Genomic DNA, 144,179 nt, shown 5'->3' on the forward strand with positions numbered 1-144,179 from the left:
TTTGGGTTTGTAGTTCAAATTCAAGAATATGCTCTAAGTATTAAATTTTAACTACCATTACATAGTAATATTAATGTTGTATTGACTAGTGTGTGGTATTTATTATTTGCAGATAGATGGCTAAAAATAACTCAAGAGGAACAAGAGACCTTAGTGATTTGTTTAATATGTGAGTGTATTTTGTGATGTGCTAAAGATAATAAATAGCTAATAGCATACATACAGAATTTGGATTTAATGAGAATCTGGTTATCTGGCAACACTACCTACGTTGTTTCAATGTGGCAACAGAAAAAAAAAAAAGTAAAGGGAGCCTGTACCAGTAAATCCAGTTATTAAAATCTTGTCCTTACAATAAGCCAAAGCTGAAGACTGAAGTCTGTTTGGCTTTCACTGAGACAGCTTCAACAGAAGCTTGACCTTGTGATCTCAGAGACAAGATTTGACTTAATTTGTCAGTTTCTACCTACAAAATTCTGAGTAATAGTATTACCTGTTAATTAAAGCAGTATATAAAGAAAACAAATACATAATTGCGTTTGTGTCAAAATTCAGTTTCTCTTTATTCAAGGTGGTGAAGAGACCAGGGGGAAAGGGTGTGGAGGCCAAGAGAGCCATGCCATGCAAAGCCATGCGGCTGAACAGAGAGAGGTGCAAACAGTTACTTACAAATGTTTTAGCAATGTGTCTGGCATGTTTGATTCTATGTTTGGTTTGTCATTGATTTCTTTGAGGTAATTCTAACCCTTAACAAACTACTACTGAGAACCCAAATGACATTTCTCAAAAGGTATTAAGTTTAGGTAACAGTCATCTAGAAGTGAAACTGTTCTTCAGTACTTCAGTAAAGGCCACAAATCCCTTTTAAACACCACAGTGGGCAGACCTAGATGCCTACATTTTAATTTTTATTGAGATCCCCTTCTCTAATTGCATATACATTTGAAATAAAAACTAATGTATCTATTCTGCCATCTTGTTGAAAAAATATGCATATTGCAATACGGAATGAGGCACAGCAGATTGGACATCCCGAACAACATTTCTACATCGTGTAGAAAGCTACACAATGGTGTAAGTCTAAATACCTTTCTCCTCACCCCAGGCTGGCTTATAGTTAAAACAGAGAACTGATTTCTGCCAAGAAATGGTAAAAATCCATTCACGACTGTATGGAGAAAGCATAAGGAAAAAAAACAAAGGAAAAAGATAAAATTTTCTGAGTAGAAAAAGGGAACCATAGAAAATCACATTGTCATTCCAAATGGAGATGAGGGCACTGGGGGAAAGGTTCCATGTTGACTTTTGAGCACTTCCAGCATTTTAGTTCTTGTGCTAAGGCTTTTAGTTAGCAGAGAAGACCAAAGTATTTTTATACTCTATAGGAAAAATGCAATTTGGGGGCAATTGTTGTGTTTCCCAAAATATGAGCTTAACCACAGACATGCACATTTAAAATAAATCCTTCAACATTAACGGTTAAATTGCTCAAATATTACTGAAGAGCCAGGTGAGATTTGAGAATCAGGGGTTTCTTGGCAAAATAAATGTAAGATAGTTAAGAACTAGAGATAATAATAATTGAAATAGAGGCTCTGTGAAAATATTCTGAATAGCGTAAATTGAAAAGTTACACAAATGGGAATGTACAAAGTACTTGCAAGAGGTACTAGTAGTGAAAGTTGCAGCAGACATTCAGTAAATACTAGGGATAGAAAGAGAGAGGAGGCGACAACACAGTAATCAAGAATCAAAATCATGATGAGGCTATTAATTGAACTATCATGCCTAAGATGAAAAGTGATAGATTAAAAACATAGAGATACAGAATGGTACTCAGTGCACCTAATAACACTACTTATCTAAGGCAAAGTATTCGATTAGTTTGGCATGATTATAACCTGAGTGAATACTCTTGGTACGTGCTTGGTGTACAAACAAGTGGAGTAACACAGTCATTGTCATAGTCTGGAATTCTCTTATGGTCTTTTGATTCAATTTATAATTTTGGGGAAAAATTACAACATTACATGTATTTTGTAACCTGCTAAATGGTTACACAACACCAAAGACAAGACTTAGAGTAAATTAAAGAACTGCAATTGTAGGTTAGCATGCTAGTCATTTTAGATTTTAGAGTAATGTAACAATTTGGTTATCTCAAGCACCACCAGCAGTGTCAGAATTAAGTCCTGTAGCTATACACGTTCCAGACAATTTTTTGGGAATGATATTTTGGCAGCAGGTACTTTCTAAATATACCAGATATTTTGAAGACTTCGATATGGGAACTTACGGCAACCTTCATGTAACACTGTACTGTTTCCTGTACTTTTTATATCAACTGCAGCAAACTACTATGACTGCTGCATCTAAGAAAGAAGCAGAAGTGCACAGAGTCAGACTCTCCCTATTAAAGTTCTGCTGTCTGCATATGAAACAAAAACGTTTCACTGGGTAAGAAAAGTTGATAAAAGCAACTGTGAAATATTATATTTATTATTTAATATAAATTTGACTTTATTAGTCACTTGCTTAGCACACAACACTATGTAATCCAAGGCATTTATTTTTGGTATGCAACAGTGCACTTATAACCCCATAAACTCCTTAAGTTGCAAGACTGTTAATAAATTTTATTTAAAATAATAGGCTTTAATTAATAATTTTAGTGCAGAGATATATTAATTCTCCCCATTATCCATTTCTGTAAACTGTTATACTTTTTGTGAATATTAATAGAGGTGCTGCAATGTTTCCTTGAGTAGAATATAAAAAAGGTTTACACTAAAAGTGATACTGTATTGTAAATTCATTGTGACCTGGTCCATTCATTTACAAGAAGAAAATAATGTTGTTAACTAAGCAGCCACTCCTTTGATCATCTAAATTAGACTTCCCTGGTCAGTAGCCTCCTTTTTCGAATTTGATTTGTAAGACTAGTGATTATTAAGTTAACGCTTCCTTTGATGAAATTTGAATTTCAACACAGCCTCAATTCATACGAAAACTAAGACAGAAACTAAGTATTGATTTTCAGAATCAAATAGAAATGGAAATATTTGCTCTGAACAGTATCATACGAATTATTCCAGACTTCAATTCCAATGGTTAAACAAATTCATGTTACACTGTATTTATAAAAAATGAAATCTGGAATCCCTACCTTAAAAAAAAAGAAACCAAATAAAACAAGCCAAAACTTGGCAGAATCTTTTTCATCACTAGATTATTTTGTTTAACTTGTCATCTGTTTTTGTGATACAGCCATAGAACTGTTGTGACCATAATAAACAATTTCATAAATCTTCCTTCCCTCCTGTTTTCACTTTTGTTGCTTATACTCAAATAGTTCTGCTTGTGAAATAAGAATTGAAAGGTAGCTGTTTAGTGTTCTTTGTATCTTGGTGCTTCTCCTTCTCCATTCATTACAGCTTTGGCTGGTTCTCTCTCACTTCTTCCAGTTTAGAAAGGATCCACTGTGTGAAGGAAAAGGGAAAAAAAAATGAAATGTTTCCTTAGCAGAAACATACAAAGCAGCTGAAAATTAGACTGGGTTGACCAGACACTTTACTACCTGCTCTTTTCCTAACAGAGTTTTAACAATGCTCAAAATTCTACTGTAGATTATATACTCCTGATTTTCTCACATGAAAACTGAGGCATTTAAGTACCAATATATGACACTGAATATCACAGCTAATTAAACTGGCTAAGGTTGATATTTAAATTTCCCGGTCTGTATTTCAATGAATAATATTTAAAAAAAATAGATGACACCATCATTTCACTCACATCATTATTAATGCTCTGCATTATTCTACAACTCTAGACAAATATCACAGATGACAACAGAGAAGCAAGGATAATAAAAGACAGAAGACAAGAATAGATTGCAGCAATGTGATAATACAGTTGTTATGAAAGAAGCTTTCTTAACTATATTTGGGTTCCTCTCAGGAATTTCAAATTCACACATTTGCCAAACATGGAAGGGAAATTAGTTTCCCAAGAGTCAAAAAAACCCCAACAAACCAAAAACCCAAAAAAGCCAGCAAAAAAGGGGCAGTGACATGGAAATCTAGGGTAGGAGATGAGATTATACAAAGGGATTGCCATGAGAAAGCTGCATGTTTTCAAGGAAGATGAGTGGACTATTACAAATCAGATTCTGTTACCGGATCCAGCTCTATGTTACAGATCTTTAGAATCCCCTCATCATCACAAGCTCACCCCGCAAGGAAACCAGAGCTTCCATTCAGCAGGATGCTGAAGGTTTGAAAGAAGAATTGGCTGTTCAAGAAAATACTGTTCACATCAGAATATGGCACTTCTCACAGATGGAACCACCTTGTAGTGTCCACTAGACTGACAAGGGGAAAAATGTTCACAAAGCCATGTCACTGAAATGACCTCATTATCTTTTTACTACGAAGGGTGCAAGTTTCATTTTCACTATTCCTAAAATACTTCCCTCAGTGCCGCCTCTCTCTGTGCACAAGCACAACTGCCACATTTGCAGAAGTGAGCTGTAAGCTAAACTAAGTGACTCTGAAAGACTTACTTTCTATAGGATAGCCCCTAAGGACATGATGGCAATTTCTGAATGAATCTCTTAAGTATTCCTTCTCCAAGACAAGGCTCCATTCCTTACCAAGCCTGTCTTACATTGACCTTTCCCCTCATATTCGCATTCCTGTTTGTTTTTTGAGGTTCACAGGCCTTTCCAGGAAAATACACAAACCAACAGTTTTGTGAAAAGTGCACAAAACTCTTTCAGCTTTCTTTTCCTTGCTTAAGACTCACAGCATATGTAATACGATGCATTAATTCGATTTTTGGTATTGTTCCTGATTTAGCTGGGGCGTGGATGGGATTCCCTTCCCACACAGACTACTGGAACTCAACACTGCCCGTGGCCCACCAACCAAAGAGAGCTCAGTACCTCCAAAGAGCACAGACAAGTCAGATTCAGCATGGGGCCCTCAAATACCTTGACAGTATTTTTAATGCTTTTTGAGGTAAGAGTCAAAAGGTATCACTCAGCTGCGGTTAGAAACTACCTTCATAAAGACATAAGCAACTTAAACTGATGAGAAGATGCAAAAGCAACTGGTGAGAAGATACAACTTCCACAGACCGTTTTAAAGAGTAATCCCAGATCCCACTGGTGTGGGACCAGACCCACAAGACTAACTTATTGTTTGTGAGAATACAAGCTATGCTAATAAAAACAAGGCAGAACTTTTGCAATCCAGCTACCTGATAGCTCTGGCAGCAGACCTGAACTGCTCCTACTCACTGCTGTAGTGAAAACTAGTGATATCAAAATGAAGCGATCACATAGAATATGTGGATAATAGTATTATTTCAATATATAAAAAAACCTATTTGTGTTTCTATTAGGGATTTTTTTTCATTCTTCAACCAAAACTGTATTTTATGGAACAGAGGAATGGCACACTCCCCACCCACCCCCAGTAAAATTTACAAATTTACAAATACTGATTGTTCTATTACATTGTACTATTTTAATTCACATTCTTGATTGCTTAGTTTTTTGTTAGCAGTACTGTTAAATCAGCTGTTAAACAGACAGTTATAATTCCAAAGATTTATGTAAGAAAAACTTTGGTGTTGGAATAGAGTGTTTTTGGAATTCAGTACTGAGTAGATCGTTACCATTTCCATCTGTGTATGGCTGTGTGGAAATACAGAATTTTAAATATACATAGTAATTTCAGGTTAAGCATATCTCTGTTTCACTTTTTAAGCCAAATTTAGCACAGTATATTTGTAATAGTATTTTGACTTTACCTTAGCATCCTCTGGACTTTTAAAATTAATAATTTTTCCAAATTCTTTGGCATGGAACACAGACTTAACTCGTTCCTAAAAAAAAAAAATCAGTAATTCAAAATCTAAGTTAGTTTCTTCAAACTTTATGACTAAGAAGTTATTTACCATTAAGGCAACTATGTGGTTCACACACCAACATGTACCCATTACACTAATCTGAGTATCCACGCACCTTGAGAAACTTCATTTTCTGCATAAAAGCACAGTGGAACACTGGAAATACAGCAATAACAGACTTCCCTTTTTACCACGGAGTCCCTGCAGACTGGACTATAAAAGTGTGTGGGGACGGAAGGGAGATAATGGAGCATGTGGGGTAACAAAATCCAATACTCCCTAAGGCTGTAATTTTTTGTTCTCCTTCAAGTCATTACCTGAGTGGACATTCCACCCACACTGACTTGCACGAAGTGGTCTCAGGTACTGAAAATAGCAACTTAGGCTTCAGAACTAAAACATAAGCAGTGCTTTGCAAAATAGAGTTTTCAACCATAGATTTCAATAAAGACCATACTGCAGATATGCGATCGGACTCTGAAATGACTGCTGTATAGGGGTAAAGATGGGTATGCTATTCAGCACTGTCTTAAATGGCAGAAACTCTAAGAATTATTTAATCCTGTATAAGTTCACTTGCTGTTAGAAATCCAGTTTGGAGGACTTCAAACCAATATAGCTCTGCCTTTCATGATCTCTGCAATAGAAACAATCTGAGTGAAAAGCTGAATGACTTCGTACACTGTCAAGACTGTCCTGACAACCAAGATGCGTAATTACACACATGAAGCTTATTAAAAACAGAAAAAACCAAAACACTGGCAGGTAAATTTACTGACTGAAATTAGATTCAGCTACCATCTCAACAAGAATTTGAGAATATTGGGTTTTTTTAAAGAAACTCTGCCTCTGTAAGTATACTCAGTCATCAGCGGTCATCTTCCTCCTTATGCCCTTTGCCAAGTTTTGGAATTTTTTTAAAGGAAAAATTGCAATTGAGCGCAACATTGTTCAACTTGCATTGAAAGGGATAAGCACATGCCATTAGAGTTTTTATGAAGATATTATACTTCTGAAGAATTCCATTACTAGCAAGCGCAAAAACAATCCTTGAGGCACAGCACATGAAAATGTATTGCTCTTATATATTTGAATCTTTGGGATTGCAACAAGGTAGACTTCCACGCATTGGCATTTTTCCACAGTGCCAGAATACGTAATAAAAGTATTCTGCAACTTTCTGAGAGAGTTTTTTGTATCACCATTTTCCAAACTATGAATATACCATGAACTGGTGCATACCAACAAAAAATTTGCAGGGCTCAAGGAATAATTTAATCTGCAAAAGCCAAGTCACCATTCTGCTTCGAACAGTCAGGAGCTAGTTATATGAGGCGTTTGCCCACGCCAAATTTCAACTCCCTTCTCTGCGTGCCTCTCAGCTAGAAGAGAGATCAAGAATTTAAAGGAAAGAGATAAGAAGTTCAAAGTTCAATTTTATAAAGAGTAACACAAAAAGAAAACAAACCATGATGAGGTTAACGTACCTTGGCTTCAATGCGTAACCTTCTGCCGTCAACAATGAATGGTTCTTTGGTAAATTCGTCGTAAGTATATTGCCATTCACATGTCAGCTGTCCAAATGTCCCTTTTGTCACGAACAGCACACCACTGGACACCAGAAAGTAAAATTAATAATTTTAAAATTAATGTAAAAACACTTAAAAGTTACCAAGTTACCCTAGCTCTAGTGAAGTCATTAATTGTTCCAAAATAGTTCTCATCTCATGATACATAACAACCATATAGCATACTTTCCAGAAAAGTGAATTCTGAACCTTCCCCTAACTTACTTAATATTGTGTTTCACTGCAAAACTGTAATGCTACTTCTAGCTGTATTTCTACGAAAAGTTGTACAGACTTTTTATTTGAGAAGGATGCCTGATATTCCAGTGTTAACATTATTGACTCTGTTCCTGTATTATCCTTGTTTCCTTCAGTATGCTAATTTATAAGTCAATCCTACAGTTCCACTGACTTCAACCTAACCAGATTTGTAACCAGCCTTTCACAGATAAAGAAACCATGAAACCAACATCCCTTTTCTCTCCTTAAACAGAGGAATTACTATGGCACTCAAACCAACATACTCTTGTGCTGAGCAGTGTTCAATCTTGTTGAACAAGATTATTAACAGCACAATAAGCAAGCCTTCCCCATTATTTTATCTACACACATAACAACAGGCATGTCAAAGTGCAGTTACTGATCAAAAATTACCAAGGCGTGCACATTTTGATGATAGTTCTAAGTACTCGTTATTCAGCATCAAAACTGTTTACCTTTTTGTTACCATTAGCAGGTCTGTACTGTTGACCATCGCATGTGCAATATATCTGAGTTTTGCAAATCTTCCATTTTCGATTTTCTAAAAGAGATGAAAGTTTTATAGCCTTGAATATGCTTGTATAAATTCATGTACTAATTTTGTGCTTAAAAGGTATTTATTCCCCAAAAGTATGAATTAAACAAAACACATAGCACATACTTTTAAATAAAAGGCTACTTTCATAAAGTCAGAATATGACTAACAGATCTGTGACAGCTAATGTTTATAATTACATAGAACCGTTTGGTTGCTGTTAATGCAGCTATGCAAATAAAAAACAATTTTAACCAAAACTGGCAAGGAACAATATAATTTCTCAAAACATTTCAAGACTCAGTTTTCTACATATTTTTAGTACACGCTGAACCTCTGCTGAGACAACAAAAGAAATAAGGAATCATTCCTTAAGTGATGTCAAGTCACCTCCAAAACATTAGAGTAATTAACTCTGGGAGTAAATCTATACTTAATCATATAAAAGAACCCACTATCATGTAGACAGTGGGACTTAATAATGCACTCGATGTAACGCTTAGCATTTCTGCATATTCTTTCCTGAACTTACTTAATATTTTCCTAAAATTGCCACAAACATTGTAGTGGAATATTCTTTAATGGGTGATAAATTTAAAATATTGATGCCAGCAGATTAATAATTTTAAAAAACAGATGCTCTGTAACTTTAACATGACTTGGCAACCATTGGATTTCTGACTCTCTGAGCAATCCATGATTAAATTAGTGATGGAATTAAGACTGCTGCCTCTTAGTTGGGAATAGCGACATGACTGCTTGCATACTTCCCGTTTGTTAGAAATTGGAAGCAGAGATAGATTAGTATAAACCAGTATGATTCAATAAACCCTTAACTACAAACATATTGCTTCAGATACGTAGGCCAATATTTAAAAACATGTTGGTTAGTTCTCAATGCAGTCAAAACAGCAAAGCCATTTAATGAGTATTAATTGCTACTGTAAAGTGAAGGACATTGAATTAGGCATACCCTACAACTTCAAATCTGGCCGCATGGATAACTTTGCTTTCCCAAACGGATATTTTAAAATGATGCCTTCCCTCAAAGATGTTGATTCTTTAGAGACTAAAAAGCAATAACATTTGAGTAACAGGTTCCCCAAAGAGAGCTTTCCAGAAACCACTCAGAAAGTTCGCATTATTTCTTCTCCCCAACTCTGTTGGGCTACAAAATCACAACTATTGATCATGGGCCTACCTACATATGTCACTGCTTGAATTAACTTCTGCAAGAGCTAGTGAAGAATAGCATAAGAAATGAGGAATTAAGGGCTCAGAAAACAGTTTTTTAAAATTATTTTTTGAAAGTCCTTATTCAGGCTTTGTCTAGGGGTTGACATGCCTCCGATTTGAGTCTCTCCCTGCCTCTCATACGAAATAGGAGCTTGGACCTAAAAAACTAAGTAACCAAAAACCCTTCTCCCGAGGCAGCCTCTACAACATTCCAGCACTCAACATGTTGGATGGTGAGAAGACAGAAGAGGCATCATGGATAGGGTACCTGACCCAAATACAAGGCTACCAGTCTAGTTCCACGTCCTTACAGATTTTCAGCATTAGTGGCCTGGCAAGAAACAGAGGGAAAGGGAGGAGAAGGCTGACAAGAACTTATATTAAAAACGTGTGGGGAAAGAGCAACAGTGGTTTAGAAGAGGTAACAAATACACATTGTTCCATTTAAATCAGCAAGACTCTGTGTGACAATGCCAGCAATTAATCTTGCTGACCAAACATGTTATAAATATTGCAAAGTATGACCAGTATCTCTCTTCTATTAAAAGCAATTATGTGGGAGAAGCATTTAGCGATTTAGCCTTATTAGGGTGGAGAGGATGTCTAGCCTTCCCCCTGCATCAAAGATGATAACTTTCTTATGCTTTGCATAGCACTGAGGTAAGGCTAGAGTGGGACTTCAGAAAGCACGGTTACCTCTTTGTGTCATCAGCCTGCTAGTTAATTTTCAAAAGCCATGCCAACCCACTGTAATTTACTCAGTTTACTGATAATGAATTGAGAATTATGAAAACTATTATGGAAGTACAATGCTTAACTACCACACAGGTTGCAATCCTAAACAAAACCTATTTAAGTGTCCACCAAACTCCAGAAAAAGTATTTAATTCTACTAAGATTCAAAAACAAGGGATTTGCTCAGTAGAAAAATATTGTTTGCACGTGGTAAGTGCTGAGCTAACTACTCCTTATTGTTAGGTGTGAGTTAGGTGTGAGTCAAAGATCATAAACTCAAGTTATCTGTGGTCTATATTTTTGTAAACAACAGGCGTTAATTGGAAAGTAAAGCACAAGAAAACGCTGCACAGTCGATTTGCAAAGGTAACACCTGTATCTATGCCAACGCTGAGCAGCAACTACTTTAGTAGTAATTTTCTGCCTTTAGATTTTTCTACCCTCATTTACAATCTTCATCTCTTTTAGCATTAGGCTTGCACCTGTTCATTAGGAAATACATCACAGAGGGATGCGCCGATTTACTGCTGATAATTCTTATAGCAAGATCACTACAGTGCTCTGCTACCAAAGTGGCCTATACAACTCAAACATAAAAGGATATATAATTGATCCCTCAATATAGATGCATAAATATGTTTTTTAAACTTCAGAGTATTCAGCAATTAAATGTTTGGAGAAAGACAGTGACTTGGATCACTGTGTGGTGATGCAAAACTAGGAAAGTTAACATTGACCAATCGTTTTTTCAATATTAGTTTCATCACTGTAAAAAATCAAATACTAATATTTAAAACATAACTTCTGTATTTCAAATTTAAAACGGTTTAATAACCTGATTACTTTAGTATATGTTATAGTTCATTGACAAGACATGGGAACAGAATGGATCTATTGAAAAAGATATTCCAGAAGCTGTAAAATGTGAAGTAATCCAAGCACACAGCCCCTCCTTTCACAAATTACTCTTACCTGTAGTACAAATGCTTAGATGTCAGTGCAATAGTCTGACAGTATATGTGATCATTTGTGCAGAGATGGAGATGCAAATATGCTCAGTGTCTTAAAAGTGGCATCTCTGCATTTAGGGAAGATACCTAATCACACCACATGCTCCTAAATTATTAAGGAGCAAGCACAGAGGCCTTTGACAAAGTTACAAATTAAACAGAGCAGAGTGTAGGTAGTAGAAACAAAATTTAAAATCTATGATCCTTCTCGTTATAGTTCTAAAAAATACTAGTAGTATGCATGATGCAAAAGTCAGAATGTTTGAGATCCTTCTTGAACTCAACTGAAACGGCATGTAAAGAGATACTGTAAAGATTGTTACTGTTTAAGAGGTGGTTATATATCTGCTGGTCTTCTCTCTTGATGTTCAGATCAGCTTGAAGTTTTCAACTGGATTTTTACATTACCAGTGTATTTCCTTATGAACTTATTACTGCCAAATGTGTGAGTTCTGAAGGCAATTCACTGTTGTTGCTAGAAACTCAAAATAATGAATGATTCCTTCAGCTCAAACTACAAGGTAACTTCTTCAAAAGCTGTAGAACCGCTACTTCCAGCAGGCTAACCTGGTACAATTACACATCCAATCTTCCCCATGGAAACATTTAATAATTCTAAGCAGTACCCAGGTCACTTGTTAGATCTAGCTTGAATGTATGTAAAAAAGGGGAAAATTGTTAAATAAAAAAAGTGAAACATTCCTTTTTCTGCCATGCAAAATTCTCTCCTCATCCTTTATTAACAAAGAACTAACATTAACCCTTTAATGCATACTCCCTCATTCCAGTTATCCTAATGTGCAATGCCATTCTATAAAAAGCAAAGCTTTTGTCCATGATGTGTTGCGGCCTGAATTCAAGATTCCATTCAACCACGTTGAACAGCAACTCTGAAATCAACACGGTTTTGTTCAAATCAACAGAAATTTGTGGTCAAGGTTTACATGTCAATCTAAAGCCACAGTATGCAGGGCAGTAAAAGTTAGGACAGCAGCTTTCTTTCAGAACACAAAGTTTCTACTTCAAAAGAGAAATGTAACTTGCCTATGCTGACTGGCAGAATTATCTTGGTCAATTTTTGGTCTGAATACCAGGAGAGTTCATTTCATGAGCTGAATGGAGAAACCACACTGATCTACACTTTCATTATGATGACCACATCTAGATGCTCTTTGTGTTTCCTGCCAATACAACCAAAGTTCTTTGATTTGTAGCATCTGAATTGATTATGGTATCAGCAGGGAAATAGAAAAATATTTCCATTTTCTTTTCTGTATTGCCTCTCAGCAAACAAGCTGGCATTTGCTCTGCCTAGGACACATTTAGTTCTAATTTACTTTTCCACCATATATAAGCATTTATGCTTCAATCACAAACAAGCTAAAATGAAACTGAGTAACACAAGCTTCCACAGTCTTCTGAAAGGACTGGAGTTAGCCAGTCTCATTGAGTTTCCTGTATGTATGTACAAGTCTTCTATTTGGGGATGGGCGATGGCTACGTAATAATACCAAATGTTGCACATTTAAGTGGTAAGGATCGTACTCTCTCCTTCAACCTAGGCAGAACAGGTTTTCCGAAGGAAGATGGATAATGACAATTAAGGGAGCAGCAAACTAGATAGCGTGCACAAAGGGATGCCTGGTATGAGTCAGGACAATGTGAAATAAAAATGAAGTTACTCTGAACTTTGGAAAGAACTTCTCCCTGTAATTCTGTGAAGTGAAACCTCAGTTTTAGAGTACTTCACGATATCGATGTTTATGTTTTGATCTGAACCCAAGCCCAAGGTGGGTGAGGGAAGGAGAGAAAGGAGGACTATGGCACCCTTTTCCCACTCCTCAGATGTTCTTCCTGGCAGACTGAAGTTTGAATACTGAGAAATAAGGATCTGTTCAACCTCTGCCAACATTCTGCCACCTGATCTGAATCTTACCTCATGACCAAAAAAGGATCACTGAACGGAAAGCTGAACACCTCCAATACAGCAGGATACAGTATTGAAGCACAGCTTTGAAGGACTGCCATCTCTACAAGCTTACATCCACTGCAGCATAGTTGGATACCAACCTTACACAGCACTGTAAGAAAACCCTCAAACACTCATACATAATAACAGCAAATTAACAATAAAAAAGGTTTTTAAATTATTCTGGTTTTGAGTAGGCACTGAGCTGTGACACAGAGAACTCAGCTGCTTTCATAGTCCAAGTATTAATGACTTGTTTTCATAAGCATGAGACTAGCCTATCTTTCAGCTTTATTCCCTGGCAGGGCAAAGACCAGTGATTTCCGGCAGCTGTATAGCTTCTGTAAATGGCTAACTACCACAAGAGTATAAACAGCCTATGAAGTGATCCCAGAAACTGCCTGTAGTATCCCTCTGCACTGACTTAAGTCTACAGAGCCTCCTGAGAGAATGAAAAGACTAAAGAACCCTGATCAACATGGGTGTACTGGAAAACAAAGATTAAGAGAACAGCCAATTCTTCACCTCAGCAAGGAGGAAGCATATAAATTCAAGCTACCATTATACAAGTCACTAAAAGAGTAAAACTGAACACTTGGGAAAAGCTGAATCATCAAGTTGTTCTGTAGCTGACAGCAGAAAACTTGGCAACCTGAGCTAAAGGGATGGCACTTAGTCCTGGAGTTTTCAGCAACAGTACTGGACTTAAATTCAATTCACAGTGAAAAAGTGGGGAAAAAATGTGCAGCCAATAGCTGAACTATTAAAATACATTAAACTCGAGGGGGGGGGAAGGGCATTTGAAAAGCTGGCCTGTGTTTTTTGATATGCTACTTCAAATCCCTAAGGAAAATAATCTTTGAACAGTGTTTTTTGGCGCTTTTGGTGCCTTAAAGAGCATCAATGTCAGTTAGTTAGCTATTATACTTTTCACAGGTTCTGGTTCCATGACTTAGAGAGAATTAAATCCTAATATCCCAGGTGATACTTTTTTTGATATCCTAAATTCAAATTATTTCTCCTCCCAATGTATACTCAGAGGAAGCTAGACTCAAGCCATAAACAAATAAAATACCTGCACAAAATTACTATATTTTTATTAATATAAAGACTTCAAAATAGAACTATACTCCATGAAAGAGACAAAATAATCAAAGGTATATAATATTTGCCAATAATCCTGGCAAATTTTTTTTACTGTCTTTATTAATTTTTGGGGCTTGTTTTAAGTTAGCATTCTACAAACTTTTAATCTACTCAGTAAAGAAATAACTCTTTTTAGAGTTTCATTGCAGTGGAACTTGAATTAGCGATACCTGGCCCAGAAGTACTACCATTTGTACTAAATTTTATTTCCACATTCTCTAATGATTTGTAGAATTATAAATTTAAAAAACCAAAAAGTTAAGTCAATTTGATAGAAAAAAATGTGTTATTTCTAAAAATCAAATTCTCATTTTTGCAGCCATGCTTTTTCAGTCAGAAAATGACTACATTTCTTTCTAAAGCTGTTACAGAATGAGGAAAAAAATATATTTTGTTGTAAAATTGATATGCATTGTCTTGTAAGACAGGTGATTACAGAAGCAAAACAAAATTTTATAGGATGAAAAAGAAATTGCACTAAAAAGCCAAGAAGGAAAATTTCAGGTAACATATTCGAAGTTCCCAAAACCCCATGAAGTTAACATGCAGCAGTAACCTTTCCAGGAAGTTGTATCTAACTATCTCCTTAACTTTTAGGCATGACGGTGTTTTTTTTCAGGATTGAAGATCAAAATAATTTCTACATTCTTCAAATACCTGAGATCTACTTGTACCTGAAATATTCAAAATCCTTCCCACATTGTTTCAGTCACTAACAAATTGCAATAGTCTTTGAACTACTTCTGCAGGACATCCTTTTGAGGTGACAGTATTGCAAAATAAATAGCAATACATGATCTGTAAAAATCTTAAGCATCAGCAGTTTCAGCTAAAACAAGCTCTCAAGTTGAGTTTGTCCCCTCTTATCTGGGACATTACAGGCATATATTCCTTGGCTCAGTGGCCAAGAGATCAGACTGTACAGAGCCAGAATAAGCAGTCTTGCAGATTTTAATGGTGCTTCCCTCAGAATTTTGATAACTGGAAGACAATAGACAATGCAGGACATGACATCACCTTGGGTAAATATGCAAACATTTCAGAAGCTCTTATTGCTTTAGAGCAATTCCGATTCTTCAGATGTTGGCAGAAGAGATAATTCTTATTACTGTACTTATTGATACATAAATATCTATTGCAAGATGACTTTAAAATGCAACACAAAAATCTAAATTTAGCCACAAACCACAAAAAGAATGAGAAAACTGTGCAAGCATTCCAGTGAATACAGAATAAAACAATTTTTTTAAAGAAACAAGTAACTTGTAAAGCTATATTGTATAATTTACAATACATTTACTATTGTAACCATTATAGTGGTTCAGGGTTGTTTTTTTTTTCCACGTCTAGGTAAATAAAAAACTAAATACTTTGCACATTACATGTGTTTTACCACACAAAGCCTTGTAAACATATGGTTATTTTCTCCAGCTGTCCATGATTTTACAGGGGGTTTAGTTCTGGGGTGGATATTTTACTTTTTTTTTTGTTGCTACAAAAACAGTAAAAATACTGATTTAAGAACCAAGTAATTTATGGTCGTAATAAAAATAATAACTAAAGAAACTGTTATTTCACACATGTAAGGAATCCAAAGGATACACAAAATTAGTATCTAAAGATTATGGTTAAACAGATTATAAATGACAAATTAAAGGTTTATGTTAAATGTTCGTTTCAAAATATATGCGTTTTACCTTTTAAAAACTTTGATAGGCCATTTAATATTTTTACATAATCTAGTTCCAGGAAACATGAGAAACAATGTTGGAACAGAACAGATGAATCCAATTTAGGTATACTTTAAATATTGTTTATTGTTAAAAAGAAAAGCAGACAAAATACTTTTGAAATATGAAATAAAACAGTCAAACAGCATTTTAACACCAATAATGATGGTACAACTCAGTAAAGTTTTACTGAACACATTTAAAAGCATTCCATCTAGCAACTTATAAATATAACCTGTCAAACACTTATATAAATGCAAAAACATTAAATAGACTTGATAGAAACATATCTGGAAATTAAGTGACGGTATTACTATTTCTTCATATTATTCAATACTATTTTTACGTAATATTCAGTTTTTTCTATAAAACTAGTTTTATTATATTCTTTGCTCCTTCACCTAGCACTCATCATCATCCAGTTTATTTCCCCACATTTTTTTTGCACATTTTTGAAAATAAGAATTTAATATCAGACAACTCCAATTTCTCAGTGGGAATTACAGCAGCACATTTAATACGTAAAGGTCAAAAGAATGTGACAAAGGCCATATATATCTGTTACAGTCCATATTATCCTAACTGTCATCATCATCACTACTATTGTGAGTCTTAGTCCATTCCCTGTAGGCCTGTCTTTTCTGAAAGCATGGTAAGGGAAGAAGAAAGCAGAAGTATTAGTTTGGAAGTATTAGTTTGTCTGGCAAATTTGTTAATTAAAGCAAAATAAAGCCCCAGAAAACAAAGAAATTCTGAAGTGACATCCTAGTTTAGGACACGGTATGAGCACACGAAATCACCCATATCCTGTTTCCTTTAATCAGCATATACAATCTCTAAATCACTAAAAGAAGTTTTATTCCAATCTAATCCAGTAATCTGCTGGAAATACTACAACACAGTGACTGCAGTGGGGCCACTCACCAGACCTGTACACACAGAAATACTACAGAAGGGGAGGATAGTCTTTTTTCCCCGCCATAAGAAAATATTACGCTATTCAAACTGTTTCAGACAGGGGACATGTGATACGCTGAGTCTCATATGAAACAAAGAAACATCTCCAGAACCAGAAACATTAAGAACCAAAAACATTACTACACTTGAGGGTAAAATAAGATTAAGACTTCCAACATAGTATATCAGAAATGAATGTCTAAAAAAAAAAAATAAAATCACACAATTCATTATTTTCTGATTTGACTGTCTACACGGAGAATTACAACCCTGTTTGGAGCTTTCAAAACATTTCTTCAAGAATAATTCTGCCTTAGAATTGTCAGTAGTGAAAACTAATCTGAAACACAATTTTTCAACTTTAGCTACTTTCAGATTGTGGCTGCCATCACTAAATTTGGCAGGCATTACGCAAGGCAATGCCTTCATGCTATTATAAGTTGGATAATGGAGCATGGTGGTACTGTGTTCAACTACACCAAAAAGACAAATTAGAATTACAGATTGCATTGCAGGACTTTTTAAAGGTTCCTCAGAAGAAAACCCAAAATGCAAACATGTACAAATTTAAGAAGCAAAAGCTATGGAAAGCCGAGCAGTCTGCACATCAGAGCTAACTGTTGGCTTGCTAGCATTTGTTTTAGTGGTACACTCAAACAGAAAAGGGGGTGCTTCGGAATTTGTTTTCTTACCAAAAAACAGATTACGAAGTTTATGTTGTCCATCAGTAGTAGCTTCTAACTATGCTCTAGTTAAGGTAAGCTTTATAACACTAGCTTTAAATCAGAGAGCGCAGGTTAAAGCTACCTCATTAGAGGAACGGCAGAGGCATACTATTTATTATCAAAGAACTTTCACAGTCTGCTGAACTAGATCACCAGTGAATGGTACAGCGGACATAGCTGAGATGCCCCATATAGGACAATCCTCTTCTACCAGAAAACAAACACACTAATGAAATGCAGAAGAAACAGAGACCAGCAGATTAGAACTTGATATAAAACAAACAGCTGTGTCAATTCTCAGAATAGTATAAAAATCCTCTCCAAAGGCTACTTCATTCTTACCTACTTCTCGCAAAAGGTTATTTCTGTATGACTCCTCCAGCATTTCCCTGGCACACTGTGAATCCTTCCATGTGTATTTTAAAAATTCAGTTTACATTCATATAATTGCTAATTACTACTTTATTTCTTATGTTTGAATATTTCTAAAATGCAGTTTCACTTCTAACAGAGGAGAAAAATAGAAGCTTTGTAAGCTGCATAACAGTTGAAATTATACCCACTTTGACATATGAGTCAAATTTGCTTAAATGGCAGCTGAATTACTAAAGAATAACTGCTGCTCAGCATCTTCTTCATCCAAAATGTATTCCACTTCAAAATTTATTATGTTCTTTCAATGGCTGTAGTATGCATAAATACAGCTATTTTAAGTGTGTTTAAAATGCTGTTTTACATAAAATTGAGATTAAAATGTCATTGTTTAAAACATATATTATAAAATTACTGAAAAAAAGTATCTTTGTGTTTATCATCACTGTTTATCAAAAATAAAGACATAAAGCTTTTTAACTACATATATAAACCTTTTTCTTCTTTCAAAATGCTCTGTATCTTGCACAAACAACTACAGATATACTGGTATAAACTATGGTGTCTTTCTCAATAAGTTGTATCACAGAAACTAAATCACCATGTGGTCATAAGCCTAAGAAATTAGATGGAATTTCTTCACTACTGAGTTGCTAGGTAGGTAGAGAATTTAAGAAAAGAGAAATTCTATAAAATATTTATTTCAACATATGATGAGTTAAAATTTATGTCAAATTATCTTTCATTTTCTTCACCTGTAACATTTGACTTCCAGTTCCATCTCTTAATCTGTAAGGTCTAATAACTCCATCTTCACCAAAGAAACGAGGTGGGCGCAGGCTTATCACATCTTCTGACGAATCTGTAACTCTGACAATAATGCAGCAAGTTTAAGCTACGTGTCAATATCTCTACTCAGCTATAATATTTAGCACAGGCTCTAAATTACTTTAAATACAAATTAAGGTGCTAGTACAGCAGTTGTTGTTGTCTATATATGTACACTGGCATATGAACAGACACCGAACAGATATTCTGTGATACAGTAATAGATTTTACTCAGAAACCTATTTCAGAAATTTGTAACAAAATGAGATGGCACAGGGCAGCACATGCCTGCAATACTTAATTAGTGTCTAAATATTCTTCAAAACTTCAAAATTAAAGACATCTGTGCCATACAGCAATTCTGCTCTGATATTTTTCTGGCATTTCTCTGTTAAAGAACCTAGAGTGGAAAAACAGAAGAGACTAGCAATCTTATGGCAGCAAAAGTGACCTAGCTCACCAAAAGCAGGGCCATTAAACAGCTGTATTCAGAAAAAGCTACTAAATGCCCTCTCAAAACATTTTCTCCTACTTCTTTACACATTACAGTGTGAGATAACCTACAGCAATGGGTTTATTAAAGTGAGACTATCACAGTATTCAATATGCAGATATAACACAGTTCACAGTCTGAACAACCAAGAAAAATCCAGGAAAGACCTGGTAGTCTTGGAACTCATCTCATATAGTAGTAATATAAAAAATAACTTCTGATGAAGCTGAGAAGTCCCTTGTTCCTGTATATTTGGGGTGCAAGGGCGGGAAAAAAATCAGCAATTGAAGGAAGTCTGATGGCTGAGGCTTTTAAACTAGTTTCTCTGGTAATGACAGAAATACCCAAGATTTGATGTTATGGGTTTTAAACGCTATCAGCTGTGAATTTTTTGAAAAGCCACCTATTTATTATATAAATAACAATATGGGTAAGAGTTTTTTTCCTAGCTCGTCTGTATTAATGACAAAGTTGAGACATCCACAAACATTGACGCAGAACTGATACAAAGACAGTGTACTACTGCTCCTACTATTGTCTGTTCATGCCATATGTCATTCTTCATAGTTATTTTACTTACTTTTTAATACCCTGAAATGTGCTGCTTGCCATGTCTATGATTCCTCCAGTAGGCCTAGCTACTGCTCCCACTAAGCCTTTTCCAACACCTTTGAAAAAACCAGCTGCTCCTTCTTTCTGAGCTCCTGAAAGGATTAAGTGCAACAAATCGTTGTAAAACTCTGAATTTTTCTTACAATCCTAGCAAACTTAATTACCATGTAATTCCAAATCTTATTTGATATGCAACTACATAGTCTCCTCCAAACAACATGTAAACTAAGTCAGTAGGAATATAAAATCTTCATAAAGAATTGTATTACTCAGATTTATAATGTCTCAAATATAAAGAATCTACCATCATAAGAACAGTTAATGCACCAGAAGACCTAAACTTACCTCTTATTGGTTTTGTAACTATTCCTGTTATGCCACTGACAAAACCCTACCACGAGAAAGAAAAGCGACATTACAAATATGCTTTCAGATTACATTTTTCATTTTTTACGTTTTCCTTACTACTTCATTGGTGAATAGCCTCAAAGTACATGTGTTGGAGTACTCTAACATTTCTTTAAGATTATTGCTCAATTGTGGCCACAAATTTGCAAAACCAGAATTAAAATAAAGAGTATTTTAATGCTGACATAATTTAATCAGTTTCATTTTAGGTATAAACCAAATGTGTGCCGGATGGAAAATAGTGGTGAACAAAGATGCAGCCTTTGTAGACACACATGTCTAGATGTGGCAAGGGAAAAAATAAGCAGCAGTCCATTTGAAGGCAGTCTGTAATTGTGACTACAAAAGAAAGCTTCCATAGCATGTAATGTTCTGCCTAGGTATGGCTACCATGGAGAACATGATTCCAAGTTATTTGAATTGAGTTCAGCTGAATTATGTACTTGCTGAATCTTCCACTTGAATAATAATACTGTACTGAAGATATTTTTCCACCACATTTTTACTTTTATTAGCACTTACTGAACAGATAATTGGGGAAGGGGAGGGCGATGCAACATGTGTTATTTCAAACCCTTAAAATAGTCTTTTCCAACCATCACACATTTGGTTTATACCATACCTACTTCTTCTTATCCTTCAACTTCTTAAGTTTGCTGAAGAAAAAGTTCAAAGGCACTATCCAAATCCACCCAAAACAGTGGTGCCCAGCTCCACTTTTAAAGAGCTGGAACATCTCTCTAAATCCCTGGTGACCTTGGCAGCCCCTGTATTTGTTACTCTTGCCCGCATAAAATCCATTAATCTTTTTATAATTTTTCTTCTTACAGAAACTAATCCTTTTCCACCACGAGTGATACCCTCTCTCAGACCAGTGGGCTGTTTATTCATGGCTTCTCTCCTTTTCTGCTGGTAATCCTCATCCATAGTTATTGCAGCTACTCCTTTTGCCATAGCGCCAGTGATTCTTGATGCAGCACCAGCTAATCCACCTATTGGAAAGTAAAACAAAATAAAATGCCAATGCAATTTACAAATATTCACCCTATATTGCTCACTATGGAGTATATTACCGGAATAATGCTGAAACCTACCAACAGCTCCCCCTACTAGTGCTTTAAGTCCTAGGGCCATTCCTTCTATAAATTCTTCAGGGCCCTGGATGGCTCCCTAAGGAAAAAAAAAAAGATGCATTTCTGTTAAGCTTCAAATGGCATTACATAATTTTAAATCTTATGCTTTTATTGGAATTTATACGTAACAAAGAGAACAAGAACATAAGAAAGAGTGAAAGGGCCCACAAGGACACCTGGGAGAGAAAGACTATTTTAGAATACTAATTCATTCCCTGAAATCTGCTTATTTTAAGTTGAATGCAAAAAATGCAGATTTATTTTAAAGTAAGAACCATAAGGAACAGTCTTTCATGAATTAAGTTAAATTGACTACTCTCTCCTTTTTGTCTCACTTGAGTTTTCCAATAACTTTTCCTGGCACTTTCACTTTAAATTTTCAATTCTAAATCTAAATTTAAAACAAAAAAGGTATTAATATGTCTGCATTTTCAATGTAATTCCTGTGTATCTACTTGTGCTAGATTTCATATGAAGGCAGAAGAGATATTTACCTGGTAAGGTTCATAGAAAAATGCTTCTACGCCTTCAGACAAGCCTCTTATGAATCCAAATGGATTACCCAAGACATCAAGGCCAAGAATAAGAACATACATCTGTTTAATAGCCTAAAAGTAAAAACAGTTAAGTAAAAATATTTCAGAAATTACACTAAAACAAAGGCAGTGTAGTATAACCAGATTAAAACAAAAAAATTGAAAGCAACATAAGTTTAATATAAAACACTCAAAACTATCTGGAAAAGTAGAAGCAATTGTATCAAAAAGGCTCTTACAGTAAGAAAATCATAGTAAGTCAGCCACATAAACATTACTTCTTACAAGCATTTCACAAATAACTGACATGAATGTTCTTGAGAGTTTACAAAGTGTGCTGGTTTTGGCATGTAGGGGGCTATGTTTTGGACTTGTGCTGAAAACAGTGTTCATAACAGAGGGATGTTTTAGCTACTGCTGAGCAGGGCTTACACAGAGCTAAGGCCTTTTCTGCTGCTCACCCCACCCCACCAGCGAGCAGACTGGGGGTGCTCAAGAAGCTGGGAGGGGACACAGCTGGGACAGCTGACCCCAACTGACCAGAGGGATATCCCACACCATATGACGTCATGCTCAGCATATAAAGCTGGGGGAAGAAGGAAGCGGGGGACATTCACAGTTAGGACATTTTGGCTTCCCAAGTAACTGTGATGTGTGATGGAGCCCTGCTTTCCTGGAGATGGCTGAACACCTTGCCTGCCCACAGGAAGGAGTGAATGCATTCCTTGTTTTGCTTTGTTTGCATGCATGGATTTTTCCTTTACCTATTAAACTGTCTTTATCTCAAAACTCGTGGGTTGTCCCTTTTACCCTTCCAAATCTCTCCCCCATCCCATGAAGGGCGAGTGGCTGGGTGGTGCTTAGCTGCCAGCTGGGTTTAAACCACAACACAAAGCATGCACATTACCTAGATTTCTCTCATACTACAGGACAAAATTTGGTCGGTTTGCATATGCTGAGAAAATTTAGTTAATTGTCACTGCAAAACATTATATGAAGTGTAATTTGATTTTAAAATAAGGTTGAGCATCTACCAAGAGATTTCAGATTTTCTCTCTCAGAAAAGGAAGGGTCAGAGAAAAACAGGTAACTCATTTCCCAATTAAAACCCTGTATAGGTTTTTTTTTCCTCCTTTAAAGATGGATAGAGCACTAAATTAATATGTCCAAAGAATCCCTTATTATTAATGATGGACTAAATCTTTTATGCAAAAGTGTATCTGCTAGATTCTGTCCACTGGATGACAGGACCTGAACAGTTCACAATGCCCAAATGGGATCATAATTCATACACTACTAATGTCCAGGGAAAAATATTAATAATTTTACGCCAATTCTGCTCTATCAGAGCTGCACTGTGTTTGCTTCCACTATCCATTCCAGCATGTTATCCATGCCACTTTTCCTCTACTCCTAATTTGGAACCAGAACTTGCCCCCAAAATAAAGGCAATATAATCCAGCTAATGAGTAATTGTTTTGTTTGCGTTTATACATTTAACCTCTGTACAAACATACAAGGCTGAAAGTAGTTTTATTTATTTTCATAGAACCAAAGTGCACAGCAGTGCTTTCAAAATACAAATTCACTGAAATATTGAAATTTACTTATTCTAACCTGCTTTGAATAATGCCTTACAACTGCTGATTGGAGCTGTTGGGTAGTACAGAAGTGATAGCTGAGTTCAAAGAATGCCAGCCTAAAAAAAGAAAAAAGTACGTCCTTATTATGCACAGCAAAATAAAAATATAACATATGTCATATTGATTTAGTCTTTGGAAGTAATCTTTACAATTATATTTTTAACCTACTTAAAGACAACATCTTGTACATCTGTGAGGGTAGCCCCTATACTCTTGAGCAGGAGATTCAAGGACTGAAGTGGTATCAATTCGTTCTTTCTTTCTTCTTTGTTACTATCTTCTCCACCCGTACTGAGTGAAAAGCTTAGGTGTAACTAAAGGATAAAAAAGAGATTGGGAAATAACATGGTTGGTTATTGGAATTATTATATTTCTATCTTTATAATATTTTAGATGACTTAAGAAATTAGCTAAGACATTTCTAATCTTGACTGAGATCAGACTAACTTCATAACAGAGAACATAAATATATCACACAGAATAATAAAAACCCACTGACATTTGAAGTCAAACTGAATAACTGGAACTACCTTTAAGAAACAAGAACTTGAAATTGCCTACTCATGTTTTCAGATAAGGTCTCCAGAATCTTGTAGCTATAATTTAGGTTATTAGCTTGTTTGCAAAACATTTTGTTTCTGTAACTATACCCAAAATCTAAGCAAACTGAAAACGATAACATAGCAAGGTGTCCAAGCAAGAATGAGAAACAAAAGCCTGAAAACAAGTGATCCACACAAATTTTACAGGTGTTCAATAAACACTGGAATTTGTATACAAGAAAAATTCCACCTGTGCCACCTGAATTAATTGAAGTATTTGTTTCACAGAAATTAAGGTGGCAGTCTCAAAATAGAAAAACATTCAGAAAAATTGCTCAAATGGCTCTATAGAGCACAAGTGTATTCAGCAGTTCTCAAAATCAGGTGAAAAGTTATGCCTGTTTCTGATTCTCTGAAGTCAACACTGTGTGCCATTCATTAATTTACAGTGTAACACACATTAACTATAGTTTATTTCAAAAATGCACAGCTTGTCTTGCAGAATCGTTGTCACTTCATTCCAGCTCTATATTGACCTCTGAACTGTTAAAGACTAATCTTTTATTAGAACCTGAAGCCCATTTATTCCATCCTATCTCCTCCATGTAATTCTTCTTGTCAGATGTGACAGAGTACATTAAAAAGGCGCTTTTGTTTACTTTGTTACAAAGTGTTCATTTTGCTACCTTACCATGTAACGGACATTACACTTCTGTCAAGTCCTGGGCAGTTTTGTAATAAAACAACTGGAGACATATCTATGAACATCTAATTGAAGATACACCGAAACAGCTAGTAAATATACTTGGGATGAGTTAGGCTAAGCTGTTTACATAAAGCTAGCCAAGCATTTCCCAGAATCACCTGTTCTAATTGCAGACCACTTCTAACATCTCAACAAATACTGTAAAGAAGTGAAACTTGAACTGTTCTTTGATCTGTATCCCAAGGATGGAGGAGAGATTCTCTTAAGAACTGTTATAGAACCTCCAAAGTACCATCAGAGCCTTCACAACGTCAGCTATGCGATAATCAAAAAACGAAGACCAGTGAGCTAAAAACTCATGAGAGTTAGATTTGGGCAAGCAGGCTATTGTATCCATGTAAGTATGCACGTACTATTTAACAGCTGTACCTGAATGTTTATGGGAATGAGGAAACAGACAAAAGCAGACTTTACTGGAGTCAAAAACCAAAGCTGCTTTTCCAGTGAGTAAGTAATAATAAAGCAGAAAATGTCATTGCACAGTAATGCTGGCTGCGTATGTTTAATTTTCTAAGTTACTTCAATCTCCAACGCACAACATACTGTCTGCATAGAAACTGTAGCATTTTGCAAGGATCTCTTAAATAATAAGAATTACTGTATATGAAGAAAGCCATGGATAGGAATGAAATAATGAACTTCTGATGTAAATATTTAATAAATATTTATGTAAAACACATAAGTTATTGGTAACAATGAAAAGTACTTTTCCAGAACATTTTTATTTTATTTTTGATCTCCTCTATTTCTTCATCTCCAGTGCCTACTATCCTGCAGAAGACAAAAATTCCTCCATTAAAGAGAAGACAGGCTATACTATGAAAAGTGTATACCTTAATTGGAGAGATATGAAAGTATTCATACAAGCTGATTTGTGATGTATCCATTGATGACACACTCATCAGTTCTTCTTGAAGAGATTCAACATCCTTTTTGAAAAGTTCTAGCTGTGAATGCATTTTCAAAAAAAATATTGCTTTAAAATTTGAAGTATATAAAACTATCATGCGTTTGTCACTGAGATGCAATACATTGACTAATATTACTTATACTCCCTTTATCTTAATTTTTTACTTAAACAATAGACATTTTAAAGGACTTTTAACTGGCGTTTGTTTGCTACCTTTTTGGTATGAAAAGAAGGAAACATATGTTTAAAAAGAAAATCAAACTTACATGTATTTAATGGTTTTAAAAACAAATATATTTTTATGAAAGTTCAAATACTAAATATTTTCAAGCAAAGTTTGGACAATTTTCACCTGGACCGAAAAATGGGCATACCCTTCTGAACAGACAACATAGTGCATAGGTTTTTAAATACAAAAAACAAGACTAAAGACTATTTCTGTTATATAGAAAGTACACTTTTACATACTCTGAGAAGACCTCCATCTATCCCTTTTCTCTTTTATCCTCCAAAAGATAGCATTCCTTTACGAAAGTTTTTGAAGAATTAATTAAGTACAAAAAAAAACTTTAAGATTTTTATATAACAATAATTCTGAAGTTATAGTCAGAAAAGCCTTAACCAGCCAAAGAAAAATGGAGTTGTAACTGAAAATAATGTGAGATATCGTTTCAGAACCGTAAACACAGATATCACCTTGCTACTTAAACAAGAAAAACAGCGAAGGCGTTAAATATTAAGTAGGGATCAAATGCTAAATTTATGCCTTGCAATTCTACTAAAAAATGAAAGTGCAGAAGAGGGCCTCGTCTAATATCTGGATTCAGCGATTCAGCTCACAATGCTGATCTCAAATCATTCATCCTTCCACTGGCAGGGGAGGAAGAGAAGGAAGTATAACGTATTTTTTCGACTACACAACAATTGAAAATTAATATAATTCTTCAAACTACCACAATAATCTAGAATTCACAGGTACATCTGGTATCAACAGATATAACAGACTGTATGCCCTAGGACACTGCTGAGAACCACCAGTTTAGACTACGTATTTCTGCATATGAGAATACAGCGACATCTCTGAAACAATTCAAAATGAACTTAATATTCATTAAGTGTCTGCTTTGTTTAAGGAAGGCTTCCAGTTTCGTTATATTTCATAAGTCACAATTAGACTGCTCATTCTTACCATCATGCAAGAGTAGCAAATTTACTTAGGTGAAAATATCGGCTGAACTACAACCCATAGCAGACAATTCTTTCATCAATTTATTCTGCGTGAACTTACAAAATTCTAACAAGATTCCTATCTTGTTTGAAATATTATTCAAAAAATTAATTCTTATTATTCCATACTTCCTTCTAATTTTCAATTTATATTTACATTGGAGCAACTTTTTAACTTTTTCTCCTTATTTTAGTGTAATCCCTGAGTGTTAATACTTTTTTCATCTCTGATGTGTAGATATGGGGAAATAAAAGCGAAGTAGTTGCGTTTCCAGCATACCTTTCACTTGCCACAGTAAGACAATAGCTTTTAATGCCCTACATTGAAAAGGAACTTTTTGCTCTACTCATCCAGGCAGATCTTTTATGCAAATATTTCTGGTTCATTTTTCACTAGCAGCATTCTATACACCTATACACCTTCTGCTAAATCATTTTTTGTCAGTTCATTGTGTATTCAAATGTCAAGACTCTTACAAGAACAGCATGCCCAATAAACATCAGAACTGCGTTGTATCTATACAGCTTATCACCTTCTTTTTGTTTTCTTTGGCAAATCCAAGAAATTCTGGCTCCTCTGTTAAGCAACAGAGGATAGTTGTATCTGAAGTTTTCATTATTATTTCCCAAGCAGAATACCTTGCATTTGTATTACTATATTTTATTTCTACTGTTCCTATGTACAAACTCCTCTCATTCTCCCTTTACAGTAATTAAATTCCCTCCCACTGCCCCCTCCTCTCCATGTAGTATCAACACGACAACTACATCATCTTCCAACTTTATAATTTTGTATAAAATTTCCAAAGACGCTTTGACTTTCTACTCAGCCTCTCTCCATTCCTCTTACATTCTCTTGCTTTCATGGGCAGATAAGTTTCAGTGACTTCCTGGCCAAGATTTTCCTAGATTTTTAAATTATTCTTTAAATGAACTACATTAAGGAAAAGAGCATTATTTCAGCATCTTTCTTGGCTTAGATTCTTAATTAACTGATCCCTCAGGCATTAGTAAGACCAAAGAGCCTAAAACAGCATTAGTTTCATTCTTTTCAGAAGGTTTTGAAGCCTTCTTTGCATAGTTTGCAAGATGAGGATAAAGGAAAGAGTTTATTGTTTCTGTCAGGCAATGCTTAACTCTTAAAAACCTCACAGCTTCATATGTCCCAGACACAGCAATTAACAGTGTTATGGACACAGAAGACCAAGTTGGTTTTTCTTTTTTTAAATAAAAGTTGAACAATTACAAACTTAAAATCTATTCATTTTTAAACAGCAAAAGGTTTCTACCTCTTGGTCACTCAGCACATCAGTCCGTGTGAAGAATTCAACCAGCGCATACAGGAAGCCAAGATCTAATCTGAGATCCATCTCTTGAATCAGGACCTTAAAATACCTACACATGAAACAAAAACAATTATTAAGGTGCTTAATGAAAAATTTGTCACACGTGAAACTTACAACTAGGGTCTTTAAGCCACTTATTTATTGACTTCAGATAGTGGTTCACCATTACTAGTGAAAAGAAGGCTTCCCATAGTGGTGTAGAATAAACACATTTTCTGTAACCAGAACTACTTCAATTAAGCAGCAGCATTTAACACTGTATATAGCACCATCACACAGAGTTTTTTATAAATTAAAAGACTAAAAACCTGCATTAAAAAGACACTTTAAAAATCCTTGTTTTATTCTGCAATTATGTAGAAAATAAAGGGGGTTGAGCTTTTATCTAAGTGCTCTGATCTTTCCAAGAATGAGTTGGTGTGAAATTATTTTGCATTATGTTTGTCCCTATAATAATTCTAGTTTTAAAGCTTTATTAAACATAATCAACAGCAAAAGAGACAGAACATGTCAAAATACTTACTTAATATGAGATATTTGTGAATGTCCTGCAGTTCTCATGACAATACTGACATCAGTAAATGGTTTTGGTGCTATGAAGTTGTAAAATAAAGAGATCAGCACAGATTTTTATGGGATATACATACCTTTATATTTTTAATATGAAAATGTTGTGTATGTTCAGGATTCTCTCAATCCTGTAAAGTAGGATTACATAATGGATATGACTGGCAAACAACTAAGTCAGGGAAAAGAGCAGGAACAAAAAGGAATGGGAAGACAAGGATGAAATAGAACATCAAAATTCTATTTCACTGATCTCTGAAAATGTACCATTTTAATTTAAAAAAAATTAATATTGATATAATCTTAGACATACAATTTCCCTAGTCATGCTATAAGATTTTCCAATGGCTGATACAAAAATAGAAACTAAACAAACAAAAATAATTCCGCAGATTTATTCACTCTAGCTTGAAATTGATCATATTCAGAATGAACACCTGACATCCTATTCGCTTCTGTACAAAACTACAAACAGTGCTCTTTGTCTCAATCCAGAATCCCTCCTCAGATTATGCTGGTCTTTCAGGTGACTTTGCCCTGGACGAGTTAATGAAACACTGCAGTTCATCACCTAGTATACTGATGTTGAGCAATATGCTCCAAGCGGAGAAGTCAGAAGGCTACTGACAAAACAGGCAAAATATAATTTGCAATCTACAAAGCTTATAAATCGTGCCTCACATAGCAATTTTGAGTTTAGACTGGCACACGTATCTTTTCTTATTGGTTAAGATTATTTCAGATACGTCACTAGGTCATCTATTGCGTGCAAGCAATAAAAAAAAGCCCATAACAACATGATTAAGATAAATTGTTTATTTGAGGCAGTAGGGAAAAATTGGATGACTAAAGATGAAAAGTGATCCCTCACCAGCACGGAACTCCAAATTCAAGTCAATGCAGATGGTGCAACAAATTCACCACCATCAAGTTAAGAACAGATCAAATGTTGCTTATTTTCAGCACGCAACTCTTCTATATTAGTCAGCATTGATTTTCATTTGTGGTCTGAGTGCAACTGCCCAAAGCCCATCCTAAGCTTTATCCAAATGTAACTTTCACATTATGCTCTCCAAGAGCACTAAATCAGCATGTCAAAAAGATGTGCTTAAAAGGTATGACATTGATGGATGAAAGAAATTTCGTTTTCTTCTGTTAACTGTTTAAAAGGTTTTCTGTATTTCACCCTTGTAGAGAAAACTGCTTCCCTACCTCTAACATCAGTATTTGTGTTATCTGTCATCAGTAAGGTTATACAGACTTCACCTGATGAAAGTGACATGGTTAACTTCAGTACAAGAGAGTTATCTTGCCATTTTAGAAGTAGGATTATGTTAAACTAGAACAACAAACCTGAATCCAAGGTGATGGACTTTGGAGGTTTAATAGGATAGAACACAAAGGGAAATATGGCTCCAGGAATCTGGTTTTGTATCTAATAGGGGCAAGGACAGGACAAGGCACAGCATATTAGCTTTTCAATAGTGAAATATTTTAAAAACAGGACAAACACAAGAATTAATAATGTTACCTATAGCATTCCAGAAATTCAACGGCAGAAAAAAACCCTGCTACTGTGGTTCAAAATGTCTGTTTTCAAAATGAAATCATCCAACCCAAATAGCCTAGGAAAGCTTCTCTAAGTTGGTGGTAATAAATGGTCTACAGAACTTTTGCAAAGGATTTATTTTTAAAAACTTGAACATATGTAAGACAACAAATTGTACCTTTTTTTTTTTGTTGGTTGTAAAGAAAAGTCACAAGAAAAAGCATGGAAGATTAACGGTTAATGTTTTTCCCAAACAGTCAGAGTTGTCTGGGGTTTGTGTCTGTCCCATCCCCCATCCCCCCCTCCCCAAAGAATTTACTTATTTATTTCCAAAGATTGAGAAGCACTGACGTAAGAGCCAATGAGTACAATTAAATTCAAAACACGACAAAACCAAACAACTCTAAAACTAAAACAAAGTTTTCATAAAAGTTGCCTTTTCTTAATGACTCCCTCACCGGTTTTTTGACAAGACTCACCTGTATCCTGTAAATTTGAATTCTGAAAGACTTCTGATGAGCAGATGAACTGTATTCTACTTTTAAAGCTGGCAGATAATTCCTTCTAATAGGGATCTCATTTGGTTGTTGAATTTTCATGTTCATCCCATTAGGAGTTAAACATACCTATTGTATTATTAAACAAACTTTGGTATGCTATATGTTTCAAAAGACTGTTTTTTATAATATACTTCAAAATTTGTACAGTTCATTACATTGTAAAGATAGCTTAGCAGTAAAAGTTTTGCAGCTTTTAAGTCAGATGTCTAACTTTAAACAATCAAATTTTGTCATAAATTTCCACAAAATTAGAACTAAAACACACTGTATTTTGGGGGGATTACTAGTGTTTATACACGGCTTTCTAGAGAAAAGGCAGAGTAGTATAATATAATATAATGGTTTAAGACTGAGATAAAAACTGTCTTATTTACCTATACCATGCTAATTTACCTACAACACATTCTAATTACTATCTAAGACCTTATCTATAGACAAGGACAGGAGCATTTGGAGCATAATGTGCTTCTACATCCCAGAATAATTGCTGGAATGATTTCTTCATATGTATGTGGTTGAATGACATGGTTCAATTATCCCACAATAAGGCACTTGAAAAATACAAGATTTTGTGCTAAAACAAACAAACCCAAAACTAACACCTTGCCCACCTCCCCAGTGTAACAAATGAACCAAGCGAACCGTAAAGCTTTTCTACTGTAGCTTTGTGCACATTTAGTCCCATGACCTGCAAAAATGTCACACTTCAATTTCAAAGTTAGAAGCTAATAATAAAAAGACATAGCAAGCATTGAAATGTTTATGGAATTTTTTTTCTAGACAGATATAAAGAAGGTTTTTCAAATGAATTAGGCAAATCAGTCATCTCAATTTTCTTCAAAGATAATAAAATTGATACATAATATTTTTCCAGTGTATACATGTAAACAATAGATTTAAGAGAACTATCAGTATTACCAAAACATTTGATTCCAACTCAATAATCTTATTTTCTGAAGGAGTTAGCTCACTGTAATCTTTGAATTCTTGTTCTAATTTATCAGTCTGCTTAACGCTCAGTGGTCTCCATCTTGACTTCTTCTTGGGTTTTGTCTCCCAAACCACATCAGAACTTTGAAAGCAAAAACAAAGGACCAGGAGAAAATGATTAGCTATTTCAAAACAAGTTCTACCTATCATACTATGGCTTTTAATTGGTTGTAACTAGAGAATAAGAAACCACATCATAAAGCACTAATGTAGTAAATAAAAGTGACCCAAATCATCCAACTGCCTTCTTGGTACTAAGTGGAAGCCAGTGCCTCCAACATAATGTAAAAAAGAAAAGTTAACAGCAGGTCTGCGTAACTTTGATGAAGATGGGTGTCTAAGGATACTTAATCAGGAACTGAATCAGTACTGTCACCCATTATTCTACGATCTCAGAGTAGTTTTCTGCATATACTCCTGCATGTATGTTGGCATACCTGAATTTACTAGAAACTCAGAACTTCAAGTCACAACGAAATGTCTCCTGAACTGCCTCTTATTTCTCATAACTAGTTTCTTCACTCTGTCTAAATCAATGTACAATTCTGGTTTACATGTTTCCTCTGCTGATTTTATGGTGGGGGTTTAGGGGTTTGTTTGGTTTGCTGGTTTATTTTTTTAAAAAAAAGGTATCCCAAAGTCAGTCCTTTTCTGTTGTCTCTTACTTCCACCATTAATAAAAGAACAAAATAATTTAACATCCTTAAAGAGCACTGGACTGTTCTCTGCTTAATTTCACTGATTCTGTGAGAAGATCTACCTGATTTCACCTTACAGCCAAATCAATGGCACATGATAGGGCACAAACCAACACTACCAGAGAGGTGGAGGGTATTTCTTCTTTCCACAAATTACTCTATAGCCCACAAATGCATAGCTTTCTAGAGACAACCCCCAACCCAATCCCTTTTAGCTAGAGACTCTGAGTCTGTGTTCAGATACTAAGCTGGGAGGAGTGGCTGATACACGAGAAGACTGTGCTGCCATCCAGCAAGACCTGGACAGGCTGGAGAGCTGGGCTGAGGGGAACCTCATGAAATTCAACAAGAGCAAGTGCAAGGTCCTGCACCTGGTGAGGAACAACCCCATGCACCGGTACAGGCTGGGGGCTGAACTACAGGAAAGTGGCTCTGTTGAGAAGGACGTGGGAGTGCTGGTGGACAACAAGCTGACCATGAGCCAACGATGTGCCCTTGTGGCCATGAAGGCCAATGGTATCCTGGGCTGCATTAAAAGGAATGTGGCCAGCAGGGTGAGGGAGGTTATCCTCCCCCTCTCCTCCGCCCTAGTGAGACCACCTTTGGAGTGCTGTGTTCAGTTCTGGGCCCCCAGTTTAAGAAGGATGTGGAACTCCTTGAGCAAGTCCATCGGAGAGCTACCAAGATGATCAGGGGACTGTGAGCATCTCCCTTATGAGGAAAGGCTGAGGGAATTGGGTTTGTTCAGCCTGGAGAAAAGAAGACTGAGAGCACCTGCTCTAGGTGCACCTGCTCAAGCTGGGGGGTTGGACAAGATGATCTCCGGAGGTCCCTTCCAACCCCTACCATTCTGTGATTCTGTTTAACAAGAAAACACTACCAACTATAAGCACTGGTAGACTACTAGGTATGGATGACTGCTTCCAAAAAAACACTGATTCAGTGAAATTTCAACATTACTTTGGATCTAGGCAATTAGCTGCTACTTTTAATGGAGTGTTGCCACTTTCAGAGCTCAGTTTCTCAGGTGAAGGCAAGGATGGGGATTTTCTTTGTGAATCATAGATGTGAATACATGAAGTATACGTCTATGTGACATTTTTGCTTGTTTGTTTTGCAGTGTGGTGCAAATAATTAATCAGGAGAAAAAACCCTCACTCCAGCAACCTCATGGCTATGAATATACAGACCTGTGTATATTATGGCAATGATATACAAGTGTCCCTTGAGCATTTCAAAAAGACCCTGCTTGAACATATGGTAGCACACATTTCTTAAGCATTACATAGTTTCTTTTCTGCTTCCTTCTGAAATGTTATAGTAGGAGCCCTAAAGTATTAAAGCCTTGGAGTCACCATAATTTCTCAATCAAAACTAAGACGAATGACAAGCTGCTCCTGCATCAAGACTTTCAACACTGAGTTCAGCAATTTGATTCTGGAATGAAGATGGAAAAATTCACTGACACAAACTACCCACAGACTTTACTCCTTAAAACTCTATTATCACTCCACAGACTACATGGACAGGAAATACTTCAATGTATTGGAAAGTTTGCCACACAGTTACAATTATGTGTTGCAAAAGTACACGCATCCAAATACAGAACGCATACACATTAATATAGAACACAGTTAAAACGATTCTCTCTACCACAGGAAAACATGATGATTTAATTGCAAATGCTCTTATCCAGACCTCTTTTTCCTCTTCCATTGCGCCCCAAAATGAAATTCAGTATGTGAAAATACCTGAAGTTAAACATTTTAGACTGTTGCACACAAAATAAGTTACCTTGTAATTCCAATGTAGGACACCTCTTGCTTTGTATAATTATTAACCAATGAAATTCCAACATCTTGCAAAGACAGAACAATTTCTTGCTCTGCTAGTTCTGCTTTTACACTTTCATACGCCAATTTAAAAACGTTCTCATCTTCAGTGATCAGGACAATACGCTGCAAACCTTCAAAAAATGACACTAAATAGACTGCTTTTCTACCATCCAGGCTGAGTATTTCCATTTTGTCCTATGAACAGGAGAGGAAAAGTTTTTATAACTCTATCATTCTACTCCACAAGTAAATGTAAAAGTCTTAGCAACATGAACAACATTAGAACACATTTTTAAAAGTATCGGGAAAAAAAATTAAAATTTTTAATTATGAAGTTTTACAGCTGTCTCACAGGTGCACACACACACACTTTTGAACTGAAAGCAATGCTTACTGGCACAAGCTCCAGCAAACACAGTGTTGTTACTGTTCTGTGTTTGGACCTCTTACATGAGATCGTTGACAGTACTCATAACATATGGAATTTCATGCATACACTGATGAACAGGATAAGAAATTAGTATTAAAAGAAGATTTAGATAATAAATGTACCTCTTTCGGGGTGATCTCCTCAGTTCTATTTCCACATTTCCATTTCAATTTTCTAGATCCTGCTGGGTCTGCCCAAGTATACAGTACTGCCATATTTGGCTGAAGACAGTCTTCCAGTTCACTGAGGGAGCTAGAGCAAAGTAATATTAAATTAAACTGTCAGCATATATTTTGTGTCATAACTTTCACATTCTAGCATTTTAGCAAGAACACTATTTTTTTCAAATTTTGAAAATGAAAACTTAAAACATTGTGCATGGAAAAACATAGACAAAACATTCTCAGCACAATAATAAAAACAGCATTTCTACTTTGAAACATGTATGTACACTTCAGAAATAAAGTATACACCGTAGATTTTAAACAGTAATTTTCTTCCTATTTGTGATTAATTGGGAAGTATTAAGAAAGAGTAGAGCTTACAAGCTGAAAGGAAAATTCAGGATTTGTTCTGCCTAACATTAATATTCCAAGAGAAGAAAAGTGTGTTCAAAATCCTTTGTTTAGGAAAGGTTTCCCCTATATGAGTAGCTGAAGGAAACTAAGTGTAGTGTTTGCTACCTGGATACAGTGGATATTTTCAGACAAAGAGATTCTGAACTCCATTCCCCCTCGCACACAGTTAAAAATTGGCAGTGTTTAAGTGTCTAAGAGCATTTAAGTGGGATTTGGACAATGCCCTTAATAACATGCTTTAACTTTTGGTCAGCTTGAAGTGGTCAGGCAGTTGGACTAGATGGTCATTGTAGATCCCTTCCAACTGAAATAGTCTATTGTCCATAGTTCATTACAGAAGTTATATATATCATAAGTTTACACTAGGAATGCCCCAAAACCAGCTAAAAAGATAAAAATTACTAATCTTTACAGATAAAAACCAAACCAAACAATCTACTGTATTCTTCAGACAGACAGGTGCATATAGCTGCAAGATTAATTTGGCTAGCAGCTCTTCCACTTTTAAACTAAAAATCTTTAAACACCACCACTCTGACTGAAAGGAAAAATGGTAAAGGCTGCTTGGCTTTTAAAAAGAAACAGGTCAGGAATGCTGTAGATATGCTGCTTCTCAGCACTGAACATCATCTGCATACAGTAGCAAAGCATTACAAAGACATCCCAGTTTGAGAAAAGAATGAGTATAGCTGCGTGCAGGTGAAGAACCAAATTTTCACTGACTGCAGATAATTCATATTTGTTAAAATAATCTTAGGATTGGTCTGGTTTGACAAAATTTATGTTAACTACCTACCCATTTTTAAGTCCATTCCCTCATCTCTCCCATATATTTTTAACCCATTATTTCAGCTAAATCTCAACTACATTGATAGAACAGTGAAAGACTCAAATCTAATTACAACTCATTTGTTACTTACTCTGCAGAGTCAGCACCTGCACAGTACCAGAAAAGCCAAGTGCATCCCTTGCCCCCACCAGAAATATAACAGAATGTAGAGGGCAAGGCCACAAAATTCATATAGAAAGAGAGCAGGGAGCTTTTTCAGTGCACAAAGCAGCTTCTTCACGTAACATTGCTCTATTAACAATTCATCATCTTCAATTTATTAAAGAGATTTTTGGGTGCTCTGACAAAACCAGACAGCTATTTCTTAAAAAACAGGCTTCTTAAGAAACAGACAGGCTTGCAATACATGAAATAACAGTTTACTTGTCTCCATGCAGACATCCACACTAAAACTCTTCTTACATACCTTTGTCCATACTCAATAATTTCCTCTTTAGTATGGTTTATCAACAGAAATGGAGCTGCACCATCATGGTAATTAGAAAAGGTAATCACTGTGGAATGTTCAGTCATGTTAACATCCACTGTAATTCCTCCAAGCTATTAGATGGAAAAATTACAAAGTAAGTAACAGTGGAATGAATTTCTAGGAAAGCAAATGTAATTTAAATATTTTGGAAAACTTCTACTTTCATAAGGTAAAACCATCAAACACTCAAACAACCAACCTGTTTTAACATATCGTTAAAATATTTACCCAGTCTAACTACTAGGTAACAAGCATTGCACTTACTAATTGAAACTATTGAGGAGTTGTGTACCATCAAAATTTAGGCTGGTAGTAGAGGAATTTTCCTCGAACCATTCATACGCACAAATGCCCTCCAAAACATTTTACTATTAAAAGCACTCACATATTTAAAAACCACTGCTAGATGAGACTATATGCAATACAGAAGTAAATTTAGCGGAGTCAAAGTTACTTTAGAACTAATGTAAGTAATTTTCATCCTCCTCTAGAGAACACTGGCAAAACAATCTGTTTCTGCTTCTATAGACCTGCTTTGCAGAGAAGCGCTTAAAATGAAAGGAAATAGAGCATGAGAATGAGAATAATACCCTTGCATATACATAATCTTTTCACTAAGCTAAGGTTTTGCTACGCTTTATTGTACAGTAAGACAGCAAGTTTTGAGAATGGAAATGAAACAGTTTTATGTTTTACCTAATTTCCGAAGGCAACCATTTACCTTGTTGTCCAAATGCAGTAGCAGACAATTTTCTTGCTTATCAAAATTTATCTTCTTTGGGGGGAGGTTAGAATTTTCGACTCTCACAAGCAGTTTGTTGGCATCATTTTCAGGCCAAAAAGGAATGCACTAGAGAAGAAACCCAGATATTTTAAAGTAAGTGAGAAAACAAACTACATGTTAAATGGCATTCACTTTAGCCCAAAATTCATCTACTAAAACTCTACCCAGAAGTGTAGTGAGTTGGATCAGAAACTCTATTAAAAAGCCTGAAAGTAATTACTTACCTGAACAGAATAAACTGAAAGGAACTCAGAAGTAATTCAGGCTATACTGAAGAAACCAAGAAGTTAAGAAGCTAAAACTGAAAATATTGAGACTTCATATTCACATAAAGATTTAGAATTAATATACTCTGAATTTCCTATACATTAAAGCTGAGCATGGCTACAACACCGTAATGACCAATCTTGTTACAAAAATCAACAAAACTGTTCTTCCATTAACAGACCTCTCTTGCCAATTGAGTATAAATGACAAATTGATCTTACAGGGACAATGAATGCCAAGAACAGATATTAGCATAAATATACCCTACAGTAACTTGAGTATACAGGACATCAGCGTACCAGCTGCTTTTCTGAAACACTTTATACATACATATATATACACACATATATACACACACACACATATATATATCTGGGTATAAAACATGTATAAAATATGAAGGATTAGGCAGCTGAATCAGACAGCATGTTTTGCTCCTCACATCTACAACTGAAATCACAGACATTCTGGGTTTAAAAATAGTTTCTCTTCCATAGTTTACACACCAAATGAATAAGACAAGAAGGCAGGGAAGACAAAAGTTGTAACTAATGAAAGGTTTCCAACTGAAAGAGTTCTGCCATAGAAACAAGCTATGATTAACAATAGCTCTCAACCAGTAAGAGCCAAAGTCTGTCCAGATAGACCAGTTTTCCTGTATTTCCAACTGTCTACCTGCAACATGCAAAACTTCATGAGCATCTTTCTCCAGTATAGGTTAAGAAATAAGATGTTTGTATCTAATTGCATCTGAATCCTAGAATTAAATCTTCAATGGTGAAAGACTAGTTCACCAACTTACCATGCCACTAAGTTCCCTTTCCCATTGTTTCTCACACCACAGGAAGCAGGAAGACAAAGGAAAAAAATATAGTTAAACAGCCAGATTGAAGGTGTTGTCTACATCAACATGTACCCTACAGACAAAGGAAATTTAAATTGTGTTGTAAACTAGCATAAAATGCAGCAAGTCAGTCTCAACATAGAAATTAAAGAGAGCTCAAAGGAAATTCAAAGAGAATCAGTCAACAGAAAATGAAAGTTTAAAATCAAAACCAAAATAAGTAAAAGAGAAGAAGAAAAAAGAAGTTAGAGAATCAACCACACAGAACTGAAAAATAAACTTTTGCAATTGTCTTTAGCCACAGAATGTGTCACAAAATTATGCTGTTTCCAAATGTTTTGCCACAGACTTGCTAATTGCTTCACTAGGTATTATATTTATACTATAGTCTCCACTCCATAATAGGATCTTTAGATTATATTTAGCAGTGATCTCATGTACAGTCTTTGGCAATGTTTTCTTTCTTTCTTCCTCTAATAATATATGTTGGGCAACTGTCTGAAACTATTCTAATTCAAAGGACTGTCCTTGGGAAGCCATTTCATACTAATCACTATCCAACAACTTCTGTTACAACCTTTGAAGAACAATGCATTTTTCTAAAAATAGTAATTAAAAGTTTCTGATATATTGACTGATTTCCAGACAGGGAGCATGTCCAAGAGGAAATGGGTTTTTCTGTAAGGACTGGTTTTTGCCCTGAGAAGACAGGCTATCTGTCACTAAGAAAGAAGAGTGGATGAAAAAAAGAAGAGCAGCAGGAAGAACTGTGCTTAACTTAAAATGACAAAAATAGCATGGGGGAGAGGAAAGCAAGCTGAGATTTGATTCAGCATTTCAACAAGCTTCTTGTTTCTTTAGAGATCAACCTAATGTAAAAAAGTCAGAAGTACTCAAAAAAAAAAAAAAATCACAGGCAGATTAAAAATCTAGGATAGCTGGATAGCACAGTTCCATATCTCAAGAACAGGACCAGATGGGAACTTGCTTCAGGAAATCTGTCCTGGATGCCCAAAGCTAGACCCAATAGCGGCTGGACTATACCTAGATTTAGAAGAGATTAAGACACATACTGGATTGAGCAACTGGGTTACAAATTAACAACCTTGACAGGCTTAACTGTCACAACACAGATTTTTAGAGACTGCTTATCAAAAGGGAAAATACCAACACAATGTGGAAAGGCAAGCAATTTGGGGAGCTGTTTGGAATAATTTAGGAGGGGATACAGACTCCTCTCTTGACTTGTACTACTCCAGTTGATGAATTGCCGTATCTAAACTTTCACAAGATATTAGGAGTGATCCTAAAATCTACAAAGTCCTCCTTTGATACTTGATAACTAAGATCAAGTAATACAATTATGAAACCCCCGAGAAGCAAGGTTTGTTGACAAGCCAGAAAATTCTGTAATCCTATCAATAAAACAGCCAACAGAGGAAAGCCACCAGTTATACATGTATTTGAAATTTCAACACTATTACCTTTGACTAGTTTTTGCAGAAAATTTCTAAAGTTCATGTAAAATAATTCAATTTATTCCAATAACAACTCTGTATCAAGCAGAAACCACAAAACACCAAGAAGTAATAAAATCTGACTGTTTTCTCAGAGTAAGAAATTAGATATGAAGTGACCCATGCCATTACACATGAACCTTTATCATTTCAGAGCTTTACCAACAAACTAGATGAGGAATCATGCATGTAGAAAAGCCAAAAAATATGTGGAAACAAAGAAAAGTTAGGTTCAAAGGAAATAATATCAGAAAATAGAAGAAATGTGTAGGCTTATGGCAAAGAGCCTATTCTCAAGTAAAAGCAAAGAAACTTTTTTTTTAAAATAATGATAAACATTATGGGAAGCTGAACTGACTCAAACAGTTAAAGATCTAAACATCATTGTGTACACTTAAAATCACAATGGAACAATATCAACAAAAAAGCAAGCAAATTAGTACTGATTTCATAAACTGAAATAGTGATATTTAAATGGCATTTCTCTTCCATAATCATTAAAGATAAAACGCAAACTTAAGGAGCATGTGTTTAAGGTACCAAAAATGTAACAAAAAGATCTGGTTACAAGTCTAATTTAAAATATTCTTTTAACTTTGGTATTTTAGTTTGCAAGCATTTTTGGTAACCATTTGGAGTATCTACAGGACTAAAGAAAAGGAAGAGGGCCTCCAACCGCACTATTTGTTAGGCTAAACTCTGCCTCTGTTTTGAATATGCTCTCTTCAAGACTCATTGGAAAGGAAGGAGGGAGATTTCACTCTTCCCAGAAGGCAGTATGGATCACTTTCCGCTTTCAAAGACCTCCAGCACTACCCCAAACACATGTTGCTTTTCCTACACGTCCTGAAGGGAGGCATGACGGCTTCAAAACTCAACACAAATACAAAATGTAATAGTGGGCTACTGCAGTGCAAACAGCCAAGCTGCACACCCAGTCTGCAACGGTATAGACCTCTGCAGCATAGACAAAAGCCCAAAAGCCATTTCTACACCACTTGGCCTGGGGAACAGTGATCCCTCTCTAGAAATCATGCATTAAGTGCTAAAAAACAGCAATGCAGCAATGAGACTAGTCACAGAACAGTTTGGAGCTATCTGAACAGATACACATAAGGCATTTTCTTTCTATATGGAAGTGGCATGACACATACCAGCTCAGCCACACCACTCTATCAGATAACACTGCAAAAACTGAACAGAAGTTTCAGTGCCACTGGAAAGAGAGACAATATAGTAACAGTACAGGTCTTTTCCTCATACTATTTGTGATGCAGATAACAGAGAAAACATGCCAACGTAAACCAGCTTCACAATATGTCTTAAAGCACCTCTAAGAAATGGTAACAGGACACAGATAATTTATTGGAAAAGCATGATATATTCAGGCATTGTCACTGAACACTACGCATGGCTTATTTTCCATCAGTGGGTGTTCACACCAATTTTTTTATTCCTTAGAGAAACAACTTGGAATAGCTTGCTTTTTAAATTTACCTGTTGCAAGACAATAGGAATCCACTTCTCCTTGCCTTCTTCAGCTACTTCCAAAGTGTATTTGCTTCTATTTGAGATCATAAAAAATGGGGTGAAAGTTACAATTCTAGTAATATTAAAACTGCTGTTGTTTATGGTGACACCAACCTGTGAAAAGAAATATATTGTTAGAATTATGCTATTCTCTTCTTACCTCATTTATATCTCCTGAAAGTAATGAATTCAAAAGACAAAATTAACTCACTTGATATTCCTTTTTATGACTCTTGCATTTCACAGAACCGTGACTTCCAACAGTGTCCAGTGAAAACTGATCAGACAGTTCACTGTCCGTTACCATAAGCTGCACCTATGAAGAAGGAATTTTCAATTTTAAGACACTAACAACATTTAAAATTTATATATAAAGTACGCATATATATAATAATAATAGAGCATAAATAATACATAATATATAATACAACTCTTAAAATAATATAAATATTTTTATATATATAAATAAATAAAATAATACATAAATAATAGAGCATACTAGAAATAGTGGTGTATCTGGCAAAAGGTCAAAATAGAACAATTTCCAGTATCATCTCACACAGGCATTTCTACCACCCTTACTTATAAGCTACACGGAATAAGCATTATACGATACTCCAGAGGAACGAACCACATAAGGAGCCTTTCCAAAACTTATCACAATTAAATCTCATAGGCAAATCAACAGTCCTGTAACCTCTCTCATATCATTCATCCATCAGTAATACTCAGCACTGAAAAACCTCACGTAGCAGACTCAAATGGTAAACTGCAACTTAACCATAGCGTATTACCATCTCAGACCCAATCTACCAACCACCACTGCAAGCATTCATTTTTCAAAGTAGCATTCAAGTACCAGAGCTTTATATGTCTTACACAACTTCTATGCCTTACTTAGCATAAGGACCCTCACTGATGCAGTTTAAATGGAATAAAGGAAATTCTTTTATTTAGGAAACACTTCTCAGTGAATTTTATTCCTCTCAAAGATGAGAATCTCTTTCTTAACAATACCCTTGGTAATGTAAATTGCCTGCCTCAAGCATATCTGACACCACACTTGCTTAAATTATTCTGTCTTTAGACAGAGATATCATAGGTTTCATGCCCTTTACAGAGCATAGTGTAGTGTAGCTAACTTTCAAAGTGTAACAATGCTTTCATACAACAACATAGAGGAATACAGAGCTGTCAGATTTTACAAAATATAATACCTTGTTATTTTGGAGGAAGTTTTTGGGCTGGAAAGAAAAAAGAAGCGGCTTTTTGTAATCCGGAGGATGCTTGCGGTGAATACCATCAGCTTTGTATTGCAACATTCGACCAGTTTTATTTACCATCCAGTACGGACTGTGAATTGCTACAACCATCTGCCCAGTTGTGTAGGTCACGTGGACAGCAATATCCAGTTCAGTCTTATCCAACTCAGTGATGCAGTAAAATGTTGTGAAGCTGATATCCGGTAGATTGCTTTTTACTTGGTACTCACTTTTCCAATTTTGATCCAGATAGTTAAGCAACTGTAAATCTAGTTTTGTTTGATCCAAGACCGCATTATGAATCTGGGCAGAACATCCTTCTTGCAGAGTGTTATATTTGTTCCCATCTCCCTTTAAAAAAAAAAGCATACATTTACATGAATCACACACAAAATTCTTATCAGCTTTTATTTTCAAGCTAGCTTTGAAAACTAAGATACAAAGCTATTTAAATAAAATTTTAACATGTTCATTATGCTATTTAACTATGTTACATTCTTAAACATCTAGCATAATCCAACATTTTACAGAAAACACACACCTATGCATGGTCATCAATAATTAGTACACAGACAAAAAAACCTGTCACCAAATTCAAATACATAAGCATGCTTAAGTGACAGATTTCCTTAATGCAGTATTTCTTTCACTAAATTTAAATTTGTAAGAGACGCACGAGAAGAGCCTGTTATTTCCATATATTTGGTAGAGGTCACGGTCTCTCTCTCTTGTAATTGTGCATTTGTGACAAAATTTTATTACTGAATTCTACTGTTTGAGTCCAAATACTAAATATTAAGATCACCTGGAAAAACAAAAATGTTTCAGTGTCTCCCATCTGTATTTCTATTATCCTAAATCTACATCAGTAAGCTGTGGGACACAACCACAGCAGATCCACAGAATGAAACACTTAGTGCTGAGGAACCAATGTCCACACTGTACATATTTTAGGTGTTTCACTTGAGACTGGCTCTCATCTGGCCCCACAATGAATGCCTATTAACAATCTGAGTGCACCTAATTGTTTACTTTCATCTGAAAATAATATAAAGTCTGGCACTAGGCTGCAATTCAAGTCAAAACCTGGCAAAAAGGCAGGCCTGTAAGTATCCATTAAAAGCATACTACTGTTAAAGTCAGTGACAGCACATAAAATGCTACTGTAGGCTGACCCACTTATGTCACTTGAGGCAGTCATAATTCACAGGAAAAACTGCACTGTTTAATTAGGCTTAAGGTGCACTTGGGCAACAGAAAGCGACTCTCTCACAGGGCTAAACTTGTATACTCTAAGTTTTACTTTGCATATATATCTGAAGTACAACTTCTCACTAATGATTAATACCACCACCTTTCACATTCTGGCCTCTTTCATTTCTGCAGATACAGACTTGCCTTTACACGATCCATAAACTTGCTTCACAAATAGTCTAACAGAGGCCCTTACTTTTAATATCCATTTATAAACATATTTCACCCAGCTGGTCAGCTTTCATGTATTAGGTGGGAAACATCTCAAAAAATGTAAACATTAAAGAATTACCTCTACAGAATAAGTTATTTCATAAGGAAGAAGATTGCGGAGAAGAACAGAAGGCCATAAATGAACAACATATGGAAAATCCCATTGATCTTCTGCACATAATGAAGATGTCAGTGTGTCTTTTACAGGAACAATGTTGATGATAAGTGAGTGGTTAGTTGACCTCACAGGCTGGCACTTCCTTTGTAATAAACTGTCAACATTTTTCATAATTTCATCAAATGTAATTCCTTCACACATATCATATTCTCCATCCACTCCATTTTCACTGGCTAGTGGTTGCAAACTCAGTATGGATCTGTAATTGACAATGGTTTTTAAACACTCAATGTGATATTGAATTTTTCAATTATGAAAAAGTACTATGCAACACTAACATTCTAGTATTATTTGGATTTTGGAAGATCTCTGACAGTAGTTCATTGTCTTCCTTTATCTTGCTTAAAGGGGGAAGCAAAAGGTGGTCTGGATCCCAAAAACTTAACGGAATTGCACCCTGTTGGGGTTTTTTGTTCCATAGCTCCACACACTTCCCTTGCAAAGAGGGACCGTTTGGGACTATTATTAAGAAGAGGCTACTGAATTCCCTTGTAAGTGCTGCTATACTCCTGTTCCACGCAAAAGGGCTGGATAAACAATTGACTCCTGTGACACATCTGCAGAAAGTGCCCTTCTTTTCAGTCACACAAAACATGACACTTATGGATTGTTTACACCCAAGGCTTTTAAGGCAACTGCTTTAATCCAGTCAGCTGTTCCTTAACTGAAGATTTTTGTTAGTAAACATTTCCTGACTGCCTAGTGAAACTCACTCATGTATCTGTATGGTGAATCAGAATGTCACTAAACCTTATTAAATAAAATATACATGGTTAGAAATATTAATCAGCTTACATTATCTAAAGTGTAAATTATTTAACAGAGAAGATACATAACTGTCATATTTTTAAAAAATGGGGAGAGCGTTTAGGGGAAAACAGAAAGGAAAATTCTCTCTGATCATAAGAAGCAATAAGAGCAAACTCATCTGCCTAAGAGTTAGTGACAGTTCAACTAAATTGTACATATAAACTCGTTGCACATATAAGTGGGTATTAGCTTCAAGGTGCTAACAGCATAACTATGCTGGAAGCCAAGTATTTCTAAGGTTGACAAGTCCCTGTCTACATCTGTGATAAATGTATTCATTTCAATTTTTTTACTTCAGAATTACAAAAATCAAAAGAAGCCTTTTTTTCTTTTCAGAGCAAAAAAAGGAAGAAGAAAAAAGCCCTGTTATGCATTTCTAGACATCACTCCACTAAGAAAAAAGTCTGTACTATATGGATAACAATCACTGTGTTCCAAGAACACCTGAACTCAAATTCTTAAAGTAAACTAGCTAATTGAAATTGTTAGGCAAAATGCATTTCAAAAGACTTGCAATTCAAGAGTTAAATAGTATTCTGTTTATCTCAGACTACATGCTCTGAGAAGATCCTACCCAACAATGATAGTACAGTATTAATTACAGTATTAGGTACCAAAGGGGAAACAAAATTTTAACATAATTGTATGGACACAATAATCAACTATGTATACACATATTCCATGATAAAACAACAACGCAGTAAAGTACCTGTAAGAGGACAATGGTATGTTGAATTCATTTTCTGGTGAAGCAGTCCCTAAACATCTTCCTTCCTCAAAAATATTTAATGGGATTGAAAAGTGATTCCTTATCTATGTGACATAAAAATCCAACAACATACATTAGGAAAAACTGGAAAGATAAAGTGTCTTGAGCTTAAGAGAGCACAGAATGTGAACTCTCTTATTGTTCATCCTACCCATTTATCATTCAAAGTCAGGTATTTCAAAAGAACTGTCTCTAATACCAGCAAATCTCCTTAAATGATCTGGTTGTGCAGCTTAATCCTGTATTTTAATTATGAAATTAATACATTAGCTGTAAAATTCTTTTCAAAGAGAAACATAAAGCCTTGTAAAATCAAAGACAAGCAAATCTGAACTATACAATAACTTTCCAAAGAACTTTCTCCTAAAAATGTAAGAGATTAAAAAAAACCCATATAGCACAAAACATAAGGGAAGTCACATAAATATTTAAGTTAAACCATCAACACCCATAACAACTTGGGAGGTATATAGTTCTCTTGTTCTCTGCAAACCTTTTTTTTAATTTCAGGCTTAATTTAATGACATTATTAGCTCTGGAAAAAAAATTAACATTTAATTTAGGGAAGAATAGAGCAGTAAATCTGGTTATCAACCAAGTCTAAACTACTCAGGGTAAAAGCAGCAAGTGAAATATACAGGGACGCTATCACTGTAGAACATTCATCTGGGCCATCACTGTACTTGCAAACTATAATATCTATCAAAAACATTATTTAATGACAGAATCATAGAATCATTTAGATTGGAAAAGACCTTTAATATTATCGAGTCCATCCATAAACCTAACAGTGCCAAGTCTACCACTAAACCATGTCCCTTAAGAGATACACGCTCAAAGGGCTCACTGTTCAGCTGACTTGGTACTAAATTTGAAATTTATGAATCGATGGTAGAGGATGAAGAAATAATCCAACAGAAGGATAACCTTGAGGAACAAAGGTAAGCTTAAAAGAGGCCTGATCACTTCACACAAAGCAAATCATTCAAAAAGACTCAGATTAGGATTAGAAAACATTACTGATAAATTAGCCTGAACTGGTCCATTTCCACTACCATCCCACTCCTTGCTTTTGTCACTTTGACAAAGCTTTTTCTTCTTTAAAATCCCTTCTAAACTACCTTATAATGCACAACAGCAAAGTTACATTAATTGTTCAGATAATTTTTTAAAATATCTTTTTAAAAATGTTTATTTAAAGATTACTAGGATCATTTTCATTCATTAAAAATTAAAATAATAATGAAATTATAGTGTATGGAAATATAATAACCTGCATAGGAGAACGTATAGTTATCAACTTGCTTCCTTCAACAGTATCAATTTGGCAGACAACAGCCCTTTCAACACCTGATTCCTCATGTCTCAATCTGTAAATACATCGACCTACTTTTGTCAATGGAATCTTTTCCACAGTGGAATGATTATCTGGACCTAGAATATATAAGATAAGAAATGAAACACTCAAAAGGAGGAAAGATCCATCTGAAAGACAGAAATATGCATTGGATAGAATTTTCTGTAGCATCCCATCTAATCACCACTTTTAATATGCCAGTCTTGCAGTGTTGCTAAAGAAACAGCAAAGATTCTTTTTTCACCACAGGATAAAGAGTAAATGAGTCCATCACTCAAATATTTAAGTGGGTTTTGCCACTGCAAATAAAATTAGTGCCTAAAGAGAAAAGCTTACAAGACATAATGGCTTATTAACAAGGTACAGCTCATACGTATTGTGAAAAAAATGCAACTGATAAACCACACGGTCAAGATCAGTTTGAGAAATCAGTTTTGAAAAGCTGTTGCTACAATAAATCAACTTAAATTGTTAACACATATATCATTAAAAATACCTAAATTTTACTTTTAGCTTTAACCATGTTCTACTTTAAATTATTTTAAACTATCTTTTTTTAAAAGCATCCCCTTTAAGAATAACTTCTTCTATAATACACATATATACAGGCCTCAGAATTCTAGAAAAAATTATTTTGTGCAGCTTAATTCTGCATTAACATGTGAATACAAACAAAAATATTTGATTGCAGTAAAATAATGAAATAAAGATTAGGTATCTAAATAATTTTTTACAGTTGAAAATCTATGCTTCAAAAACTTAACAAACATGATGCATGTAACTTTTAGCTGTGAAGAGTAAAGCAGTACTTCAAATAGTGCCATGCATCTAGAATCCAAAGAAACACTCCTTTCATCTTATGTAGTCCACAATGCTTATTGACCTGTACAAGATGCAGTATTATGCAGCATGCAGTATTTACAGAAACAGAAGATATATGAACTTTGGAACTTACAGATCTGAATGTAAAACCTCTTGCTACTCAGAGTTGTCATTGCTGTGAACTGGTCAGTCTCACTTTTAGTTCTGACGAATTCCATATTTAAATTCTCTCCATCTCTTAAATGAAATATTTTTGCTCCAAATTCAACATTAAGGACACTAAAGGAATCACTAGGCAAGACAGTGATGGGAAGTCCTAAAGAATTTATTATTACAAATGGTGCTCGGTCTTTTTTGAAGATGTCTGAAGTTTGACTAGCTGCTTCAGCAAATGCCTAGAAAGCAAAGTATAGATACAAAACACAAATATAGTAAGTAAGTATAGTAAGAAGTATAAGTAAGACTTCATCAAAACAATCTGTGCAAACATTCATTTAACAATTCTGACACTGCATAATTAAGTAATCTTTCTTACCGTGCCCAAGTTACTCAACATTTGTAGCCCACATCTGGAGAGTGTAATGTTCAGCTGGTCTTTTGAGGAAACATTTATTACTGTTTTATATTCTGGAACTTTGTAGTTTTCTTCTTCTGCATCTGACTCAACCAATGCTTTTTTAGTCTTCTTCTTCATCTGAAAGGAGATTTTTAAAGAATTCTTATCTGACCGCTCCCTCTGTAGAAGCAAGCTTTACCTCAAGACTCTCTTTCTCTCCCTTTCCCACTATATCCTGCCACGGTTTTTCTCTTTTTTTCCATGTTTTTATTCTCAAATAAAAACAAAAGAGAGAATAAAGAAGCCAAAAGGCAAAAGATTTATTGGAATTCCATTGACTTCTGAAATATCAGTAGCTAAATTTATGATTATTAAAAAATAAAGAACATAGACTTATATACTAACTACTAACATATCCAGTAAATGCTGTGTGAATACATTAACATGCCTAGTAACACCGTGTAAAAACTATTACACATAATTCATTTCCTACTCTTAAAACAGTTACCCCAGATTTAGTCCTTATAAGTTTCCAAACAATACTTATTTTGCGTGTTTTCATTTGTTTGAAGGAAAAAATTAAAAATCACACGGCATACATTTTCCTGGCTTCAACATTTCTGAAAATCGTGTGTTTCCAAATGTTATATTTCAAATCTGAGCAAGAAGACATGAGGTTTGACTCACTATCTTCTATCTTTCTCCTGCATTACTTCTCACACCTTTCTGGAAAATTCTTAGGAATATTTTTAATAGCAATTTCTTAATGGCAATATCTCAGTCCATAATCTTTACCCTTCTGAGGCCATTACTGTAGAAAGCTATTTGTTAATGACAGTTGTAGGTAAAGCGCAGTTTTTCCATTCTAAGCAACCCCTCAGGCTAAAAATACTTGAACAGTTTTGAAAAAAATCAGGAAGCAATGCAATAAAACAATTAAAACAGAAGGGATGGGGAAAAAATTATCTCCCTTCCTTAGATAAATACTTATCTACTTTGAGACTAGAATCTAGAGTATTTCCTTATAAAAGACAGAACCAAAGTGGTAAGAGCACTATCCCCACAGTACACTTTGTGCTAGTCAGTAACAAGTATCAGTTTTTCCAATACATTTCTGCTACAGATACTACTGTGAAACACAATGAGTGTTCTTCTATCTTTCCAATGTCACTGAATGCATCATTAGCGTATGATCTAACTTTAGAGAAATCGAAATAAAACCGTTACAATTATCCAGTGCAACTGGAATCAAATCTTCTTGTCATCTGGAAGACAATAGTATTTAAAAGATCTGTGAGACTGGATCTTCACTTGTGCAAGAGTTGGTTTTATTCACTAATTGGTAAAAAAGTCTCAGTAACCAATAAGAAAGAACAAAATTGTTAGATTAGTCTCAGAAATAAGAAGGTGCAGAGCATTTGTTATTCCTAATGTATTGAAATAGAAAATTTGAGTTCAGCTTTGGAAAATATACCTTGATATCAAGGATCCATGGTTTGAATAAATCCGTCTTCTCAATTTCTAGTGGTTCAAGCAAAGGTTCCCACACCCCAAACATCTCATTAAAATAGTGTACCTATCAAAATTCAGAAGTCAATGAAGAAATTACATACAACTGTTAGATTAATAAAAGCTCTACAGATTTTAAGAGACTTAAAATTCTGATTTACAAGTATATCAATTACTTTGGTAATATAAAAGATTTACGATCAGACCGCACTTTCAGCTCCCACTGTAAGATGAAGAAAAGTTTTCTTTCTTGTGTAGGGTTCCTTACCTCTAGCTCAAGACGAGAACGTAGGTTGATGAGAGTACTCCAGTTTTTGACTTCTCCAAGAAATGAGGACTTAGCTAAAAGCATTGGTACAGTTCGATGCCCGACCCCTGCTTCAAGTGTTAGAAAAACAGATTCTATACTCATTTTCAATGACTCTCCTGTGGGTACCAGCTCAGTGGTTGGATTTGTATTTTCGTTTTCATTTGGCTCTTCCAGAAACCACATTTTTAGATTTTTTATATCCTTCTTATTCCACAAGTCTGGAGGAATTTGACTAATCTCTTCTTCTGTTGTTTCTGCGGTTTGATAAAGGGCTGATGTAATAGTAATTACTGTGTTTATGATTATCGGTGAAACCTACAAATAAGAAGTTGGAATAATTGGAAATGAGAAGCTCGTACAGGAAACAGTCAGCTACTTTCAGACACAAAATTATAATTAATATATTACACTAACAAAGCACTTCTGTTCTCCACAGGACTCTTAGGTTTGAAAACTCATTCCTTTCCTCAAGTTACAGTTCAACCTGTTCAGATTTTCAACCCCCGCCTTTCTTCCAGATAGGCGCTTTCTGAACATCGAAAGCTCTATCTGAACACTTCAAAATTTATCTCTGCATATCAGGCCATTTTATAAAACAGAAATCCCAAAACCAAAGTGTTGACACAATTATTAATTTTCAATTTTGTTTATTTTCACATGCTAAACAGGTAGATGACCTGATGAAGAACAAACAATTCCCCACTTCAGTCATTCCTGATTTTTTTTTTTTTTTAAGAAACACATCCCACAAGCAACTTCAAAGCCTTCTGAGAGGAAGTAGTAGAGAACTAAAAACACAATAAAAGTCTACCTACTTTTATTGTTAGAGATTTAATCGTTAGATCAGCTGTCTGTGGATTAGTACCTGACTGTTTCATTTCAAAGAAGAAGTCACAAGGCTGTAATATCTGTACAAAAGAGTAAAAACACATGTTAAATAGAGAAAAAAATCCTTTAAAAGTTATATACTTTTAAATACTACACATCAAAAGCACTAAAACATTCTTCAAAATTAAGAGTAATCTGAACACTAATAATGTGTTCAAACGTATAGAAAAAAGTATCAGAAGCAGCACCTCAGCCATTCTCAAACATTAAAGATTCAAATGTCAACTACAGTAAAATGTATTACACTTCAGTAACTTCACTCTTTAGGTGAAGTCTGCAGACGTCTTCAAATACACTACATCGTCATGCCTGGGACTTTTGAGGAGAACCAGATTTTTCAGTTAAGGGCAAGACAGCAACAACAGTTACAATTTTACTGAATAAAAATATCACTGTTTGAATCACAATCACTCAGTTCCAGGACTGTACAATCAGTCCTTGCATACTCCCACTTGCTAAGGTTTACCGAAACTAGATCTAAGGCACACTGTAAATAACATCGTAGTGCTATGTGATTAATAAAGCACTCAAATGTAGTTAAACTCTACTGATACTGTATTGACAGGAAAATTTGCTCTCCAGTCGCTACCTGAGGAGATAAGTCTTTCAAAAACAGCAATTTCAAACCATATTGATTTTGCAATCTTTCCCAACACCTTTGTCCACACCTGAATCAGATGTTGGCGCACAGAAATACTCTGAATCAGTTTTAACACACTTTTCCCAAGCAAGTTTGATCTAACAGAATTTTTTGCCCATATTCCTATTTTATCCTCTGCTGCTCAGATTATTTTTTTTCTTGTTCTGTGTTACAGCCAGGAATGAAAAATAACATGTTCTTCTTTAGACCAAAGTACATGTGAGAAATGTACAAAAAGAACCTCATAGCTTGTGCTAGTCTAAAGCCAGAGGCTAGTTTCCTGGGCGTCTGGGGAAACATATTCTAACAGATGGATGAATTCATCCATCACTAATGTCCCCAAAGCTTAGGCAATATAAAATCTTCACATCAATATCCGCCTTCAGAAATCTTGTAATCTTCATATAATCTCTTATCATACATTTTCTTTCTTGAATAAATAAGGCCATGGAACATCATCTGACTCTCTGATTATCTTCCCAGACTGAAATCATATTGCTTACAAAAAAAAAAAACAGAATTCAGAGATTTCCTTATGTACATGTTTTCAGAAGGGGCATTTATACCGCTACATGCGGAGAACACAATCTTTTTTGACCTCTACTACTCTCTACTACAACTTTCTGAATCTTTCACAGAAGGTAACTTTAAGCATCAAAACTAAGGTCCTCTTAGCCTCTTCATAGCACAAGCAACCTGTCAGAAACAGGTCTTTTTCTCTGTTTCTACAGTTTGAGATAGATTCTGGTAGAAGATATTCCTGTAAGAAGGAAAGCTTGGTGAAAAGTCTTGTAACTTCTACAAAGCTACCTGTTTGTGCCACGTTCGCCAGCTACAGAAATGGAAGTCACACAACTATGCATTGTGTTGTAGCTATCATGCTAGTGCGTCACTTTCTCAGTTACTAGATTCTTAATAGATTAATGTAATCAAAGACTGTCCACCCAAGTAGTAACCTGAGCTGCTATGAAAGTATCTGATAAAGAGATGAAGTAGAAGTCCCAGTCTGTTGTACTTATAGCTTTGGTCTTTCCTTCGTAGCTCCATAAAGTAAGTAGACGTTAATGCAGAGCTGAAAAGACTCATTCTTCAAAATTCACCTGTGGTCTTAGGACACAGGTAACAGTTGGATATACCATCAAATTGATTTTTTTCTCTGATACAACAATATCATTACAGAGGTAACTGAGTCACAGTCTGCTGTAGAGGCAGAAAAACTACAAGAAGCTACAGGAGTCAATGCATTCCCACCTAGCCAGTAACTAACAAGTCTGATTCTGTAGCCAAAATATAAACAGTTTTAATATAATGGATCTATGGGCCTTACCACAAAGGAATTTATGAACAGTATACTATAACTAATTTATTTTTAGATACATATTTCCCATTCCATCTGTGATCCTTTGTTATTCACTTATATACCTATTTAATGCAAAGTTTTTGACTGAAAGTATTCCAAATTTACTACACTGCATTCAAAATAGTGTACACATAAAATTTTTTTTTTTATCTGGCTTACACAGGATAAGAGAGGTTATTACATTTTACTCCTCTGGACTTGTAATTTTAGCTTGTCTTACAAAGCAAACCTCAAAGCCACTGATCAAGATGACACTTTTGCCATATCAGACAAAACAGCATAAAGTCAACAAAATAAGTTAGCAACAAAATTTTACTCATATGTGTGTAACATACATTCTAACGGTGAAAGCTTCATAATTAACTTGCATTGTACTAGCATTAGTTACACAGCTCCTTTAAATACAAACTGGATGTCTGCAAACTCACCGTAGTAACGTTCCCTTTCCTTTTTTCTGGAAGAAATGGGCATGCTTTCATTTGTATCTCTTTAACAGCAGCTGTCATGCTATACCTTTCAGGGCTATGTTTAATGAAGACCTCACACTGTGTTGTAACTACCAATGCAGGAGCATCGCTTCTTGTTAAATCGGCCACAAACACGATCTCAGGATTTTTAACAACAATGTTCATTTCCATTGTAGATACAGGCTGCACAGGTGCTTCAGAAACACAAATTAAATTAGGTTAATTGTTTGAAGATTAAATTGTCATTAGTTACATCTCTCTTATAACTTATAGAGAAGTTTTAAAGATTTAGTGATAAGGTCTAGCATAACAGGCGTCAGAAAACATGTAGATCCCTGCAACTGACTTATTTCTAGGCTCTTCACAAAACCATTAAAGCCCTAATTCCTTTTAGATACTATAAAAGATTCCACAAAGCTTCTCTGTCAAAATGGAAAGGATAACAGTATCACCACTGTTTTCACCTCTGACACTAGCAAGTGTATCAGCTTCACTAAATTTCTACATGAGCCAGCTATCATAGGGTCTTATGAAAATGCTGGACACATTCTCTGCTCTCTGGAGCAGCAAAACATAGTTTTCCATAGGACTATAATGCAGCATTTACTACTGCTTGATGTAACCATTTGCAGTACCAATATACTTCTACGTAAGACTTCCTTATATTTTTAGATATTGTTCATCTACTAAATAATCTGAGCAGGCCTAGCTAAGGTGGACACAACTAAGATATTTAGGCTACAGGAAAACAAAAACAAAAAAAAGGGACTTCCTTTGCAGACCTTATGTGAACTTCCTGAGGCCTGGAAGCATAAATAGCCCATTTCCTGCTCTGGTGCTCTAATGAACTAAATTCTGATGTCAGGTATAGGTCCTGCACTAGAAAGACCAAATCAGGCATTCAAGCTAAAAGCCTGTTTCCTGATATAGGGAGAAATGCACATCGGTGGACAAGTGAAATGACAACATTTCTAGGCAGCAATATCTGGCAGGCTGAACTCATATTTGAACATAATAGAGTATGTTCCATCATTCTCAGAAAGGATGAAAACTATGATGGTTGTAATCATCGTTATAAAATTTGCTGAGACTTCAAAGACAGCCAACAAATCTAGAGAGTGCCAGCTATAATTGTCCTTTCCCATTTTATTTTTAGGCATACATTTTTAGGTATTTCCTTTGTCTGGTAGACAAAGCTTCATTTGGAAATAAAGACAAAAGGGACATTAACCATTTTCCATGACACAAAGAAAGAAACATCAAGGTTAAAAGAAGCTGTCCTATACACAGAAGGAACAGCATAAAAGGGGTATTATAATTTTAAAACTAGTATTATAGTACCAAAATTAAAATAGATATTTAAATACCAATTTTTAAGTATTTCCAGTATATACCTTGCTCCTTTAAAGGTAATGACTGTTTGAGATTTCTCTGTGCAGCAGCACTTTCTGCATTAGCCTTTAGGAATATATCCGCAACAGTAAGTAGAAACTCCATGCTTGCACAAAGGTATATCTCTTGAACAATCACATCAAGAACAGTGCCATCTCTCCCCTGCTTATAGCTTATATCCACCATAACTTTCTTTTCAAATCCATGCTTCATTTCCACCATCCTGAAAGACCATTAAGGCAGCATTTAATGAGACAACAACAACCCAGCCACAAATGCTGAAAAAAAACCCACTCAATATTCTCAATCCAGCTGCAATACATTAACAAGCGTCAATTTAAAAAGTAATACCAAAAATTTTAAAACATTACCGATAAAAGTATCAACAGAAATTCTACAAAACTTCAAAACTGGACTTCCATACATTGGCAGCTAAAGGTGTTCATAATTTTAACAAGTCAAACCATCAGAATTCCGTATTATATATCAACATTATTATACCTTATTGAGGTTTGTTACTCTCATTAAAAAAAAAACCAAACCACCAAACTTAGTCTTACTTAGCCAGCAAAGTGAAATCTGTTTCTATATGCATTCATTAATTTTAAATATTTAAAGTTTGGTTGGTTTATTTCATATTTAAAGTTTGTTTCTAGAATTTTTATTGGTCTCTCACAAACAACATGTGGAACAAAAGGCAAGTAAGACACATAAGTCTACAGTAACATGTATTTCAAGAATCACCTACTCCAAAAAAATTGCAGTTTTTACAGAATACTAAAATGGAAACATTTGGGACTCTGTCAAACTCCAATAAACAGCAATTTATGTCAAAATACAGACCTTGGTGTAGCCTTCTGTATTGACTGTCTTTTATCATCTAACGTACAGTTTGCCAGCTTGACTGAAGCATTCATTGAACCGTCTGATAACATTTTGAGAGCAGCTGACATCAAAACTAACTTAAACTCTGCAAGCTTCGAAAGGTCATCTCTCTGATCCAAATTTGTAGCCTGTTTAAATCAAATTATAATACATTTGTAGACTTGCTTACAGGTAATGGAAGGAATATATTTAATAATATATTAAATAAACCCACTGGTAATTCAAAAGTCAGTAACATACAGAGAAAACTGAAAAAAGCGAAGCCTTACCCTTCTACCAGCTTGCTAAATCAAGCTTACATTAGTGAGACGGAGACAATATTTAACAGAAAGTAGAACTGTCATATGCAACTTTGGTTTGTGTGCCATTTAAAAATACATAGTTTTGCATATTTTTGCATATAGCAAACACGCCAGATAGGAAATTAAGTTTTGCCTCTTATGACTACATAGTCTTTATCCAGATACTGGAAGATTGTCCAAAATCTAAAATAACAGACTATAAGTTTACAATAAAATATTACTAGACTTTTAGTCAGAAATTTGCTAACAAGTTTGCAGATTTAAACGAAGAATAAAAACGCATTCACATTGTAATACAAATTTAAAGCCTCTCTCCACAACATTGCGCATGCACGTGTGTGTGTAACTGAAGAATAGTTGCATCTGTCTACATTTTTTTCCTTCCCAAACTGTATTTCAAACTTATATAAGTTTTCAGTAAGTTTTCAGTCAAATCTCAGAAGATGCCACGTATTATGTGCTACCACTGATTATTCTTATTCTCTTCCCTATAATGTCTGCCACACAATTCAGATAAAATAGCTGTTTATCATTTCCATCATATTTGTAACTATTGCTAGAAGTCACTGTCTCTGCTCATAAATTAAACTATTCCTGTTCAGAATTTCCAGGACTCTATGTAACCTTACTTAAAGCTATTTCTTTCTGTTTGTAATCAAAATTATATTTACCTGTTTTGAATTTGGACTATACAATACTAAAGTCAGAGAGTCGAATCTGAAGTCCAGTTTTAGTGTTGTTTTTATTTTCATAGGTGAACGCAATTCCACCACAGCTGACGTCACAACAGTTACACCTTTAAGAAAGTGGAAAATCACTTAATATTAAATAAAATTACCTGACTGCAAATAAGGGAGGTGAAAAAAACCCAACAAACCAAAACCAACATCCACACTAATGACTATAAGGACAACTTCCCTTTTCCTCCACACATAAATCCATCCACTTAGAATATGTTTATTATGCTCTCTGTAATTAGTTTTGGCAAAATCACACAAAGTTTGAGAAAATTAAATACTCCGCTTATATATTCTACGTGCAATTTTTACCATCTTTAAGACAGAAACATGCGAATTCCCTTAATTTTATATGGTACTGTGTGCAAGAATGTTACGAAGAATACAAGTTTACTTTCATCCTCATCTGTTCACCTTGCCATGTTTTTGCTATTTTTCAAATATAATACAAGAGTTCAACAAAAGACTCCTTTTTTAACGTTACTTGCCCTTTTTTAGTGTGTGCTGAACAGTTTATGGGCAGTGATGCCAACTGAACAGGAACAATTTTTAGGGATCCCATCATTAGACAAGGCAAACAGATCTAAAACTGAATGGCAACAGAGTCAGCATACACGGGAAAAAGGGTAACATAACTTTCCAAAGCTGGGATGTTGCTAAATCCAACTGACAGATGTATAAATGCCTTATAAATGCATTACTGCCGGTAGAACCAGACAGTCCTTACATTATAACACATTATGCTAGAAAACTTACTACAGTGGCGTAGTCGCTCCTATTTGTTATGATTACTGTTGGGTATAGTTCAAAGCACAACGTCAATGTAATAGAGGCATACTGTCAAAAACAACTGAACCTGGCATCCTTTCATAAAAACAATACTAACAGAAATAATAAATTGACAGTAATATCTAAAAATGCTAGATGACGCATAATTTAAGATAAAATTACCTGCAGACTGCTGCGAAGTACTATGCATATCACTACAATGGCTAGTTGTATCTTTCGGTTCTGGTAAAGATGATGCACCAGAGTTTCCACCTATATTTTCATTTAGTGTCCTCAATATTGTGGTAATATCTTCCTGACTGAGAATAAGCTAGAAAAAAAAAAGTTGTTATTAAACTCAGAACAACTCAGTTCATGAAGCTTTGGTAACTAAAATCTAAATTTACCAATAAACAAATAAAACAAATTGATCCCATCTGACTAGATTAGGAGACTCAAGAACCAAGTAAGATGTTCTTCTCAAATCCACACAACCCGTTACAGTAACGGCTAGAACTCAAAAGATGATCACACATTATTTTGGTTTTGTCCACTAATTTTCTTTTTGAAGCTAGAATTTAGAAATTGAATGTTAGAAGTCATACATGTATAGTTTGACTTGTAGTTGCCCAAAATTGTTACCCGCATTTAGTCACAAGGTACTCTACAGTCATGGTTATTAATTCTATTTAAAAATTAGGCAAATTGGTTTTCCTCATATAACTGACAAGCTTTATATTTTTTTATGTTAAATTTAAATGAGCACGTGCACTAACCATACTTGGGCTTGTCATGGGAATGCCCTGCTAGTGAATAAACCAATGAACCTCAACTTTTCCCAATCCTTCTTTGAAAGATGCTAACTGACAGGTAAAAGGCAGCTATAACAGAATACCCATGTCTAACTAGCAACAGTATTATATAGTACAAAGTCTGCCTGCAGTATCACAGATGAAATGCAGAGCTTAGATGAGAAGAGAAAGCAATTCACTTTCTTTTTCCCTAGGAAACGACAAAATTCATGCTACCTACCCACCTGTCTTGAAATCAAAGAATACCCTAACTAAGGAACTTGGACATTTATGGACAGAAAACTGAATCCATTTTCTGCAGATATTTTAACAGCTGCTTTCAGAAATGAGTGCTTACATTCATAGGCTTGAGTCGGCCAGATATTTCAATATCAGGAACTTCATTATACCATGCAGCAGCTAAATTTCGTTCAACAGCTACTTCCAGATTGAGTGGCTGCAGCAACTGTACTTCAGTTTGCAACGCACCCTGCTCATAGCATGATCTGTGAACAGAAACAAAATACTCCCAGCTTGACATACTTCACTTACACATTCTAATAACCACAAACACATTTCTGTCTTGTCCTCACCTTTTTGAATGGTACTGTAAAATAGTCTCCATACTACTCCTAATATCTCTAGTTAAAGCGTTACTCCACCAACTAGAAAGCATCTTTTCTTGGCAGGCAGGAGACATATCAGGCACATACCAGGCACAAAACGTATCAACTTCTCGCAAGTTAGGACCTCTTACCTGCTCTCCACTGGAGAGCAATTCCTTCTTTCTTCAGTACTCTTCCCTTCCCTCTCCCCTCTCCCAATCCCCTGCATCAAGGCCCATTTTCAAACACTTCTTTACAGCCATCTGACTTAACATTTTCCCTGCCAGGTATAGCTTAAAAAAAACCAAACATCAAAATAGCCATTTACAAATGAGTTTAACCTGTCCCAAAGTTCTGAATGATACATGTCTATTATTTTCCACAATATTCCCTAAACAAACATTTGTTTCAATTAAAAGATGTGTAGATTACTATTTCTCCTCAATGATACATTTTAATTGCTTTTACAAAATCTTTATTAATTTGATTTATAGTTCAAGGCAACATATCTGTTAACGACCAACCATTAACTAATTATTTTGATAGCAACTTCTTAAAGCTTTCCGAATGAAGTATCTCCAAAAGATTACGTGAATTTAAAAAAATCTTGACATTACGTTACCTGTATAACTTCAGTTCACTCAATTTCACTGTCATAGAGTCAACAACAGGCGGGAGATTATATCGCGTTTTGGTTTTAGCGATAAAGAATTGGTTCTTCACAGTGATTAGACCAAGATCAGCCACCAGGACATTTGCAGACATTGCTGACTGTGGAACTATCACAACAGGTGCTTTAATATTGATATCTAGTGCCAAACGGGAGCTACGCTCTGCTAGCTCTTTGACACCTGTAGCTGCTTTCTCTGCTGCTTGTACAGTTGCTTCAGTAAGAGCTTCCTTGGCAGCTTGGAAGTTATTTATAAAAGCCTAGGAAAAGAATACAGATCTTGGGAATTTTATTAAAAATTACATTACTTCAGAAACACTAAGAATCATAGTTTCTTAAACAGCAAACTACCTTAAGATACTGGTTTTGCTACACACTTTTTCTGAATTCTTTAATAGGATAATCTCCCCCAAAATATGATAAAGTATGCATATACGTAACAATAAATTTCCATACCAAATATTTTGCAAATCAGATGGTAACAGCAATAACCTTCTAACATGACTTTCACGAATGGCATTTTATCTACTCATACAGAGAGTAAAAGATAGATTTACTTAGCAGAATTAATGGAAAAGGCATTAATTTTCATGGTTTATTACTTACACTTCAGTGTTATAAACAATGAAGAGTGTGTATATCTAAAAGCTGGCACAAGTCATTCAAATAAAGAAATAACTAACAACAATAGCAAATATTGTTGCTTAGCCACTCACTCCACAATAACAAACATATTGAGAAGAAAAGTAAATAGCCCAACCACCAATCCGAGTGAAGTTTTTACAATACTACCTAAGAGTTCTTACACAAACAGACACCACCCTATATGGGATGCTTTATCAAAGTTATTTGATTACTAAGGAACAATATCTGGAAAACTTAACTTACCAAAATAGATGAAACAAACTTGTTGACAAAAACTACTTGAATACACCCAACAGTTAGGTAAATACGATTGTCAACAACATCCATATTTGTATATGCAATGCCATCCGTAGCATTCACATATGATACCATTCTGAAGTTGAAGACTTCTTTTCCTGTGATGTAAAGAGCCTTAGAAAGAAAAGAGAGTATCTCTACTGTAAAAGCTTATGCTGGAGAAACTGAATACCAAAATAAAATGTAGTACCTCACACTTCTGAGACATTTTTGTTTCAAATATCTCAACAATAAATGAAAAAAAGTATCCCTGAAATAGCTGAAAATATTCAGTTGGCTCAACTTGAATAAATCTGTCCATTAAAGAAAAAAAAATAAAAATGGAGCATAATAAGCAGCTGGGCATCACAGTTGCACAAAAATCAATGTCAGTCTAACAATCACTGCTTGTGGGGGTGAAATCAGTCTGCCTATAGGGAAAAATGCTCCCAAACACATAAAACATTATTTTAAAAAAATATATAAAATCACAGTTCAAGAGTAGAATCCACAAAGTAAGTTAAATTTTCAATTTACCTATATTGCATTTAGAAATCAATGATACATGCAAATGCATACCTTTTTATACAATGCCATCTCGTCAGAATCCACAATAATGATGTTCTTCAATTTTGCAGTCACTTCTGTTGCTGCCTTCTTCATGATCACTTGACTATCCAGACCTTAAAAAAAGATATCCAAATCTAGAGAATATTCTAGTTATGAAGTTCCATGCCTGTGTGATTAAAGTTTTGTTCCTACCTTCAATGTGAATTTCAGCTATTCTATGTTTCTTCTCTCTAATAAAGACACGTAAACAGGATAAATCTGCACAGATATTGAGGTCGATAACATCTTCATACTTCGATTTTTTTGATGCTGTGGGAAATAAAAATAGCAAAAATTACAGTTCTTCAAGGAGAAGATGAAGCATTTTAGTATCCCTTCCCCAAAGCCTAGTTTGTATCAAGCCTGCAGCACTGTCAAAATACTCATACTTGCAAATACAACACAAAGGAGTTATATATACAGGATTGTATATACTGGAGTCCTCATATGCTTCATAAACTGTGGTAATCAACATCAGTATTTTATTAACCACAAGAAAGACATTTAATATACATCTACACAGCACAACTCAAAATTACTGATAGGTTATTCAGGACTAAGTATTTTACTGGTAACATGATAGCTACCTTAATACACTATCTGGTCTGTTGATTAGTAGTCATCTGCACTCAATGGTCTTGCCTACATAAGGCAGATGACTTATTATTAAGCCTCCACAACCTATATTTTCTAAACTTAAATTTTAAACATGAAAATACCATTAATGTAACTAGACACTGAAGAGAAGGGACAGTGGGCACCCTTCAAAATGGCTATGGGCAACAAATAGACAAAAGACATACAAGCAAATAGAACTACAAAAGACACTAGCACAAATATAGTGCCTTTCAGAACAGAGGTGTCCAAATATTTAGTCCATTTTTGGTGTTCTGAAAACTGAATAAGTGTAAAAATATTCTATTTCCTGTTAACAGAAATAATTTCTATTCAAAATGAACAGAGATGACTTATGCCATACAACAGTATGTGCAGCTACGGTGCTAAATACCGGAATTCAACAGCTAAGGGACGCAACCAATAACTTAGTCCATTTTCCTGGAAGTCAGATCTGAAGTAATGTTATAAGCAACTTCAAACGACAAAGGGAAATATCACATCTTGTATTCAAGGACTTTGAGCTTTAAAGTGGTAAATTCTCATAGGTAATTCATACACAACGCTAAAAGAGGCAAAATTTAAAGTAATAAACATTCAACCCGCTTTTCCACAGCAAAGTTTTTTAGATGAGGTATTACCTTTAAGAATTGTGTGTGTGTATGTTAACTCTTCCACAACCCTCCAATGAAGCTATGGTCCCACCAATACATCAGTTCCAGTCACATGATTTTATTGTACGTTGCTAATAGAAGACAAGCCGCGGTAAACTAAGCAAAAACTACCCCCAAAGTTTAGCTTGCACAGAAAATCATAGAATGGTGTGGGTTGGAAGGGACCTTAAAAAGATCATCTAGTTCCACCCCCCCTGCCATGGGCAGGGACACCTTCCACTAGACCAGATTGCTCAAAGCCCCATCCATCCCGGCCTTGAACACTGCCAGGGAGGGGACACACACAACTTCTCTGGGTAACCTGTTCCCGTGCCTCAGCACCCTCACAGTGAAGGATTTCTTCCTTGTGTCTAACCTAGATCTACCCTCTTTCAGTTGAAAGTCATTGCCCCTTGTCCTATCACTACAGGCCCTTGCAAAAAGTCCCTCTCCAGCCTTCTTGTAGGCCCCTTTCAGGTACTGGAAGGCTGCTACAAGGTCTCCTCAGAGCCTTCTCCTCTCCAGGCTGAACAACTCACAACTAGCTCAGCTTGTCTTCATACGAGAGGTGTTCCAGCCCTCTCATCATCTTCCTGGCCTTCCTCTGGACTCGCTCCAACAGGTCCATGTCCTTCTTATGCTGACCGCCCCAGAGCTGGATGCAGTGCTCCAGGTGGGGCCTCACCAGAACAGAGCAGAGGGGCAGAATCACCTTCCTCGACCTGCTGGCCACGTTTCTTTTCATGCAGCCCAGGATACAGCTGGCTTTCAGGCTGCAACTGCACATTGCCAGGTCATGTTGAGCTTCTCATCAACCAACACACCCAAGTCCTTCTCCTCAGGGTTGCTCTCAAACCATTCTCTGCCCAGCCTGTATTTGTGCTCGGGATTGACCTGATCCAGGTGCAGGACCTTGCACGTGGCCTTGTTGAACTTCATGAGATTTGCATGGGCCCGCCTCTCAGCCTATCAACCTCCCTCTGGAAGGCATCCCTTCCCTCCAGTGTGCTGAACACACCACATGGCTCAGTGTCGTCGGCAAAACTCCTGAGGGGACACTCAATCCCACTGCCTGTGTCAAAGACGTTAAACAGCGCTGGTCCCAATATCAACCCCTGAGGAGCACCACTTGTCACTGGCCTCCACTTGGACACTGAGCCGTTGACCACAACTCCTTGAGTGCCACCATCCAGCCAATTCCTTACATACTGAGCAGTCCACCCGTCAAATCCATGTGTCTCTGATTTAGAGACAAGGATGTCATGCAGGACAGTGTCAAATGCTTTGCACAAGTCCAGGTAGATGACATTAGTTACTCTTCCCTTATCTACCTATGCTGTAACCCCAACATAGAAGGCCACCAAATTTTTCAGGCACAATTTGCCCTTATTGAAGCCATGTTGGCTGTCACTAATCACTTCCTTATTTTCCATGTGCATTACCATAGTTTCCAGGAGGATCTGCTCCATGACGTCCTACAAAAGATTTTCAGCTGTGTAAAGTGTAAATTGTTGCATGTTAATACATAAAGTAATTTAATCCTTTGCCTCCAAGAATTCTATAAGATAACAAACAATTCAGTGTTTGCCTGCATAGCAGAATGGTTCAAAGCCTGAGAAGTGCTGAAACTTCCATTCACAACTCTCAGTAAGCCACAGAACAGAACCCTTTAAATTCACAGACTGTCACAGATACACAAATGGTATTTCAGCTAGTGCCCAAGCATGTCCCTGTGAAACTGAAATCAAACAACCACCATGAATGAGAACAACCTCACACACACAAAATTTAAAAACACACTTAAATGGAAGAATTTTTTTTCACAGGGCAATTATTCCACCTTTCACTTCTCAGTTCTGTTATGCAATGAAGACCTACAACACATTTCAGTGAACGAGCTGAGGAACTAAACTTCCTAATCTGATGGAATAATATAAAAATCATCAGCTGGAAGACAATGGCTGTGTGAAGTATTGATACTCTTCCCACATCTTATCCCAAATGATCTCTCATCATTCCTAAAGCAAATATTCTCTTTCATCTTCCTCCACCTTGCTCACAAAAACAGAGGCTACAAACCTTATTTCCTCTCCTTAATAACCCGTTTGGCTCCAGACATGATAATTACCTTTCCTTTTAAAATGCCTAAAAAATTAACATAACTGATTTCATTTAAGTATCTACTAGAAACAAATACTCAAATCCCAAGAAGAGCTGTACACCCAAAAACTTGAATTTTTTTTCCTACTACAGGTACCATTTCTGTCTCAAGTTCTTCTTCAAAAAATGGTCAGGCTACTGGTTCACAAACCTCCCATAACAAAATCATCGATCTTCAGCAACACTGTGAATTAATCACCAAATATGAGTACACACTGAATTTGCAAACACATTTCTATTTGGCAAAACAGAAATATATTTGTAAAGGAAGCACAGATTAAAGTTCTCACAAAAATATAATCAGATGTTGCAAATATGATACTTGGTGTTTAAAGATATCAAAGATACTGAAGTTTAACTCAAAATGCTTGTAAGAACTAACAGTGAATACAGACAGCCTCAGAAAGATCTCATTGGTGTACCAGCGGGTTGGCTAGGTCAGTCATATGGGGGAACTACTGAAAGCAGTAGTGCAGACCAAGTATTACAATACTTAAACTAGAATCATCTTGAAAATTACCCTCTACCATGGTTTTTGTGTGTTTCTTTTTTGTTTTAACAACTAGCTGAACCCTCAGTGTTTTACGATTAACAGCAAGCAATGATTGCAGAGACCTCAGAGAAGTCCTTCTCAGAGCATAAATGAATGTCACTGTCATAATCCTGAGCATTTAATAGAAGCATTCATTTCAAAGCAGCTCCCAGGCACAAGATCAAAAAAACAGAAGCGATCTCTTTGTTTGCTCTTGCACAACATTACCAACAAATCAGACCTGCTGAATTCTCAGTCAGAGAATGAAAAAACTGCATAGCAAGCAGGTTATTCACAAGAGATTGATGTTCCTCAAATATAAGGTAATAACTGTAAGGCAATCAAAAGTCTCAATTCATCCCAGGGAAAACAAAAAAAGACAAGTTATGGGGGGTTTTTGCATATACTTAGTTCCCTGAATACAAAGCAAAGGTATTCCTGACCAAATGTCAGAAAACTGCACAAGGAATGAGGTAAGATTAACCTCGTTAGAGCAGAATAAATCCTTCAGACCAATATTGTTGGATAACTGACTGGCCCTTACCCCCTTGAGGATGCAACAGTGCTAATGCTTTTGCAAGCCAAGGAAAGCTAGGAACGCTAAATTTATACATAGAAACCAGATACCAGATACCTACAGAGTACTGGGTACCTTTGATAAACATGAGGAGGCTCACAGATTTTTCTCAAATTGCAGGAATTCATATGCTACTTATGTGTCCCTAAAACCACAGTAATTATATTAATACATTGATATTAATGAATGCTATTACCAGCTTCTGATAACAAAAGGTTGAAAATGCTCAAGCCATCTTCCACCATGCAAGGACTTCCCATTTATAACACTTCAAGGTAAATCCAAATTCATATTGCAGTTCATAAACCCAGAGCATCAATTCCAACAAATTATCCCTACAAAATTGGTGCCAAAAAGAATTTAACCATTCAGCAAATCAATAGATCACTAGTAACCGAAACTGTCCCGGAGCTTATGAAATGCAGTAGTGTATATTTTGTACTAATGACTACAACCAATGTCTACACATCAATAAACTGCTAAATTAGTACCTATCTGCAGGTTTGAAACTTAAACCAACTAAAATATTTTGATATGGGAAGAAAGTAATTTCACTAGGGAGTTAGAGAAAAGCAGTAATTATGCTATTATTTGGAAAGCACAAAAGTGTCTAGAATATATTTAATACACTCATCACAAAAAGTTTTCACCTGCATGCTAAGTTTTCTAGCCCATAAAGCTTTTTTATTTCCTTAGTTTTCTGCATAAATGCTGTAATGCAAAAATACTTTTCTCATTATATGGGAGAACACTGTTAGGAACATAAACACGGCCAGTTAACTACCATTCAGTGAGGATTATCATAACTAAGTGAATTTGAACACATATCTTCAAAAAACACACTTAGTACTTCTACCTCAAGAAATGTCAACAGCTGCAGCATTTACCTTCCCTCATTAATTAAATGTGTAGGCGAGTTATTCCTTACCTACACACTTCCAGCCAGGGAATATGAGTATACCCTTGCTGCTCCACAGTACTCTGATGATTAACATTCTTATTACCACTGAAATTAAAAAACGCTGTGAAGTCGATAAGTAAGCATACCCTAAAAAAAATTTCTCATTTCAAAAGTCAGTGACAGACTTACAAAAATAGAAAATATGTCTGTTGTCTTCCTTGCTTAAATAAGGGAGGAGATAGGAATGAAGAGAGAGAAAGAAAAGAATACAGAAACTTACTTAATTTCTTAAGAACATCCTTCTTCTCCTCTATTTTTTCATGGACTGGTTCTTCTGCAATTTTAGTTTCTTGTTTGGGTAGAAGATTATTTAGATAGTTCATAGCATTCAGCAGAGTTTCAGTGTGCAAATGAATGTCTAGAGATGAAAAGTTCACCTAAAAGAACAAGTTACTTTTATCCAATGCACATCTCTTCCCACAATGAGAAAACAATGTTTAAAAAGATATTATACCTTTATTTTCTGTAGAACATTCTGATAGGCAGTTTTCAGTTCTGGTCCATTAATATCAGCCTATTCCACCAAAAGTGCACATAAAACAAGAAAATAAATCAAGAGAAGTTTGCAAGTTTCATTAGAGAGAATTTATTTCAAAACCACTACAACTTAAGATGTACGAGTTAATCTGTTTAGGAAGCAGACAGACTTTGCACATGACATTCAATATGTTAATGAATAAATAAGGAAAAACCTTCAACAATTGCTCAATAATACTGTATTGTTTATGCTTGGCTTACAATTCAAAAGCAAAGTCTGCTCTTTTCTCACCTTTATGTACTCCAGAGTGAGAAGATCATCTTCTACATTATCCAAAGTAGTAATTATGTAAACCGGCTTGTCATTATCATCTTAAAAAAAAACCCAGAAAAATAAAAAAGATTTTTTTTTTTTTTAAGAAAAAGATTGACAAGTTTACTACAGCTCATTTAATCACCTATAGACTACAAACTAGGCCACTAGCTGTCACTACTATTTAATCACAAAACCTCTTCTGCAGACCTAAAATAGTTAGATGTCTCTATTAATCATCAGCACTAGAACATTCTTCCCAAAGCATTATTAAGAGAATGAGCTCCTGATTTACCTTCCCCCCACCCCCTCTAGTTTAGGAAGCAAATCTTCCTCAGCTGACAAAAGAAAAAAAAAAAGGGAAAAAATAGACTTTTTCAAGACAAATCCACAGTGTTATTTATGAAAGGTTTTTTGATCAGACTATAAATACTTACCCATATACTCTGGGCACAGCAGACAAACTTCACGAAGGAAAGCATTTGCAGTCATGTCAAATGTTCTTAATTTAAGTTCAGTGCCTAAGCCTACAATATCAAGCTGCAGCACAGGTGTCTCAGTATCACCAGTAAGACGGCATAGTTTAATTAAGACCTAGAAAAACCACAAACAAACAAAAAACCACACAAAAAAAGGCAGGGGATTATCCTCTTAGTTTTTATATAGGATTATAATTTTACATACATTTTACTGGTTAATGTGTATTGATCATTGAACTTTTTTAAGCAATGCCCTGGAATAAATAAGCAGTTCAACAGGTAAAATTGCTAGAATATGGTTTGCTACTATTTTACAATAACATCAAACACCTACATATGTAATACCAAAGTTACAGTTACATAAACTAATTTATTCTTAAAATCAACTCTGTAAAGCATTTTGTAATATTCAACCCAGTCAGAACTAGATTTTCAGCCAGCATAGTTTACTGATTTCACTGGAATTTCTTTGTACCCTCCTGGTAAGAGCTAGATTCCCAAGATGAATATCAGGTCACTGTCATAGCCATGATGGTCTAATGATAAAGGATTTCCTACTTTTCACCCATGACAAACATGTTTTAAATAAATACCTAGCTGATCTGTTATCTGTCTTTCTCAACCAAAGCAAAACAAAGATATGTACTCTGCCTTTCCACATAATACCGTCTATAAATAGGGAAAAAATCAAAACCAAACCACGTAAGTCATTTTAAACTATAAAGCCAACAAAGAGAGAGGAGGTGATTCGATTCTTAATAGGATTCTTGACTCCATTCTTTTCTTATAGATTGTAAGATAGTCTCCATTAGAGAATAATGTAAAATACAGCATCTGTCTTAGACTAGTGGTTCTTAAACAAGGCCTTGTCATCACACAAAAACCAGTACATTTCAAATTTACTTGCTTATATACTTTCTGTAAGGTGTAGTATGTAATAACACATGTTGCAAGCTAGTTATGATATGTTGATGCCATTCTGTAAGCCCACCCTAATACTGAATTTGTAAAGGTAACTGAATCTGTATGGTTTATTTGTAACGTTATACGCTTAGTAGCAGCAATAACACTGTCATAGCCATGATGGTCTAATCATAAAGATAACGATAGCAAGAGACCATCTCCTTTACTAGACCAACTGATGCAGTTAGAAACAGTGTCCTGCATTCGGATAAAATACCTTCCCTGCCACCCCCCACCCTGAGTCTGAAACAGCAAGAATAACGCATAAAACACCTCATAGTGAACATGTTACAGATTTAGGTGTAAGGCCAACAGAGTCTGGGAAAAACTGGAGCATAAAAATAGGGTGCTTGTTAAAAGCAGTATCTGGAAAAAAAAGATGTCAAAAGCTACACCTTAAGACAGAACAAATACGTAACATCATTTTTGGTGACAGGTAGGTAAAGGAAGTTCAGCAATAAAATGAGTTGGGAAATAACTGGGTAAATCAAACCACTTCAGTGATGACAAGGATCCAGAAGCACAATTGTAACTTGGAAAAAAACTACAGAATAGTTTCAGCAAGAAATGGGGAATCAATACTTCTGTAGGTATGGATTCATGAACACAACAAACAGGGAACAACAGGGAACAGTTACAGGTAAACAAACAGGGAAAAATTACTGTTCAGATGTGCTTCAGAGAATTAAAAAAAAAATTAAAAATAAAAAGTAACTTTACCTCAGCTACTTCAAACCTTAGCAGGAGTTCTGTCATATTTTTCAAAGATTCTTGTTTATGTAGTTTTTTTCGCCTTGTACTGCTAGCGCTCTTGAGGGAAGAAGATGGGGCTTCAAAAAATGGCATGTCTTCCACAGGACTGCTTAGAGCATCATAAAATTCTTCTTCTGATTCTAAGGATGAATTCACAACAACATTATGTATACACAGTTTAGACAGCCAACATGTTGCTGTACTATGACCTAGAATTTTTAAATCTATGTCTATAAAAACTTAAATATACAAGTATGGGAAGTTTACCTAGCTGATAATTAGCAACCAAAGTTTGTTTTTACAGTTGTCTCTGCTCCTGCCTCCACAACTTTTCACCACACCTACTCCTCCCTCTATCACATCATCATAAATCAGTTCTCTTCAATTAACTCCGTCAGCATTCCCTATTGGCTGTGCAAATGACAGCACAAACCGTGCCTCATCTTGCCTTCAGTGTACTACTAGCTTAATAAGTCTTCTGCTGGTGACCATACAGAAGCCTTTGCCTCACTATCAGTGCCACTACTTTGGACCTCTCCCTGCTAAGGATCTCCCATTCCAGGAGAGACTCCTATGACTATCAAGTTTTTAATCCACCTGACAATATTACAGAAATATAACCAAGACAGATTGCAGCCATCTTATAAGGCTCTTTTCCTGCACCTAAAAACCATAAACAGTGAAGTTAAAGGTAACCGTGGAAGAAGTATCCTTCTGACAAAATTGAGCAAATGGCATCAAGAGGTATTTTCTAAAGCATAAAAGCACCCTTGAGTCTGTGGGGTGAAGACAAAGAAATAACATGAATTGCTTGAGAAGACTGCACAGCTGTACATATAAATTGAAAAACAGGCTTGATTCAATCTAAATTTAGTTACTATTTTCTCAAATCAATTGTTGCCAGTGTTCGCTCTCATCTCACCCTAATTTTTAAGAGTTGAAAGACACCTTCTCTCTAACTTTGACACTTAAAGGAACTAATACAAAAAAAGATTAAGACGTACAGATACATATTTCTATACATACTGCACACACACTGAATTAAAGTGATAAAGTAGACACAAAAACTAACTTTGCTGATAATTTTGCTAGTGTTTGTAAACCACATATATCAATAACCTGAGAGAGGAGAAAAAGTATTGTTCTCTGTTTCTCCAGTTGAGTGTTTTGGCATGACAAAGGTGATTGACACTGAAATAATGTTGATATGTTTGATTATTTTTCAAATATAGCTACTAGATGGAATGTTACAATCTAGCCAAGCTGTTTGAACAGTAAGGCGTAAACCTCCTGTAGAGGTTGAAATTATGTTTCTTTATAGCACAGTAGTTTCTAACAACCATGGTTTCCACATTTTGTAATTTAAACAAACCCAGCTAAGTAGGAGAGAAATCCTTCACCAGAGGAAAATGAAAACCATCATCAGAGGACTAAGTACATACTGAAGCAAAAAATCACATACATACTACTTCAGATGCTCTGAAGAGATTCACAGTAACATATGTAACAACAGAAATCAAAAAACCCATCCTACCATTTTATTGCTTTGCCCTCAGAAAGGGAACAGCAAGAACAAGCATACAGAATTTTACTGCTACAAGAAAATATGCAAATATTCTGTACAGAGTGAATTATAATAAGCTGCACAAAATGTAACACTAGTCAACCTTCAAGAACTTGAAACACAGCCATAAACGATCACTTTCTCCATGAGAAACAAGTTAATTCAACAACTTAAAAACTTGACTTGACCTGTTTATTAAGTCAGACTTTAAAATAGATTGTATTACCTGACTCAGGAAATGAATGAAGATCCAAAACAGGAAACACACCTTGTGATAAATGTGGTGCTGAGAGCACAGGGGATATTGCAGCCTGAAACAGGAGATACCATAAAATTTTTTGCTTGAATTCATTAGTCATGCTATTGCATGCACATATGCTGCATTGAAGTTTTACATCTTAAGGCAATTGGTCTTATTTTAAGTGCAAATAATTACAGTTAAACTCTTACGTTACTGAACATAAAAGCATGGGGAGAAATGAGGCCTTAAGCAGGTAGAGGCAGCAGGTACTGCACATTCGTCTAGCTACAGAGAGAGTAAATCAGGAAACATGGTAAAGAGGTTCAAACATCCAACTTCACAATCAAAAGGTGGACAGAAACAGCACATCATATGAAAACTCAGGAAACACAAGACCTAGTCCCTCACAGAACTACAGTATGGCAACTTCAGAGAACAGTAAAAGACCAACTGATCCTTACAAAAGTCACGATACTAGTGGCAGATGGGAGGAAAAAAAAAATAAAGAGTTAGAGAAAAAAGATAACAGATAGTGCACATATAACTGTTTTTAAATTTCATAGAATCATTTAGGTTGGAAAAGACCCTTAAGATCATCAAGTCCAACTGTTAAGTTATCACTGCCAGGTCCACCGCTAGACCATATCCCTAGGCACCGCATCTACACAACTTCTAAATACCTTGAGGGATGGTGACTCCACCACCTCCCTGGGGAGCCTGTTCCAATGCTTGACAATGCTTTTGATGAAGAAATTTTTCCTGATATTGAATATAAACCTCCCTGGCGCAATTTGAGGCAGCTTCCTCTTTTTCTACTGCTAGCTACCTGGGCAAAGCGACTGGTCAACATGCACCTCGCTACAACCTCCTTTCAGGTAGCTGTAGAGAGCAGTAAGGTCTCCCCCTCAGCCTCCTCTTCTCCAGACTAAACAACCCCAGCTCCTTCAGCTGCTCCTCATCAGATTTATGCTCTAGACCCTTCACCAGCTTCATTGCTTTTCTTCGGACACACTCCAGCATCTCAATGTCTTTCTTGTAGTGAAGGGCCCAGAGATGCAGCCTCACCTCTGAAGTGCCGAGTACAGGGGCACGATCACTTCCATAGTCCTGCTGGCCACACTATTCCTGATACAAGCCAGGATGCTGTTGGCCTTCTTGGCCACCTGGGCACACTGCTGGCTCGTGTTCAGCTGGCTGTCAACCAACACTGAGTTCCTTTCCCATTGAGCAGCTTTCCAACCGCTCTTCCCTAAACCTATAGTGTTGCATGGGGTTGTTGTGACCCAAGTGCTGGACCCAGAACTTACCTTGCTGAATCTCGTTTCTTCATGTATCTGGGAAAAACAGATGCTAGCAGAGCATTTAATTGTGAGATGCAGTTAAGTACAACCCAGAAGTAACTGAAAACATGTGAAATGTCACTGTTTTGCCACTAGAGTGGACAAAAGGACAAGAATCCTCACTCCATGTGATATCATATATGACAGAATTACATTCTCTTAGTGAAGGTAACCAAATGGTATTATTCACCAAAGCCAGATTCCCCATCAAGGCTCAGAAAGTAGTCTCAGTAGACTACAAAGTCGTGAGTTTGTACAGAATCCTCTTCTACATGTTCCACATTCATATTTAGTATACGTGTGCCTTGTACAGACTACTAAAGCAAGGAGAGACATGTGCGTTGTCTGTGTGCCCATTCTTCCCGAGTGCCTTCGGCTTTGGACTGCACAGACAAAAGCAGTTCTCCCCAACCCCTCCTTACTGCTACTTTCAAAGCCCAGTCTCAGACAATTACTCAATAATTCACAGTATCTTACATAAATCTAAGTATTATGGCCACAAAGAAACATTCATCCTTGAACACTGTTTCCAAGACTCCATTTTTCATCTCGCTCTTCACATTTCAACAGTCTCTCTTCTCAGTCTCCAGCCTATGTAATTTGGCCTTATTGAATACAACCGTGCCCTTGATGGATACCTCAAGTCTCTAAGAGGCTTGTAACTTTCAGTTACATTCTAGCATCTCATTTCTAACACTTTCACATTCTAAGACGACAAGGAGAAGAAACTATGATACTTGACTTTACAGTTCCAAATAATGAGAAATATAGCCTTCCACACTGAAATGGACAGTCTACTTGGACTAAAATACAAGAAAGTGCAGGGTGCAAAAACCTAGAAAGCCCTGTTCTGCAGAGTCTTCTGTTTTCACAGCCCAAGAACAATTCCACCACTAACACAAAACAAAGAACAAAGTTCACATGCGGAGCTCTGAAAAAGGATTTCACATCCTTTTCATTTCAGAAGTGATGTGATGGCCATAAAGCTCAGAAGAATATCAGATACAAGGATGAGAGCATGGGAGTATACCTGCTACCACCAAAGCAGCAAACCCACTCAAATGAACTGAAATTAACACCAGCAATTAGAGTCTGTCAAGCTCTGCAGTAGACGGAAGCTTAAGCAGACAGGTTTAACCATAGGTCTTAATATGGATGCTACACATAATGCAAATACATTCAACACTGGCTCAGTAGTCTTTCCTCACCTCATCCTGTACACCACAAGTAACGTACAGGTAACTAAGCATATCAAAGTCACTTAAAATATTTTAAATGTAATAATTGAATTCTGTAATTAAACTCAACTATAGGCAATGTTAAAAAGTACAAGAAAATGATGTTATATATGCACATTTTATTTATGTAAAACAAACTCCATCACTTATCCTTCAAGAAAGTTTGTCTGTGATTAGTTGCACAAAACAACAGGGCAGCTTTTGGCTGGGGATGCTATTAGTCTATGAAGAGTGAATGAGCAGGTCAGAACTATCTAGAATTTTGATGTCACCACCAAAAAGACTGCAGGAGCTACGTGTTGGAGAGAAATAATCTTCACTCTATATATACTCTCAATAGCTATGCATGTCTAGTCATGTGCATTTACAGTTACTGAATGTTAGCTAACACAACCCCCCAGAAAGCACCAAAACTGCAGCACCTGCCATCAAGAACAGGGCAGAATAATTTGTGTAAAGATGGGAAGATAATTACTAAGTAATCTTAAAAAAAAAACAAACCAACAACCCTACCAAAAACATGAAGACGACCATTATTCCTTTAGAATCAAGTACACAAAAGGTTAAGTAAGAGGTAATTAGAAGTATTTACAAATTTTAGAAAAAACACAGATAGCCCAATTTTGCCTTTGACCTTGAGATTTCACATATGTTCAAATTATAGAACAGCTTTAAAGACATATAAAACATAGCCAGATCACTCAGACTAGAGTGACATTAAAAATTAGCAATTCGGAGTTCATTTGCTAGTTTTGTTTAAAACAGCTCCTACGAAGAGGTAAGACATACTTTTCAAGAATAATAAGAAGAAAGTGCCAATCCTCTGTCTTGAAGAAAGCATAAAACAGTAACCCAAACCATGCTCACTAAGGAAAGGGGGTGAGGAAGCAGGGAGAGAACTCACTCCATACTCCTAAACCTTAGAAATGCAAGGGAGAACTGCCACCCACTCAGGTATGTTTTATAACTGAATAAAGAAAAGCTGGGAAAAGCAGTGAAGCCAGCTGAAATGAAGCTGCCCTTTTGCCAGGCAGGCACTGCTTAGCCAACATTAGCCACAGATAGCGCATACTATTTATTTTGGTTTTCAAAGTTAAACTTATGTCTAAGATCCACATAATACTTCAACTTTTAAAATGCCACAGTTTCAAGCTTTTCTTCATTTAAGAGCAAAACAGCTGAACACAAACTCTGCAGCACTCTGATACATGTGTATATTTGAACGCAGAATTAAACTAATCTGCAAAAGTGATTGATTGTTAATAGAGATTAATATGAACTACAAAGTAATTCCCAAGGTAGTAAAAGTTTGGATTTTTATTTTAAATTCAACCACTGGACAACTATTTCATAATTCTTGGCTAGAGATCACAATTAACTACATAACAAGCAACATTTCTATAGCTTTAGAGAATTAGCTAAGTTTTTCAAGAGGTTCTAAGTAAATGCTTGTTCTCCACTTTCTTGTGGTCTTTTCAAAACTGCAAGGCTAATATCAAGAAGGTATTTTTTTCATTATTATTAATGAAATATTTTTTCAAAACATTACCTCAGTTATTTTTGGAGCAGAACTGGTATCAGTAGCACTTTCTGGCTTAGGAATGCTATCAATTAGCTCCAAGATACTTCTCAGCTTCTGGTCTGATATTTGGATAGAAAGCAAAGGCAGCTGTCCAGACAGTTTGAACCTGTTTTGTAAACAATCAAAATTATGTTAAAACTATTTCATTCAAACTTTAAATTTATTTTCTTCTGAAAAACATACAAGTCTTCCTGGTCAGAAAATCACTCATCTAACCATTGCATGCAAGTGTGTGTGTTTGTGTGTGTGTGTTCATGTATGTATGTAGTAGTATAACAGTATGTATATGCAAATATATATGTAACTTCTGTTGCACACAGAAGAGTTACTTAACCAGCAAATACTTAGTTATTAACTTAATTTATATTTCCATCTGATACAACGTCTTGCACATCAGCATCAGGACTGCAAATAATACTAATAACCACGACTGGTTTGGCTACATAAAGCATATTTTCCTCACAATTAGAAGTTTTCCCTCTTGGCTGTGTATTTAATTACTTGTAATAAATCACATAAGTCAGCCTTTACACAGTATTTTACAGAAGAAAAGGTGGAGGTTTTTTCTGCATGAGAATCTTTACAGCACAGAACTTCAAGCAAAGTATACAAAATACTTCCCAGAAGTTATGTATATTTAAGCTGACTCTAGCAGTAGTCTAGATATTTAACAAAGGAATAAATGGCATAGTTATAAAGAACATAAAAGAACAAAATAACAGTCTTTAAAAATGAAAGCAGTAAAACATATTTTAAGTCTGCTTGAATAGGCTGTGGCCAAAAAGAAACAGAATCACTTCAACGTAGACGCTGACTTTTTAAAGACCTAAACCACATCCCAGTTTCTCACAGAAGCGAACAGAAGTAAACTAGATATTGTAATAAAAGCTATAACAGAAAAAGAGATCTGTTCAGTAAGTCAAACTTCTCCAATACACAGCAGCAGACTTAACACATGGGGTATAGGGAACAGGACCTTCTATTTCCTCCCAGTTTTACTGTGGTTAACTCACAGCTCAATCTTCAAAGGAACATAAAATACAACACATTGGAGAAGGTGTGAGGACAACAACCCCAAAATTTTCAATCACCCTCACCTAACTTTGAGAGTAACTGGAAAAACAGCTCCTCATACCTGTGCAAGCCAAGCACAAAGTTGTACATGTTAAACTGTGTAAACACCTAATTTTCTACAGTTTATGTATTTCTTCACATCTTTAAATTCTTAAGGAACTAATTCTCAATTGCTTTTGACTTTTATTCTTAATTCCATTTCTGTCAGAGAGGAATTTAGACTTTTTCCTCCCCTTTTTTCTTCTCTTATTTTAATGGAGAGGGGCAGGGTAGAAGCATAGCTGCAATTTCTGAAAGGGCCTGTCCATTCCCTGCTGGAATGCTCCAGTAATCTAGGATTTTTGATCAGTCTAGTAATTTTTGATGAATGTTTGTACAACGGACAGTCCATGCAGTTACATGAAAGGTACTTAGCAGATGCAAGAGAGGTAACTGCAAATAATCCCAGGCTCACTACACTGCCCTATTAACAAAAGCTTTTAAGGTTCAGAAAACATCTGGAAGTGGAATACAAATATTTCCTCTTTGCAGAGACTGAGGCATGGAGGAGCTAAGTACTTCAATTGATGAGGAAATCTGTGCAGCGACTTCTTCCAAGTTTGGACTGGTTATATTTAGAGAGAATGACACGTTAAGGATGCCATTCGCAAAGCTGCAAATAAGTACATTCATTCAAATTGGTGGCGGTTTTTTTTTTTTTTTAAATTAATGCTATTATATGGAAAGATGCTCATAATACTGGTATCCTGATAGTGCCCTCATGCACCTTCAAAAACCAGATGACAGATGCCTAGACGCCTCCTTCAGAAAATGGGGGAGTCATATCACAGAATACAATAAACATAAAAAAAAAAAATCTTACACAGGTTAGAAAATTACAGAATCATATGGGTGCTTCCAAATGTGAAGTGATAAAAACTACAAGGAGCACTGCATCCTAATTGCAGAAATGAAAGGCAGGCAGATATTCAGATCCAACCACAGGGCTAAAGCCCATTTTAAGGGTTAGTAAACATGAGCGGATGAAAATACAAGTTAACAATGAAAGGCTCTTGATACAGTGATCTTCAACAAATTAAAGTTACCTAAATTTGTATTCTCTTCAAGGCAGCAATATAGAAATTTGCCTTCCTAAACAAAGCCAGCACAAAGTCCTGGTGAATTCATTATTGTTTTTGAACAACAAAATAACAAATGAATTCAACTGGATTCGATGGTCACCCAAGGAAATACAAACATAAAGAATACAAAAAAAAACCAAAAACCAAGATGCACTATCACCTGCTTTTTAGAAAACTCGAAGTAAAATACGTGCCCTCCAAACTAAGGGACTCATTCATAAAGTTCTACTACAGTAAACAAAGCAATTTTGGTACTAGTTTCTGCTGTAGAACAAACATTTTTCCACTCGCCTTTCTCAATAGAACTATTTTTGAGAAAGCATAGTTCCAAACTTTAATGAAAAAAAGCTCAGGAAAAAAAATAATGCTGGCTTTATATGCTAGTATACTTATAAAAAAATGAAATATAAAGGAATAGCTACATGTATACTAAAAATACATTAATATATGCGTAACTGATGTGAGCAATACTGACGCTTAATACCATATTTAACTGTAATAATAAAAATCTACAGTTTAGGGGAATTTTGCTGACACAAAAGATATCAGTTGGTTTTTATCATCTGTTTGTAATGTCATCTAAAGATCACATGGGCCTAAATATTTATATGTCAACACTCATTAACTGACCATTCTTAAAAGCAAAAAGAGATTTTGCAGCGATAATGAGAGATTTGCCATTTGAAGCTACATTGATACTGATAATATTGATGGGTTTGAGTAGTCAAAGCTAGACACCTACAGAAAATAAAACATTTGTGGCTTTATTTTGGGAGATATATAACTAAATGTAAAAATTTATAAATTGATTATACAGTCCTAACCGCATATCTACTATAGGGAAGTTCGTTATTTTTAGACTTGTGAATTTTAAAGAGCTCAAAGAATGAAGGAAGAGCAGCAAGCCCTTAAAGAAAAGGTCAAAACTCCACCATCAGGTAAAAAGCTGCTGCACCAGTCATCTCAAGACTGGTAGATGACTCCCAGAGCATTATAATACCATCTACAGAATACACGCTGGAAGCATTTGGAGACTGAACCAGATACAAAATTAATGAGTTCATTTGTTATTGAGTCATGGTATCAACAGGCTATATATGAAATGGTTGCTGGCTTTTGGTGCAGGTTAAAGTACTAGTTATGATTAGTAACTCACTGTGGCTGTGATCAGTAACTCACTATGCTCATCTAGCACCAAACTGCTGTGCCTGGCATTCCTAAAAGTTGTAGACAGTGCGGGCACTCTGAAAGAAGCTGCAGCTGATCTCCAAGAAACATTACTGTCTCAGTGGAAGAAAAACTTGCCCATTTCTAGACACAGGTATAAACTATTTATTAACAAGTAAGTGACTGTAGGAGAGTTTGGAACACAGAAATAAAATCCATTAGGGAAAAATTTCCCAGAATCAAGCCTAGACACATAACTGCCAAAAGGAGAACTACACCTGGTAGCCAAGGCAGTTAGACAGGTAGAGAGGCTGCAGACAATACTGCAACAGGCATTCTCATTAACAGTAGATACTCCTTAGTCCAGGTTGCACTAGCATAACTTGGAGAGATGTCTATTACAAACCTACATTAAAATGACATTCTGCTATATGACCATAGAAATGTAATCTCACTTTCCCTCCATGGACTTTCCAACATAAAAAGCCAAGACTCCTGTGAGCTGTATTTCTCTTATCTCACCTTCTCCATCAAACAGAGAAAAAGGAAGGAGGGAAAGAGTAAGATGCTTTGTGAAGTGAAGCATCAAAATTCAGAATCTGGCCTCCCAGTTTTCCAGAAGATGGCACCATTATACCACACAATCATTGATCTGCATTCACTCTGGTGAATGAACTGGTGAGGCGCATTGTCTTTTGGGTTTTTTTTCCTGAGTTAGCAAATCCTAGTTTCTTTGTAATTCTTTTATTTCATAAACCGCCTCTTGATTTTGCTGATTGCGCTACAGTTTTTTGCAATAGCCTAGGTCTATTTTTATGACATTAATTTTCTGAAGTGCCTAGCTAAAATCTGAATTTCCAACAGTGTTAAGAATGAAATAAGCATATGCTAGCTTTTTGTAGCTTAAGAATATGATTCTTATTAATGTCTTAATAAACCAAATTACCTCGTAATGCGTTAATGGGCTAGTTTTCAAGTACTTCAAAACTGATCAGATCATTTAGGTAGTAGTGTCCTTATCAGACACTAGTGAAGATGCACTTTCCAAAATACCTGCAAAGTTAATCTTTGCCACTTTGACTCAGTGATCTTTAACATCAAAATTTCATCATTAATAGTTACATACATTTTCTTCTGATTGAGTACAATTCCATAACCAATCGGGTTTTTGCTAAATAAGCCTAAGTGCAAACCCAATGCATCAAGAGCAGCTGTTTGCCTGAGAAGCAATCTCTAGTAGATAAGCAGACAAAATGAATAACCTAAGTAAAAGAGAGGGAGTATGTCAGCACATTTCAGAGTATTTTTGTGATGTTTGAAAAAGAGGCTCTGCAAGTTCAGATCTTTTGCTCCTCATTATTTCCAATGAAAACTGAAATGTAGCTATTAGAAAGACCTAATTAGAATAGGTATTAATAACTGTGATAAAAATCTTCAAATATGTTATACCTACTTATTTTGGAACAATATAACATTCTATCACCTCTTCAATATCTGGCAACTTGGGTATATTCTCTGTTTTTCTTGATGAAGGTATCTTCCAAGATTCACAAGGATGTAACACAAGTATTTTTTTTCTTTTTTACCCCTAAAAAAAGTAATTTACCATAAATTTCAAAACAGGAAAAAAACCCACATACTTGGGCATTCTTGCATCTGTAACAACCATAGCCCTGCTAAATTCCACTTTTACATCCAAGGGCTGCAAGATATGTTGAGACGAATATTTCAGCTTCCGAGCCTCTTGCCAGTTCTCATCTAGAAGAGCAAAGAAAATCTTGGCTTTAAAAACTGAAATAGATTCCTTCTCATTACACTTACCACAGAATTAAAGTATCTGATCTTAGTTTATATCCTTAAAAACTCAGATGGCAGTATCTTTTACAGCTCTATCAACATGTATATAATACAAGATCTGAACTTCAGACATACAAGACTACTTAATTTCTACCGTTCACATCTAACCAGCTGCCCCATCTCCATTCTGCAGACTTCTAACATGCACAGTGCTGGGAGTTTAGGCTCTGGATTCCCCTCCGAAACCAGAGAATTAAGAATTAAATGCTTAAGACTTCTCTGATTCCAAGTCCCTCTATATCGTTAGTTCCCAAACTATTAGTAGAAGTTTCCTTCAATAAGGGATTCTGATCCTTTCTTTACCCTCACAAAATGATCACACCTAGAGCTGCTCAAAGATTCTGCTTTAAATTTGGGAAGGAGGAAAAGGCATTGAAGGAAAAGACCATAAATAACTTAATTACACTCATATTTATTATGCAACAAATCAAATTATATGTTTTCAAAAATAAGGGATTTATTTTAAGTTTGTTTATTTAGCAAAAGATAAAGTTGAATCTAAGGCCTGAAGGTATGTTTTCGAAATTAATAACATGTTTCTAGGACAGAGTTTAGAACATAAGTTTAAAGAAAAGTACGTTCCAAAGATTCTCCACTGCTTCAGTTAAAAATGTAAAACCACATCAACCACCAAAATATTTTTACTCATATAGAGAAAGATTACTTTCATAAGTACTTACCATGTTTGCTGTACAGTAACTGTATACTGCTGAGCTGGATATCAAAACTGTCATAAGCTCTTGACATTATATCTTCAATAGTGCTTTGTCCTACTTTGAGCTTTGATAAATCAGAACGACTTTTGCTTTTCATCTTAAGAACAGACACAAAAAAGCATAAAATCAATTTTTTAAAATATTCAAAGCACTAACTCTACAACTACTTGATCCTAGCATGACAAAACATTAAATTTAAGTCCTCATTGTAAGGGCACCGAGTCTTACAAATATCACAGCAGAGGAGACATCTAAAATTAGTAGCGTCTATCCAAATAAAAAATATAAATGGAGAGTATTAAACTCCCTTTCTTCTTCAAGGAAAGAAACAAAGTAAAAAGTGAATTAAAATCTATGAAGTTTTATACAATATATTTTGTATAGAATAATTTCCTTTAATAAGTGACCCATACCCCAAAGTATAAAGTCTCAAACCCTGTGTAATCAGTAGAACAACTGTTTGGGTTTTGTATATATAAAAATATTACTGCATTAATCACCTCAGAAACATGAAATTTATTTTTGAATCCTGTTGAATTTAGTTGTGGTATTACCTTGTTACAAGTCAAAGTTAGTCAAAGAGAGGAAAAGGGGGTTTGGACTATTGATCATCAATGTTCAGTGTCATTCCTTTAACATCAGTCAATATCCCGTTGACTCAGCAGAGAGGGCTCATACAAATATGAAATGTGGTATCCCAAAGCTATTCAACTCTGAAGAAATGTGGCTGTCCTCATACTTAAATGTCTAATAATTTTGGATCCATATCTGGTTTTGTCACTCAGATAATACTCAAGATCAGGATCATAACTGTGGAATAGGTTTAAATACTATTGTCTTTTAGTATTTATCAGCATTTCTTTCTCCAATGCTACTGAATTATGACTATTTTTATATTTAAAATAACTTGCAGGTTGAAAATTCAGAATTACGAAACTAATATTACCTGCGCAAACTTAATTAAGTCCCCTTATGTATTCACATTGACATACAGTTTTCATTTTAGATGCCATTTTACCCCTTGGGGCTTGACCTTATCCAGTACATAACTGAGGGAAAGACTGTTGTGTATTAAACATAATCATCCAACAAATTACCTACACCTCACTTAAGCACGTCACCCAAAGTGAATACAGATTTATTAATCATATCCTGAGAGGCATGTAACTTTTCTCTTTTTGTATTGCCCAACTCCTTCATCTTGCTTTCTAATTTCTGTTAAAGGACAGGAACCAATCTGTCACATTCACTATGAAAATTACTCACCCATTTCAGATTTAAAAAAAAAAAACCAGCTTATGGACACATTTACTAGAGTGTGATTTTGAAACATACTCTTCCATGTACTATTCTGACAGTAATTTCCTATGGGTGGAGTAAAGGAGGTGGGCTGTTCTAAAGCACAACACCATTAGATCTAGGAGGCTGTCTCAAGCACCCAACCGATTGATTAATTACTGAACTCTACAAAGTGCCTACAAATCACCAGCATTCAGAAGAGCTGGCAGAATTATTAGTCACCAAAATAAGTGATCTGACTGTAAATCCAAATTATTTTTGGTATGTACACAACAATGTTTTTCACTAATTCCACCTTCTGAAGCACTTGATATATTCTTTTTCAACAAGGCCAAGTGCAAGGTCTTGCACCTGGGTTGGGTCAACCACTGGTATCAATACAGGCTGGGGGACTGTCCTGGTTTTGGCTGAGATAGCGTTAGTTTTCTTCACAGTAGTTAGTATGGGGCTATGTTTTGTATTTGTGCTAAAAGGAATGTTGATAATGCAGAGATGTTTTAGTTGTTGCTAAGTAGTGCTTACACTAGTCAAGGATTTTTTCAGCTTCCCATGCTCTGCCAGGGGCACAAGAAGCCAGGAGTGGAGGCGACATGGCCAGGACAGCTGACCTCCAACTGACCAAAGGGATATCTCACACCATATGACACCATGCTCAGCATATAAGGCTGGGGGAAGAAGGAAGTGGGGGGACGTATGCAGTTATGGTGTTTGTCTTGCCAAGTAATTGTTATGCGTGATGGAGCCCTGCATTTCTGGAGATGGCTGAACACCTGCCTGCCCATGCAAAGCAGTGAAGAAACTTCTTTTGCTTTGCTTGCATGCATGGCTTTTGCTTTACCTATTAAACTGTCATTCTTACCAACCCATGAGTTTTCTCACCTTTACCATTCTGATTCTCTCCTCAACCCCAGCAGCAGGGGGAGTGAGGGAGCAGCTGGGTGGTGCTTAGTTGCCAGCTGGGGTTAAATCATGACAGGGATAAAGGGAGTGAGAGCAACCCTGCAAAGGAGGACTTGAGGGTACTGGTGAATAAAAAGCTGGACATGAGCCAACAATGTCCACTTGCAGCCCAGAAGGCCAACCATATCCTAGGCTGCATCAAAAGAAGTGAGGCCAGCAGGTTGAGGGAGGTGATTCTGCCCTTCTACTCCACTCCGGTGAGACTCCACCTGGAGTACTGTGTTCAGCTCTGGGGTTCTCAGCATAAGAAGAACATGGACCTGTTGGATTAATTCCAAAGGAGGGCCACAAAAATGATCTGAGGGCTGCAACACCTCTCTGTGCAGACAGGCTGAGAGGTGGGGTTGTTCAGCCTGGAGAAGAGAAGGCTGCAGGGAGACCTTGTTGAAGCCTTTCAATACTTAAAGGGGGCTTATAAGACAGCTGGGGGCAGACTTTTTAGCAGGGTCTGTTATGATAGGACAAGGAGTTATGGTCTTCGGCTTTAAACTGAAAGAAGGTAGATTCAGACTTGATAAGGAAACAATTTTTTTACAATGTGGGTGGTGAAACACTGGCACAGGTTGCCCAGAGAGGTGGTAGATGCCCCATCCCTGGAAACATTCAAGGTCAGGTTGGACGGGGCTCTGAGCAACCTGATCTAGTTGAAGCTGTCCCTGCTCACTGCAGGGGGGTTGGATTAGATGACCTCTAAAGGTCCCCTTCCAACCCACACCATTCTATGATTCTATGATTCTAACTGAAACCTACAAGCTCAGAAAGTCAGTGTATGGCAGAGAAAACTTACTTGAAGTAAGAAAACTTACTTCACTTTAGCAAGATTTTAAGCATTGAAACAAATAGTTTTGGGAAAAAAAAAGAAAAGGCAATCTAAACAGTAAGTGGCAGAATCATTCTTATCCAGGGTACAAGTTAAAAAACAAGATTAAATTGCCCGTATACATGTAAGATCATTCACCCTGGAAGAATTCAAGTTCACCAACGAGTAAGAAGATTGCTAATCCGTAGAAACAGCCTCTTCTACAATTATAGTACTAAATAATAATTTAAAATGCATCATTAAACTACTTTGACTTTTCCCTTGCATGAAGTCTCTCAAACCTATGTCTAATTTTATTCAAGTTATTTTATAAATTGCCAATACATTTACTTTTCTCATATTGAAGTAAACTGTGTGACAAAAAAGTAATTGATAACAAGAAAAATAGTAATATTAAAAATAAGACAACCATTTAATCATGTAAATAAAAAGTTTGCTATTTTATATTCTAAGGGAAAAAAAATTAAAACATTTTCCACATAACAGTTCAAAGCATCAACAGTGGTTTCATTCCAGGGCAAAATTTTCTAACAATTCTTGTGGGTTGAAAGAATCTACTGAGAAGAGTTCAATAATTTCTGCCTTGACTGCGAAGCAGTTTAAAATAAATATATAAACTGCAAGAGGGACTTTTACTTACCAAGTACCACAAAATACAAATTAAAAAACTGGACATCACATTAAAACCGAACTACCAGTTTGAGTAAGTTACTTCATTAAGTAAATACATACCTTAAGACTACCAAGATCCAGAAGTAGTAAATTTGATGTACGGTCATAGAATCCATTTTGTGGAACAATGATGTATGAAGCCATGAGGTTAATTTTGAGGTCAAGAACTTTCTGGGTTTCAATTACATACAACAAACCTGAAAAACAGTATAATTACTAAATATAAACAAAGTAATCCATACAGAAGCTATGGAATTAAAAGAAGGTATAAAAAGAAATTCAAGTCTAGCTTTAAATAAGTTGTGAGTGCTAGATAGCTGAGTTTAATTGCAGGTACAGACGCTCTTCAGATTTATTCTGAACCAATAATTATAGGCAGTCTTTAAAGAAATGGCAAGTAGATGAAAAGATGATAGTGAAATTAATGGACAAGTAGAGACAGCAACACACCACATGCAAATCCAAAAAAGTTTCATACTGAGCAGAGATGAAATGAGAAGAAATGGAATGTGTACTGCAATTTGGCAATTGCTGAGTTAACCCACTGTGCTCTATAGATTCAGAAATTTAATTTTTCTACAAGTCCTTATTGGGAGTATTCAACTGTACTGGACAAACTGCTAGTGTTGTTACTACTGAGATACTGAAGATTACGCTGGTTCTGCTGGCAAGCATCTCTACCCTGAGATGCTGAAGACCAGTAAATATAAGGTCTTACAAAAGTTCTGTTTAAAATCATGTGATTAGTTGGAAAATTCAGGCTGTCAGAACATTTGAGATAAAATTCTGGGTTTTTTTCTCATCTGAAGAGGAATGAATGGTCTTGCTTCAAGTTAGCACTGAAAACTGCCTTAGGATGCAGCCACAACCCATTAAATATTTACCAGGTACAACAAGCTGATGATCATAGAAGTAGAGATAAATTATGAAGATGACAACACAACACTGCAGCACATCCACATTGGTAAGCAAGCAATTAAAACTGTTCCTACACCATCAAAGGTTGCCCAGCCACAGGGGAGCTAGATTAATGAATTAATAACTGGATGACAACCACATTTCAGGATTTGCAAGATAAAGTAACCTGGATTAATAAAAAATTAGGATTTTTCTAGTTTTTCAATGCCTAGCAGTATTTGAATGATGTATAAAGTTCAAGAGAAGACTTTCTTTTTGCCTTCATTTGGGAAGAGAACACAGTTGAGTCCATAGATTGAACTCCAGGAAACAAAGCTTTTGTAATGTCTTTTAATGGTGCTGAAAATCATAACTATTTTGGTGTAGCAAGTTCCTTCACTTCTGCAGTTCACAGCTCCCCAGCTATCTTCTACTGCTTGAAAGAAAAGGACGGCAAGTCTGAACATATTAATTATACTGGTAAGATTCTTTTTTTATTATTATTTATTCTACCTCTGAGATTAGCGTACTCCCCTGCAACACAATATTCTGTAGATTACCAGGGAAAGAAGATTTAATGTTTTAAGTCTCAGACAAAATTTTACAAGCAGTGCACAGAATATCTTCAGAAATTTCCATCAGGCTTCTCATTTGTGAGTGGAACAAGCTTTTAGATTTCTATGGGGAACTCAGCATTCTTATGAAGGTAAGAGTCATTGGATATACCTCTAAAATAATGCTATGCTTAAATTATAGTAGACACAGTATGATTTCTTATTTCCACAAAGAAATGAAGCCTCAGAACCAGAGTATTCAGTGGTAGTAAGCAGAGAATGAAGCATACTGAACCTAAGCAATTTTTTTTAACAAATTAATCTCAGGAATTAACTGTGGTATCACTATATTCTATATGGCTGGAGAAGATGGTGATAGAAAAGACAAGCAAGTCAATCCACCTAACTTCGACTGATTAATCTGATATTAGTCCTTGAATAAACAGTTCAAAGAAGAACTAATGAACAGAAATATAATTGATGCCTGATTTCATTCCTGATACTAGCTTGATAAAAGCAATCGACTAAATACACATTACGCTTGAGTCTACTGTAACTTCTCTCACTTATTGTCACTGAGTATTGAGATTTTTTTTTAAATGTACAATTTAAATGTTAATAGATTGCAACTTTAAATGAGGTTAAAAAAATTCATTGTTGGTTCTCCTCCCCCTCTTAAAAATAATTTTTATATGGAGTCTCCCCTTAGCATCCTCTCCCATCCACAGTCAGAGACAGCACACTGCACTGGACACACCTCTGATCTTCAAAGTCTCAGACACTCTTAGTGTAACAGGTAATTACACAGAATCCAGTGTTAGTCTTAAAAGTATTCACCATTTTCATTCATGTGTCAAAATACAAGATACCTAGAAATAAAATCTAGGATGAAATGAAAACTAGGGGAATGGCTTTAATGCTGAATAACTGGAAGACAGATAAATACAGTATATATGACTTGATCTGAGTCACTCCAGATTAAATCAACATTGACTGAGGAATAAAGGAAGTGGAAAACATCCACAGAAAGGCAGATAGTGTCCTGAAAAGCAACAACTCCAGAAAGGATTTAGGGGTTTCATTAGGCCCAATATCTCAGTATCAGCTTTTAAAGAGTATGAAACAAATTAAGACCATTTGATAGGCCGATGAGCAAAACAGAAAAGTTGGAAGTAACAAACTGTTTTTAACTCTGCATGGAGTACAACAGAATAAATACTACATCAGGGTGAGTAGCATATTTTACAAAGAAAGTTGAAGTTTAAAAATATACAGTCATAGAATTATCCAATGCCTATAACAAACGCTTTCTAAGGAGATTGAAGAATTCAGCTTATTTACTTGTTGTGTTAGAAAGCTATGACTTCGACCCATACACCTCCATATGAAAGATCAATAGTTTTGTATTCCTGTCATCTAAAATTTGTCTAAGTGCAACCAGAAGAGCATACAGCACTTGCCTGTTGATGTTTTTTCACGGAACTCCTCAAGCTTCATCAGAGTTGCTGATGTCAATTGCTCTAAATGTACATCTTTTGGAGGCCTGAAGAAATCCACTAAGCTATTTATTGTCATCTGTTAAAGGAAAAATAATACACAGCAAATTTACTATTAAGTAAGATTTTTCAAGATTTGTAACTTATTCAAATATTTACTTACTGCATCATATACTATTTCTAGTGGCTGTGATTCTATTCTAAGCCTCTGATCTGCTTTCTCATCCAAAGGATTAGTCTCAAACATTATGCTCAAGAGTGAGGTACTCTTGTCCGAATAGACTGTTCGAGAAGATAGGAGACAGGGTGTACACTTTTCTCGGGACATGCCTGTAACTTCAAGTGAGGTAATTTTTGTTTCAAATCTGTAAAGAAAGGTAAACAGCATGACAAGATTTAATATCCATCTGTCTAGGTACAATTAGATGGTAAGAGTATAAGGAATGAGCTGAAAGAAAAAAAAAATCATCAAAAAACCCAAAACCCAAACAAAACAACAACATGTCTCTATCCTGATTTTCATTTAATTATCTTTTGTGTCCATTAGCCACCCTTGAGTAAATAAAAAAGAGGGTCCAAGTTATTCACTTCATACACATTTCATGAGGACAGGTGTCAGGGCAGGGAAGAGATATGCAAAAGGGAATTCTGTATTATGAGCCCATGAATAAAAGATGGCAGTTTACACTAAGAAACAGAGATAGAGCAGAGAAGGAAGGGTTCCAGCGCAGAGAAATAAAAGAAACACCACAAGAGGAGCAAAAGATTAACTTCCTCAGAATAATGAGGCTATATTTTTTAGGTGTTGGATTTTTTTTTCAATATCCTGTCCACCTCTTTAACAGCTCTCAGTTGAAGATCTTTATCTCCCAATACTCAAAGGAAAACATTTCACTGTAAAAATATAACATTTCTTCCTTTTTTTCTCAGTATGATAGGATTATTAGGGCCATTTAGATGCAGAGGGGACCAAACTGAAAAGCTGCAAGCAAAACTTAAAAAACAACATGCATAAAACTCAGCAAGATCAGTAGTATCTTAATACCATAAATACGTTATACTAATATGCCCCAAAGGAGAAGAGACAAGGTTTAGAACAGGAAGGCTACCCCACCACAGAATTTTTAAGTCATTATGTTTGAAATGAAAATATTTCATATCACTGCTTTTCATTACCTACTGTGATAGCACAAAACCGAGCCAAAATCATGTCTCAGCTTTCTTCTGCCAATCTAAAAGCTCAGCTGAAAACTCAAAGAGTTTTCAGTCAAATGCCTACACTCAAATGCTTACAAGATCACCTTGCTCAGATTAAAGTTTTGAAAGGAGTTAAAAGTTACTTTTCAAAACAAGAAACAAATTAAGTAACTGGATTGACTGTATGTTATAATGATAAACTGAAAACAAAGGAGAAAAATCTGTATTGGCACAAAAAGTCTGAAGATGGAGAAAACTTAATCTGGAATGGAAACAGTATCCATGCATTTTGTCCATCAGGTGCAGGATCATTCTGCTCCCAAACTGCACAGGAGATGACAGTGAAAAATGGAAGTTAAACATCATAACAGAGCCTTACAATGCCTATTAGCTGTCATCAGCATTTTATGAGGAGCGAAAACACCACATTTTGAGAAAGTTTACCTTATTGCCTGTGCACCTGGTCGTTGGGTAAATACTGTACTCAAGCCAGTTAATGCAAATTCTATCAGCTCAGGAGTTTGCTTGTTTTCTCTTATTGATATAGACATACTTAATAACTTCACAGAGAACTTCATGGCTTCATACTAGATATGCAGGAAAAAACAACAGCAGCGGATTATAAAATAGGTTAATATACATTTTTATACAGTTTATGAAGAGAAGAAGACCACAAATACTAGTTTGATACTATTTTTCTAGTGCTATAAATAGCTTGTATCATAGCTGGTGTAAAAGTCATTCTCAAATAGTCATTAAAAAGAGGCAGGGTTAGAGTAAGAGTCCACTATGATTACAAACATATGGCTTTGATGTCTCCACCACATTTTGAGGTAAAGGGCCTCTGACATTGAGCTGGAGGGCTGTCCACTGTACCATGCATGATACCGCACATACAGACGACTTATCAGACTATTTCTGAATGGTTCAAAAATGCTGCTCTTCCTCATTTCAGTCCTTCAATCACCCCCTTCCTTATAAAGTCACCTACTCTACCTCATCTGCTATCACTGATATTTAAGATTCCAGTGAATCACTTAGTGCAATTACTTCAAAAGTTTCTGAATACTGTAAGAGGATATATGAAGCATTTAATAACTTAAACAATACACTACTTATATGATTATTCTAGTTTAAGCAAGCAAAATTTCATTCTGAACTTTTTCAGAATATCCAAAGTAAGCTCTATAACCACTCTCCTGAAACTACATCTACAGATGCTCTATTCTGCACAAAGCCAGCATGCAGTAACTTAATTAGAAAGAGTCCAAACAGTATTCAAATATAAAGACAGAGCTTCAAGTAATTTTAGAAGTGATCTCCTATCATCTTTACTTTTTCATTAGTAGATAAAGATAGCAATTGTTTGATATCATAGTCAGTTACGACTTACTGATTTTGGAAGGGTTGGATCCACAGCTGTTTCACTATATCCAATTGCTGCATAAAGTTTAGCCTTCTCTTCAGGTGTCATCAGCTCTTCGAGACCTGCCACATTGCAAGAGTTTAACTAAACTCAGTATAGGTAAGTGAAAAAAAACAAGTATTGTTCTACACTGACACGCGTCTGAGTGCTTAGTAGCCCTATAACGTACAGTAGGTACTGTCAACATCGTCTCAAATCAGTAAAACTAAAAACTCGGAGGTTTAAAGCCAAGTCTTGAGTCTCCTAAAGTATATTTTTAAATGCAGTTATACTTTCATTCTGACCTACACTATTTCCTAGCTTGCTAACCACTGAAGCAACCTTTTTGATTTACTTTCCATGTCCCACAACCTTTACTAAGTGCCTTGTACTGAAGTGAATCAAACTCTAATACATTGCATGAAACAGCCAAATTATAAGATGGATGGAAGTAAAATTGTTTACATTCCATTAACTGCTACTGGTTTCTAGCACTTTCTTCAAATCCCCATACACAATACACAATGCAGACAAATGCAAAAACTGTGGCAGGAGAATGTGCAAATTGAAGACAGTTCAGAAAGACCTATGGAAGGAATTGTAAGATACCTCTGTAACATGCAATTAACAACTTGATCAGCAAAAACAGGCTAAGAGAAAATGTAAACATCAAAAATCTGATATCCCAAATATAAAAAAAATCCAAAGTTCCACTGGTAGGGATTTACTAATCCAATAAGTACGTTTTAATAATAGAAAAAAAAAACCAATAAATTAACATACTTGAACCCTTTACTTCTTGTTTTTGTTCATCCTTTTTTTCACCCGACCAGCTCCATATCCAACTAAACCAGCCACCAGAATTTTCATCATCTTGTTTTACTCCTGGTCTGTAGATCTTTAATCCAGCCTTAGTTGCCTGAAATTTAAAAAGTATTTTAAAAAAATCATATTCTTCATGCTTTCTTCATTTTCCTAAGAGAAATATAGACCCAAGATATGCCCTAACACATCAAAACATCATTAGACAACCACTGAAAAGATGTTATTTCTTAGTTTTTCTTCTAATAACGTTTTCAAGTACACAGTGCAACACCAGACCAATTTTCCCTTGCATAAAATCAACCACCCTTAGGAACAAAAAGGGCAAGCAAAAGGTAGCTGATTTTAAGTCAATAAATGTTTCTTACCTAGCCAATTTTGTCTCTAGCTCTCACCATCAAAAAATAAAAAAAATCCCCAAGATTATGTAGTGCTCACCATTACAACAATGCACTTATAAGGAATCATTAAAAACACATATGTAAGCAATTAAATAGCACAGGCCAAATTTTAAATGATCCCTGTATTTTTCATTTCAAGAGAGATGTGCAAAGCAGTAATAAAAAAAATTATTGCTCGTTTTAGAACATTTACTCTAAGGAATATATGAAGCTATTCCTGGATATGATACATATAACTGTAATAGTAAGGAAGCCCTCCCTTCTTCCTATTCATTATTTCAACAACTAGGGGATGTCCTGTCTGATGTCAGTTATGATTCCAATACTGGGTCCTCACAGAAAGTACAAACTACATCCAGACTTGACCACTGAAAGTTTGGCATAAGGGATGGCAAACAACCATCAAGTGATCTAAGAGACAGAGGAGTCCTCAGCACTGTTGTGGACCACACAAACTGATTATTTTTCTTCGTGACTAATATGATGCGAAAAGATATGAACACTTGCAGATAAGCCCTGGATTTAGAGATGCCCTAATGAATGTGATACCCAGAGTGAGAGAGACAGGGATCCCTTCTCAGCATGCAAAAAATCCCAAGATGTCTCTGCAACACAATTAGGGAAGACAGCTGGCTATAAATCAGAGCATTTTAGGGACTTGTCACATCTATCCACCTACAAGCCAATGGAAGGCAGGACTCACCACAAAAACATGAAGGCTTCTGAACTTATACTATCGATTGACCTTGGAGATATGATGCTGAATGTCAGCTAAACAACAAAAGGCCTCAAAAGGTTTGAACAAAATCCTCCGAAGTCCTCTTTATAAAGGATACCAAGTCATCAAGCAGATGTTACAGAGCTAACAGTCCAAGGAAAGAATGGACAGGCCTTTAGAAAAAACAGCTGTTAAACCTCTGAAATTAGAGGTTTCTAGGACACCAAGGAGCTAGTGTTGAAGGACAACTGCCACGGAGAAGAAGAAGTGATGCTTAAAGCTATGATTCTCAACATGTCTGCGGCACCAGCTGGTGCCAGAGTCCAAGGTAAGAAAGGCTACAGACAGAAGGGAGGGGAACTGTAATTCTGCAAGGATGAAGAAAACATTTGTGCAGTATGGGAACTAAAGAAATTTCCTGAAGAAATCCTGTTGAGCTCTCCCCATCCCTCATTTACAATGGCTTAGTAAAAAAACACCCATAGTCTGTGGAAAGATTACTCAGCAAGGTAAACTGTTTTGACTAAAGGAACCAAAGAGTGTCATCCTGTATTCTGATTTAGGTGAACTGTCTATGAAGTCTTCTCTAGATTGAAAGCACAAAGTTTCTCAAGCTACCTGATACAGAGACTTGATACATGGCTCACTGAAGCTGATGTTTGGTACTTAGGGCACTAGTGATTAAGATTAAAAAGTGGCCCACAGTTTGTAATATAAAGTTCTTGCTGCAAAGTTCCCAGAAAATCAGATGGTACGGTGTTCACAAACACGAGTTCTGAGGAACTCAATTTCAAGGTCTAGAGAGAAGCAAGCCCTTGAAATTCAACCCTAAGGTATGTTTTTAGAAACCAAAAGAACTTACAAACAGTAGGATCCTTTATCTGACTTTACTTAGCTCACATCTAGAGGGTGCTCCTTTAAATTCCTAGCAGACTTAACACTGTCAGGATACCAAGCTAGCAGTAGATGTGCCTCTTAAAAGTCCTTTGAGACTTTTTTCAGCAGTATGACCTGGTAATAGCAAGACAGATGGGCTCTGACAGATAGATGGAGGTAGAACACAGAAACACTGTGACCTCATTTTCAATACTTGGAAATAAATTCAGAGAGTTAGGTAGCAGATCTTTTAAGATACTTTTTTAACACTTTTCAAATGCAAGGCTTAAAGCCCAAACAAATGAAAATTCATTTGCTTGCAACCTACTTTTAAGCACTACAGAAACCTATCTCAAAACTCAGGACTGCAAAGTGGTCAGGAATGCAATATGACATAACCTCTTGCAAGCAGCATGGTCACACTGGAGAAAAGAAGAATAAAAGTAGCCAGGAAATTCTTTGATATCTCCCTCACCTTACAAAAAGTAGGAGGAACAAGATAAAACCAAAAGAAACTATATGGTACAAGACTAAAAGCTTGCCAAAATTTCCAATTCAGCCAAACAACTAAAAGGGAGGGACATGAATGTGTGTTCTGGTTCTGTAGAAGTTTGCATAATGATCATACAAGCATTCAAACGTGGGTGTATATTGAGAAAACTAGAAGGAAAAAAAAAAATCAAATTTATGGATTCCTCTTTAGAGTTTTAGTTTAGAAGCACCATATCTATCATTGCAGCAACTGCATTCATACCAAATATACTCCACCAAAAAAAAAGAAAAGAAATCAGATTTCTTTCAAGCGCTGCCATAAGAAATGATTGGCATTCATGAAGTTTAATTACCAATACATTATTTCAGATTCCGAACCTCATATTCTGCTTCCTTTTAGTCAAACTGACTATCAATAGAGACAGACTACTCCACAGATTTTAGAAAACCTGTACAGATTTCACTTCAGTCTCCTGAATGATGCTCAGACACTACGTTGGAAACTAAGCCACACACTAACCTAGCAAAAAGAGGCTAACAAATTAAGGGTAACTACTCAAGTCACATTATCTTGCCTGTGATTTTCTACTTATTTTGCATATGCGTCTGCCGTGTTCCAAAAAACATTTGCAAATAATGACAAAAGGTCAATGTACTACACATACACATGGTGTTCAGCCTACATAATAGGGTATCAGGAAGGAAAGGAATAAAATAGTCTAGGCTGTTGGGGGCTGGGGGAAGCCTGAAGCTTCAGGTATAATCACTTCCAACCTGACTTATCCTATCATCCTTTGACCCTATTTTCCACAGTAGATCTGCCTCACCAAAAGTGGAAAGAGATCTATCACAGATCGGTTATTCTGAAGAAGCAGTATAAGGAGCTATTTAATTTTTGCTTAATTACAAGATGGGACTAGCTATGCCTTATAATAAGAAATGTGAAATATAAGAAAAATAGACTGTATGATACAAAATTCAATCACTAGAACTAAAATGCATCATCTTAAAATATCTACAACCTCATGTTTTAGTTATTCTTAGACTCATATGATGAAATTTTACCTCAACTTCAGCTTGTTGCCTCGCTAGAGTGATGTTAAAAATATCCAAGGCCTTTTCGAATTCCTAGAAAGGAGGTGAGAAATCATTTTTTGACAATTTCATTTCGTTAGATTTCAATGCTCAGTTTTACAGAAAATGACAGTAAACAACTCCTTCAGTGCAACTCAAGTTAATTTGCTCAAGCTGAAAACTTAAAATAAGCCTGGAAAAGAAAAGTATCAGTAAGTTTTTCTACACTGTAGTTACTAATTTAAAAAATTATCTGATACATTTGTTCATACTACTCACAGAGAAAGGTACTGATGACATTGCAAGCCTGGCCACTGAAAATTTCTTTTTACCTTAGTACTGACTTAGGAACATGTAAACATTTACGTTTAAGAAAACAGGAAGATGAACAATATTTAAGCCTTTGACAGAAGAGGGCTAACCTCCAATAATTTTAAGATTTCTTCATTAGGTTTTTTTGATGTTATCTTTGTTTTATACATCTCTTTATAGTTCTTCACTTGTTTCCTATGGTGCCGAATATGTTCCCACGACCACATTTGGAGCTTCGGTTGAACATTTACTTCAAGGATGCCATAAATAACATATTTCCACCTAAAAGCAAAGACAAATGAAGTACACTTCACATTTCTTTTGGTATATTGAAAAGACACCTAGTGCTATGCGGATTCCCACTAAATGCAACTCCAATTGTGAAAAAGTGAAATCCCTTGTCTAGTACCACACTTCTGCTCATTAGAGGAACCTAATAATATTTTTTTTTCCACAAAGTTGACAGGTTGCTGTTTCCTAAAATTAGAAAGTAACCTTGTACAAAACATACACACACAGTGACACATATATTTGTGGTCGTGTGTGTGTGTGTGTGTGTGTTAATAATCAAAACATATTTGTATGGAATCTTCCAAAAAGAAATCAAATCTGTCATCTGTGTTGAAAAGGTTTGCCTATTTTTAAACAGTATCTATGTTCTTGTAATAGTACCTAATGTATAATGGGGTCTCCTTCATTAAAACTGAGTTAGGATATTAAAATTCTATCAGACTTAAGTTTCTGATAATGGTCTTTAAGACAGCAAATGCAGGCTTTTCATTTATTGTCCCCTCGCCTTTGGTTTGAGGTCCTCAATGTTTTTTTTAGTATTCCTAGCTTAAAAAGAAAAAAAAAAAAACCAGAAACAGGAATTATTTTATTTCAGAAGGGAATGGGTTCTAACCTCCTTAAGTAAGAAACAATCCCTTGGTAATTATTTCAAATAGTAACTAACAAATTATTTTAAAAGTCTGAGGTGGCCTACCATGTCTTGGCATTGTTGTGCAATGGAACATCAGGTCTGTACTTCCTATATGGCAGGTTTCGAGTCATCATATCAATAGACTCAAGAAGCTCCATAACACTGAAGTACTAAAAAACAAAAATCCAAACAAACAAAATTTCAAACTGAGTCTTTGTGAGAACAACGTGAACCAAGCCTCTCTTTAAAAAGAAAATAATTTTCAAAGAAAAACAAGACTAAGTAGTGAATCAATTCTGTGTTTCTTATAAAATTTCAGACTGCTTCTTATTATTCTTGCAAACTAACTTTTTCACCATATTACATATAACTTCAGAAAAATAGTTTATACCTGTGGCTTATTGAATTCAACGGTTATATCCTGTAAATTTACATCTAAATCCATTTTCGGTGATGAAAAGTCAACATCAGATCGAGGATTCATAAGGAGTTTGGCTTTAGCTGAAATTGGGCGGAACACTAGAAAACAGAAGTTGATATAAAAAGTGCAATTAAATTATTTATGACTGCCATAAATGATTCATAATACTTATGATTTCAAGTTATGTCAGATTACTCATTTAAATATGCTAGACTTCAAAACATGAAGACTTCATCAACACAGCTTAAAATGTAATACAATCTATACTCAATTTCCAGTTTATACTGACATTTGTGAAACATTTTCACAAAGTTTCCTGTACGCACTTTTAGATGGCAGATGTTTCAATCAATAGTTTATATCTGCAACAAATCTAATTTTTTTACTATGATATAAGCTATTTATGGTAGAAGATAGTACAAATATAGCACTTATTTCACTATAACAACTCTTATTCCCTAACTATATATTTTTTTATGTTACTGATGTTTCACACTGTTTGATGAATTATACTCACAACAGTGGGTAAAATGAAACTTTCCATATTTCTAAATCCAAGCCCAAGTAAACATGGAAAAAATTAGTATGGATCCTCGGTAAAACAAAGCATATCACATGAAAAATGTTCCGAGCAGAAATGTTTTATCTGTTCCATAGTTCGGCAATATCAGGTATTCAATACAGGCCTTCAGAAGCCATGTTTAGTTCAATTTTTCCACCTGTTTCAGCAACTGTTCCAACAAGAAGTATTTGTCTATTACCTGAATTTGTGTAAACTGTAATCAAATTATTTTGATTTCAACAGAAATACTGATAGATCTACTACATACCAAATATTTCAAATTCACTGAAATGTTCATATAAAAGGAAACAGATACTTCTGTAAGATTAAAACATGTTTACACCAATTAATCTTTGTTGCATTTAAGCCCTGTATTTCTTGTGAAGCTTATTTTACTTTTATCTACACATTTTATGTGGTGGCATTGCTACTGATTTTCTCCCTGTATTTAGCTTCCTAAATTACATTTTTCATCCTTCCTATGTGTAAGTATGTTTGCATTTAGCTCAAATCACAGACTTCGTGCTCACTACCTTTCTATCAATGTCTCAATCTAAAGAGCTGCTTTAAAAGAGCCAGAATTTTCATTTACCACAGAAAATCATCACGATGTTCTTTAAATATCTGCGTCTCTGATGGCACTGCTGAATTTTAAGAGTGTAAATCCTGAATCCTGCAATTTGGCATACAACTATTTTGAACTTCTACCTAAAGACTTAGACAACTGACTATGTTTAAACTTATTTTCTTGTAAAAAGAGTCAAACCTAGCTACTGAAAAAGATAGATAAGAAATCAACAGAAATTACTGAACAGTTCTCTGACAGTCAAATAAAGAGACACAAAAGGCTTTCTTTTTCAGGCAAAGACAGCAAGAAAAACCCATAAAAGTACAGTGCCCTTTTTAACCCTGCATAGAGTGAACTGAGGACTTCCTTGCTAGAGAACAAGCCACTTCAAAGGCCATTCTGCCTTGTAAACAGTTACTAAACAATCACACAGATGCACATGAGAAATAAAAACCATGTATTTTCCATACACTGAGAAGTAAACAGTCACCATGTTTGAGTAGAGCCAATGCAACTTTCAGACTAAAGTAAGCAACACTCAAAGCAATACAACTTACAATATGCCAAAACTACAAAAAACCCAAAAGTTGATGTTTCAGAGTTGTGTGATTACTGTTTCGAACTCTAATGAAAAAAGACACACTTCACATAAGGCAGGTGACCTCAAAAACATTAACCTGTTACGCAAACCAATCTGATCCACAAAACTATGATGCACATATTATTGCTTAACTTCTTAAAATAAGGAATTATTTATGGATGTGAACAATGAAGATTAATATATGACATTCCATTCGAAAAGTACATGGCTCAAGGCTCATTCTAATCAAAGCCTTTTTAAGGCCACAGATATGGTACAGTCTTCACTGTCAGAGGGACAGTTACTCCTACAAAAGAACGGAACTGCACTCCTTACTAAGATTTTTGAGTAACAGCTGAAGTAGCAACCTCTGAGAGGCATTTAAAATAAGAATACATGCATATAATAAATAGAAATGAAATACCACTTACCAAAATCATAACCTTCTGGAATCACATTGTGGCTGGCAACTCCCTGTTTTAAGTTAACCTACATACGCAATGGAGTTAAAATAAGTTGCATTTTTATTTCATGATAGAGTTTTAAAATTTAAAATGTTAGCATTATAGTACAAGTTTCAGATTATCCAATCCCTCTGATACGCAACTCAAAATATTCACCTATGTTTTGAACAGAATAATACTTCTATTTTTAGCTAATCACTGAACAGTAAAATGAGAATATATTGGGTATAATTTTGTAACTGGTGAAGGACTTTTTTTAGCTTCCTCAGATAGGCGTTGTACTTGCATCACAAAAACATTTACCATTTTTCTTTAATAAGCTATTAGTAACAGGACTTTGACATAAATGGAAGCAGAACTGAAGGTGAAGCATGTTCTATGCTTCACAGTATGAACTAGAATACTAGATACATTATCTCATGCTTTACTTACCAACGATTCATCACAACCTCCATGGTAGAACATCTCCGATTTCACATTCCAGTAAGCAAAAAGGTTATCCAGTCGTACAAGCTGAAAATACAACAGAACAAGTGTATTAATGCCTACAAATTTTAGATTAATAATTTGGATTTCACAAAGTCTGGATGAATTAAAATATTCAGAATATTCCTTGCAGACTATGCATCCCTTTCTTGTAGAGCCTATACAGTTACATGTTTCTTGACCTCACTTTCTGTGGAAGGAACTCTATTTCAGCTTGTTTTATTAACAATTCTTTCTAGCATACAGTTTATACTGTACCTTGTAGAACAACTTGGCAGTTTCATCATGTAAACATGGATTCCAATTCTTATCTGAGGTCTGAAATGAGGATTAAAGGAAGTTATTCCAACATCTATAATACATCATTATTTTATCATCATTGAAACAAACCAGTTAAAAAAAAACAAAACAGAGAGGAACATCATCTTAATCAAACCCCACTAAAAATAATGGGATGCCATCTTCTAATTTTAAGATGATTAAGCCATTATTTTAAATGGAAACTTGATAAGGCTACTTCCCCCAAAAAAACCACACACACTGGCAGGCTGCACACAGAACAAAAAGATTCTTTAAAATTCTGTTTTCAGCATTGCAAACTGTTTTCCTTTACACCAATATTATTTTAGGCAGGCTCTTTGGAAATAGATAAACATGGGACTAGAATTCTGTATTTCTGGAAGTAGCATTTTAGTTTGAGCCCAACAGAAACGCTATATGCTATTGTATTTTTTTCAAGGCTAATATGCATTTCAGGAGTGAAGCTTAAGAACACCAAAGCTTTTGTTCACTACACAAAATTATTTAGGGGAAAGGGCTGGCGAAAACCTTTCAACAGCAAACAGGCATTCATAAGGCAACTTTTAATTCAAGAAAGTAACTGTTACTTAGACATATTTTCTTTAAGATTATCAGTTACACAGCAAAAGTTATTTCATCAGGGCAACTCAGCAGAATTATAATATTGCTGCTACTAGCTAGTCTTCCACATTGCGGGGGGAGTATACTGTCTATGACAACTACTATTCACACTTTAAACTGGAGCTTGCAGATCAAATAACTGAGCTCCAGTTTGAAACAACACACAAACCTCTTTTTTTCTCTCCCCAATATCAAGAGGTAACTCCCTTTCTCAGGGCGCATGGCAGTTTCAGTAAAATATTCATAGATTCTGAATAGCCCAAATCCAGCAAAGTCTGGTACTTGGCAACCACAGAGTGCAGCAGGCAGAAGGTTAAGAATTTCCTTCCAAAGGTCTGTTTTAATGCTAGCACTTTATCTTTAATGGCACCCCTGCCACAATAATTACGCTGGATTTGATAAAACAAGTAGTTATCACTGTGCATTGCTGATGATTATAGGTATACTTTCATTAGACACTATGTTACCAGACAGCACAACAATACACAAAAACATATTTTAATCTATCAGTATACATCAACATGTTTTTTAGATGAAAAAATTACCTGCAAACTGAGATTCTGAAGTGAAATCCCAAATGACAAGGGGTTATTCCGATTCGTGATCTAATAAAGCCGGGGAAAAATACCAAAAAAAGATTACCTTACACTCTGAATTTAGATTTGGAAGTATACTGCCTACAATAAAAAAATATATATGTTGCAAAGATCTGGCAACTGTATCTTCTTTGTACCCGACTATACGTGTATAAATATCTTTATGGTTTGGTACAAGCTTTTTATCAGTTTTAATTTTTTTTTAGACTATGAAATTACTACAACTTTACTAGGATTCTCTCAATGTGGAAAGCAACCAGGAGAAAAGAAATCATAGAGGTTCCTAATTCCATGTTACAGTGCACAACCCCTTATGCTGAGATATACAAAAGTACTTACATCATCTTCATAGCGAATATGGATGTTGGAAATTTTCACCTGAAGATTTTTGATCACCTGAGTGACTAGTTTTTCTACAAAAGTGTCTTGTTTTTCTTCTTTTACTTTATCTATGTTAAAGAAAAAATAATATTTTGTCTGCATTGAAGTATTTTAAAACTACACTAGAGAAAATAACATAATAAAGTTTTATGACAGATATTTAAATTTTACATTATACTACACTCTAGTTGTATAAAAACATGTCCTTCCAGTATAGTCTATAACATTTATATCCTCAGACTAGATGGTTTCAGCTGTATTACCTGCTGCATGAAGAACCACGTTATTCAAAAGTATGACTTGTATCCATTGATACTCAAGGTGGCCAATACATATTTCTTGAAAGTACCAAAAGTTGAATTCAAGATGGTAAGACTTAACATGTGTCAAAGGACAAATCAGACAGAATCTTGAAAAGGTATAAACAAAAAAACTGTTTGCCACTGGAAACAAAGTTAAATTGTTTCTTATGAAAGAAGAGGAAAGAAAATGTCAGGCAACAGATGACACAAGCAAGCAATATTTCAAAAGCCTTAATTTATATCAGATCACATCAATGCTTGAACGTTTTTATTTTCAGGATGCTTCTTCCGCAACACTGATGGCAGCTACACCTAAAAATCTGTAACTAATAGGTTTTTAAGTATCAAGAGCAAAACAGGATTCTAAATCACTAAGTGACAGATCCGGCATATTTCTGGATTAAAATAAAGAAATGGTGTCACTTCCATCAGTTTTTCACACTCTTACCTTGGTCAGCTATTTTCTGCTTTGCTTCCTCTATCCTTTGCAATTCCCTTTGTCTTGCTTCCAAGAGCTGCCTGGCTTCTTTTTCAGCATCATATTTTATGCCTAAATATACAATGTAAAAAGGTATGATACAAAAAACCTTATGTGATTTTGGAAAATGCTGTTTCAAAAGCAAGAATTTTCACATTTTGTTGATAATTACATAACAGCAAAAATTAGGTGACTAAATGTAAACTACTGAAAGACACCCCACTCCCATTATCTAATCATATTTGTTACGAGTATCTACTTGGAATAAAGTTCGTGAAAACAGTATCAACCCATTCTAGATACTTCTGAAACCCCACCAATCTATATTCACTTTTTTTTCTCTACGTTAACTTACTGGCTGTGGGCACAATAAGCAAATAAACTCCATCAAGAACTGCCTCAACGGGTTGAGTATAAAGGTTTTGCCATGGAATCTGTAGGTTAAGTTGACCTACAAACACAAAAGAAAAAGGTTGACGTAAACAGTTAAATAGCTGACTGGAAAAAAAAAAAGATAATCAACATTAACCACAAAATCTCTGAATAATTATTATATTGGATAGAAAACACAGTTCATCTGAAGCATATGTCCTTTGGGTTGTTTGTTTTACATAGCACACAACTGAACATGAGGCAAGTTCTTCCACGAGCAGAACTATTAAGTCTACAGGTCCTCTCCTTACTCCCTTGAATTATATTCCTTCTTCCTAACACCAACCTCTCCCTCCTTGCAAAACCACTGCAGCACCCTCATATACAAAAAAATACTCCCAAACCAGAATTTTTAAAATACAGATTTTTCTTTTACTGTGGAAGAGTGTCTTAAAGTAGTGTGTATGTTTGGAGAATATGGGGACCCTCAGGTTGCAGCATCTCTCATTCTTTACACATATGCCAATTTTAATAAACTGTGAAATCAGTCACAGGAAAACATATACTTCCAGGCTAGATTTAAGGGAAGCATAACGACCTTAGAACTTTGCTTGCTTTAAGGAGCCAATAACTTTTACAAGACAATCAACTTGTAATGAGAAAACATTTCATATTAGCAAGAAGAGGGAAGGAGGGTAGAAAGGGAAGTGCAAGGCAAAATCAGTTGAGGAGTCTTGGCTGAGACAAGGGATGAGATCCAGTCCTTCCCACTTGCTCATCTTTGCTCTTTTGGGTTCTTATTAATATTGAGCTGATTACACAATATAAAGTATATTTTACCTTTAAAGTCTCAGCTCAAGAAAAGGAGCTTCTTTGAACAGATTTTGCTAAACAGACAAGCTTCAGAGTGTACAAAACATGCAAATCAAGGAACCTAGGAAAATTACTTGCTTAGGATGCCTAAAGCCACTTGCATGGAAAAGTAGTATGTTTCGTAACATAAATAAAATGTAACTTACCAATATGTCCTGCTTTAACTTTAAATGGCACATCCAGCTGACTCTGAAAGAAAGTGTTTTAGAACATTTAAGCTCTTTTCAGCCACTAGTGAAATGTTCCCATATAGGAAAAAAAAAAAAGAATATAACCTTAATAACAAATTTACTTTTCAACCACTGGAAAAAAAACATTCAACATAATGGACCAAGCAAGCATTTGGTTACTAATTTAGGCTGTTAAGCTATCCTAGACTAAATACATACCCAAAAGCAAGTTTCTAACTTCCTGAGCTATAGTAAAAAAAAGTCTTCCAGTATTGCTTTTTGACCTAAACACAATCTTTTAAGCAACTGCTGAGAGTTTTGTTTTGGTGGGTTTTGGGGGGTTTGTTGGTTTGGTTTGGGTTTTTTGGTGGTAGTTTGGGGTTTTTTGGGGGTTTGTTTGGGGTTTTTTTTGGGGGAAGGGGCACAAAGCAAAGCTAAATGAAGCCAGCATATACCTTAATCTCAAATTAATTAAACAATCCACACAAGTGCGAAGAAAACAACACAGTAAGTTTTCACTTAAAGATATTATATCCTAAAATAAGAACTGGAAGAAGCCTGTACAACCCAATGCATTGTTCAAGAATCACTTTTGCAACAGCTCAGTTTTCATCTTCATCAACTTACCAGTGCATTTTCTTTTATTTCAAGATTCTTCAGTGCTACGGCTCCTAAAAGCAAAGAAGCCAATAAGTAAAACTACAATAAGCAAAGTAGTAGCAGTGCACACTAAATATCCCAAAGTCTGGGTCAGTGGTCCCTGACCTGTGGTTCTTCAACTCTTTGCTGTGTAAGATATCCACAATCTGCACCTCAAATAGCCATGATAGATGATTGAGAACACACTGCTTATTCATGCCACAAAACACCTGAAATTTTCTCATGGGCCTTGCATGTCCATGGGAAAGAACCTAAGACTTCTCAAAGTAAAAATGTTTGCAGTTACTGTCACATTTTGTAAGAACCCATTTTGAAATTAGAAGTTTGCTTCTTTTTCCTCAACCATCTGCTTCCTATGCTTGTGGAAATCTAGCAACGTTACATTTAGAGTGAATTTTTAGCCCTCAAAAGATCTTACATTTGCAAGTTATTTTTATAGGCTTACAGAAGTTCACAGGAAGCATTTTAGTAAATCTATTTTTTATGTATCTTAAGGAAACAAAGACTTCAGTTCCCTGTAAACACAGAAAATTTGAGTTGCAATATCTGTTTTTATAACACACTTGACATAATCACTTGCCACAACAAAGGAACATTGGAAGGGACCAAGGAACTCGTAATTTAAAAACATGCATAGTCCAAAGCACAAATTCTACAAGAAGGATAGAACACTTGCAATGGTTACCTTCGAATTAGTTGTATAGTGTTAACATTTGCACATGGAACAGGCACCTGATATAGCTGAGCATGGGCATAAATGAGATTCAGAAAACTAGAAGCAGATTACAGGCCTGGAAGGGAATACAACTTGAGATTGCAAAAGATTATTTGATTGACCCAATAATAGTTTTCTTTTGGGGATGCAAGTTAGAAAAAGCCAAACATATGGGAAGACAGGAGCTCCAACTGCAAGAAATATCCTTGCAGTTACATAGCACCAATGGCATTAGACTACTGTTCAAAGTACCACCAATTTTGAGAAACTGGACCCTAATCTCAAAAATGCATTCATTAGAACAGCTGACTCAAGTTGCTGATCTGCTGTGGAAGAGGTGATCAGGTAAACTAAACATCCATCTTGCAGTACTTGCAAAGTACTACAAAGTTTTTAGTGATTTAATTCATTCCTTGCAACAATCTATTATCAGTTTCCAGTACAATTCTATACATCTGACATGTGCCACCATCAGCCTCTCCAGACAAATACTACAGGCAGAAGGATGTTTTCTAAGAGCTTTTAAACCTTACAATACACACATATTGACAGAAACATTAGAAAAAAAAGCGGGGGGGTGGGGGGTGGGGGGTATCAAAGAAAGCATTCCCAGCAGTAGGCTCAAACTACCCTAGTCACTATAACTAGTCTGCATAGTCTTTGCAGATAATAACAAGGTGACAGTTTTATACGCCATTGGGTTCAATTCTAGTCTAAATTTATTCCCTGATAAAGCCGTCCCTGCCTATACCATTTTACCATTTTAACACTCATTAGAGAAAGTTTCATTATATGAGAGGTACACCAGAAGAAAAAAAGACATTTCTTCCTCCAAGAAGACATCATTAATTGTAATTGTATTCATGGCAATTAATTCTAATGCTTCCCAGAGCAAAGGTTTGGGTTTGTAACCATGTTACCATGATGAAATGCAGTTTTTTGCACATCAGTTGAGCCACGGCAAAAATGTTCACAGGCAAACTCTAAGACTACATGACACATGAAGCAGTTTAACTGGGTTTAGTTTCTTCACTTCCACTGTCAGATAAGTAAACGTTACCTCTCATTTATCAAGGGTTTGGCACGTGCTGCATTTCAGCTGAGGCGCAGTAACTTAAGCTGCAATAATTTGGCAGTCCTAATGCTTCTAAAAACACAGTACTGCGAAGTGAGCAAAGATTATTACCTCAAGCACTTACAAACAATATTTTGTGATGGGGAACTATAGCTCATTTTACCTGAGCACATCATAACAGCAAAGAATAAAAATCATATCAATACTGTTTCAAACAAGAAGGCTTTGACAATTCTACATGAAATGTTGGAATTGGGAAGTGGGGTAAATAATTCTTCACCATTTTTCCTATACTTATGATTTATAGTTAGTAAGTTTAAAGGTTTTAGTTAAAATCATTAGAAGAGAGAGAAATTTTTAAAACTTCAATAATCTCAATTTTAGTATAACATCACTGAAACACACTCACTAAAATATCACAGTTTACTTACAGAAACCTTGAATGAGGGTCTGACCACAGTGAATGGATTATCAAAGCACACAAAAGGCTATTACTGAAGTACTATGTTTTGTATATTTATGCAACCTTTCTTTTTCCTACACTTTGAGGGAGAGTGCAAGAGATTGCCTAAACATACCTGCAAGTAAACATAAACTATTTCCAACATTACTACACCTCAGCTGGCAACCGATTCTAACACTCAAGATTTGAAATGCAATAACTGACCATGTCAGTATTCTCTTTCATTGCCAAAATTTAGTCTCTAACACACTCAGCTGTTTCACCTGCGATGAAACATAGCTACAAGTGCAACTGCACTGAATCCTGACTGTTCTGCAGAGCAGGGATGGGGGAAGCCCTCACAAACAGAAGCAGGAAAATCAGGCAAAAAAGGCCTGTCACAGGATGTAACAGAGCTACTGAATTTTACTGTCTTGGAGCACTGCCAACAGACTTTAATTGCAAGAATTTAAAAATACATCAAGATTTGGTTGTTTGGTTTTGTTGGGGGGTGGGGGAGGGGGGTCTCCTCTTGGGGCAACTGGATATTTCTTTGTTTTAATGACAGAAATGCATCCAAATAAAACCCCATTGGATGGATTAAAAATTGCCCAACTAAGCAACCTTGAAGACTGTATATACAAGTAGTTGGAGTTATATAAATACCTAGGGTTAGACATGCTGGCTAACAGCCAAAACAATAATAAAAGCCAGAACACTGGTAAATATCAATAGCACAGTCCAGGATTTATTTAGGCTATATTATAAAGCAAATTCTTAGCTTTAGTGATCTCCAGACATTGTAAATAATTCAACAAAATCAAACATTTGCCAACATTCTGGAATAAATAGGTTTACAGTTTTGATTTTAGATACCAAAATACCCTCAAGTCCTTGAGTACATGAATCAACACCTACTACCAAGGACTTAGCTCACAAAAAGTAGTGTAGAAAATAAGTTAACACTCAGTAAAATAGTGCAAAGAGACCTAACTGAAATGTCATTATGGATGTCAACAGAAGTTAAAGAGGGGGAAGAAAATGAATGCAGATTAAAAATCCTGCAGATATAACCTAGGTATTAATCACATCTCTGCTGTCTCGTAAATAAGAACAGGGAGGAGTGGGGGTGGGGCAGGGAAGGCAGATGAGAGAGTGCAAGACGAAAGATGATACGCATCAGAAACTGAAAATATCTCAGCTGCTATCTGACTAGTACCCAACACTCCTGTTCACATATTTTAACAGAATTTCTGCTATTTAGCAACAGCACTGTCAGCTTGTGAACCCCTTTGATCACTTTATACAAACTGCTGCCTTTGCAAGTCATTTCCCACTTGGTTTTGTGCTTAATTATTCCTGTTTAAGCTTACCTTCTGGAGACAAGCTGTAAGACTTTGAGGATCAGAGTGTCTGCCAAATACCTCCTCTGTTGACATCTATTGTAAAATAGGTCATGAAAGACTGCAGAAACTACTAGATATTCTTCACCCCTCAGTCAAGCCATACCCTTGCACCTGCTATACCTAGACAAGGCAAGGTATGCAAAAGTAGTAGTCTTTTATTACAATAATAGGAACAGCCAGGAAAAAAAGGTAGAAAGTTCTTGCATGCTCACAAGCTTGTGTCAATTATTTGCCTATATCATCCTACTAACGTAGCTGCTCCAGTAAGAGACATGAGCTATTCAAATAACAACTTGTGTTAAGTAAGATATGCTTGAGACATTACCTAATAAGTGGGTGTGCCAAGTCAACAGAGAATTAAGTATTTTACAGGGCAGTACAGAGGATCTGACCAAGACACTGAATGAAAAGTTATTTAGGCCCAGTCAAAAGAAAATTGTGGCAACGTGGACTTTGGTGAAACAACTGTTCGGTCTCTCATAGCATTTGGAAGCCTCAATTTCACTTCATTTCTCAAAAGAAAACCATCAACAACTCACATTGCTCCAATCATTTCTTCAGGTATTTGACTTATAACTTTTTTAGGTCTAGAGCATTATAAAACATCTAGCTTATCTAAATACTTATCTAACCTGTTTATCTAAGCTAAGTACTTACACATTTGTTAACACAGCTCATTGAAACTATCTTTTTAAATGAAGACCAGAACAAGAGGTTTAAAACACTGTCCTTCCCAGCATCAGCCATCCAACAGCTATCCTTGATGGACGCTTTTTATTCTGCTTCATAGTAATGGAGCTCTTAAGGTATATGATTTCCTTCCCTGTTACATTTTTTCCTAAGCCTTGGCCTTTCCAGTATTGTGGTCTTACACACTCAAACTACCTTTTTTCTTGTATAGATTGTCCTACACTCTCATTTCTGCATTGCCTTTTATACTTTCGGTCATTCAGTTCTTGCAGCTCTCTCAGCCATGAGTTTGTTTCCAGATATCACATCTTTCCTTAGTACTGAGACAGTCTGCATTTTTAACCTTCAACCTGAGGGTGTTTTTTTTTAACAAGGAAAAAAAATTTTAAAAACATTTCTGTAGTTATTACTGTGTTCATATATGTTGTTTGGAGCAGTGTCATCACACAGCTTTACTACATGGGTTGAACCTGGATAGCTTTAATATGGCATGCTGAATTATCTTGTTACACAAAACCAAAATAAGTGTTAAGCATGTTAATTTAAAAAAATCCTTAATAAAGCTACCAAATTTACAGAAGCTGAAATTATATCAAGTTAGTTTTTATACACATATCCAGAGTCCACCAAGAGGTTACCAGTCTTAATCGAAACAGGCTAGCTATAAAATATCACAAGAACATAATGCGTTCCCTACAGCATCTAAAAAAACTCCCTTGGGTATTTAGTCACTCAGAGGCAAAAAAAAATATGCATCTTAAATCCTAAGATACAGATATATAGCACCTGTGCAGTGCTATAGCATGCAAAAAGCACTGGTCATTTGTTACAGGGAGAAAAACTTTCCTTTTTAACCACTGCTAAAATACGGAATGGATTTAGGACAATTTACTTTCACGATTACATGATTTATGTGAAGTTTAGCAAGTTTATCATGACACATGAAGACAAATGTTTTATGAACACATAGCTGTAACAGAAACGCCTTCAGAGCATGCAGACAAACATGAAAAAGTATTAGGTTTACACAAAATATGAAGACAAAAACATAGTACTATTTTTCTAAAAAATTATTTCGTTCCAAAATGACAGTAATATGGAATCCAATAACATCAGTAGACTTTAGATATTCTCTGAGTGTAGGGATCTCGTAAGCAATGATGGCCTCCATATAAAGACTGTAGTCTACTGCTATTACTATTAATAGTTACTGCCTTTTAGATAGATTAATGCAATTTCTAAGTCCTGCAAGGTCTTTTGAATGAAAGAAATATTGCAGATGCACAGGCCATTAAACATCATTTAAGTTGCAAATACAAGTGAAAGCACCATGCAGTAGACCAGGAAAAAAAGAAACCTCTACAGGTGATGCTTCAACAATGCTACACAGTAGTTCTGGGTGTCTCAGAGCAAGACATAGCTTCACATATCAATTTTCAGGCTAGGCAAGAAAACAGACTATGTAGAGAAAAGCTGATTTTGTTCTAAGTACAAAGTCACTCCTACTGAGAAAAAAAATGAATTTAAAGAAAAAATATACTAAAGCATGTAAAATATTAAAGCTACTTGAAGAGGAAATAATAGAAAAATCCAGAAAACAAGTTGCACATACATTAAAAAATGTAACAGCTGAATATCAAAACTCCAAAGTTAAAATCAGTGAGATCTATTTAGGTTTTTCAAAAAAAGTGAGAGAGCTAATGTGCATCTAATCTGTTAAGAGTTGCCTCATCAAAGCATAAGCTGTCAAGAGCAACCACCAGCAACCTACAGAGCTGGAAAAATAAACTTTTACCTTGTTGTAACATATAAACATTGTCCAAAACATTTACAGAGAGTGTTCCATATTTTACATTATTTTGCTTGCCCTGCCTGAACAGAAAGAAACAATAACTGAAGAACTTGTTAAGTACACAAATCAAACAATTAGTTTGACACAGCTTTGCTGAAAGATGCAATGACTCAATCCTTTCAAATAAGAGGCACATAATTTGTAATAAATTCGGTACATTGGGCCTTACTGCTACAGCTCAAGGACTACTACTTCCTCTCTAGCAGTTACCTGCGCTGTTGCAGCGTTAAGACTCCATACACAGACTGACCTTTGCAAAGACCCCTCAAATGCCTTGATTAACTGAAGGAAAATTACTGGAGAGATTAAACCAAATAAGGACACCATTTCAGAAAACAGACGCATGAAACAAAAATGTCAAAGATGAAAAAAAACTTCAGTAGGAGCTTCCGTAATGTGATTCATACGTAAGAACTGAATTGTAGGTAGGGAATGCCTCAAGGATGCTTCACACCTGCAGACGTATGACCACACATGTTAAAAAAAACCCTGCACCTCTGTGTTTGCTTTTGCTGATGCTGCAGACACCTGGAATGCACGTTCAGAACAGAGCCAGGAGCGGTCACAGCACACGCGTCTGTTGATGTATACGTCTCGCTCTTCTCACGCTGCCTTACTTTGTCCAGACATAGCGTAGAAAGACCTTCGCTGCTGTTCGCTTGTACGTACGTTACTAAAGAGACCCCAACAGAGGACGTTCAAACAGGATACTTTCCTCCCTCCAGAACTGGCATGCCAATTTATTTCTACAGACTACTGCTCACCTCCCCTCGCACAGCTGGCCACAGCCCCTGCAAACACCTCAGGCAGCCTCTATTCCTGATTCTTTAACGCTAAAAATGACAAACATTGCAGACCTACAGACGACAGCACCAAAAAGAAACGGCACCTCACTGCTGCTTGCAGGGAGGCTGCTCCCTTCCACCCGCACGCCGCTGACACCGAAACGCTATCGGTACACCGGGCGCTTGTTTTCAGTTTCTTATTTCCGGGCAGGGGAAAAAAAAACCCGCCGGCGACCGGGCCCGGCCCGCACCCCCCGGCCCCAACCCCGCCCCGCCGCCCGCCCAGACCCACCCAGTTTTTCCCAAAAAACTTCCCGCCACCGTCGTAAGCACGCCGCGGCCCCCGACAGCCCCCGACCCCAACCGGGAGGAGACAGCAAGGGCGGTTCCACCCGGAGAACTACGGCCTCAGCGGGCGCTCGCACACCCCGACCGCTTCGGCCAGGGTTTTCTCTCCCTTCTTTTTTTGAGGCTCCTCCTGGCCCTGCCACCACAGCCGGCCGCTCCACGCCCCCCGCGGACACCCTCTCCCCGGCCCGCCCCCACGACTATTTTTAAGCCGCCGGGCTGCAGGTGGAGCAGCGGCGGAGCTGCCGGGCAGGCGGCCCAGCGCAGCGGCGGCCACGGCACCGCCCGGCTTGGGGGACGCCGCGCCCGGCCTCCTCCCTTGCGCGGGCGGCAGGGCGGCCTCGCGCCCGGCCGGGCGGGAAGCGCCGCGGGAGTGCTGGGGGCGGCGGCGGGCAGGCGGCTCACCAGCGCCGCCGGGGCGGGCGGCGGGTCCCCCCGCGGCGCGGCAGCCCCGTACCTCCCCAGATGCCCAGCTTCAGCTGGGAGCTGTCCAGGTTCACCACGTAGTCGCCAAGGAAACGGTTCAGGACGTCCACGACCAGCGACTCAAACACCATCCTGCCGTGCCCCGGCGGCGCCGCCGCCCCGGCCCCGGCCCCGGCCCCCGCCCGCCCTCCACCACACACACTGCAGCGCCCCGCCCCGCCGCCCGAGGGGGCGGGCCCCTGCCCCGCCCACCTCTCGCCAGCCCTCGGCAGGAGGTGCGCCGGGCGCACGCGCCTCGGGCCGGTTTCTCGCGCGCAGGCGCGGTAGCCGGATGCCGGCGGCGGACGCGGGGTGGGGCTCGCCTGAGGTGGTGGGTGGCTGAGCTGACGACCGGCGTCCTTTGCTGGGATTTCCGAGGGGACTATGAGGGTTTCGCACTGGCTAGCCACTTTGGTGCCTTTTTAAGATACCGAGTAGCTTGTCCGAGGAGTATAAATGTGGTAGCCATTACAGTTTGTTCATTAGTCTTTTTTTCCCCAGGCTGGGCAAGTGTAGGGGCAATGCCATCTCTCAGCTGTTTGAATGTGGCTGAACTATTATTAGCAGAGTGACTAAACCAAGTTGAATTTAAGATACTTCTCCAAAGAGCTTGACTCTCCTGCTGTTTGCTGGCTTGGGGATCTGCTGAATCAAACTGAGAATCTAGGTCGCGCTTGCCCTGAGTGAATAAGTGCCCGAGGCCTCCCGCACACGAGGTTCTTATTCCGCCAAACAGCCACACTGCAGATCTTTGATGGTGGCAGGAGGAATATAATTACCCTCCAGCTTATTCCTGGAACTGCGACAATTAGGTTTGAATTCTAGTTAAAATGTTTTATTGATAAGCAGACCCCTCAGGTTTTATAGCATGTGGTATTAGGTTTGCATGGCAAGTTTGCGGGGATGGAGTGCAGCCTCTGTGAGAAGCGACCGGGGCGGCCCCATGCCAGACACCACTAGATCCAGCCGTCTCTGAGCGACCCACTGCAGGGCATGGCTGAGCCACTCAGCAGTGCTCATGGCACCTCTGTGATAGCGTTTTTCAAAAAGGGTAAAAAACGCTGCATGACAGCTGTGAGATAAGTGAAGAAAACGTGAGAGAAGCAGCCCTGCAGGCACCGAGGTCAGTGAAGAAGGAGGTGGAGGAGATGCTGCAGGCACAGGAGCAGAGATTCCCCTGAAGCCCCTGGTGAAGACCATGGTGAGGCAGGCTGTCCCTGTGCAGCCCATGCAGGTTAACAGTGGAGCAGATATCCACCTGCAGCCCATGGAGAACTCCATGCTGGAGCAGGTAGACATGTCCTGAGGGAAGCAGCAGTCCAGGGAGGACCCCATGCCAGAGCAGGTTTTCTGGCAGGATCTGTGGCCCATGGGGGACCCATGCTGGAGCAGTCTATATTCCTGTCTGTCAGTGTCACTGAACTTTCTATCTAATATACTAAATTAAACCACTTTAATTAGAATATCGTACTGTGGGGATAGGCATGGGAAGGCTGGCAGATGTGATACACTGTTTCGTTCCTTCTCACAGTAATAAAACAATGCAACCTACCACTTCTCCTGACCTGCCTTTCACTGTGGCATGGCCTAACCACTGTGCCATACCAGCAATGCCTCACGTGCCCCCGCCAACATGCAGGATTTAATAATTTACAGAAGCATAGCTTGGTTAAAGGAAGTGCACTTTTATCGGGGACATCACTGTTGTTGTTCTTTGTTTATTAATGCGGAGAAAGGGGGAGGCAGGGTGAGACTGGAGAAGCATACAGACAACAAAAAAAACATGTCGTCTTATGACACTTGGGTTACTCTGAAGTTTGTTGTTTGAAGAAATTACAATCTCTGCATCTCCAGTTCTTGGGTTTAGCACCTCTTTCTCTTGAGAGACAGCTTGTAACATAAAAATAAATGTTATGTTAGAAAGAGATAATTTAGACCAATAAAAACCAAAATGCAGTCAGCAATTTGTGCGCATCAAATGTCACTGTGTCCATGCACTAATACACATGCATGAGAACATTTATGCAGCAGGCTTTCTATCAATTTCTTACACAAAGCCAAACATATTTCTTAGAGTCTCCAGAGGAAAGTGTGAACACAGGGCTTTTCTTATTTTGTGATAAAATCACATAGTATCCTATTTAGTTGCAGAAAAGATAGTTGTTATATCCATTTACATCTTCTCCTATCCACTTTCTCTTCCAAAGTCAGGCTTTGGCAGTGTGCATCCTTAGGATTCTCTTCTACCAGTTAGTTTTCCAAATTAGCTTTCTTTTGTAAGTTTGCTGCTCCTTAGGGTATAGGTAAAGCTTCTTTATCTTATTCAGAGATTCTGCAGAAGGTATTCTTAAGTCAGGGGAACAGAAGTGTCCTAGGTTAAGTAGTCTTCATATCTGAAAGACGCCATTTTCGTTTCTGCAATAAAAAGATTTTTGGTATGATGGATCTTTCTGCTGCACAAAACATGAGTGTACCTTGCACAGCAGTCAGCTAGGCTTGAAGCTCTCCATCTGAGAAAAACTGCTTACTGTTGATGAACTGATAGGCCTAGTGTAGGTGACCATGGATAAACATGATTTCTACTAGCACCTCTTATATGATTAGAAATCTATAATATTTGCAGACTTGCCAAGGCAAGGGGGTTCAGTCCTGCTTTTTTCCCTCATCCCTCTTCACATCCCACAGCTCACTAGCACCAGCAGGTGCAATGTGATTTCAAGCCCAGTTCAAGCAGTAGCTGAGAAGTAAGGAACAGGGTACATCAAAAAGTGGAGTATTTGCAGAGCAATTTTTCCACTTGAACTGGTGTTCTGTGTGTTCCTGCAGTCCTCATAGAAATCCATTAATAATCTCTGTGCTTTTCTCAGTTTTATAATCAAAGGTGCTGATAGCTTGATGACACTTCACACCCATAACAAAATTGTTTAACATCTGGCTGAGTATTAGCAACCAGGTTTCTGGGCTTCCTGCTCATACCATTTCTTCAAGCTGTGCCTGGAGGCCGCAGTCTTCTCTGTGCCAAAGGGAGATCCCGGGTCAGAACACTGCTGACATCTGCATGAACGCTGCTCAGATTTCTACTGAATTGACTCAACATCTCACAGGTCTGCCAGGATGGCAGGTCGTCTTCAGGGTACAGTGCTGCACTCTGCTACAGGACAACCACTGGCACCACTCTCCATCACATATTAGAGTTCAGGCAAGTAAATTAGCTCATAGAAAAAAATGTAAAAGATGTTTCTGGGGTTTTTATTCTTCTCAGAAACTTCTAATTTCCAGGTTCTAATGAACTCACATAGCTTCAGGCATACTGCCATGATGCCATGTATTTTCATGTTCATAAATATGAAAGTTCTTATCCTTTTTTCTTCTATGTTGCAGATAGTGCTTTCAGAATGGTTTTGGCTCAAAGAAGCATGAAGGGTGGTGAATAAAAGAGCATGGACTCTGAACCTCATTTAGTATGTCCTTGTCATGGGTCAGCCCCAGTCAGCAACTGAACACCACACAGCCGCTCGCTTAATCCCCCCACCCCTGTGGGATGGGGGAGAGAATCGGAAGAGCAAAAGCAAAAAAAACCAAAACAAAACAAAAAAAAAAGAAAACTCGTGGGTTGAGATAAGAATGGTTTGATAATTAGACTAAAATTATTATGATAATAATATTGATTATTATAATAATAACAATAATGATAATATAATAAAAAGGAAAAGGGAAAAAGGAAAAAAACAGAAACACAAACGATACAACCACTCACCACCCTCCAACCAATGCTGCCCATCCCCAAGCCACGATTCCTGCCTCCCTCCCCTGGCCAGCTCCTCCCAATTAACATACTGGGCATGACGTTACATGATATGGAATATGCCTTTGGCCAGTTTGGATCCGCTCTCTTACCTGTGCCCCCTCCCCTCCCAGCTTCTTGTGCACCTGGCATAGCGTGGGAAGCTGGAAAAGTCCTTGACTACTACAAGCACTGCCCAGCAACAGCCAAAACATCTGTGTGTTATCTCAACATTGTTTTCATACTAAGTCCAAAGCACAGCACCATGCCAGCTGCGGTGAAGAAAATTAACTCTATCCCAGCTAAAACCATGACACCTCAGAACCAGAATTCTATCAGTCTTACAGGGATGTCAAAATTCATGAACTATTTTAGAATGCGCTCATAACTGCAGTAAAATCACAAGGTGCCTTATTTCTAAATCTTTCAGAGCCACATGGTTTTGAATCTCCTCCAGAATCAGCTGAATCATAGTGCAACAACATTTGCTCTACTTACACAACCTTTTGCTCACGACAAGGTGAATTATGTGTAAGTCCTAAACTACTTCCATTATACATGCAGCAATGTAGTAACCATTGAAAAGTGTAGTAATCTTACTGAGGAAGCCCATAGTACTGAGCCTAAGCTGCTTTATTTCTTTGAAATTCAGACGCAAAACCACTCCTGAATTTTCCACCTGATCCCTCTATGCAATAAAAACTCCAAGGCCTGCTTATCAATAAAACATTTAGCTTAATTTTAAAGCCAGTTCATGCAGTTCTGGAGAGCAATTATATTCTTCCTGCCATCATCAAAGAAATGCAGTCAGCAGTTTAGTAAAACAGTGGCTTTAAAAGTCCAGTAGGCTTCTGAACACATTCTCCTAAAAGACTCAGAGTCTTTTTCAGCAGATCCCTAGCAGCATAAACTGTGGCTTTTCCCTTACTAAATTGGAACTGCTCTCTCTTGCTGATGTCTGCTGGCAGGAATTGTCAGTTGCTCACATCAATACCATCCAGCATGTATTTTTTGCTGCCTAAGTACTACAAAAGTCTGAACCTATATGTGAATGGTTAACAGAAACAGACAACCAAGTAGAAGGTTCCCACCTTAATTGAAGAGATGCCATATGGCAAAAGCAAGGAAATCAATAACTTCATTTGTGATACCAAGGATGTTAATAAAGCCCAAGTACATTACATGCACACTTTGTCTCTCTTTTACTGTTAGTGCATACAAATAAAAGAGTACGTGTGCAGAGGATTTTAGGTGGACAGTCATCCCAGCTGGAAGGGTAAGAACAATATTTAGTTGTTTGCACTGGCAGATCTCCTATACTTGTCTTAGAAAGCATGTAACCTCATGCTTTCTGCCTTACCTACAGCCGTTTCCGGTAAGATCAGAAATGAATCTCACAGAGGTTAACATAACGTGGATGTATTTTTTATGCTGCATACAACACGAAAACATGTTTCTAAATCAGCTTTATTACTACAGTATTTGAACTAATAATACATGGTCATAACTATTTCCATTTCAAATGTTATTTTTAAATATAACGTCTGAAGCCTTTAAGTTCCTCGCTTACTGTTATTCTCTCTAACTGACACTATACCGCATTACAGCTAACTTGCAATCCTTCTCTTGTAATTTCGCTGTCACAAAAAATCTGTAGTACATGCATCAGTTAAAACACTGAGACTCAGTTAATTCCATTAGGGGCACAAGCATTTTTGCCTAAGACTGTGTAGATCCTTTATTAAGAACTCTAATTTTAAATTACAAAACTTGAGATCTCTTTTCATCATCCCATGAGAAAAGAAACCCTCACTGAAACCAATAATTTTGTTGTTTTTAATAATTGCACTACACTGCTTTTGGAATTGCTCTGGGACTATGGACATGACTACACTACAGTTAATATTTTTTTGCTTTAAATAACTTGTCATAAACGTCCTCCACTACAATGACATGCATCCTAAGGCTTGCATTATCTGAATTGTATTCAGTAGCTAGCCTCAGCAGGTCTCTTGCCAAGCTGCACTGTATTGTCTGTTCGCAGTTCTTTATTACACTGGATGAAATTGAGAGGCAACACAGGAGCAGAAAGCAGTGAACGGCATGAACCTAGATTTTATGAGATACTCAGGATTGCTGTCTGAAGACAAGCGGTTTACTCTAGGGGGTGCAGATTTGCATTGCAAAGTCTTGGTGGATGTCATTTTGGAATGACTACTCAGAAAAGTGTCGGGACTGAGAAATTGAACTAGTGAGGATCCTGAAGCTGACTTCATATTAATCAGAGAACAGTGTGACCTTTTTCTGTCATAATGGGCAGTACTTGTAAACATATATTGTAGCTGTTAACGTGTTTTGTTTGAACTTAGTGGTGCTGTATGCAAATGGTTGTTTAAACCAGGTTTCATACAGATTTGCTTTGGAGTTTCTACTTTCTGTGTATTTACAGTAATTGTATAATCTATGTGGAATAAAGATTCCTTTTGTGTATGCAGGTGTCCCAGGAATTCAAAAGTACCATGTTTTGACAACTGCTGTGCACTTTATCTGCACACTTCAATATGAGCTTTGCCATTTAGGCTGACATTTTCCATATTTCTGGATTTATTTTCATAGTTTGATAATTGAATGATGTCGTTATCACTATTATTAGTATCGATTATGCTTTTTCTTTCAGAATCAAGAGGTGAGGCTTTTAAAAATGATCTTTTTATTTTTTTAATGAACACAGGATATTTCTGGAGATGTGTGCTATATTGGCCAGGTTCCTACGGCATTCATTGGTCTTGATAGTTTTGGAGGAATAAATATCTGGGAATCTTTTCTAGACTCAAGACATTTCTTGGCAATTTGGACTTCCTTTCTTGTGAACTACCACCTTTGTTAGTTGAAATTCTTTGATTTTCACCAGGTGGTCCTATTGGAGTGTTTTCATTATTTATTTTAATCAATATAAATATTTGAAGGATTGTCTGGGTTGATAGGAACCTGTTTTGAAATGATCTAGGGAAAACAAGATAAATAGTTATGAAAAATCAGGAGAAACAATGACTTTTATAAACCTCTATTTTTTTAATTCTGTTGGGGTATTTAAAGCAGACTGTGTGAATAAAGAAAACCAGCACATAATGTGTAGTCAGCAGAAAATATGCTAAATGGAAATGTAGTCTACCATAGCAGTAGACAAAAGAGGTTTTTTCAATGTATTTGGCTTGAATTTAATATTTTCATTCAAATGTAGTACCTCCCCTTCTATCTGGCAAAAAAGAATTCTAGTACAAGCAGTATTCATGACTTCTATCGTTTATCTATGCTTCTCAGAGCAGACATTTAGCTAGTTTTCATACGTGATGGAAGGAGAGATGTTTTTGTTTGAAGGAATTGTGTAGAATTGGTTGTAAATTAAGAATACACAGAAAGCCGCTGGACTGAAAGCAAGCATAGAGGAAAAGATCTGAAAGGAGACTGAGACAACATGGAGATGTCCTATAGCCATATACCTGTTAAAAAAAAAAAAAGGCTCCATGCTGAGGTACAATTCCAAACATATGGATTACAATTTCAGGCACACAAAAACCTTTGACGCCTTTTTAATAATAGCAATAATTCTTTCCAACAAACAGGTTTTAAGGATTTACAATTCAAAAATATATATCGTCAAAGACCATTAATTCATCCAAAAAGTTCCCAGATAAAGGATCCCTTCTTTGTTTTGAACTGTTTGGGAGATAAATTCTCCACCTTTAGTTCTTGCTCTGCTACTTTTCTAGGTCTTTGATTATGGGGCCAATCAAAACATTTTTGCCCCTTTTAAGTATACAATTTCACTGAATCCAAATGTTCTGTAGAAGTGCATAGCTAATGATAAGTTTTATCTGATAAAGTGTTGTTAGATAAACTAAAATTCTAAATTCACAGAGGAAAGAGAAAAGAGTAAATGGACTACTCAGCTTGAATATGCATGGTATGATATTTGCTCCACTATTAAAGCATATGAAACATTGACACCTTTCATCCTTTGAGTTGTTAGACCCATTTCAACCTATTCCTACTGAATTTTCTGCTGTAAGTCATAGGATTTTGGAGTTCTGTCCTGACCCTTATTTTTCCAAGAGTTCCAAATGAAAAAAAGAAACATGACAAAAAAGGCAGCAACTTTAGCAACTCACCTTAAAAGTGGCACTTCCTGCACATATCACAGAATCACAGAATGGTAGGTGTTGGAAGGTACCTCTGGAGATCACCTTGTCCAACCCCCCTGCTTGAGCAGGGACACCCACAGCAGGGGGCACAGGAATATGTCCAGATGGGTTTTGAACGTCTCCAGGGAAGGAGACTCCACAACCTCCCTGGGCAGCCTGTTCCACTGCTCTGGCACCCTCACAGGAAAGAAGTTTTTTCTCATACTGAGGTGGAACTTCCTGTGTTCCAACTTGTGCCCATTGCCCCTTGTCCTGTCATGTCCTGTCACTGGGCATCCCTGAAAAGAGTCTGGCCCCATCATCCTGACACCCACCCTTTGGATATTTATAAGCCTTGATGAGATCCCCTCTCAGTCTTCTCTTCTCCAGGCTGACTAAACCCAAGTCTCTCAGCCTTTCCTCATAAGGGAGATTCTCACTGATCATCTTGGTAGCTCTCCGATGGACTTGCTCAAGCAGTTCCCTGTCCTTCTTAAACTGGGGCCAGAACTGAACATAGCACTCCAAAGGTGGTCTCACTAGGGCAGAGTAGAGGGGGAGGATAATCTCTCTCAATCTGCTGGCCACGCTCCTTGTAATGCACCCCAGGATATTATTGGCCACCTTGGTCACAAGGGCACATTGCTGGCTCATGGTCAGCTTGTTGTCCACCAGCACTCCCAGGCCCTTCTCGACAGAGCCACTTTCCAGTAGTTCAGCCCCCAGCCTGTACCGGTGCATGGGGTTGTTCCTCACCAGGTGCAGGACCTTGCACTTGCTCTTGTTGGGTTTCATGAGGTTCCACTCAGCCCAGCTCTCCAGCCTGTCCAGGTCTCGCTGGATGGCAGCACAGCCTTCTGGTGTATCAGCCACTCCTCCCAGCTTAGTGTCATCAGCAAACTTGCTGAGGGTGCGCTCTGTCCCTTCGTCCAGGTCATTGATGAATGTGTTGAACAGGACTGGACCCAGCACAGACCACCACTAGTGACAGGCCTCCATCCAGACTCTGCTCCATTGATCACGACCCTCTGAGCTCTGCCTTGCTAGCCAGTTTAACAGTTCATACACTCTGGTTTGGGTTCCCAAACAGCCAAGTTTTGCAGTGGCATTTGTTTTTACTGTCTGTTTTTAGAAGTGCAGCTTTACTGTCATTTAATGTGATCCTCCCATTAGCAAAGTAAACAGAAGTGCTACCACTTATTCCAGTAGAAATGGCATCAGTGCCCCAGTAGAGCAATTCTGAATGCTGGAAATACAAGTAATCTGTATTTGACATGGCAAATTTACTCAAGAGAAACCAATGTTAATAAATCAGTCATAGGATAAAGATGCTATCGACAGAACTGCTCAGGGTACACAACTTGCTCTTTTGTATAACCCAGGCCTCTTTTTGACACAAATGGCAGCTACATATAACCTCCTTAGTTTTAGGAAATCAATTCACAGAGCTCCTAGGCTTGTCTTTTTCTTTACTTTTAAGCTCTGTGGGTGAAGCACAGCTCCATTTGTTCAGCTGCAGTGTACATTCCTACTGTGCAGCAGAGACAAATACCCGCAGTATGCTACATATCCTGCACAACGTGTGGCACTTTGCTTCTATTTATACGTGCTATGTAATTGTTGAACATATTACTTGTGTTTTAACTAAATGCTAAGCACTAGTCTTCAGCAGAGCCTGCACTCCCTGTGCTGCATTCACACTTCTGATGTGCTACTGAACCTCAGCCAGGTAATACAGTTGTGCTATTGCAGCTGTACTGGAGGTTAGTACTAGTACTAGTACTCAGATGGTAGTTGGTACTCTAGATTTGACCTGTAAGACTATTTATTCTGCTAAATGCATATCTCTAGAGTTTTCTTTGGCATGGGAAAAAGTAGGAAAGGAGACAAGAGAGAAAGCACATATATGGTGCCAGATCTGAAGGTCAGTGTGTGGCTAAATATTTTTTCATCTCCTTCAGCTGGCGAAAACAAAAATATGACTCCTTCTCATGAAGTGTGCATTGCTGGGACTGTTTTGCAGTATCTGTATTTTTAAAATTCTCCTGTGTCATGGGTCAGCTGATAGGAATGTATTAAAACAAACAGAAAAAAAGACCTTAAAAGGCAGGACTATAGAAGGAAAAAAAAAAGAATAGAGTGGCAAAGCTCAAATGCTATTGGGAAGCCTTAGCTATAACGGAACCCCTGGACACTGAACTTGGCACTTGGAGTTTTTCCTCACAAGACTGTAAGAATCAGAGTGAATAAGCAATTTAGCTAGTAATGCTAAGGACACTTAGAGTTACTGTTGGAGAGCTGTCTGTTAAATGACAGAGACAGCAGATTGATGGACTCACACATTTTCTGGTAGTTTATATTCAAAAAATAATTACAATTAACATGAATAATTTCAAGTTATTTTATGTCCCTTTTTAAATTAAGTGCACAGGGCAAACACAAATTCTCACAACACAAAGATAGTTGCATATCAGGTGGAACTGGCCTTGGGAAAGCACCCTTGGCAGCGCAGCAACCATCTAGTAGTGAGTGGTGAGTCCTATATGGAAGAGCAAGACGATGTAGTCTTTCCATATTGTTAATATCCTTAGGTACTATAGGTAAAAGGCCAAGAAGGGAAGACAGAGCTTGTTGCCAAAGACATTCTTGCAGGTTTTATCTCTCTCCACAGAGTAAGGAAGCCAATGTAGATGCTAAAAATCATTCATAGAAGTCCTAGGGATTAATGCCACATTTGTCTTCCCTTTTAAAAAGCCAATCTGCGGCAAGGCCCTGTAGATATGCCCTGGCAAAACAGTTCCTTAAGGGACCATTTGGATGCAGACTGCGACTACCCCTGCTGTGATGGGCTGTCAACTTGCCCATCTCTGCTCAGTCCAGAGGGACTGGAGCCATCATGGCTATGTCACGCTTCCTTGTCTTTCTGCAGTTACTCGCTCTGCAATTGTAAATGAAGACACTTGCATTCCGTGGCTCAAATGGCAAATCTGAACCTGGTATTTCCCTGTATGAGCTTTTTCATAGGAAAAGGGTGTATGGGCAGTTAGAGGAGTGATGGACCGCTGTAGTTAAAACCCACATGACACTAGAGCTCAATTGATTTTAAACCACCTAGCGCAGGTAGTCTAATTAAAGTCCATGGTTACTTTTAGCATTATACGAGATAATCACTAGTGAGAGCTTATGCAAAAGCAGCTGATAACTTGTGACTGGTAACTGTTTAGGAGGCCTGAAGTAATCACTGATGAGAAATAGAAGGGCCACATGGGAAATATAGTGAAGAAACATGGAAAATCAGATACCCACCCACCTCCAAAGCATAAATTTTGCATGTACTTATTTTTTGACCTTTGTCCCTTGCTACTTGATACTGTAGCTGAAACCACTTGCCCTCTGTGAAGCAATGCCTAAATCGATGTTAGCCAGATTAAGGGTGTCCTTTACTTTTTGTACAATGAATATTCTGTATCATTACAATACATCATTAAGTATTATGAGCATGTATTTTCCTCTTGATTTGTGCCATTAAGCATTTTAGGTACCAAAGAGAAAACTCAGAATAATGAATGTTTTTTTTTTTTAATGAAATGATGAATAAAGATGTGGTGACCCCGTTTGTTTAGATAATTTTAAAATTCTTTCTAATACTGTGTAGTCTTGACTGTAGCACATGAATTTTGTGACAAATATAAGTGTACTGTTTAATTTATTTGATTGGTAGTAACAGATGCATCTACACCCATCTACATCTTTGAATCAGCTCTTCAAACTTTTAATGTGTTAAACAGTGATTATATTTACTATTTTACATCTCTTACCCTCTTTTCTAACATTGTGACCATATTTCATCACATGGTTAACTAAGGACCTAAGTATTCTCTTATAAGAGAATTTATCAAGAGCTTTCAGACTGTCTGAATGGTGGAAGAGATCCCTTTATTCTCTGTTTTAAGTTTTCAAAGATATCTGTTTAAGCTGTTCAAAGAACAGGCTAATGATTCATAACAGATATTTCTAGGCTGCTTCTTAGTTTCTCCCTGATACTATGATGTAGAATTCTATCTAGCAATTTCTTCATTTATTTTTCCATGTACTGGATTGAGATTATTTATCCACAGAACCCAAGGAATTTTTTCAGTGAGGAACAAATGCGTGTTATGAGGACCAGAACTCAAATAATGGTCATCTGCTTGTGAAATTATCTCTCTTCTCAGCTTTACTTCCACTGGGCAATCCTATGTATTTTGAAGAATAAGTCTTTAAAAATGCCTAAAGTTTAGCTTGTCTTACATACCTGAAGTTGCTCAGCTCAGCTTTGTAAGCCATGATCTGCTTGCCTTGGTGCCTGTTGAACTCGTCCTTCTCAAGACATGGCCACAAGTTGTCCATATATTATTTAGGGAAGCGTAGCAGTAAGGAAGGGATGCTTAGGAATTGAACTGAAGTACTAGGGCATTAAATGCACATTGGGGTTTTACCATTTGAGTACTTTGGCCAGAGGTAGGCTGCTTGCTCTTGGCAGCAAGCAGGGCAGGCTGCCTCCCATGCTTCAGAGCCTTCCCAGTGAAATGCATCTAAACCACTTCTACTTCAGGGAATTTCTTACATCACAGCAGAGAAATCATAGAGTTTTAAAGGCTTAGACAACCGAATAACAGTAATTCTGTGAATTTCAGAGACATTTAGTAGATTTATGCACATGTAGAGGAGGTTGCTTAACAGTATCTGAGCACCAAGCCAAATGAAATGTTGAAAATGACATTTTCAAACAGAACAGGGCAGGTCTGAAGTGGTCACCAAGGTAAAGAAAATTATATGTTCATAAATTACAGTATGGCATCATGTATGTATTTTGGATTACCAAAGCATTATCTTGGTCATATGTCTAGGCTAATTATCCTCTTTTCCTAGGAGTGAAGGTCCTAGTCCAATTCCAGAACTAGCTTGTTTGGAGCTAGCTTGTAGGCCCTGTGCCACTCTTTTGTACTCATGTGTCTTTTGGTGTTTTGAACCTCAGAATTTAGAACCTTGTCTCCCATTTCGTACCTCTGCTGAATTCTTGTTGATTTGTGCCTCAGAAAGTGCTTTAGAATTCTCCTGATATTCCATCCCACTTCTCATAGTACTGCATTAAGGCTGACTTTCAGTGTCCAGAAGCATTATGTGCTACCATGTCAGAAAGACTTAAGCCCAAAACCTATTTTAATCTTCTGGGGTTTTTGTTGAAGCATCTGGTTTTTATAGAGATGTAAAATTCCTATACAGCATAAAAATACAGCACCTAATGCATCAGTAAGAATATACATTGTATCATATAGGACATTACACAGTAACACATAACGTCTGTCACTGGTAACTTCCCAGCAATAAATATCTCTTATTTTTAGTATTTATAAAACATAAATGCATTGTCAATATTTTGCCCTAATTCCCTTTTTTTGTTGTTGTCAAAACTCAGTACTTCATGCATGCTTTCTGTAGACATGTACCTGTGAGATTTGAACATTGCAGTGAAATTGGGTAGTAGATTCTTTTACAGTGTGGTATTTCATTTTGTGTCTGTCCCAGAGGAGTATTTTGGCTTGAATAGAAGTATTTTTAAACTACATTTGTGGATTTTTATAAAACCAGAAGATGGCAGCAAGCATTGACTAGAATTTTTTACCACTAAAGCACTTCACACCTTCAGAGCAAATCGCTCTCCTTTGTAATGCAAGCATTTGCTTTGAATGTGATGCATAACAGAAAAGAGCTGATCTACATTTGCATCAGTACCATTATTCTTGAACAGGGAAGTAAGAGGGCTAATCCATTTCAAACAGATTTATCCATTTGAAAAGATTAATGCTGTAAGGGGCTGTCAGTGTGCATATGCCAAACAAATAATGCAATGATCTGTCTAATACATTCCCTGATAATACAAACCCACATATATAATGATGTTTTTTTCTGCGTACTGCCATCTCTGAAGCTTTCTGCACCACGTGTTTGGAAGATAGACAGTATTTCTGAATAGGCATATCAACAGTTGAAAGTATTAATGGAGAGAAAAGATACTTTATATATTGTTTCCAGGGTAATTCAGAATGAGGGTAGTCCTTCCATGGAGGTTAGTGGGAACACCTGAAGCGGAGGCCTAATTCTCTTCAGTGTATCAGACTGTTTCTAGTTCTGCAGGGTGGATGGGAACCCAGCTTGGAACTTGAGCAATGAACCAGCAAATAGAAGTGCAGGAAGTTTAGCACTTTGTTTCTGGATTTTGAATATTGTATATAATGTCAATTGGTGAAAAGGTAGGAGTAAATGCAGACTATACTCTCTACACATTTTTATTAGAATAGCATGCTTGTCCACAGCAACTGATTGGAATAATTTAAAATCCTTTCTGGAAATCACATACTGGACCACACACTAAAGCTAGCTTTGAGTAGATAGCTCAACAAGTCTTGCTGAAGTTAAAGAGAGTAAAAGTGCTCTGTACATAATATAAATTACAGTGGATCAGAGAGGAGCTAGGAGAAATATACTGAACCTCACACATCATTAAATAATAGTTTTGTGATATCAGTATCCTTCAAAGAGTTTAAATTTAAAGAATTGAAGTGTAGCTGTTTTGATGGTTTTGAAGGTTTAAGTATCATCAAAAGTGTCCTGGAAGCCACTCATGATGATTTTAAATGCATTCTTCATATTTTGCTTCATCTGGACCTTTATAAGCCTGAAGGATCTTATTTTATTTAAAGTCTCCTCAGACAAACTATCCCATAACTTTGATTATACTCATTGTCTTGATTTTGTTTTTCCAGTTTATCTGTTCAAGATTCTGGTGATCCATGAGTTTTATACAATGGTATATTGATGTTTAATCAGTGACAAAATGATGTTGTCTGGTATTCTTTTCCTATTAAATCATAACATTTGACTTGCTTATCTGTAGCTGCTGATAGCCCAACAGTCATACAGTGAGGGAAGGAAATGAAAGGAAAATACAACAGTTGAACTGATAAAAATTTTTTATTTGTGTGTGTTGCAATTGCATGCTCAGGAATCTGCTTCACTACCTTCTAAATAGAAGAGCTGGGAAGCTTTTTTTTTTATTCCCCTCTGTCTAACAGGAAGAGTACTGGAAAAAAAATTGACAAAACTTGTGAGCTCGGAGGTGAAGTAAGTGGCCATAATAAGTTTCCAGGAATCAAAAGAAAAAAATTCAGATTTGTTGGATTGTTTTGTGTAAGAAAGATTCTGTGTTGCACTGGTCAGGGGAATGTTCACAAGAATATTGTTCAGGGATCTGAATGCCATCCAGCTAGTAGAAGAACAGAATACAAAACCAATGCATTGAAAAATGCAAATGTCCAAGTGCCTTAAATGAAAGCATCGCCCATCAATACTGTAAGAACAGCAAAGAAAATGAATTTTTATACCTACCTGTCCACTGGTCATTGAATGCTACTGAAAACTAGGTATGATTTATTTCCAAAATTAAATTTAGTTCAGGAAGTCCCGCAGCCTCTTTAATCAATCCTGCAAGATTCGAATCAGCTTTCTGGTTTAGAGACAAGTTAGATAGAAATAAGAATTTAGACAAAAAGTAATTACATAATTTTTTTCTGCTAGATCAGTTGATTGGTTTAATCAACTGACTCTCTGGTTCATCAAGTGATTTGTGAATTCCATAAAAAATTTCACTAGTTTGTTAATATAAATAGGATATATCAGTGATGCTAAAATAAATCCATTACCCCAAATAAATACACAGGTCTACTGCATTCTTATGCAGGAAGAACATGTTGTTCTTCCACAACATTTTTTACACACTGTAACTTCCACTCCAAACAAGGCTACCTGGAGTCATAACTGGAAGAAAAGTGAAAAAGGGCAATTAAAACTTGTAGTCATCTGCTACTGCAGGTAGCCAGAAGTTGTGTCCTTTTTTTCAAAATTAATTACAACGATCTTCATTTTTGTAACAAAACAGTGAGCACTTTCTTCAAAACTAAATATCTGAAAGAGTGGGAAGGTGCATTTTCAAAAGTCTGTGGCTACCATCAAACATAAATTAGCATTTAGTACTTTGTTGGCTGACTCAACATCTTTGAAGACTGAAGCATGCTACTTACACTGTGATGGGTTCGCAAAATCCACTCATTTACTTGAGATATTTTGTAGTGCTGTTCAATCAACAGGAGAAACCAGAGATTGGTAATTGAGAATGAATGTCAAGTAGTGTCAAGACTCCTCAGTTCATAAAGCTGATAACTCCTTGTGTGATTGCATTTGTCTCCTTACAGCTGATATGGTCTCCCTCTTTACCAGCCTTTGTTGGAAAAACATGTATTATTCAACTGCTGGCACAGCTAACACTAGTGCTGTGGTACAAAAAAAATAAAAATTAGACCTTGATTTTGAAAGCATATTGCCTGTAACAGAAAAAAAAAATTACATAATAAATGCAAGTCAGTGAAACATGAGAACATCTGGGTTGGTTTATTGACTACATGGGTGACCAATTCTCATGTCTAGAAACGTTTCATAGTTTTTGTCTCTTACTTCTGTTTTTGGTTTACCTTATCCATCATTGCCATTAGTACTCTCTTACATAGTCTTTCCTAATACCATTCAGATCAATTTCTTAGTACACAGTAGAATGTAAAGCCTCTTGAGAGTGATTCACTGTTGTAATATCACAATTTCTTGCTGGATTGCTTAATTCGTAGGGGGATGATGATTTAAACCAATGCAACACAGCTCTGAATTGTTTTGTCATTCAAAGATGTCTACACAGTAAATCGGTTTTTACCACGGCCTGAGGAAACCATGCTTTTGAAATTATTTTTTAAAACGTTTTAAGATGTTGATGTTCCATTAAATGTATGTCAGTCACATCAAAATAAATTTATCGTCTCTAGCAGCACAATTAGAAAAGGCTATAAAAGATTTGTGTCTTCACTCAGCCTAAAGCGGTGCCAAAAACTTAGAGAGCCCCTTTGGACAATATTAAAACTCTTTTGTATTTTCTTGATACCAAATTTATGTCAGCAGGAGGTAGACTTTAAGAAACAGTGCTGTTATATCTACACTCACATTTTTAGCTTCCTCTTTTTTCCCAGAATGCAAGTACAAGAGGAAATCTCAGGTTTGCAGGCCAAATGTGTTTTGAAGCCTGGCCTTACTTTTGTCAGCTCTTTAATAACATACATTTTTCATTTTAAATACATTTCTGTTGCCCACATCTCAACAAAGTGCTGCTGTAAGCCAGCAGACAATTACACTTAGTGTACCGAAATTCACGTCCTCACAAAGAGACTTCCTTCCTCAGCTACAGGCTGCCCAAGATCTGCAATGTTTCTGCTTTTTCCTCCACTGTCTTTCTCTCTTCCTCAACTATCTTTCTTCATTTATCTTCTTGGGGCTGTTTCCTCTTTGTATGATATTAAATATTCAAAGGTTCAAAAGCATGAGTGAAGTTCTCTTCTGTAAGTCTGTTCACTTATCTGCAGCTTGGGTGTGGGTGTCTCCTTCCAGGGAGGTGGATACAATCCAGTGCTCAGCTTACTAATTGCAGTATCTTCAGTATTCAGTATCAAAAATATTGATCTTCAGATAGGCCTGAGAGAGTTAAAAACAATGTTATAATTCCTCTTGCTTTTCAAAACAAAATTCTTGTGACTATTTTATTTTGTTCATTTGCATGTATTTTTAGAAAGGAAACAGAAGTGGAAGGCTCAACCATTAATTTTGTAGGAGGATCAGGGTGTGGTCAAACTACTGAATGACACCATGAGAGAAGTAATGCTTCATAAGAAGGAAATTCTTAATGTAAAAAGGGGAGGGCCTGATTCTTTGCAAATTCCTATTTCACAACACTTTTATTTTTCAGACTTGTCAGTACTGTTATCCCAGCAGTTTTTATTAGAAGTTTGGTGGTTGGTTAATTGTAAGCGTACGATTAAATAATTGGCATTTGCTAGGTCCCTCAGCTACCTTTATTAGCTCTTCTGTGTAATCATTTTTTACCCCCATTCTGTGTTTGCATGTATTCTTGGCATATCTGCAACTACTTTCTTTACAGAAGGACTTTGTTTTATTCTATATTCAGCTGCAACCTCTAGTTAACCAGCTTTGCACAAACTGGTGCTGAAATACATTCTCTGGCATGGTCTTTAGGCTGCAGAATGTATTCTTCCCCAGCAGTGAAACCTTACAAATTATTATGCAATGATAAGCACGTAATAAATTTAACATAGATACATAAAGATATGTATTACCCCTTCAGCTTTTCAAAGTTGCAGCTTTTGTTGTACTGTATAATCTAGCCTGAGAGAGGAAAAAAAGAATATTTATTTTACAATGGTGTACAATCTTGCATGTGACATACATGTAAATATGGCTATTTGGCTTACAGAGTTTATGTAGTCTCTACAGCTTTTATGCACCTATCAAATCATATCACCAAGAGTCAAATTACAGCTTGTTCTGACAATAGATAGAACAGCCAGACATGACAGTATGGAGAGACATACTCGTATGACACAAATTTTGCCTGTCTTAAGATCTGTGACAAATACACAGAATCTTGAGTTTGTAAATTTTTTTTCCTGACATAACTTCACATGGAATTTGTGTATTTACTTTAGAAATATTTAAGTATGAATTTCCTCTGTCTGGATTCTAGCTGTTTCAAGTGCAAGAATGTATTTTCTTGCATCTCCAATAAAAAAAAAAAAACAACAAACTCTGGTAATCCTGGAATTTCATGTTGAGACATGCCTTCCAAACTAATTTATTTGGAATTCAGATTTACTTAAATCCATTTTCCTAGGACAAAAAGAAAGGTTTTTTTTCATAAATTCAAAACATGTACCTGTATCTTCTAGCCTGAAAATAATGACAATCCCCTATCTCCATCCAATGTCAAGAGTTCATTTAGCAGACATAACCATTACATAAATCAGTGCTGAAGTTGACAATATAAGCCCACAATTGGCAAGAAACTTCTTTGGAACTGCAGGAAGGAGAAAACTAGCATGTGATATGTTGACGTTGGCTGGAAGCCAGGTGCCTACCAAAGCCGCTCTGTCACTCACCTCCTCAGCTGGACGGGGAGAAAAATATGATGAAAGGCTCATGGGTTGAGCCTTCTTCCCAGGCTCAAATTCACTCCCAATTTCTCTACGTCCTCCCCACGTCAAGCAGCACAGGGGGACGGGGAATGGGGCTTGTGGTCAGTTCATTGCACGTTGTCTGCTGCTCCTTCCTCCTCACTCTTTTCCCCTGCTCCCGCATGGGGTCCCTCCCATAGGACACAGTCCGCCATGAACTTCTCCAATGTGTGTGTGGTGAATTGACCTTGGCTGGACACCAGGTGCCCACAAGATGCTCTATCACTCCCCTCCTCAGCAGGACAGGGAGGGGAGAAAATAAAATGGAAAAAAAATCATAAGTCAAGATAAAGACAAAATCAAAGGTTGTGCACAGAAGCAATGGGAAAAAAGATTTATTCTCTATTTCCCATCAGCAGGCAATATTCAGGTACTTCTCGGGAAGCAGGGCTTCAGTACACACAGGTGTTGCTCTGAAACACAATCTTTGTAACAACAAACGCTCCCCCTCCTCCTTTCTCTAACATTTTATTGCTGAGCAGATGTCATAAGGTATGGAATATCCCTTTGGTCAGTTTGGATCAACTGTCCTGGCTGTGTCCTCTCCCAATATCCTGCCCACCCCCAGCCTACTGTGTGAGGGGAAGAATGTTGCAGAGACAGCCTTGATGTTGTGGAGCACTGCTCAGCAGTAGCCAAAACACTGGTGTGTTACCAGCACCTTTCCAGTTACCAATAAAAAGCACAGTCCTGTGAGGGCTGCTATGGGGAAAATAACTCCACAGTGGGTCTTTCCCACAGGCTGCAGTTCTTCACAAACTGCTCCAGCATGGCTCCCTCCCATGGGGTGCATCCTTCAGGAACAGACTGCTCCAGTGTGGGTCCCCTGTGGGGCCACAGGTCCTGCCAGCAAACCTGCTCCAGTGTGGGCTCCCTTCTCTCCACGGGGCCACAGGCCCTGCCAGGACCCTGCACCAACGCGGGCTCTCCATGGGGAGATTCACCTGGCACATTCACCTGCTCCAGCATGAGGTCCTCCACAGGCTGCAGGTGGATATCTGCTCCACCATTAACGTCCATGGGCTGCAGGAGGACAGCCTGCCTCACCATGGTCTTCACCACAGGTTGCAGAGGAATCTCTGCTCTGGTGCCTGGAGCATCTCCTCCCCCTCCTTCTTCACTGACCTCGGTGTCTGCAGGGCTTATTCTCTCACATATTCTCACTCCTCTCTATCAGCTGCTGTTATGTAGTAGTTTTTTTCCACCTTTCTATATATGTCACCTAGAAGTGCTACCACCATCGCTGATTGGCTCAGCCTTGGCCAGTGGTGGGTCCATCTTGGAGCTGGCTGGCACTGGATCTGTCAGCCATGGGGGAAGCTTCTGGCATCTTCTCACAGAAGCCACCCTTGCAGCCCCCCTGCTATCAAAACCTTGCCATGCAAACATAATACACAGTATTACAGATACTTTTGACACCCTTACGTTGACACATATTCTGGTCATATTTCAGGAATACATGAGCTGATACATAATTCTGTGGATTTTTAAGTACTCTTAAATATTGATAAATTATAAATATATACAAATAAAACTTTACTTTTTCATAATTTTATTTCAACATGTTGATATTTTGTTCATCTTTGTACATAAAACAAATATTTATAAAATAAAATATCTATTTTATAATTTTAAGATAATAATTTCACAATTGCATATATATATATATGTACCTTAAGGGTGCATCGCATGCCTTTTGAATTAGCAACTCTTAGTCCTGTATGAAAATCAATGTAACAATACTTAAATGGAATCTTGCCATGTGTATTAGCTAATTTCAGGTTGAACATTCACAGTACCATATAAGTAAGGAACACTGAACTATAGCGTTAATGACATTAATTCACCATAACAATTTGAGCAACTTTCAACTTTTTATTACAAAGTGAGGGAGTAAGTCAAAACTGAACATGACTTCAGCTATTGAAAGTTGTTTGAAGCCTATTGAGCATGAACCAGGCTGCTGAATAATGCAGACAAGATAATGAACTGGAGATAAATGATCCTGAGCAGGCCCCTGCTGTGTGCCAGGAGAATATGTTTATACGGTAGATTTATTATCCTAACATCTTTTTGCAGTGACCTCCAATTTAAAGAAAATACCTGAAACATTTATAATCTGTGTGTTTTTATTTGTAACTGCAGGACAATGTTGTTATTATTTATCTAGAGCAGCTGTGAGTATTTGTCTTTGAAGGTGTAGAATCAGTTCGCTAAATTCTTCTTTCAGGTATGTAAAAGAAATTTTAAAAGATTTTCAATAGGAATCTGATTCAAATCTGTTCTTGGGCAAACAGTTAAGACTGACCATTTATCTTCAGGGCAACAAACCCAGTAACTTCTCCAGATGTTTTTTGAGGTTTACCCCTCTTTTTAAATAGAAAACCCTTACTTTATAAACATTGTTACTGTTATTTGTTACATGTCTACACCTACTATTCTAATAAAGAAATAAAGTTGTAAAGAGTTGCTTAATACATATCATAAGGACTTTCATACAGAAGTACCAGGTTTTGCTATGCTTGAATGTTGTAAACTGTGTCACTGACTGCACTAAGGTTCATTCATCAGAGGTTGTGCTGGGGCAGAAGCTCGTTTACTTCACTCTTCACAGGTACCGTGTAATTAACACTCAGAAAGGCATTTCAGATTCGAATGTCAATTCCCTATATTTTTCTTTTAACTCCATAAACTATTTAATGTCCACTGCTATGTAATATTTTCCACCCTCAGACAGCTCCAAGGTGTACACCACATTCCTTATCAAAGAACTTCGTCTTAGTTCCTGGAAAAGCTTTATCCCAGCAGTGGGACTATTGGCAGAAAAACTTGCCGTTAGGCCTTTTAGTAGTTAATGGTTCATCAGCAAAAGGGCTGGTCTTGAAGACCTTGAATGCATCTAGGAAATAATTTTTCTTCAAGTTCTGATATACACTATAGTCACATTTCTATGAACATACGGGATTGGCTCTAGGATTTTAGATTTACAGATAAAATTTGTTGCAGGGCATCTTATCATTTAAAAGTATCATTTAAATTACACAGTTTTACAATTTAATCTTGGATTCTTCTTCCCTAGGCTCAGGCACAGGGACTGTAAACAAAGGACACCTGCAAGGTTCACAATACCCCTGGTTTTATGCTATCAGGTATTTTTCTGCTGCTAGTACAAAAAGCAGCAGAGGGCTACCTCATTTCTTGGATACCCTTTCAACTTCCAGTGAAACCTGAGAGCCTTCTACAATGAGTGACTACCTCGGTACACAAGGGGAGAACAGTGAATGTTTTTTACTTCAACTTTAGTAAGGCATTTGACGCTGCCTCTTGTAGCGTCCTCATACACAAGCTGACAAAGTACAGGTTAGTTAAGTGGACAGTGAGATGGGTTGAAAACTAGGTGAATGGCCAGGCCCAGAAGGTTGTGATCACTAGTGGTTTACCTCAGGGGACAATACAATACAGGCACCAGTACTGTTTAACATGTCATCAATGACCTGGACACTGAGACAGAGTACATCCTCGGCAAGTTTGCAGATGACACAAAAGTGGGAAGAATGGCAAGTACACCAGAGGGACCTTGACATGCTGGAGAAATGGGCTGGGAAGGATCTCCTGAAGTTCAAGGAGGGGTAATGCAAAGCTTTGCCCTTTAGGAGGAACAACCCCCATGCACCAGCACATGCTGGGAGCTGCTCAGCTGGAAAGCAGCTTTGCAGAAAAGTAACTGGGGGTCCTGGTGCACACCGAGCTGAACATGAGCCAACAGCCTTTGGAGCTGCAACAAGCAGAGTGCTGCCAGTAGATTGAGTGAAGTAACCCTTCCTCCCTACTCAGCACTAGTGAGATACACCTGGAATGCTGGGTGCAGTGCTGGGTTCCCCAGTAAAGGAGAGATACGGACATACTGGAGTGAGTCCAATGCAGGGCCATAAAGGTGATGAAGGGACTGGAGCATCTCATCTATGAGAAGAAGCTGAGAGAGCTGGGACTGTCCGACCTGGAGGAAAGAAGGCTCAGGGAGATCTTATCCATGTGTGTAAATGTCTGGAGGGAGAGAATGAAGAGGAGGGAGCCAGACTCCTCTTAGTGGCACCAGGACAAGAGGCAATGGGCACAAGTCAAAAACAATGAGATTTCATCTGGACACAAGAAAATATTTTTATACTGGATGGTGGCCAAACACTGGCAGAGGTTGCCCTGAGAGGCTGCGGTGTTTTCTTCTGTGGAGATACTTGAAGTCCAACTGGACGCTCTCCCGGACAACCTACTCTAGGTGCCCCTGCTTGAGCAGAGGGTTGCATGAGATGATCTCAATAAGTCCTTTCCTGCCTCAATGATTCTGTGATTCTGAGTAGTTTCTGGGAAAGGCAGGAATAATATGCTTTTTTCCTTGCTCATGTGCAGTGAGTGTGTGTGCTGCTATTGTTTTGGAAAACAGAAGCTTAGCTTAGCTACTAACTTCTCTGGTTAGTAGTGATAAAGGTATTTATGTAGGTCTGGTTTCATGGTGAGAAGGAGGGAAGAGGAGAAGGAAAAGGAAAATGTATTTCTAGTTCATTTTTTGTTTATTCTGCACAAGGCCATCACCAGTTTTTATCAATATGGCACACATTTCAGTAAATTAATGGTATTTAACAAGTTCATATGAACCTGTACGTACTCAATAATTAATATATTTTAATACTGAAGTGAGAAAGTGTTATTTTATGTGACACTTAACACGTATTCATAAAATCATGCATACAAACATATTAAGTCAGTTAGAACTGTAATTAACAATTTTCAAGTCCTGGCAACCAGCAGGATTCAATTGGAATATACCGTTTGGCCTACTTGGCCTTAATAAAACTTTCAAAGAGGGGGCAGCATGTGCTTTTTAATCTGCTGTTCAATGGCTAGTAGTAAATAAATGAACATGAGGTTGGTGGGTATGACAAATTAATATGCACACTGACAACTTATAAACACAGCATCACTTAGGGAATTACTATATGAATATATACAAGCAATTATGTGTTTTAAATTATTTATTTCATTTTCCAAATAATATACCACTGTAGTGGAAATTGTTAAAAAAGAGAATACAAATACAATATTATATCAACTTTTTACTGAACTTATTAAGTGGAGGCCCTCTTAATGAGGAAATTAATGAATGAAGCAGTTCATTATGGCTAAGCATTCTTTGTGGTCGTTAAGAATTTGTCAGCATAGACCTGTCATAGTCAGTTTAATTATGATTAATATCTTATCTTGAATTCCATCTTCATTCATATCTGAGAAACAAATGCAAACCTGATTACATGATCAAAGTTCATAGAACAGGGTGAGTTGCTGATAACCTTATATTTTATTCATCTTCACATTCATATTTATCAGTTTTTACAAGAACTACAGTCAATCTTACAATGTTTTTTAAAAATTAAATAAATTTATTCATGGTATGTTGTACAACCTCTTGTTCTTCTTAGAAGCAGCATCCTGTGTTCAAGAAGAAATATCTCAACAGTTTTATTACCCTTTTTCAAATCAAGTTACTACTATTTTATGCCAATTTGAATAAGGAGAATTGCTATCTTAGACTCTAAGGTTTACTGTAAGACTCACTAGCTTGTGTAATTTAAACTGATATTATTTAGCCAAAGGTCTCATAAACACCAGTGCAAATTGGACTTCGGCTGTAATCATGGTTTAATCTGTCAGTTGTACATTGGTTTTGGTTTGTTTTTTTCTTTTCTGTGCATGACTTTATGAGTTGATGTACAGGGAGTAAGTTTTAATTAATTTGTGTTTCTAAGGGCCCGTCAGTCATCAGTGGCCTGTAATTCCCTGTACTTGACCCTATACTGAATCAGTTAAGTCTTGTCCACGCTAATAGTTCAGTCCAAAATAGTCCACACACCTCCTTTAGCTGTGTTGTACTGGTTATACTAATATTATGATGTTATTCTCTTATTTTCTTAATAAAATAACAAAAAAATGTATGGGTCAGACTCTCTATCTGTAATTTCTCTTTTCTTTTTTTCAGTACCTTGGCTAATTTCAGCCAAGCTTCCACCATTCAAGAGAATTAGAAGTCTGAAAAGAATGAATTTCTTCAACATTCATGAAGGCTAGTGATTGAATGAAGAACTGAGTGAAGATATAGGAGTGATGGGCTTTAGGGAATATAGGATACAAACCTGTAGTGCCCCAGCTTTAGCATTTCCAGTGCTCACACAAAACTTTGTTTTGTCTTACAGAGTTTCAAAGCAACTTACTTTGCCATTTCTAAGGAAGGGACCAGGGCAAAATATGATGTTTTATCTCTGTTAAGGAATTTAATGTAATGTTTGTTAGAGTAGACGTGATTCTTGATTAAAGTTTCTGAAAATACCAATATTGTCACATGATAGTGTACTTTTTAAAATCTATGAATTTTCAACCACTGCACTACTAGTATGTCCCATAAATGAATTAGTTATATAGTAACAGCTTGGGCTCATTAAACCTCATCCTCATTAGCTGCAGAATTTAGGCAGATCTTCAGAAGAAGAGATGGTTACTAAGTGAGAAAAGGAGGTTTCCATGGCAGAGGACTAAATTCCATCCTGTTCTGTTCTCTGCAGCCTCTGAGATGACACTGGTCAAAACCACTAAGCCACCATCTTCACTAAGGGTTTGTGACATTTGAGCACTGGAACAGGCTGCCCAGGGAGGTTGTGGAGTCTCCTTCCCTGGAGACGTTCAAAACCCATCTGGACATATTTCTGTGCCCCCTGCTCTGGGTGTCCCTGCTGAAGCAGGGGGGTTGGACAAGATGATCTCCTGAGGTCCCTTCCAACCCCTACCATTCTGTGATTCTGTGATTGTGTGAGATACTTGGGGAAACTTTGTTGAAATTTGAGTCAGCTGAGAACACATGGGATCATTTGGAAACACGAAAACAAAAAATTTTCGTCTAAGTCACATACATATTAAAACAAGGCAACAGTAATATTAGTACAAAAATACAGTTTTCTAGACCTCTTGAAAGAGCCAGACTCTAAGTGTAAGGGGAAGTGGGAGCTGCAACTTCATTTTACTGTAACTTTCTAGTCACTCCTAAATTGTTACCAACATGGAAATTATTAATGAATACTACCTCGTTATTCTCTTTAACCAGAAAGTCCTTTTGATATCACTATTTGAGAAAAGGGAGTTAACTTATCTAACTGAAAACTACTTTACCTAAATTTTCCAACATCAGGCGAATCTTTTTCAGTCACAAGTATTTACACTGTTCTTTATGGTTTTTATGATGTGTTCTTCAACACCAAAATATAGTGAGTTCAGTTCATTAAACCAACTGCGTATGAGTAGGGACAGGGGGATGGGGTGGGGGGCAGGTGGAAGGCCAAAATCTTGTGAAATCCAGCAAATCATTCTTTCTTGTGCATTTTTTTCCATAAAAGTGAAGAATTCTCATTTTCCTGACCATTTGAAGACCATCTCATTTCACTTCAAATCCCAGAAACAAGTGTACCTCACCAGTGCATAAGTCTGTGAAATCAAAATAAATATTCTGTGTGAGTGAAAGACTTGAAAGACCACATTTTAATTATGATTTCCCATAGGTATTTGGGGTCATATGTTTAAAAGCGTATGATGTATTTTAAATTTATATCTTTCAGCAGTCTCCACTACTGACTTCATGAGTCTGCCCTTTTGAAAAGCACCCTCTATCATATTTATGATGTTGTCTTACTTAAAGTAGGTACTAATCTAAGTCTACTGAAGGCTTGATTGTATTCCTGTGACTATCACAGCAGTGAATCCCATGGGGACACCATGGGTTTGAGCAAAGATTTCTGTGCTGTATTGGTGACTTTGTAACTTGCCTCCAGGTCATATCTAAGTCTTGTCACTGTCTCAACATTTCCAAGGTACTCTCTTTCTACAGCTGTCTTTCCTTCTTTCTCCTCATTCACACTGGCTATCACAAGATCCTACTTTATCTTTCTTTAGTTTCTGCACAACATTGTTGCTAACCTTTGCTTAACAAAGAGGTTTAAAATCCCATCTTAAATTCTCTGTGCTTGTTTTCCGATCAGTATATCAAATCTCAAACCTCTCGTTGCTTACTCTTTTCCTGGATTGCTCCCATTTGCTTTCACTCTACTAGTGCTCCCAAGCACTTATATTCATCAGATTTTGATATAGCAGTTCATCTTAGTCACAAATGCATCTCCCTGTATGCATGATTCAAGTTCCCTATTTCAACTCATGAGAATCCTCCTTCACTCTCTACTCCCTTGTCCACATTCAGCTTACTTCTAAAACTTAATTTGGGTATTTGATTCATAGTGATTTTTAATAAATTTTAATTTTGTATTCTTACAATTCTATAGATATTCTTTTATTTACATAAATGGTATACAATTTGTCTAATATTATTCCCCTTCTGATCTCTGTGTGTAGGTAACAGGTTCTTCAGATCAAGGCTGTCTCAGGTATCCAGTTGGCATTATTCATCGTATTGCTGGAATCATTTTAATGACAAAGTAACTTAACTATCTAATCACACCATCACCACTATACTTTTATGGAAATACGACAAACGTTATGCTAAGAAGCATTTCCAAAAGATAAACAAAAATAATTAGGGCATGCACCTTTGTAAAAAATACATCCATCTCTAATGTTAGTCATGGACAATTCAGAAAACATACAGGCCTAAGGGTGATTGCAAGCTAGAAAGAAATAACGTCCTAGGATCAGATTTTCCCTTGCTGAACTGCCTACTTTACTGTAACCACATATATTTGTGCAAGATAAGCATGAGCCAGCACCAAAGTAAAGCTCTGCATTCACTTCCACTGATGACCATTTGTACCATATTTTGTCCTGGAATAAACAGCTTTAAAAGGTCATGAATCAACACCCTGAAAAGTCTAGATTATGCTCAGTGATCTAGTACTGACCTACTCATGTTGATAGTGTTTTCATTCTGAAGTCCCTTTCTGTGTAACTGGGTAGAAGAACAGAGATAACTGAGTCTAAAGCAAGACTCCACAGCTACAGCTGCAGAGGCAAGAGTTCTTGTATTGGCAGAACTACTGGAAGTGGCAATTTTTGTATGCTTCACTAGTATACTGATACTTGGATGTAGGTTATTTTTCATCTTGTAAATAAATAGTACAAAGTGAGAATGGTAAACGTGGCTGAACAGCTGCAGCCTAACTTTTCAGTCCTCGCTCAGGTAGGACCCCTGTTTGTCTGCTCAGTATTCATTGCAATTATGGCTTATCTCTGCATTGCTCTCGTTTTACCATATTTTTATTGATTTCTGTGTACACTGGAAAAAAAATATGAGAGCAGGGAATTGAGTACAAGGTATAAGTATTTCAGTATTGTTTAAGTATGTATAGGTAGGAATCATTTCTACGGAAGAATATGTATGCCTGGGCCAGGTAGCACAATCCAGACCCCTGTAGTTATGCGTCCAGCGTCCCCACAGAAAATACTTTCTTCAGAATGGGATACATCAAAGTCCCTTCAACAAGCTGCCTAACATAGCCAGTGATGACTGAGTGTTAAGCTCCATTCACAGAATCACAGAATCACAGAATGGTAGGGGTTGGAAGGGACCTCAGGAGATCATCTTGTCCAACACCCCTGTTTCAGCAGGGACACCCAGAGCAGGGGGCACAGAAATATGTCCAGATGGGTTTTGAACGTCTCCAGGGAAGGAGACTCCACAACCTCTCTGGGCAGCCTGTTCCACTGCTCTGGCACCCTCACAGGAAAGAAGTTTTTTGTCATACTGAGGTGGAACTTCCTGTGTTCCAACTTGTGCCTATCGCCCCTTGTCCTGTCACTGGGCATCCCTGAAAAGAGTCTGGCCCCATCATCCTGACACCCACCCTTTGGATATTTATAAGCCTTGATGAGATCCCCTCTCAGTCTTCTCTTCTCCAGGCTGACTAAACCCAAGTCTCTCAGCCTTTCCTTATAAGGGAGATTCTCACTGATCATCTTGGTAGCTCTCCGATGGACTTGCTCAAGCAGTTCCCTGTCCTTCTTAAACTGGGGCCAGAACTGAACACAGCACTCCAAAGGTGGTCTCACTAGGGCAGAGTAGAGGGGGAGGATAATCTCTCTCAATCTGCTGGCCACGCTCCTTGTAATGCACCCCAGGATATTATTGGCCACCTTGGTCACAAGGGCACAGTGCTGGCTCATGGTCAGCTTGTTGTCCACCAGCACTCCCAGGCCCTTCTCAACAGAGCTGCTCTCCAGTAGTTCAGCCCCAGCCTGCACTTGCTCTTGTTGAATTTCATGAGGTTCCCCTCAGCCCAGCTCTCCAGCCTGTCCAGGTCTCGCTGGATGGCAGCACAGCCTTCTGGTGTATCAGCCTCTCCTCCCAGCTTGGTGTCATCAACAAACTTGCTGAGGGTGCGCTCTGTCCCATCATCCAGGTCATTGATGAATGTGTTGAACAGGACCGGACCCAGCACAGACCCCTGGGGAACATGCCTAGTTATGAGCCTCCATCCAGACTCTGCTCCATTGATCACGACCCTCTGAGCTCTGTTGTTGAGCCAGTTCTCTCTCCATCTCACTGTCCACTCATCCAACCCACACTTCCTTGGCTTGCCTGTGAGGATGCTATGGGAGAAGGCAGTGTTGAATGCCTTACTGAAGTCAAGATAGACAACATCCGCTGCTCTCCCTTCATCGACCCAGCCAGTCATGCCATCATAGAATGCTATCAGGTCTGTCAAGCATGATTTCCTTTATTCTGTGGCAGGAGATGATGTGTGTTCTAGTTTCCAGCAACTCTGTATAACATTCACTCAGGCTGCGTAAGACCTGGTTCAGCTCCTGTGTAAGGTGAGCAAGATCTCCCACCTTCCTGGAGCATGCTATTAATTACCTGTCCCATGTCACATACAGCAGTAAGACGCTCCCTGAGTGGCTAAAATTCTTTTGGCTAGGAATTAAGCCAGCCAGACACAGGAACATGGAAAAGTGCTCAGTCCTAACCCTTACCATCTTTATGGAATTTTCTCCTTTTTTATTATGTGCATAGAGACTGAAGCCCAAAACCCTTTCCCCACTAGGCATAAAATTCCCAAACTGTCATATTGTTAACAACATCTCCTAGCAGCCAGGGAATATAACAGAAACAGAAGACCTTGAGAACAAAAAATATGTGCCAGATTCACTTGTTAAGTGGGAAAGGAGGCAATCCTGTGGAGGCACTAGTCGTTCCCAGTTATGCTGCTCTGCTCAGAGGAAAAATCAGCCGCTGGGGAGATTTCTGCCATCTCCTCTCCCATTCCCTGGGCTGCCACTCCATGTGTGACAGAGACCACTGCCTCTGGGCCACTCTGAGGTGGTCCCTAGCCACTAGCAGTGCAGGTATGGTAGTGGCAGTAACTGCAGAATTTTTGGGTTTGCTGTTTGGTCAAACTTTCTCATGAAATCACATATACTACAAATTACAATTTAAAAAACCTGTATCTCTATATACAATATTTATATTATTTTTGTATCAGGATGTTGGGTAATCATTCTAATGAACTAGCACAATGCTGACGCTTTATTTTCCTATACCTATTAAGAAGGGGTAGCTCTACTTCTTATTCTGAGTGGCTAATCTACTTTAATATGTTTGATCCCTAGGCAATTGTGACTATGTGCTAGAAATGCAGAACATATCAGCAGTTCTGCATGTAGAACTGGCAGATCTACAGTTTTTCACCAAAACAGGAGACTGATCCAACTCCTGGCAAAGTCAGTGGGACATTTGCTTTTGATGTCAGTAAGAACAATAGCAGAGGTATGACATTTCCTTGCCTAGAGCTTTATTTGTTCTGACTATTGTAGGGAAGTTTCCTAGACTTCTTTTTCCAAAATACACAGAATCAGTGGTATAGACTGTCACAGATGGGCCAGTGCTCCAGTCTAAGCTTTTTTACATCTAAAATACATGGCAGTAAAAAGACTGCAGATAATGACACAGCACA

General features: G+C 36.9%; 1 protein-coding gene across 2 annotated transcripts; it reads right to left on the bottom strand.

The window, feature by feature from the left end:
• Positions 1 to 2,478: 2,478 nt before the first annotated feature.
• Positions 2,479 to 113,192, bottom strand: VPS13A (vacuolar protein sorting 13 homolog A). 2 transcript variants are annotated; one of them, XM_075078464.1, is made up of 72 exons: positions 113,052 to 113,192; positions 105,249 to 105,292; positions 104,598 to 104,640; positions 103,562 to 103,657; positions 103,177 to 103,278; positions 102,385 to 102,494; positions 101,995 to 102,054; positions 100,787 to 100,846; positions 100,475 to 100,555; positions 100,010 to 100,067; positions 97,839 to 97,966; positions 97,511 to 97,617; positions 96,636 to 96,807; positions 96,205 to 96,267; positions 92,614 to 92,749; positions 91,819 to 91,913; positions 90,870 to 91,012; positions 89,392 to 89,593; positions 89,193 to 89,307; positions 86,342 to 86,478; positions 82,495 to 82,627; positions 81,598 to 81,715; positions 76,563 to 76,701; positions 72,421 to 72,505; positions 70,598 to 70,770; positions 68,873 to 69,029; positions 68,415 to 68,494; positions 68,100 to 68,159; positions 67,866 to 68,022; positions 62,301 to 62,417; positions 62,118 to 62,221; positions 61,506 to 61,673; positions 60,570 to 60,877; positions 59,701 to 59,848; positions 58,735 to 58,882; positions 57,718 to 57,842; positions 56,703 to 56,872; positions 55,862 to 56,082; positions 54,429 to 54,661; positions 51,928 to 52,020; positions 51,071 to 51,427; positions 50,768 to 50,869; positions 49,273 to 49,431; positions 48,871 to 49,132; positions 47,832 to 47,992; positions 46,499 to 46,602; positions 44,881 to 45,178; positions 43,290 to 43,685; positions 42,284 to 42,388; positions 42,040 to 42,186; positions 37,852 to 37,980; positions 37,068 to 37,201; positions 35,356 to 35,485; positions 34,763 to 34,998; positions 32,199 to 32,352; positions 31,200 to 31,346; positions 30,525 to 30,606; positions 29,128 to 29,197; positions 28,548 to 28,653; positions 25,955 to 26,068; positions 23,982 to 24,127; positions 23,788 to 23,869; positions 22,129 to 22,242; positions 21,596 to 21,671; positions 21,330 to 21,493; positions 20,439 to 20,484; positions 20,062 to 20,185; positions 18,916 to 19,030; positions 8,201 to 8,286; positions 7,404 to 7,527; positions 5,818 to 5,892; positions 2,479 to 3,479 (listed from the first exon to the last, which is right to left on the bottom strand). In XM_075078464.1, exons 1-72 carry the CDS (start codon positions 113,149 to 113,151, stop codon positions 3,429 to 3,431), a joined length of 9,585 nt encoding a protein of 3,194 aa, XP_074934565.1. In that variant the 5' UTR covers positions 113,152 to 113,192; the 3' UTR covers positions 2,479 to 3,428. The 2 variants fall into 2 exon arrangements, with proteins under 2 accessions (XP_074934565.1, XP_074934566.1); XM_075078465.1 differs by lacking the exons at positions 2,479 to 3,479; positions 5,818 to 5,892; positions 7,404 to 7,527; positions 8,201 to 8,286 and adding an exon at positions 16,168 to 16,747.
• Between the last annotated feature and the right edge of the window lie 30,987 nt (positions 113,193 to 144,179).

Source organism: Phalacrocorax aristotelis, chromosome Z, assembly GCF_949628215.1.
Source record: "Phalacrocorax aristotelis chromosome Z, bGulAri2.1, whole genome shotgun sequence".
Taxonomy (NCBI): domain Eukaryota; kingdom Metazoa; phylum Chordata; class Aves; order Suliformes; family Phalacrocoracidae; genus Phalacrocorax; species Phalacrocorax aristotelis.

Excerpts from the sequence above, each read along its gene's own strand:
- VPS13A (XM_075078464.1), bottom strand. The coding sequence starts at position 113,151 with ATGGTGTTTGAGTCGCTGGTCGTGGACGTCCTGAACCGTTTCCTTGGC. Across the intron at positions 72,506-76,562 it reads CTGCTCCAAAAATAACTGAG|GCTGCAATATCCCCTGTGCT; the intron begins GTAATGTTTTGA and ends CTCCTGTTTCAG. Across the intron at positions 32,353-34,762 it reads TCCTACATTGGAATTACAAG|TTCTGATGTGGTTTGGGAGA; the intron begins GTAACTTATTTT and ends TTGCTTTCAAAG.